Below are 144179 nucleotides of genomic sequence, written 5' to 3' on the forward strand. Positions count from 1 at the left end.
AAGTATCTTGGAAAATGAACAAGATGTGGCAAATGTTCTAAATGAGTATTTCACAGAGGTTTTCACAAAAGAAAAAACAGATAACATGCCACAGGTTAACAATCAGTCCAGTCAAACCCTAAGAGACATCAGGATAAATGAGGTACTAAACGGACTAGCAGAATTAAAAACAAACAAATCACCTGGGCCAGATGGTATATTTCCAACAGTACTTAAAGAAATGAGGGAAATTATTTATAGGCCGCTAACTCAATTATTCCAAATGAAACTTAGAACAGGGAATGTGCCAACTGACTGGAAGACAGCAAATGTCATACCAATCCACAAGAAAGGGGACAAAACTGAGCCAGGAAATTACAGACCAATCAGTCTCACCTGCATCACCTGTAAAATGTTGGAAAAAATTATTAGACAGAAAATCGAGGAGCATCTTAATGAAAACCATACTCTTGGAGATAGTCAACATGGGTTTAGACGAGGCAGATCATGTCTTACTAATTTATTGGAATTTTTCGAACATGTAACTGCAGTTGTAGATCACATGAAAGCATATGATATGATATACTTCGATTTTTAGAAAGCTTTTGATAAGGTTTCACCCCAAAGACTGATCCTCAAATTGGAAGCTGTAGGCATTCAGGGTAATGTAAGTAGATGGATTATGAACTGGTTGATGTCTAGGAAACAGAGGGTGTCGATTTGAGGAGTCACTTCTAACTGGAGTGAGGTTGTTAGTGGAGTTCCACAGGGATCAGTACTAGGGCCTTTGCTTTTTCTAATCTATATAAATGATCTGGACTCTGTCAACTTGTCAAATTTGCAGATGATAATAAAATAGGTGGCTCAGCAGATACAATCTCGGCAGCACAGGCTATTCAGAGGGACTTAGATAACATTCAGTTGTGGGCCGACACCTGGCAGATGAAATTCAATGTGGACGTGCAAGGTAACACATGCAGGTAACAAAAATGTCCACTATAATTACACTATGGGAGGAACAGAACTAGATGAAGTAACACATGAGAAAGATCTAGGAGTCTATGTGGACTCCTCACTTTCTCCATCCAAACAATGTGGGGAAGCAATAAAAAAGGCAAACAGGATGTTAGGGTATATTGTCAAAAGTGTAGAATTGAGAACAAGGGCAGTGATGTTCAGACTGTACAATGCGCTAGTTAGAGCTCATCTGGATACTGTGTACAGTTCTGGACTCCACACTACAAGAAAGATATCGCTGCTCTAGCAAACTCCCTAGTGATGTGGTTGAAGCTGAAAATTTGGGAACATTCAAAAATAGACTGGCTAGGATCCTTGGATCACTTAGTTATTAATGGACACAAAACGAGCACGATGGGTCGAATGGCCTCCTCTCGATTGGACACTTTCTTACATTCTAACACAATGCCACAGATGTCTCAAGGTTTGAGGGAGCAGTGATTAGCAGCTGACTGCAGGAATGGCCACCAGAGCTGCTGCCAGAGAACTGAATGTTCATTTGAGAAGTTCGTTTTGAGAATTTGGTAGTAGATCCAACCGGCCTAAACACTGCAGACCACGTATACCACACCGGCCCAAGACTCCACATCTGGCTTCTTCTGCGGGATAATCTGAGACCAGCCACCTGGATGACACTGTGGGTTTGCACAACCAAAGAATTTATGCGCAAACTGTCAGACACCGTCTCAGGGAAGTTCATCCATTAATTGTTTCACTATTGTTTTGCATCTTCCCAGTAAGTGAGGTGTCAAATATCTGAGAAATATTTCTGACAATCTGATGAGCCTGTTAAAAGGAAACAAGAAGTACCACTTTCAGGTTATTAAGTCCACAGTGGAGTCACCAAACACCATGCCATTGATGTGTACAGTCTTGATTGGCATACAAAGCTGTACTTTGTGCACACTCACTGTTTCTCGCTAAATCATCTTTTAGTTACACGTCATCAAGGGTCTCTGAATAAATGTGGAACGTACTAAAATTAATTTCCCCTGCGGATTAGTTTAGATATGAATTATTATTAAACAGCAGTTTTCTAAAGCAGCTGCGAATCTGAACGGCTGATCAGCCAGTCCCTGTGCAGACCTGCCAGCTGAAAAATATAATTAATTTAACCTCATCAACCTGTGCAGTACATAATGGCATAAGTAACCATTCAATTATTTCTTTGTTTATGTTCTAGCTTATGGTTACAGAATAGGCAATTACCAATTTGGGGAAAGTATTTGATTATGACTCTGCTTATGGAGCAGCCAGACCCATTTTTTGTTGTTACTAAGCTGTTTGTTTACATGACGGTGGAAATGGAATTGCTGTAAAACAAGGTTGGGGTTGCTATAGAAACAGTATAATTGCAAAACACATTTTAACGACTTTGAAAGTTGCATTTCAACCAGTTTTATTCAATTAAACATATCAGTTCCCTTTATAGTTGTATTGCTTGGTATACATCTGACTATACCATTGCTCTTTGTGAAGTAATTCAAGCAATTTACTTAATGGCATTGTTTCCTTGAAATAACAGAGGTTGTTGTTATACCATGCCGTTTAGCCTGTGATTATTTCCCTGCCATGGCATGTATTTATTTATTGGTATTATAATATTCTCTATTGAGTTGCGTATTTGTGCTTTGGTAGTTTTCAATCTTAGAAAGTGATAGAAATTAGTCTTTAGATTAGTCACATTGTTTTGAAAGTTCGGGATACTCCAGTACAACAGATTCTCCCAGTAATAAAATATTATTTAATCCCTTTTTGGATGGGTTTTCATTGTTTTGTACGACCTGTGAATCTCCCAGAGCTCATACATATTCAGTAAGTGGGTTTGGCTTTGGCTTAATTCACTAGTATGGCACTGCCTGTTTCATCAGTGTCTCACTCAAATCCAAATGCTTGAAGAGTCCACATGACAATTACAATTAGCAAAATTAGCAAACCGTCTTGGTTTATCAGCTGCAAAAGCAAGTCACCTCCGCTTGGACTCTACTCTACTATTGGCACACACCCCAAATCTCACATTATGAAGTTTAAATATTTGTATTTAACTATCACTCCAGTATATGGATTAGTTGCTACAGGCTTGGTAGACAAAATATGTCACTGAATGTTATCAAGGTGTAAGACGGCAGTTTAAACATCAATAGTAGGGTCATTAATGCCAACTTGGGCCACTCAAGACTTTGCACTTCAAGGTGGTATAATACGGTAGGTCTCAGTCCAATGCAATTGTACTTGGCTATGTGGTTTGACCATTCTGACTGTAAGCTATTTATGCTGAACATTCAAGTAGTTTGTTTTTCCTCACAATAAGATTAAATAAGCCCCAGATTGGAAATGCAGTTTGTTAAGCTATATTGTACAATTATAGGACAACTTTACAGTAGAAATACAGTATAACTTCAGTATGTAAGCTTGGTAAGGACCGTTTATGCTTCTTTACATGTATATCTTGTATATCTTGTACGCAAGCTTTCAGTTAGCGATGATATAGTATGTAACAGGTCTGAAGGGAATGTCCTACTGAGAGACTGAGGGAACTGAACCTTTTCACCCTGGAACAGAGGAGACTACGTGGGGACTTGATTCAAGTCTTCAAAATCATGAAAGACATCGACCACATCAAACCAGAGGAGCTTTTCCAGATCAGCAGGGACACACGCACCCGGGGACACAAATGGAAATTGGGCTTCAAGGTATTCAAGACAGAAAACAGGAGACACTTCTTCACACAGAGAGGCGTCACAATCTGAACAAACTCCCCAGCGATGTGGCTGAAGAGACAATTTGGGAACAAAAATAGACTGGAGAGGATCCTTGAATCACTTAGTTATTAATGGACACAAAACAAGCACGATGGGGCGAATGGCTTCCTGTCCTTTGTAAACTTTCTCATGTTTCTTAACATTACCATTTTTTTTTGTAATCTGATATTTTCCTAGGCACAGACTACCTTACCTCTTACTTTTTGCCATTTATCAAGCATTGAAGTTTAAAACACCATCCCTAAATATAGATAATGCTAATCAGTAGAAGCATTTATTAGTAAATACAGACATTTGTCAGTTTTCAGTCCACTGCTTCTCGGGGGAAACAGATGGTGGGTTAAGCCACTGACAAAACAGAAGTTTTGCCAATTAATTTCTCAATGGAAATAACATATGGACAATACAATACAATATTGTGTTGCATCTGTGATGTTATGATCAATCATGACTGATCATTTTGACTTAATCATTCCATGTCAAGATTACCCATATTAAATGCATCCATTTGGCAACCTTCTTCTGTCATTACCTCCAAAAAATCCTCCAAAATCCTTATTAGACAGCATATTCCGTAAATCATATAACAATTTGGTAATTTGTTGAGTAATTAGATTAATACCTTCTACTGTGACAAACAAACTACTACCCAGGCATTAGCTGTCCTAAAAATTAGTAAATTATATTCCATTTATGAATGAAGACTAATAATAATTATCAATTTATTTTGGTAGTAATGTGTAATTTTTATGCCCAGTACAAAAGCCTGAAGCAAACTGCAATACAGACTGAATGAGCAAATCTGCCTCTCAGTATTATCAAAGAACATTTTGGCAGTTTAAAAACACAGCTTATATAAAAACCATAAAGGAGGTGTGCAAGAAGAAAACTACTTCAGTTAGCAAAAGACTGCAGCATCTTTGGGTGAGGAGAGATTCCTGACAGCTGCAGTGGTTAACTAAAACTTGTAAATATTTATGATAAAAATTCTGACCACATGGTTTATTTAATATTATGTTTAAATATATATTTTTTCCCCACAAACATGTTTGATTTAGTTTAGTTTACTCAATGGGAGGAGTGTGGCCATCATAACATAACAAACTAACAATTTTAACATTGTCGCTATTTGCAGAGGAGTACGTCAAGGAGACAAACCTTCTCCAAAACTCTTCACAGCAACACTTGAGGAAGTGTTCAAGACATTGGAACGGAAAAAAAATGCAATCAAGATAAACAGAGCTGATAAGAACAGCTTACGATTTGCTAATGACATCGTCGTCTTTGCAAAAACACCTGAAGAACTGCTGGATGCCAGTCAGAGTGCCTTGCAAAAACACACACACCCGTCCTATGGTGTATCATTCTGTGAAATTACAAAATGATGCTTACACAATTTTTTTAATTACTTTCCCCAGATTCTCAATTGGATTCTAGTCAGGATTTTGACTGAGCCACTCAAGGACACAAGGGTGTAGGATTGGTTTGCACTTTGGCGAGGACACATTTTATTAAGGGGCGGAGTCGTGGTCACTGGGGGGGGGGCATGATTTTTTAGCAGATAAATGATTTAAAGATATCTCTAAATTATTTAAATATATCTGTAAATCATTTAACGACATCTGCAGATGACTTCCTGTATGTTGGCTGAGATTATTACTTCCTGTTTCCTCATTCAGTTACTTAGAAATTAAAGAACAAGTTAATAGGAAGTGATAATCTTGGGCTACATACAGGAAATGATTTGGAGATATCTCTAAATAAACAGGAGGTAATTTGCAGATATCTTTAAATTATTTTAATTTAACATCTGCAAATCATTTTAAGATATCTCTAATTAATTTAAATATATATTTAAATGTACTTTTAAATAAGATATATTTAAATGATTTGCAGATACCGTTAAATGATTTAGAGATATCTTGAAATATTTTAAGATATCTGGAATTATTTGAAGATATCTTGAAATATTTGCAGATATCTATAAAACATTTAAAGATATCTCTAAATGATAATTTAACCAATGAGAACAAACTAAATATCAAGGCAAACTGCTTATATATATTCTTATTAAATAAATGTGAAAATGTGTATGCTTGCCAACTGTTATCTGATCCCCGCCTTCAGGGACGAGACACCATGTCCAACCCAACACAGTGTCACTATATATATATATATATATATATACACTCACCTAAAGGATTATTAGGAACACCATACTAATACTGTGTTTCACCCCCTTTCGCCTTCAGAACTGCCTTAATTCTACGTGGCATTGATTCAACAAGGTGCTGAAAGCATTCTTTAGAAATGTTGGCCCATATTGATAGGATAGCATCTTGCAGTTGATGGAGATTTGTGGGATGCACATCCAGGGCACGAAGCTCCCGTTCCACCACATCCCAAAGATGCTCTATTGGGTTGAGATCTGGTGACTGTGGGGGCCAGTTTAGTACAGTGAACTCATTGTCATGTTCAAGAAACCAATTTGAAATGATTCGACCTTTGTGACATGGTGCATTATCCTGCTGGAAGTAGCCATCAGAGGATGGGTACATGGTGGTCATAAAGGGATGGACATGGTCAGAAACAATGCTCAGGTAGGCCGTGGCATTTAAACAATGCCCAATTGGCACTAAGGGGCCTAAAGTGTGCCAAGAAAACATCCCCCACACCATTACACCACCACCACCAGCCTGCACAGTGGTAACAAGGCATGATGGATCCATGTTCTCATTCTGTTTACGCCAAATTCTGACTCTACCATCTGAATGTCTCAACAGAAATCGAGACTCATCAGACCAGGCAACATTTTTCCAGTCTTCAACTGTCCAATTTTGGTGAGCTTGTGCAAATTGTAGCCTCTTGTTCCTATTTGTAGTGGAGATGAGTGGTACCCGGTGGGGTCTTCTGCTGTTGTAGCCCATCCGCCTCAAGGTTGTACGTGTTGTGGCTTCACAAATGCTTTGCTGCATACCTCGGTTGTAACGAGTGGTTATTTCAGTCAAAGTTGCTCTTCTATCAGCTTGAATCAGTCAGCCCATTCTCCTCTGACCTCTAGCATCAACAAGGCATTTTCGCCCACAGGACTGCCGCATACTGGATGTTTTTCCCTTTTCACACCATTCTTTGTAAACCCTAGAAATGGTTGTGCGTGAAAATCCCAGTAATTGAGCAGATTGTGAAATACTCAGACCGGCCCGTCTGGCACCAACAACCATGCCACGCTCAAAATTGCTTAAATCACCTTTCGTTCCCATTCAGACATTCAGTTTGGAGTTCAGGAGATTGTCTTGACCAGGACCACACCCCTAAATGCATTGAAGCAACTGCCATGTGATTGGTTGGTTAGATAATTGCATTAATGAGAAATTGAACAGGTGTTCCTAATAATCCTTTAGGTGAGTGTGTATATATATATATATATATATATATATATATATATATATATATATATATATATTTACAACGATCAGCCATAACATTATGACCAGTGACAGTGAATAACACTGATAATCTCGTTATCATGGCACCTGTCAGTGGGTGGGATATATTAGGCAGCAAATGAACATTTTGTCCTCAAAGATGATGTGCTAGAAGCAGGAAAAATGGGCAAGCGTAAGGATCTGAGCGACTTTAACAAGGGCCAAATTGTGATGGCTAGATGACTGGGTCAGAGCATCTCCAAAAGTGCAGCTCTTGTGGGTTGTTCCTGGTCTGCAGTGGTCAGTAGCTATCAAAAGTGATCCAAGGAAGGAAAAGCGGTGAACCGGCGACAGGGTCATGGGCGGCCAAGGCTCACTGATGCACGTGGGGAGCGAAGGCTGGCCTGTGTGGTCCAATCCAACAGATGAGCTACTGTAGCTCAAATTACTGAAAAAGTGAATGCTGGTTCTGATAGAAAGGTGTCAGAACACACAGTGCATCGCAGTTTGTTGCGTATGGGGCTGTGTAGCCGCAGACCAGTCAGGGTGCCCATGCTGACCCCTGTCCACTGCCGAAAGCGCCTACAATGTGCACGTGAGCATCAGAACTGGACCACGGAGCAATGGAAGAAGGTGGCCTGGTCTGATGAATCACGAGTTCAAGGTGTTGACTTGGCCTCCAAATTCCCCAAATCTCAATCCAATCGAGCATCTGTGGGATGTGCTGGACAAACAGGTCTGATCCATGGAGGCCCCACCTCACAACTTACAGGACTTAAAGGATCTGCTGCTAACGTCTTGGTGCCAGATACCACAGCACACCTTCAGAGGTTTAGTGGAGTCCGTGCCTCGACGGGTCAGAGCCGTTTTGGCGGCAAAAGGGGGACCTACACAATATTAGGCAGGTGGTCATAATGTTATGGCTGATCGGTGTGTATTTATATATATATATATATATATTAAAATTACTGGATGATTCCGAAACACACACTTGCCATTTAAAACTTCAAAAAATTAAGATACTCAGAATGAGCAAGTTAGAGGCGATGATAGATTTAAATATTCAATTTGATTCTGCAATGAAAAAGTTCTAGGAAATGTCAGGAATGTGTACCCTTTTATATTAATTCTGTACTATTTGTATAAATTATACCCTATTATTCCCTAAATTAAGTTTTCTGATGCACGGTCATGACTTGCATTACCAAGATAAGTTTAAATTTATGTTCTAATGGTTGGAGTCTATCTTGCATTTTATGTGTTCAATTCAGTAAAATACAACAATAAGGTCAGGAGAAACTCATAAGGTTATCCAAGCAAGACCAGAAAGAACAAGAACAAATTCGCATTTTGACTGCATTTTTACTGTCCTGTTTAATTCTTGTTTTGGTTATATTGCTCTTTATTAACAGAGTTGTCTGATTTGCCTCAAGCTTGGCAGAGAGGAGAGGGATTAAACAGGGAAGGAATTGTTTATTACCATCATGGCTCTGGTTTCAAAGTGGACTTGAAACTCTTTGACAGATCCTTTCTGTGAAGTTACGGAGTCGTAGTCCCTGTGGAATAAGAAATCTGCTTGCAGTGGCACTGCCCTTGACTGAAGGTCAGATGGTCCCTTCAAAGATGGTTTCTTTAACTAGAATTCAGTACTTACTAAATTTGTGCTGAAAGATTAAAAGCAAGCCCTCAGAACCTCAACACTTTTTTCTTCGTCTTCTGGTTATGATTTTTTGGGTTGTTTTTTGTGTGTGCTTTAAAAAAAGAAGTTTTACAATGAAAATATGAGATTGGTAGGTAACTGTATTTGAGATTGCAAAGCTATTTTTGAACACTAACCCGCAGATTATTATTCATCTGAATATGTTTTTTTATGTTGTAATCAGAGTGTACCTTGTTATTGAACCTCAGTATAACTAAGCCAGTGAAAAACAAACCAAAACAACATCAGCTGCCAGTGAAAGCCTTGTCAACTCTGAGAAGAGATGGGGAAGCAAATAAGTATTGGACTGGCTTCACTGCTTTTACAACACTGAACATTACTAATTTGCTTGCACCCACGTACATCTCCTTTCCTGTAAAAATAAATAAATAATACAATGATCTCAACTTTCATTCTTATGGGAACTTAAAATGGCAATGATGGAAGCAAGGGGGTTTATTTTTCTATTACAATAACACAATCACACAACATGTATTTATTTCCAGTGAGTAACCTACACTGAGGCGCTGCGTGGTCTTTAGCCTCCACTAACGGACAGCTGTTGGCTATACAAGTTTTATTTGGCTTAAAAATAAAACTAGTATTACTTGATACCTGAGGGATATATCTGACATTAAATGATAGCAGGCGTATCATTTGTATTTGCTGTCCTTTTGCCAAGAAACTGGCATAAATCCATGAATGAGTGAGTTCAAAGGTTTCCAGCTTGAAGACACAACTTACCTACAAGGGTGAGCTGATCCAACTACCATCCATGTAAAGATGAATAACGATCATAATAAAACACAGGACGAAGCAAACTGCTGGGCTTTCACTTACAGTTCTGCCTATTGCTGTTGTTATTATTACCACAGCTCTATCTTACAGACCATCACAGCAGGTGTGTCCCTAGCGGATGGCTCTGTGCTTTGGTTATATAGTAACACTGCGTTTCCCCTGCCTGCCTGATTCATTGACTCTCATCCTCACGGTTTTGACCCGCCTGGGTCCCGCCTGGGTCCCGCCTGCGTCTCTGTGCATGTGTGCGGGCTGCGATGCGCAGACAGTAGCGCACTGGGCAGAGGCTGCAGGGATACAGGAGACGCGGCGCCCCGTCGCTGCGGGACAGAGTTTGCACGGGGTTTTATTTTGAGTGTTTTGTTTCTAGACCGAATTGGACTGAAGTGCTTTTTTTTTTTTTTTTGCATGGTTCTACTGCAAGACAAAGGTATATGACTTTTTCGCACATACACACAATTTCAAAGTCCGAAATATAGACAATGTGGCTGTTTTTTTGGCTGCAATTGAAATGTTTTTTTTTTCTCTTCCTTGAAATTTCAACGACCCCCGCAGACTGAACATGAACGTTTTGCACTTGTGTCTCCTGTTGACGGTCGGGAAACTGGTGAGTGCTTTTTACCTTGCAACACAAACCTAAAAGTGTTTCAAAGTTGTAGTCACAGCAAACTTTGACATACCTCGACAAATCCGATATGTGCAATATTCGTCTATAGCTGTAGTACATACGACCTTATTTCTAATGTTTATCGTACCTGCAAAACAAGAATAGTCGATCATTCGTTTCCAATCGGATTGCAAGAGTTAATGAGGTGTATATTCGGTATGTTTGAACATTTGTTGTATCGCTGTGCACGTTTTCCCCTGTGGAAGACTATATGTTGAAATTGTTTCTTCCCACAATAAGTATTTGGGATTTTCATTATCTCACCTCATGTAATTGTATCTAAAGAATGAGAGCAACCAGGCTTATACTTGAATTTACATTCAGATAATGTGGTGCATCCAGAAAATAAATAGCTTAAATACAGTAAAACAATATTCAATGGCGAATGCGAAGTTTTAGCATTTGTATTGGAAATCTTTTGAAGTTGTTTTTCAGTCAAAAGTTAAACCCCCTCTGTGTAAACTCAGTTCCATGAATAGCAGAATAAATCTGTATTCAACAAGCTCAAATATATGGATACATATACCCAAAATAAGGCTCCTGGGTGTGGATAGGAGGAATATTTGCATCTGTGTGGGTTCCCTATTATACAATATTAAAGTACACAAACGTAATCAAAATGGTGCAAACTATAACCCTCCAGACGGACATAGCTAAGGTACAAACATTTTTGTAAAGAAATATTGATCTTCATTTACATTACCTGTTTGGATTATGCAATATTTAAACAGATACATGAAACCTACATTGATTTAAGTCCAACCTGAGAATGTAGATCTCCTACATAGAAATATAAAATTCACCAAAGCACAACACAATAATGTGTCCTGTTAAAACAAATATGTTTGAGAAAAACACATTATTGTGTTAAAAAGACACAATTTGGTAATTTGGTAAATTTGAAAACAAGGTTGTGTTATGATTGAACAAACACAACAAGTATTAAATGTAACACATTAGTTCTAACAGTGCATTGTTGATTGATAAAATGGGTATTTGATATTTACTATGAATTGATTGATAAAGATAGTTTTGCTTGCTTTGTGTTTCCCTGCTGTGTTTGTGTGAATGTGGATTTGAAACCGGTTATGCAGATCAGAGGTGAGGAGTTGAATTCTACTCACACATATTGCATTACTTGACATAACTAGTAATTTATGTAAGACTGAAGGGATATGTTCTGAGGTCAAGCGATTACAATTGTTTGTTTTACATTTGCCTTAAGAAGAATATAAAGTTGTTCTTCCCATACAGAACAAATCTATATTTTAGTATATGTTAGATTTGTGTGATCTTTTCATTTCATCTGCAAGTATATTTTGTATATTTAAAATGTATGGTATAGATTTTTAATATTTTATAGTTGGTAACATATATTTAATTTATAGGTTGAAAACATAGGATGAGGTCAATTCATACAATATATTTTCAACATATTAAAAAAATAATACAATACATTTAACACATATAACCATTAAACAAAAGTTTGGCATGTGGAAACTATATGGATCTCACATTTCTACCATGGATTAAAAATCTGTTCTGTATAGGTTAATAATGATCTATAAATCCAACTCTAAACTACACAACAGCTATATATTAATTCAGATTGTAAACTCTTGTCATGCAGTATGATTTGAATCATTTTAATATATAGAATCAGCAATAACTCAACAGTTTTTGCTGTTAATCTCTGTAGATGAAGGAGACCATGTCACATAAATATATGATCCGTATACATTATATGACGCCTAAAGATATGAAACAACTTGTCTGCTATCTTTCTACCCCTTCACTTCTGCAGACAATATTCCCAACACCCCCTAAACCCTCCCAACATTTATGGTAGGTTGTATGATGTTTAACATTATTCAAATCTCTATTTTTTCCTGATGGAATTAAAGTGTAAGATGAAGGACATCCTTCGTCTTTTACTTCAATTCCAACACGCAAAAAATCTGAATGCATATATGAGGTTCTTCATCAGAATGAATCTTGTTGCATTACGTCTTCATCACAAATATGTCTTCCCATAAGTAAACAAAATAAGATTAACGGAGCAGAATGCTATTATAGATTTAAAGGCAATAATCCTCAGAGGGTGCAGTGCCACTTTTATTTTCCATTGCTTGTTCCATTTAGTGGATAAAAGTCCACACACAATTGCAACACATTAATGTTCTGAAACCTCAAGGGATATTTATGTTGCTTATAAACTCTTTTAATCTAGTGTTATTGTTATTGCTGTGTTACATACAATCCTTTGCATACACACTTAGAGTTTTTCATCATCTTCATCTGAAACAATGTTACTCTTTGCTTAATTTAGTGTAGTTAATTAAACAATACTTAATCATCAATAGGGCTGTTCATTATAAACCATTAATAAGCATTATCTTCTGTTCTTCTTCTTCTTATTTTATTTCTTGTCCAGGGCAACTTTCACTTTGCAAGCATTTTAAAGCATTGGAAAAGTGCAGTAATGTAGCCAATTCAAAATACAATAAGCACACATCCTAATTCAATAAGGTTACAAGTGCAGATACAGAGTCCTAGCTATCTGCTTAATGGAGGGGCATAGGAGAAGATGCAATAAAACAATAGAAGTTGAAAGTGTGGAGCAAGGGAAAAAACACTGAAATACTTCAAATGTTTTGATAGTTACACAACAAAAAGTGAAACAAATCCAAGGCCGGTGAATACTTCCTAGGGAGTGTATATTAAGTGATTTGTCACATAAATCAGACTTTGATGATGCCCACAACAACCCACCCAAAAAAAACACATGTATGAAGATATTGTTGAATCACAATACAATATTGGTTTGCCTGTCTTTGGATGATGATTTGTTTAGTTTTAAAAACATTATTATTAATGTATTTTAGTGATTCATTTAAAGATGGTTAATGCAGCGAGAGGGGGAGGGGGGGTGCACAAATGTAGAGATCTGAGGTGTAATAGTTTATTATTCAGTACGGACCTGCCTCTTCGAGTTTTGCCAGTGATGGTGGTTTGATTCAAGAGTACGCCATCATACAAAACAATGCTTCTCAGCCCTGAGCACCACCGTGTCTTCTTGTTTGTGTTCCAAATTAATTCTAAATGACTTAATTGAAGCTAAATTGCAATTAAGTTACATAATTAGACTGTAATAATTATTGCCAGCTGGTAAATTATTGTAAATTCAAGCAAGCATTAAGTAACGGAGAGCTCAGCTGGAACAAAAACCACAACAGACAGGGATGTGCCACTGGCTGAAACTGGTGATGCACCCATTGCACCCCAGAACCAGTCCCCTACCTCTTCACATTGTAGGTGAGTGACTTATGCACATAATAAGCCCCTACACTCTCTGCCTCTCAGCACCATAGCAACAACAGGGACCAACAGCCATCGATCTTAATTGACCCGAGTTATGGCACCGCTGTGGTGTGTGCTGTCAGACCTCGGAGTTGACTGTCATGACCGGCACACCTCCTGGTGCCCAACCCCACTGCACTGCAACCCCAACAACAAGAAACATAAGCTTCTGCCAGGAAATACCTTCACACTTAGAAACCTTTTCCAGCTAAGAATGTTGGCCACATAATAGTGTAATAATAAGAGTATCTCACATTGATACCACACTTCTCACATGCAGGCATGGAGGACAGGAAGAGATTCACTTATTCCACCCCTGAGGTGCATCTCTCTCAGGGGTGTGAAACAGCCATTTAGCACCTAACTACATAGCAGGTGAAGGTGGAGGAGTGAATCAGTTCTTAACCAATTAACTACAGAGAGAAATGTAGAGAGGCCAAAGTTTGGAATCCTTTATACATTCTTTTTCCCATGGCTATTTTTAGGTTTAATTTGGATATGATTGGATTCATTTGAAAATTGTGTAGCTAACTCAGATGTTGCTAAATCAAATCCTGCACTATTTTTACCAACAGTAATGAAGGCAATTCAGAGCAGCTTCATATTGATCAATCGTAGATGTTAATGATCTTCCTTTTGTTAGGATTAACTTACACAAAGAATTGGTCAGCTGGCGTCTGCTTTTGCTCCTTGCTCAGGTTTTGACAGTTGCACTGTTCCTTTGTTTAGTAGAGTAAATTATTCCTCAGAAAAATGCTTTTCATTGCTTCAGTCTTTCTGTCTCCATATGACTTTTGGTCTCTGATTGATTAAGAAACAATTTAATTGACCGTGGTATTGCACTATTCCAGCTTGTCTGTCTATATTCTGTGTACAGCTCGTACAGTGCTTTACGCAATGTATTATTAATACATGAGAATATAAGCATGTTTATTGAATCCATTTATTAAACTGCAACTGTAATTTGTGATGATTTCTAAGCACTTAATAGTTCAATAATATATTTCTTGGGATGATACTAATATTGAAAACAATAGACAGACAACAAGATTTAAGTTCTGGAACCAGTAATTATACTCATAAGCTGTGTAAAATCTGGATAAAACATGTTACACAATTCATATTGAGTAAGATCTCACCTTGTATGAGCAAGACTTATCAAACAGGGAAGGCCTGGACTTTATCCCATTGGGACAGAACCCTCACTACAGTTAGAAACCAAGATGAGAACCTCCATCCATTAGAGAAACCTTGTTTTGATTTAATTTAATTTAGATAAACTGTAGAAAGTATTCACTGTGCTCTTACATTTATTTTAACTCAGTGTAGCTATATTCAAGTAGCTACTGGAAAGTATAATTGTGTAATAATAAATAACCTGCACAAACAACAAACAAAAAAGCATTGTCTGCAAAAGCATTTATCATTACAGCAGCCCTGACACACATCCATCCCACATTCAAAACAAAATCAAATTCACCTGTTTTGCAGTTGATGTGGAAAATTGAGCGTCTCACTGGTTAGTAATTATTACACTCAGCAGTGATTTACAACCTAGGGTACACAATCTAATAAAAGAAAAAAGCTAATTATCAGTGGAGGTACAACTGCCAAGCATGTGTTAAAGGTCACCTGTAGACATGACCATCTGTCTCTGGGAAGAATCGTGAAGCTGTAGGTGTTTATGCGCTTCTCCGGTTGAATCACCTGTCTCTTAAGATGCATTTCCATATTGCCCTTCAGGCTGCTTAATAAGCTAAACTACATCGATATAAACAATCAGAATACAGTAAACTGGGATTCACTGAACACAGAGAGCATTATTTCTGAGAGAGTGAGATAAGAAGTTGGTCACAAAGTTAATTTAAAAGTATGGTTTATGTAACCAAATCACTCCATTTATATGATATGTGTAGAAAGTCCACACATCACATATTTTACCTTAAGTGTTTGAAATAAGTTTTAGAAATTACCTTTTTGAAAATCATGCATAAAATGCTATCCTGTATAAAGAAAGAACCCTACTTTGAATTAGTACCACATTAATCTTTGGTACCAAAATAACATTTATTTATTTCAGGCAGTACAGGTAATGTGTGTTTTTAATGTCGAAGAGAACTATTAAGCATACACAACAAGTGTGTGGCCACATCAAATGACATTTTGTGATGCATTTATTTGTTCCTACGGGTGAATGGGTGAGATTATCTAAGGACGGCTTTGTTTCTGAAGCCCAACAATATCTTTCTTCCTGGGATTAAGCTGGACAGTGATACGAAGATGATGGAGAGAGAGTGAGAAGGGAGAGAACCTAATGCCACAATGGCCAAAGAAAGATCACACCTGTTTCAACGCAGGCAGGCTGAGGTCAATTTGTGACGCAGGTTGGAACTAGTGTTGAAGTTACATGCAAGAAGAACAGAGAAATGGGGTTGAAACTGCAGGCAGGTTGCATATGGAGACTGTGCTGTTGGTTTTTGGCAGAAAGGGAGCTGCAATCTTATGTGTTACTATTATATTGTGAAATACAGATCGTAAATCGGAGCAGGTGATCGGGGAGTAAAGTTGATAACATGAGCCATCCTGCTTCACTGCTCCTACATCAGGCACAGTGTCTGGGTCAGTTCTGAGGGAGCTGGCTTTTGTAGTTTTATTGAAATTAATTATTGTTACATCATGCTGGAGGCATAGCAGCCGCACAAAATGGATGATGCTGGTTTACTAATCCTTGAGTTGTAAATCTAAAGCTTTAATTATGTTTGGTTATGGGAAAAATAATAGATAATGAATCCTGGGACTCACAGTCTGGTTACTATATGGGTCTGACTTGCACAACAGGATGGAGATAAGAAAGGCTGAGGGTTTTCACAAGTGGGAAAAAGGAATAAAGCCGATTGTTGACCCCACAGTGTGCTTACTGAGTGTGAGGACATTTCTAGGCTAGAATACTGATGAGATTTGCATTTAAACCTCCCTCATGTAATTATACATATTTATTGCCATAAAAGCCATAAAACTTTTATATTATATTTTTACACGGCCTATTAATGTTGCCCTTTCATTGCTGTCTGAGGTCTATTTTTATGCTTTATATATTATTTATTATCGTTTGTTCCAAATATGAATACGTTAGTGGCCAAACATTTTGTGTGAGGATCAGAATTGGACTCCTGTAGCTTTTTATTTTATTTTACCAATGTTCAGATATGGCTGAATTTACCAATTTACAAATGTACTCTTGAGAAGCTGATTGGGTTTATGGTACCAGAACTAAAACTGGAAAATTTCAGGCAATATTGATTAAAAGTTATTTTGAATTGACAATGTGTTTAAATTATTATTTTATCATATTTGCAGGTTGATTCAATTCATCCAGAGTGTGCCATCATATCGGACCTTTTGAGAGCCAAGTCTCTTTGCTATGAAAAGCGGAAAAAGGAGTCGTTCAACGTCACAGAAAAAAATGGTAAGCTTATAGTTCTTCAGAGTAAGACACCTTATACTTCAATCACACTACGTGACAATTTATGAAACATTTTTGTACTCTTGCTAAGAGCTTAGTTGTGTTTTTCTGATATTCACAGTGGCGTTGTTTCCCAACATGAAAACCACACAATTGCGTGGGGCCCCCAGATGCCTAATAGCAGTGTTACTTTACAAGCTGAATTGTAACTTGCAACAAATTCCTTATTGTTTCAAATGAAAAATAATGTATTGTCAATATCTTCATATAATTTTTTTAATGTACCAGGTCTGACATCTCCCTGTTTAGTGTTGTGGTAAGGTGTCTGCACCCTGGTGTGGGAGACCTGGGTTTGAATCCTGCTGTGGCCATTTCATGAGCAAGTTCTGTAAGAATAAGTGTACATTTCAGCATGTTTTTTCATATTATAGTAATCTATTTTGTATCATTGTGGCCTATTTTTGTTTCAGTATTTAGTTTTGTTATGCTTGGAAGTGTGTTTGTATACACAGCTCTGAAGTCACATGAATCACGTGAATGTACCCCATGTCAACAAGCCCACAGAGTGATGCCTGTAGTTCTATAGTTTCTATAGGAAGCCTGCAGTTACAACCATGTAGCCGGACTTATCGATAAAAAGGGCTGAGATTAAAGAGATGAAAACACTACAATGGCCGTGGATAACTGTAGGATTTAATTAAAGGCTGTTTTGGAATCGTTGTAGGACATTAAGAAGTATTTGATCTCAATCAAACGAGACAGTAAGTGATCAGGTTTTATTTATGCAGCTACTGAATTGAATACATAATTAAACTGTTATGTATAATTTATTAAAGCGCTATTTGTTTTTAGCACAACTTAAGTAGTGATTTCCAAAAGGAAACTTGTTGATGACAATCTTTTGTCAGTGACCTTATTGTTTGTGGTTAAAAGCTTGTGATGAAAAGTGTGTGACAAATTGACAGGATACCTTAAGCTCCATTTAACAATTGTTTTTAAAATGAATAGTGTACATTGCAGCTCCGATGATATCATCGTTAAAGCCAGACAGTATATTTGGCACAGAAGCTCCACACACAACATCACTGAAAGCATATGTTGGTAACACTTAAAAACAACAACAACATTAAAACGGATTAATTTACATATAATTCTTTAAAATATTTATTTGAATCTAAAAAGTGTATTTTAAATGCTCCTTTTAAAGTCGGGAACTTTATAACAGTGAAACAATGTGCACATCCTTCTTTTAAATCTTTATTTTATTCAGTTTTTGTTGTGTATTTATTAATATTTATGAATACCTTTATTTTGTATTTGTGAACCAACTAGTTCTACTGTTTGATTGAACAATAAAACTGAAGACTCCTGCTTTTTCAGAATAGCGGAATAAAAAACCCTGAATTCCGCAATTCTGTCAGTGTTCTCCGCAGCGGGAATCTCAAAGCACACTACACACCCCATCTGCACATCTATCTTTTTACAAACAGTAATCTAATTCTGTGCCATGACACATTTGAGTCACTGTAACTCTGCCAGCTTCAGTCAGTGAAATACAGCAAAGTGAAGTACTAGAAGGTACCCATTTTAACTTTAGTTTGAGAGCACTGATGATACTCTAGCCCACCCTTATAATGACACAGGATTGTGGCAGACACTGGTGTGTGAGGTGATGCTAAAATTGTCATGACAGGTAGAGGTGAAGGGGCCCCTAAACTGAGCTTTGGATGGGCCACAAAATTGACAAATCTGCCAATCTGCAAATCTGCCAGGTCAGGGTGAATGATGTACCATGTATATCTTTTGTAAAGCTACCTGATAAGGAATTGCTCTGGTCATTGTTCAGTTTCCATGGAGGGATTTCCTGGGGCTTTTCTCACATGGGGTGGGTAAATATTAAATTAGCTTCGAACACTTCCTCTAACAAGAAGAGGACAGAGGCCCGGAAAGTGTTATTTATCTTACAGTAAATATTTACACTAGATCTAACAAGAATGCTGATGGTTGTCAGGCGAGATGCTTTTTTTTAATTAAGCACTATATATTATTTATATATATACTAAATATTTATACAGTAAATAATAATATATGTGTACGTAGGTGCCACAGGCCATTTAGAAACATTGTTTTCATCTTGTTGACCACAATGTTGGCGAAGTATGTTATTACCAGCGGAGCATTTTGACTAATGTATTTGAAAAATCATTAAAATCATAAACAATCAGTTAATATTTTTGAATGTCTTTGCTTTAGGAGGATGAACATCTAAACATCCTTTTTTCATATCTCAGTGATGCCATGGCCCTGCTGTCATTAAGGGCACATGGCAGTTTGCATCCAGTATGAAACATGGCATTAGAATGGGAATACAAGTTTAATTAAGCAAAATATTGAAAAAAGAGTATAGCATTTTGTATCCAATTCAGTTTTTTACAGGAACCAATTGATGACAAAGGTTGCATCCCTTTTGAAAATATAATAATACAATCATACCTTAAATTGGAAAGATATATAATAGGTTATGAAGGCCAACTGAATGTGAAATACACTATTAAGTGCATTATATATAATACTAGTTCATCCACATAAACAAAGTTGGTGATGGTGGCTCTAAAGAAGACAAAGGGCTAGACCACATCAAAGGAACAAGTTACTCATGAATCGTAAGTTGCAAACTTGTACCCTATTGAGTTTTGATTTAAAAGTAGTGGAAAGTGGTTTCTGGACAATAAATTAAAACACGATAGGATACAGGTTTGTATTTTGTGATTTGTGGGTAGATCAATGTTTTGACATGGTCTTGCCAATAGTATTTTTAGAAAGGAAGTTAGTTCAGTCAGTTCTTAAATTAGTTATTAAGGACTCAGGAAATTAAGAACCTCTCTAGGAAAATAGACCAGATGACCTGATACCATCCTCAATAAGGGATGGTTTAACCTCTTCATCTCGAGCAGGGATGATTGAAATCCTTGTCCATCTTATTATTTTTAATTGGAACAAACCCAACATATTGTTTTTCCAATATACTGCAAACCAGCAGTAGGCAATTATAGGGTGCAATCAACTGTGGAGTTTGGGAGATTAAAATAACTAACTCAGATGGAGCAAATGGCTTTGGTATGTGAGCAGTGAATGTGAAACAAGACAATATGAGATCCGGACTGATTTGTTGTCATTGTTTTGTATTTTACAGTGTCAGAACCTCAAACTTTTAATTTATGTGTATTTTTTTTTTTTATAAGATCTGAGTAAGATCATCTATCAACAGCTTTAGCAAACACCACACATTTCACTGACACTATATACCATTTCTATGCAAAGAAATATAACAAGTTCATTAATATTTTTCATGTGTAATTGTGTTTCTATATGATGATGGAATTTGATTTCAGTTTTCATTTCAAATGCCTGTGTAAATGATATGCATCCCATCCTTCTCTTGGGCCATTTTGGAAAAATGCTAAATACAGCCACCATAATTTTAACAAGAACTGATTGGCAAAACACATTGAACCACACCTGTCTCCTTCACACTGACTTCCCGTTAGATATCAAATCACATTAAAAAAGTCAGCAGGCTCTTCACAGCATCAGTCTTGTTTACATTCCTGGTCATTCACCTGCTAGCAGCCCATCAATATCAGTATCAATATTATATCAATAATATAATTGCCAAGCAGTTATCCATAGCGCATATATTTTCAGTCAACCAGTCTTGTTTCAGTTAAAGTTGGAAAAGTCCCTACATTTCTATAGATTGGGTGCCCAAAGCAATTACCTATTAAACCTTGTGTAGAACAAGCAACACTGCATTGTACAATTACAAATATGAACTGTTTTAGAAAAGGAGCCAAATTTTCCTATTTTTTGCACCTTTTTGTAATTGTTTTTACATTATAATGGATTCATAAGGAATACATTAAATGTCTTCTTTTTCATTGTAATGTAACAAGGAGATTTCTTCTCATAGCAGGAAGGTACAGAATAGGTACACATTGTTTCTCATAGTAGGAAGAAACATCAGAGACTATAGACAGTAAGCGCTGATGAACACATCAATCGAGCAATAACTGTCTGCGAACTGAGCACGAGGAAAAGACATTTTGCAATGAAAGAAAAAGAACCAATAGTTCTTGCTTCTCCAAATTGAATTAATTTTCGAGAAGGAAGACTTAAACCATTTAAAACACATTTCTACTAAGGTGTGAAGTAATATGAGATCGCTGTATGATTTTTTTCTGCCTGTAATTCCTTGCAATTCACAACTGTAAACAAATAAGAACTATAACAGAGAACATACAGAGAAATACATTTGTACATGGACAATTTCCCTTTGTTAACATATGTTTTCCCATGAGAGGTCTCACCACTTTGCACCAATTTAAATAAAAGTGTCTAGCAAAGGTGAGAAACTGTTATATACACTCACCTAAAGGATTATTAGGAACACCTGTTCAATTTCTCATTAATGCAATTATCTAACCAACCAATCACATAGCAGTTGCTTCAATGCATTTAGGGGTGTGGTCCTGGTCAAGACAATCTCCTGAACTCCAAACTGAATGTCTGAATGGGAAAGAAAGGTGATTTAAGCAATTTTGAGCGTGGCATGGTTGTTGGTGCCAGACGGGCCGGTCTGAGTATTTCACAATCTGCTCAGTTACTGGGATTTTCACGCACAACCATTTCTAGGGTTTACAAAGAATGGTGTGAAAAGGGAAAAACATCCAGTATGCGGCAGTCCTGTGGGCGAAAATGCCTTGTTGATGCTAGAGGTCAGAGGAGAATGGGCCGACTGATTCAAGCTGATAGAAGAGCAACTTTGACTGAAATAAGCACTCGTTACAACCGAGGTATGCAGCAAAGTATTTGTGAAGCCACAACACGTACAACCTTGAGGCGGATGGGCTACAACAGCAGAAGACCCCACCGGGTACCACTCATCTCCACTACAAATAGGAAAAAGAGGCTACAATTTGCACAAGCTCACCAAAATTGGACAGTTGAAGACTGGAAAAATGTTGCCTGGTCTGATGAGTCTCGATTTCTGTTGAGACATTCAGATGGTAGAGTCAGAATTTGGCGTAAACAGAATGAGAACATGGATCCATCATGCCTTGTTACCACTGTGCAGGCTGGTGGTGGTGGTGTAATGGTGTGGGGGATGTTTTCTTGGCACACTTTAGGCCCCTTAGTGCCAATTGGGCATTGTTTAAATGCCACGGCCTACCTGAGCATTGTTTCTGACCATGTCCATCCCTTTATGACCACCATGTACCCATCCTCTGATGGCTACTTCCAGCAGGATAATGCACCATGTCACAAAGGTCGAATCATTTCAAATTGGTTTCTTGAACATGACAGTGAGTTCACTGTACTAAACTGGCCCCCACAGTCACCAGATCTCAACCCAATAGAGCATCTTTGGGATGTGGTGGAACGGGAGCTTCGTGCCCTGGATGTGCATCCCACAAATCTCCATCAACTGCAAGATGCTATCCTATCAATATGGGCCAACATTTCTAAAGAATGCTTTCAGCACCTTGTTGAATCAATGCCACGTAGAATTAAGGCAGTTCTGAAGGCGAAAGGGGGTCAAACACAGTATTAGTATGGTGTTCCTAATAATCCTTTAGGTGAGTTTATATGTTCTTCACTGCAAACGGCTATGTGTGGTATTAAAGTATTGCGGACCGCCACAATATGAAGTATGCAGCCAACATATATTAACATATGTTAATACTGTTTACATTGCCTTTAGTTCCATTCTAGACCCAAGATACTGCATAATGTGTTCTCTGGATTTAAAACCTTTTGGATAAATATAAATGAGATACAGCAACAGTATTTGCAGCTTCATCTATGTTTGTGTCTTCTGTAAAATGGACAGGTTTTCTTAATTTATATGAGGAAATTCTAATTCCTAAGTTGTACCTTACAGTAGTGCTACCACTTGTTTTCTACAGGTTTGCTCTTGATCCGAGCGCAGGCCTTCTCTTCAATTCCTGCAGCTTTCACAGTAGGACATAGTCTTTTGTGAGGACCTTTATCAAAAGCTTTTTGAAAATCTAAATTTATCCTGGCATGTGTCTTATAATTATCCACTGCAATAGTCGCCTGCCCAAAGAAAATCGAATAAGTTACACAGACAAGATCTCCCCTTTGCAGTTTCCATTTAGATACTCTTATATTTTCTCATTTTTACTTAATTTTAAATCTAATAGAGGTAAGACTGATTGGTCTGTAATTGCCTGGCCCAGTTTGGGTGCTTTTTTATGAATGGGCATTATGTTAGAAATTCGTCAACCTGTCTGCACAATGCCCTGCCAAAGAGTCAATTAAAATACCGTCGTTAAGGGTCAATGAATAACTTTACTGATTTCATTGAGTACAGCTGGGACAATACTGTCTAGCCCAGGCGATTTATTCATTTTAAGTTCTCATAGTCCCTTTAAAACTTTATACTCTATTCACTATTTACAAAATCATTTAAAACTGAGTGAAAAAATGTTCAACCTCTGCACACTAGTTTAAATTGTCCATATATATATATGTATAGCCTGATATTACACACAGAAATACATTAATTATTTTAAATACATACCAGTATTTCAGTGAATTCTTATTAGATATCATTTAAGCTTTGACTTCTAATGTTAACTGCAGTGGACATGTCCAGCTATGTTGAGGAAGTGGTGGAGGAAAGCAATCACTGTTCAGTGCTTTTCTGAATGAATCACTGTTATTTCTCTCTCTTCAGGATGTCCAACAGAATGGGATGATATACGCTGCTGGCCCAGGGCTGATGTGGGCCACAGCATCAGCGTGACTTGCTCTGAAGTCTTTCAGCACTTCCCAACTAAAAAAGGTAACAAACACGGTAACATGAAGGGAAAAACCCCAACGACATTTGTAAGTGTATGTTTGAATAACTGTCAATATTATTGTTTCTGAAAACCTGTGTGTTAATGCAAGAGTGTTATTTCATAAAATGACTGAATGCTTGCAATTAAATGGAGCACTGAAAGCAACTATGTGTGAAAAAGATCAATTTCAGATCTGACGTCAGCTGATTGCAGTTGCATAACAACTGACCAGCTGCAAACGAGGATGGTATGGAGGCAGAGCTATTGAGGAGGTTTTGTTACGTTACTGTCAGTGCTCCCGAAAGGCACAAGTTACACCTATCTGGTTTCTGCGGTATTTACTCTTGACAAATCTCTATTGTAATAAGCACAGCTCAGTTATCTGACCCAAACGCTACACTGCAAATCAAAGAGTTCAGAAACTGCCTAAAGCATGTACAGTAGCTGCTGTTTGTTATGCACTGTGAATCACTGGTAACAAGCGATAGCCTCATAAGTCCTAACCTTCCAGCAGGCGCAGGCATTGCCGTCAACTTTCTTTCGATTGATGTTCTTTGGGGATTTTTTATAACAAACTAAATAATGTTAATCTGGAAGTCCCAGGATAACACTCTTGGCAACATATCACACACGCCACCCACAATGCAGTTGTGTACATTGTTCTTGCGTGAGCAGGATGGAGGGCTAAACAACTCGATAACTGTGGCTCAAACAAAAATAGCTTTTGAAAAGTCTCATTTTTTGTATTCATTTCTTGACTGCATTTCAGACCTTAATACATACCTATATGAAGAATTATAAAATGTGTTTAGTTTAGTTTTCCTGCAACACCTTAATATAGATGAAGCAAGAGCAGTGAATGGACACAATATCATATTTTAACTAGGCAGGCCAGTTACAGAAAACTAGTCTATTCTAGTCTTTTTCTCCAAAAAAGGAAAGGTATGGGATTAAGATGGGTGGTAATAATCTATTCCCTCAGTTATGTTCTGATATTGTAAAATTTGTTCTTAGGGAGGATAATGGACCAAAATATAAGACATTGCTAAGATAATAGTTATTAATAGAAACAGAAATAAATGGTAATGTACCCAAGGAAACAAGGCTGAATATTAGACACAGCGTATTTGCGTTATGTCTTCCTCCCTTCCCTTTCTTTCGTCCTTATCTTCTCTCCTCCAGATGTAATCTACTTTCATTTTTCTTCGAACTTCGTATGGGTGGACAGGATCTCAAAAATATTGTTTTAATATTGTCCTGCGGTAGATGATATTGAACGCTTCCTGCTTCTCGGATGGCGGACTCAGATAGGACGAGTGAAAGACAAACACTCTACTTAACAAGAACAGCTTGTTTTTGTCCATGTCTGTATCTTGTCCTACAATAAATTATCTGTCTTTTAGTTGACTGGGAACAGACAGTACAGAACCTGTGTAGAATGCTTAAAATGGATAAGACACTGATTTAGGTTTAAAGTCATGGCAGACTATACCTAGAGAAGATAGGGAAAACCCTGAGAAGCTAACTGCCCAGTCAGACATCGATGGTAACGGCACTGATGAATTGTGAGGAGGTATTTTTCTGTAGGGTAATGGAGTATTCAGTTACTGTGAGGCAATTATCTTCAGGCAATTTGTTTTTATGTGGCTTCCTTCCTGGAGAAATCAGGTAGAAAATTATCTTTGTATTTGATCAATCTTGTCTCCCTGTTTTCCTTGGTGCATTGAGGAGTATACACCCCATCTTGAGTTGCCGTTGTTCCCTTTGGTATTTTTTCCCTTCACTGTTGTATTCGCTTGTCTCTTTTCATTTGTTTACAGTGAAATCTATGTTGGAACCATCTGAATAATGGAAATTGTAATTGGAAAGAATTTGTCCGTTACTTGAATAAGTGTATGTCTCCGTGTGTATGTTAGTATGTTGTGTGTCAATGGATTTGTTACTAATGTACAAATATATTTGTTCAGGGTTCATCTTTAGAAATTGTTCGAGTGAGGGCTGGACAGAACCTTACCCTCCATATCCAGAGGCCTGTGGATTTGCCGAAGACCCAGAACCTGAAATTGAGGTTTGTAAAGTGGGGAGGCAAATATAATACATTCTCACAGTACATGCAGTCTATCCTTACATCGAAACAACTCCACATATTAATCATTTTAATGGTTTATTGATTAGCAGCCCATTAGTTCATGTTGAAATCTAAGCATTTTGTCAGGAGTGTAAATTCATCAGAATTATTTTCATTTGCCTTACTGCTGAGTTAGGGGTTTGCGAAGTTTGTTGATAGCCAGATAATACATTTTGGGAATATTTAACTTAACAAATATTTGGAAAGCAAAGTGAAAAAGAGAATGATATTCTAGATTTTCCCATTAAGGTTATTGTAAGACTTTGAGAAAATCAATCAATGCAAAGCTTTTTGTATTTCATTTAATTTAATCTTTGTTAAAATTACATTTTATCGGTCTTGCTTTCTCTTACTCCCCGTGCAATGATTATTAATATCACTTCCTCCTTTATTATGTTTTTTTTCTCAGTTTTGTCCACAAGATTTGAGGCGACAACTACACCCTCATAATTAACTTTCTTATTTAATTTACATTTAGCAATCTGGAATTAGATTCCTAGACAGTGCCTGTAAACTATGACAGTTTGAGTAAATGCATTTTTCTCCTGTGAACCTTGCCAGCACTAAATTAAATCAATTGTTGCAATTGCACATGAAACTTTTGCAAAAAATTGCCCCACACAGATACTTACAGATAAAAACAATGTTTTCCCTGGGTGACATAAAGAAAAGTCATCCCAGTTTAAGAGCCAGTGCTATGTTCATTAACATAGTGCTGATAAAATATTGCTGTGATGCTGCTCAGAAAAGCTGAAAATGTTAAGACCATTGACTCTAAATTTGGCCCTGAATGTCTTATAACACATCTTTCGATAAGCAGAGAAGTGTTGGAATTTCAATAGTGTACACTGGTAACCTGCCTTGTCCTCTATATCTCTTACATATTCATAATCACACAAACGCACACAGACACATGTACATGCATATGTATCTGATTGTGTATGTATATACCAAAGTATATTTGCATCTCTGTCTGTATAATCATGCATATGTGTATTTACACACACACACACACACACACACATACACACGCATACACACAAAGAAATTTGCCTAGAAAAAATAGAGGTTTTGCCATTACCAGACAATTTTTAATTCACTGCTTTTCTTGCTTTATAGTTCTCTAAGTATTCATGGCAAAATGCCTGGATTTTTTTTATTGAGGATTGAAAAACACAAATTTGCATTATGAGAGAAATAACGTGGCATCAAACTTCTTAATTAACCAGAATGAACACAGGCATGCTTATAATAAGAATATAGCAATTTTCCTCTTTCTTAGCTACATTTCCACGAAATCTGCAGGACTTTACAAACACATATTGGTTCTGAGGTAATGGAGAATAATTGAATCACAGCTCCAGCTATGGATGGGAAATGAACTATAAACCTCCTGGCATTATGGATGAAGCAATGTTCTCACAGGGAAGTTGTATGTATAGCTAATCTAGTATTACATAGTACTGCAGTACTATTTGTCAGATTTTTGTGACATCGGGAAATCTGTGTTGCATAATTTTAAATAAACCCTTTTCTTTTCCTTCTAGAAAACATACTATTCCACATTTAAACATGTCTACACTGCAGGCTATTCCACATCATTGATTTCATTAATAACCGCAATTATTATCTTCACTGCATTCAGGTAATGTAGAAAATATATTTGATTTCAGTCCATTACATAAGAACATAAGAAAGTTCACAAATGAGAGGAGGCCATTCACCCCATCGTGCTCATTTGGTGTCCATTAATAACTGAGTGATCCAAGGATCCTATCCAGTCTATTTTTAAATGTTCCCAAATTTTCAGCTTCTATCACATCGCTGGGGCCTCTCTGTTTGAAGAAGTGTCTCCTGTTTTCTGTCTTGAATGCCTTGAAGCCCAGTTTCCATTTGTGTCCCCGGGTGCGTGTGTCCCTGCTGATCTGGAAAAGCTCCTCTGGTTGGATGTGGTTGATGCCCTTTATGATTTTGAAGACTTGGATCAAGTTCCCACGTAGTCTCCTCTGTTCCAGGGTGAAAAGGTTCAGTTCCCTCAGTCTCTCAGTAGGACATTCCCTTCAGACCTGGAATAAGTCCTCCTCTGAACTGCCTCTAGAGCAGCGATATCTTTCTTGAAGTGTGGAGCCCAGAACTGTCCACAGTATCCAGATGAGCTCTAACTAGTGCATTGTACAGTCTGAACATCACTGCCCTTGTTCTCAATTCTACACTTTTGACAACATACCCTAACATCCTGTTTGCCTTTTTTATTGCTTCCCCACATTGTTTGGATGGAGAAAGTGAGGAGTCCACATAGACTCCTAGGTCTTACTCATGCGATACTTCATCTAGTTCTATTCCTCCCATAGTGTAATTATAGTGGACATTTTTGTTACCTGCATGTATTACCTTGCACTTGTCCACATTGAATTTCATCTGCCAGGTGTTGGCCCACAACTGAATGTTATCTAAGTCCCTTTGAATAGCCTGTGCTGCCAAGATTGTATCTGCTGAGCCACCTATTTTAGTATCATCTGCAAATTTGACAAGTTTGCTAACTATCCCAGATTCCAGATCATTAATATAGATTCGAAAAATCAAAGGCCCTAGTACTGATCCCTGTGGAACTCCACTAACAACCTCACTCCAGTTAGAAGCGACTCCTCTAATCAACACCCTCTGTTTCTTATACATCGACCAGTTCATAATCCATCTACTTACATTACCCTGAATGCCTACAGCTTCCAATTTAAGGATCAGTCTTTGGTGTGGAACCTTATCAAAAGCTTTTTGGAAATCTAAGTATATCATATCATATGCTTTCACGTGATCTACAGCTGTAGTTGCATGTTCAAAGAACTCCAATAAATGATCTAAACCCATGTTGACTATCTCCATGATTATGGTTTTCATTTAAGATGCTCCTCTATTTTCTGTCTAATCATTTTACACATGGGGTCTATCAATAACTATATTTTTTCACACAGTTATGTGTAAAACTGTTGGATTTTCCTTTCGTCGGATGTCTAGATATATGAAGTCCAGTACTAAAAACTATTAAACATGGATGAACATGCCAGATTGAACATATGCTTCATTGTGATGTTCTTTACAAGCCTATCGAGTACAACACTCAAAGTATTTCATAATGAAGGCCACAAAGTGGCATATATTTATTATATATTTATTATAGCAGGTGACAAATACTGGGAATTTTGTTAACCCTCTGACACTTCTGAGAAGAAGCCTATTTGTCTGCGTCTATTTGTCTATGATGCATTCATCATTGTGGTTATTGCGATATTTTGTCCTGAACATGCTTTATATTCCATCAGTTACAAAACCCACAGTTTTAATGGAAAGCCTATTTCAACATGGTCTTTATTACTCTTGCCAGAGATGTGTTTACTACTGCATGATGTCTGTGCAATTTCACACCTAGTGCTTACTGGAATGCATATCATATAAAGCTGTCATCTGTCCAAATTATTTTCAAGCCTCAAGCAATACTGTTGTAGTCAAAGTATCCACCATACAGTTCGAACAATGTTATTCAATGATTTATTGAGTTTAATCAATATTGTTATTTTAACTATACTTATTTATTGATTATATATGTTGAGTTTATAGAAAACTGTAAATATTTATGCATGTGACTTAACAGTATTAAACTATGAGCCGCTACCACATTATGTGGTAGACTGAGCCTGAAACAAGCTTGTGCAGAAGGGTCATATGTAAACCTTTATTTTATTTCCTGCAGAAAGTTCCACTGTACCAGGAATTATATTCACATAAATCTGTTTGCATCGTTCATCCTGCGGGCGAGCGCTGTGTTCATTAAAGATGGCGTACTCTTTGCAGATGAAAACATGGATCATTGCTCCATGTCGACGGTATGTCTTTATATTTATAAGTTAGTTGAACATCAATATTGTTTGCTTCTCCTGAACGTTTTCCAATGTCTTCAGATATATATCTTCACTACATTCTCCACCTCCAAGTGGAAATTAGTAAGGTTTTGCTTAACGTGGGAGTCTATATATAGAATGCATCAAGAGATAAGCATTAATTAAGAGGGATGTGTTTGAGAAATACCAGAACCGAAACCGAGTTCAAAGATCATCAGTGGCTCATTAACTGGGAGGAATAATAACTGCAGTAGGTCTTGCCTAATGAGAATTCAGAGTATTTTTACAATATAGATCCATACAAATAGGCAAGAGTGAGGAATTAAATGAACCAAAACAATAAAATAGGTCAAGTACTAATGTCATAGAATAATGTATTTCACTCTTCTGAAAAGGCACAATTTAAAATATGGTAAATATGTATCAAGTGATACTAGCAGTTCTAGTAAGGCATTCGCAAGAAAGCTGTACCTGCACCATTGACACATGTAAAACTGCATATATGCATATCCGTTTCATACAAATGTGTCTGTTAACTAGCTTCATTGGCATTTTACTTTATTTTCTCTGATGAGTGTGCTATTCCATGTAGACTTTTTGGGTGAGTATGTAAAATATAATGATTGTCCATATTTTCTATAGGCACTGTATGTGTATATTAATGCAGTTAATATAATGTATCTCAGGACTTCTTCCTCCACGATAGAAACAAACTTGCGTTTATTCACGTTGTGCTCGGTTCTAAAATATTTTCTGTCAATTCTGTGGAAACATTTCAAAAGCTGCTGTCTGGTACTCCTCTTTTTCTGATTACTACACATTTTTTTAAAGACTTGTTTTTGCCACAGTACAGTTGTCAAGATGTGTATCTGTGTGTTTGACATGTACTCTTACCTTGATTTATAACATGTATCTGTTTATCTTTTCACAGGTTGCTTGCAAATCTGTCGTTGGGTTCTTTCAGTTTAGCATCTTAGCAAATTTCTTCTGGTTGCTGGTGGAAGCTTTGTACTTGCAGACGCTCCTGGCGTTTACATTTGTTTCACAGAAAAAATATTTCTGGTGGTACATCTTAATTGGATGGGGTCAGTGCACTTGATTTTATTATTTCTTCCTTAGCTGTTTAAAGGGTTCATATAAACCTTTAAAAATCAAAGAAATTATCTTTGCTCACCTGATACAATTGCCAAATGATTCGATATGAATCAGTGTTAAAGAAAACCACTTTATAGGTTGCACAAGAGGGTCCCATGCTTTCTTAAGCCCCATTCATACTGAACGTTTGCCTTGCACCCCCATGTACACTGGCTTTGAATGCTGCAAAATTGCATGATGTACCCATTCACACAGAAAACACAGATTGCCGGCAAGAGCGCTGTAGATACTACAGAAGCCTGTGGATTTTGGAGAGTCGACACGGACTGATAAAAGTTCGATCATTTACCCATTTTGCCAGTTTCCTTCCATTGTGTTTACTGGTTGATGGTTCTGACCAGGGCGCTGGTTCGGTTCAGACTCACTACCAAGAACAAATAGTCAAGAGTGAAAAGCAAATGAAACGTCAATCTAGGGTGTGTATTCTCACTATGACCAGGTCACCAGGCTGTATGGTTGTGTGTTTTTGGGGTGTGGTCACTGGACCCAGCACTCGAATTCATGAAGCAGTGAACCCAGTATGAGACTCGGCTCTCTGTTCATGGTCACGTAACCATTGTGTGGAGTCTTGACACACTGCAGCAAAGTTAAATCAACTAAAAAAGCATGGCATTACATTGTGTGTATATCTATATCTACCAAAAGTCTGGGTTTACAGATCTGCAATTGATTGATTGCTCAAAAGAACTTATTTTATTTTTCAGTTTTTAAAGTTTGACATTACTGCCGTAAAATCAAATTGAATAACTCAAAACAAACTAGCATCAGTGTACACTGTAATGTAGTGTAATAAAACATTTGCCTGTATAGAGATATTATATTATATTTTGCATGATTTATTGGTATATAAGTTATGACATATGTGTGACAATAGTATTACATAAATCAGCAACCTGTTGGTTCATCAATAACACAAAGAATTGCTGCAAATACATTATTTTCAACCTCCACCATTTCTAACAACCCAATCCATTTTCGGTTATGGTCACAAGTTCTTGTTCAAAGGTGGCTTAACCTTGTTGTGCCCCAATTCTGATTGGTTACGGCAGTGAACTGCTCGACAATGCAAGGACGAGACGTGTCATTTGCCGGCAATCATTTTCCTAACCCATTCACACAGACCTTGGCAGCAACAAAATGCCACCAAAAAGTCGGCAATTGTTTCAGTTTGAATGGGGTGTTATCTTTGGGAGCACAATAGCTACAAAACAACTGTGATTTTAATCAGAAACATCCGTGTTCTGCAGGTTTCCCCACAGCGGTGATGATTGTGTGGGTCATCACTCGGATTTATTACGATAACCGAGGGTAGGTATATTAATTTTCTGGTTCTATCGAAATATGGAGTATCAGTTGATTTAAATGTTGGTAAGTTATTATCATACATCACAGAAATGGTTTGCAGTAATTTAAAGATTGCATGATGTCACCTTTGCTAAGGCGCCTACAGTACAACACTATTAACACTATCATTAACCCCGTGTTACTGGGAATGTTTTCAAATTAAAACTTCTGATTGCAGATGCTGGGATGACAATGAAAGAATGTTTTGGTGGATTATCAAAGGACCGATACTGGTGTCAGTGTTAGTGAGTATACATAAGCTTGACACTTGCTATTTCTGATATTTAACGGAGTGGTGGAGTAGCGTGTGCAAATCATGAGAGCCAGAGAGACACCAGACGATGAGCTGGAGCGGGCGGGTGTCAGTTTGAAGGCAGGCCGGCCAGGAGGGATTTGCAGTAGTCCAGGCGGGAGAGGACCAGGGACTGGATGAATAGATGAGTGGAGTTGTGCTGGGAGTAGGATAGAATGGGGTCAAGGGTCACTCCAAGGGGATGAGGGGACCAAGAAAGCAGGCGTACAGAGAGAACAGGCTGGGGCCCAGGATGGAGCCCTGGGGCGCGACAGTAAGGAGAGGTGGTGATGTGGACAAAGATTCATTCCATGTCACTTGATATGTGCTGCCATTGAGGTAGGAGGGGAAGCAGAGTTTCCAGGGTTGACAAGGAGAGGAGGATGGAGGGACTGACGGTGTCAAAGCATGCAGAGAGATCAAGGAGCATCAGGACAGGGGAGAGGTGACCGCTAGGAGAGCAGTTTCAGTGGAGTGAGCAGAGAGAAAGCCTGTTCGCAGAGGGTCAAGAAGTGAGTGGTGAGATAGAAATCTAGAGAGCTGATAGTGAACAGCCAGCTCAAGGGTTTTCGAGAGGAAGGGGAGAAGGGAGACAGGCCTGTAATTCTGATGAGAGGGGTTTTTAGGTGTGGAGTCACCAAATCTTGTTTGAAAGCAGAGGGGGAACAGCCAGAGAGGAGGTAGGAGATGAAGAGGAGTAGAGCAGGAGCCGTCGCCTGGGGGAGGCGAGTGGGGTGGGCACATATTGGGGTTTGTAGCCTTGAAGCAGAGAGGAAAGTCAGAGAGGGGTGAGAAAGAAGAGAAAGGAGGTGGGTCAGCAGGAGACCCATGTGGGAGGAGAAGGTGGGGTGATTAAGTGTTTGCAGATATCGGCGATATAGAAGAAGGAGGCAAAATCACCCACAGAGATAGAAGAGAGAGGAGGAAGTGGATCTGGGGAGCAAAGAGGGAGGAGAAGGTGGAGAAAAGCTTGCAGGAGGTTATGGGCAGAGGATTGATATGAAGACTTTATTTTGCCTTTCGCAGTAAAAGTATGATTAAAAAAGGTTAATATAAGACACTTATTTGCCTTTTGTTATTATTATGTATTATTATTATTATTGGTGTTCATGTTGTTGGTATTGTTATTAATACTTGTGTTATTATGTCGTTTATCTATTCATTCTTTTGGGAAGGTCAACTTTATTATATTCATCAATGTGATCCGAATTCTAGTGCAAAAACTAAACACACCAGCTGTGGGAGGAAACGATACAAGACATTTTATGTAAGTTTATGAATATTAATATATTTGCCATACCTCAGCGCATTTGCTTCCTGCATTAGCTGTTAAACATAGATTCACTAAAATAAAATAAAAGTATTATAATGCACACAGAATCAAGTTAAGGAATGATCTGTACTTCTCTAGAATTGGAAGATATTGGATTAATATTAATATTGGATTTGAAGTATGTCTTGATTTAGTTTTAATACACATTTTAAAGTGGTTCCCGTTATTGGAACACTCTAATTACATTGTGTCATAGAATATTATTTTAAAGACTGAAACAGTGTTCAAATACAGACATTTTGTTTTTCAAATGTAATTATGTCGTAGATTTTATGAAGGGGCATGAGAGACATAGACGGATGCCATAAGTTTGTGAGATATAAATCACATTGAAATATTAAAATACCCACTTAGAATTGCCACCACAGTCTAATGTGTAAACATATTATTTTTTAATTTTCTGTGCCTCATGATGTATGTTTAAAAGTTGCAATTAAAACTACACATAAATGCACCTAAATCTTCTCTGCTTTCATGTCAGTTTCAGTTTTTAATACATGGGGCTGAGATGTGTTCTGTGTGATGTGTCTCTTATACAATTTAGGAGTTTAATTATTTAAGTTGAGATTGGTTTTCACAATGTTTCCATATTGGTTGCTACAGTACGCCATTAGCATAATGAGAACTTGATTGTACACCTCGGGGAGTACATTAAAACCAAGTATGGTTTCTAGTAAATGAAATGTGACTCATTTCTATAGCTATGGCACCTCAGCAAAACAGGGCCAATTAAGTTTAATAATCACTTATGTAAAAATATAGTTGCACAAATGTGTTTTGCCTAACGTTCTCCATACAGTTGAGCACTTTCCATTTGATACTTATCTCCAACTGCTGTGTTGAGCTCACATGGGTCTTTGAGCAGGTTAGTGTGTCCAGGAGCAAATGCTTTTGTGTGCGGGACACCAACCCAGCATTTGTTGTGCGTGAGTCCTAAGCACTAGGATGCCATATTGCAGGAAAATGTAATGTCACGGTGATATGTGGGTATATGCTAGACTAGCACAATATGTTTGAATGATAGACAGTGTAGCTTTTAATTAAATGCTTGAAATGTGTTCCATTTTTGTAATCCTATTTTTATTTTTTTAAACACTAATCTAAAGACAATATAAGTCTGGCAATTGCTTTTACCCCAATAATTGTTTTTCCAGCTGTGAGTTGGTGGAATTAGTTCCAGCTGTCTGCATATTTAATATACATGGACTGTATATAAGAATAAAATCTCTAAGCCGATCACAGATTACAAATTATTTCCTTTTTTTAAATACATTGTTTGATCAGAATCATAAACACTGATTTCTGTTCACTGAGGCTGTCCGTAATGTCTGTATATATATGTGCCTGGTACAGCGTTTCCCCTTGAAAATGACCTAGGCATGGCGGTCTGTTTCTGACCTGTCAATGTGGGGGGGGGTGGGCTGAGCGAGAGCGTAGCCTCCGAGCCCCTAATGTCCACATGGCCTGGAGAACAGTAGAGGAGTAGTGATATTTTCAGCCTCAAAACAACCACTTGACACCGCCAAGGAGAAAAGTGTTTTCATGTATGTTTTTCTGTACATTGTTCTCGACGTTCACGTATTTGTTTTGCCAAGCGGCACCGATTTTTGGCGGGCCGCCGGGCCTGAATATAGCTGCGGGAAACCCTGGCGGTGCATTAAATTCTCTGGGGGTTTCGGCCAGAGGCATAGCCTAGAGCTATACAATGATCCAACGTATTGGTATCTGGGGTGTATATGGACACCCTATAATTCCTTATAAGATTCATAAATGCTATCCTTGGGCATGTGCCATATGAATATTAAATATGAATTGACCATTTGACTGTCCTCTTCAGGTATAAGGGTGTTTTATAATAAGTTTTTGTTTCTTTGTTTTTAGGAGGCTTGCGAAATCAACCTTATTTCTCATTCCACTGTTTGGCGTGCACTATGTGGTCTTTGCATTCTTCCCTGACAACACTGGAGTCGATGCCAGGCTTTATATCGAGCTTGGATTGGGCTCTTTCCAGGTATGTCATTAGTATGTGGAGTGATATAAATTAGCACACAGCAACACACGGATATGAACGCGACATTGCTCTCTGTCTAATAACTGCAATGGTTGGCTGGTGTTTTATATTTTATATTCACTTTCAAGTGTGAAGTGTTCTCCATTAACCAAATAGATTTAGATCAGTGTTGTGAATATGTGTATTGATGTTTTAAATTACACTGAACAAAAATATAAACGCAACACGCAACAATTTCAAAGATCTTACTGAGTTACAGTTCATATGAGGAAATCCGTCAATTTAAATAAATTCATTAGGCCCTAATTCATAATCAAGGGCCAGATTAAATCAAAACTTTGACCCACCTGCTAATAGCAAAACTACAAACCTGTAGATCATAGCGGTTACATTTATGATTAGAAGAAAGTGTCATCTTACTAAAAATGAAGCCGCAACTGAGTACAGTTCTGTAGTTTTGTATTAGCCGGTGGGTCAAAGTTTTGATTTAATCCGGTCCCAAATTTGAAGGGATGTGCGATTGGCTGCTGACTGCAGGAACATCCAGCAGAGCTGCAGTCGGGTCAAGACCCTAGTGAGGATGACAAGCCGCAGATGAGTTTCCCCAAGATGCTTTCTGACAGTTTGTGCAGAAACTCTTCAATTGTGCAAACCCACAGTGTCATCAGCTGTCCGGGCGGCTGGTCTCCGATGATCCCGCAGGTGAAGAAGCCAGATGTGGAGTCCTGGGCTGGCCTGGTACAGATGGTCTGTGGTTGTGAGGCCAGTTGGATGTACTGCCAAATTCCCATTCCCACAACATTTTAGAGTGGCTTTTTATTGTCCCCAGCACAAGGTGCACCTGTGTCATTATTATTATTATTATTATTATTATTATTATTATTATTATTATTATTATTATTATTATTATTTATTTCATAGCAGACGCCCTTGTCCAGGGCGACTTACAAAATATAAGAGCATTACAAAGTGCAATAATGCAGTGCAGTTCAAGGCATTATACATTTTACAAATTCAGAAATTACACAAGTGTATAGGAGATATACAGTAAACAATATATAAGGTCTTACATCCTGGATTGTAAAAGCTCATAAGTGCAGACAGGATGTTGAGTCAAAGTTAAGAGCATAGCGGAAATAAAAATAAACAATACAAGTGCTAGTAATGCAAAGGCAAGAGTATGACAAAGCATTGTATAAGTGCAATCTTACAGGAGAATTAATTACTAAATTACAAGTACAGTCTGAAAAGATCATGGTCCTGCTGTTTAATCAGCCTCTTGATACGCCACCCCTGTCCTGTGGATGGATTATCTGGGCAAAGGAGAAATGCTCACTAACTGGGAAGGTAAACAAATGTTGCGTGAAATATGAGAGAGAAGCTTTTTTTTAATGTGGAAAATGTCTGGGATCTTTCATCTAAGCTCATGAAACGTGGGACCAACACTTTACATGTTGCGTTTATCTTTTTGTTCAGTATATTTACAAAATTCATGGACTTAATGAATGTGTGTTCAGAGATTGTGGTATTTGTTGAGTTTCCATTCTATTCCAGATGAGACTCTTTCCATACCGCATTGAGGTGATCAGTGAATGTGCTGTTCTGTGCGTTTGTCTTCCCTCATAGACAGAGTTATTCTTGAAATGTAAATCTCTGTTGACATTCATGATTAAACATGATATTTATATTGACTAGACCACACACTGAGTAAGTCAAGACATTTTATATATACTATATTATCAATGTACTAACTAAAATGTGTACTGAAGATATCGAGAGGCTATGCTGTTAAATTTCCTTGGGAAGTGGAGTAAACGTCTCTTTTAGGAAGCTAGTATTGTACAAAAAAACTCAAGGTATCTAAATATTTAATTATAATTGCTCGTGGAAGAAGCAATTTTGTTACTCTAAACAACATCAGAGATTTATATTCTGTTATATATAATGATGATTGCTCTGGATGTCTTTTTTTACAGTTTTTTACTCATCTCTTTAAAATAATTAAAATTAAAAAGGATCTTGTTACATTTTAATCAGTGAATAAATGAAGCATCTACAAAACATAAACAAATTCACAGATTTTCTTTTTGTTTTCAGGGTTTTGTTGTGGCTTTGCTCTACTGTTTCTTGAATGGAGAGGTACGTGTGTAATTATTTCCCACCATGAGGTCATTCATTATTTATGTATAATTGTATTTTTCTTATGTTGAAAAACAATCCCTTCACTAACCACTGGCTATCCTGCAGGATGAGAGTACTTCTTTATACTGAGGAACAGAATATTTTTTGCATTAACTTTATTTGCAGGAAAGATTTTAAATGGTATTGTGTGTTCATAATCTTCTTATTCAGTGTATTTCAGTGAGTGTTATTAATTATAAAGTGCCCTTTTTGAAGGTGGTCTCATCTCCAGAAAGGTCTTCAACATTCAAATCTCCCCATTGTAATATTCCTGCTTGTCTTTACAGAGTTACCAATTTTCTGTATTTGTAAGTTGCGGTTGGTTTTCATTGAAGTGTGTTGTTTCAGGTCCAGGCTGAAATGAAGAAGAGGCTGGGAAAGTGTCACAGCCAGGGTTACTTGACTTTCACACAAAAACGCAAACCCCTGTTCACAGAGAGCAGCACTGTGACTCAGCTCTCTGTGCTAGAGAAACATTCATCTGTTTGATATGTATCTTTTTTGTTGGTTGACAGTGATGCTCTGTTGCTGGGTGGCATTGTTTTTGTCCATTTTGGTTATAGATTTAGTGTATATATAGTATGGTGTATGGTCTACATATGTGTGAGAGAGAGAGAGAAAGAGGGAGTATGTGTACATATTTACAGTGAGCATCGATTAGATGACTCATTACAATATTATTGTATTATAAGTAACTTAGAGCCATTGGCCATTGGATGTTTACTTTTTCAAACAATTACATTAATACTATTTTTCACATGCCATTCATATGTGGACAGTTATTCACATCATAGCAGCTTGTGCAGTTTTTATCTGTCTACAATATTAAGAAAACAAAACTCTACAATGTGGATAATCTATTAATTCTATATTGTTTATAAGCAACATGCATATTGATATTAATCTGTAAATATATGATGCACTTGATTTCTCCAATGGCGAGAATCGAGTAAATATCTGGAGCACTACACTGTAAACTTTCTAACAATTATTGTTTCATTATTTTAATACAAAAATATATTTACAAAATGATATTCGTTTAGTGTGTAGAGATCAGATATTTAGCTGTGGTATCAGGCACTGTGCACTTAGTTTAATAAACCCTAAAACATCAATCGCATCTGCAATTGCCATTTTAAATATTACAATATGTCAGAGCTTTGAAAAAATTTAAAGAACTACAACAGACATAACCATACTTTGAAGTATCTGTCTTGTACATCTGTTTCTCCTCATCAGACTACTGCATCTCTGACACTGACATCATTTTGTATTTATTTCTCTACACTATTTTGAATTACATGGATTAAAACTGAAAGTAGACTGTTGGGCTATCCTAACTTCAGTGAGTTTGTTACATTTGAGTCCATGCTATCTTACTGTTGGAGCCTGTATGTAATTATGGCTTACATTTTATACATTTTTGAAAGCTTTGCAAAATGTCGGGGTGTCCCTCCTGATGTTATTGACAGCAGGCATTTGAAGCAGCAGTTGCTAACTATGGAAAACCTTCCACTGATATATGTGTTTTTACAAAATAGGAGATTTTTTTAGTTCTTGAGTACTTTGAGTAAGTTTCCATCTTATAAACGTGTCCAGAAGTTAAAGCGATGACCATGAGTTTTGAACAAATTCTGCTTCAAGATTACTGCAAGAAATAAGTGTTCTTAATCATTTTGGATTCTGCCAAAGCCCTCATTTAAGTCGCCCTCCTCATCAGTTAATAATGAAATGTAATTTTGCCCCTGTCTGAGTCAAAGCACATTTCCTATTTTCTGGTCAATGTCAAATGTCCACCCCCCTGGTGTTAGCTCTGTACAATCTGATAATTGGCAGCAGTTTTAATAATCTGTACTGTGCTGGCACTGTTGCTAGCAATTTGATAGCAATTCAGTATCTTTAACTGGGAAAGGCAGTAGGATTTAGTGTTTTTTCCCCATACTTTCGTGATTCAACTGAAACTACCAAATGAGGACTTAAAAAACAGAGAGTGGGTGAGAGAGAGCGAGAGATAGATTGTGTTTCAAAATAATGTTTTCCTTCAACTTTAGATTCACAACTTTTTGGATGAAGTTCTGTAATCTGTAAAGGTGCTTTTGAAATATAAATGTTTGGTTTTATCTTTATAACACATATCTACACAAGTATTGACCTACACATTGATTACTCTTAAAGGTGTGCAATACATAAATCATCTGAGTAAGAAACAATATGTTACCATTGAGTGCTGTTTTCTGTTCAGGTATGAGGAACTTCTCACAATCAATCATTACTCCACTGTCAAAAACATTTAATGCATTTAAAATCAATATTTCAGTCATATACAAAACCTCTACTATATACATCAAACAGATACACATTTACATCACGGTGAAAAACAGCAGGCAGTCTTTCTCAACAACAGGAATATATAGTGTTACATTATCTGTACATGAATTACATTCAAATTGAAAATATTAGATCAACTACTGGCCACATATCTATTAAACATTTTTGTTACCCTGGGTTAGTGGTTGTTAAAAATGTTTGCTTAGCAAATTACTGCGTATATTTGAACTCCAATTAGTTTATGCCATTATTGTAAAGATACAGAAGGATTTGCATCGCATTTTGAATTGGGCGATAACAAGTCAAATTCCAGTGGCAGCTGGTTTTGTTTATGTTAAATATGATTTTTTTGCTCTTCATTTATCTTTTGTTTTGTAAAAAAGCTTACAAGGTTCAAATAATTCTCACCTAATTCTGTGTGATATTTTATTGTTTATGCATTTTGTTCTCTAATAAAAGTATTAAAATATAGAACAAACTTAGGGTAAGTTTTGTTTGATATTTAATTTAAAGTGTCAATAATTTTGTTTTCTTGCATCACCATTTGAGAGACTACAATGTATGTTTTAACTGATTTGAAAAAGTACAAATAAAAATGTAAATAGTTTGCCGAGACATTGAGCAGTCGGTTTGGTTCGTGAATGTATGGAATATGAAATAGATTTGGAAATGCACTGTGTGTGACAAGAGGGCTCTTAACTTGGTAATAAATCATGCATGACACAAGTTACTTCATGGCAGGGTTGCACAACAAGAGTCTTTGGGGGCCACAGACGTCTTTGATGTTTACTTTATTGTATGCTCCATGACTCCATCAACTGATTTTTTGCACAACTGTCACAATGCATAATTCTGTCAAGGTCCCGAGCAGCTGCTGAACCAAAAATGTACACACGACTCGCAGGACTGTGGCTCCCAACGATCAGTTATGCATCACTGTTTAAAAACTGAGGAAAAAATAACACACTCGGTCGGTGCATTTTCGGACAATTCCCATTCATTCTTTTTTTTCTTTTTCTTTAACAGTTTTGAGACATGGTCGTTCTGTCTGTGATTTAAGATTCAGAATGATTGCTGGTGTTACTACAGTCACAAAACATGACAATCTGTACAGCAGAAATATTTAAACGCATGCACAACATCAACAATCACTGGTGGCTTTTTTTTTTGTCTTCAGTTTGTGCACCTCAGCTGCTTTTGTAAGGCCATACTGGCTCAATCAGTAAAGTGTCCCTGAACTGAACAACTTCCCAAAGAAACAAATGAATTTAAACATATTTTCCCCTTATCTCACTAATTTTTCACATCAAAACCAACAGCTTGTTTGCCATTGGAAAGAAAATAAACCACCACCGATGCATGCTTCTCTCTATACACGATGACATTTACTGTAAGCTGTACATTTACAACATTATAACAAAGGAAATATATTTTAAGCACAGAGCAGATAGATACTTCTATTCACTTGCATCTATTACCAATCCATTTAGAAAATACGGCAATATTAAGATTAAAGTTGTTTTTCATCAGTAAGTAATCTCTAAACTCATTGTGCACAGCCACAATAGCTTTTTAAACATAAAAATAAAAACATATACTACTAAAACCACTACTTCAGTGTTGATACCACTGCATTTCAGCAAACTGAATAAGGAAAAACAGTCACTGTTTTTTATATCAATATTGAAAGCCTCTGAAGACATGTTATCTAATAAAAAAAATACATATATATATATATATATATATATATATATATAGTATGTATTTTTTTTTTCTTAGTTTTGAGAATGGATTAGTGCAATGCAATGGGTGTGAAGTGAAACTAACACTAAACCAGTTAAATGTGATTAATTCTCACTAAAAATGTGTAGCTATGAGAAGCAGACAAAAATAATAACTAAACTATACATCAGATAGTCCACATGCGTTGTGGCTTATTAAACACAGATTGTGAATTTGACCTGACCCAGTTCTGTATTGAACTCTTTTATACTGAAATATCATTACAATTCTCTATCAAAATTAGGTTCAACAGATATTTGTGTAAGATGTTAATTACTGTGCTTAGATTCTCTTTGTACTTTTTGATGAACATTGTGATTACTCCTCCAAACACCCTAAATGTCAGATTTATAGGCTTTTACAGAAGGTATGATAACGATTGGCTACCTGGCTGTTTATTCATTCTACAGTTACAGCATTTCTTACAACACTTGTTCAGGCAGAGTTACTAGTGTAACGTTAATTTCCTTGTAATCGTTGATTATTGTATTGCACAGAAAACGTTACTTATACTTAGGCCCAAGCCACTGCAAGACATTTACCCACCGGCAAATTGTCAATTAAAAATACAGGACCTCATGGTGCATTTGCAATAGGCACAAAGAGGCTGCCATCAAATACAGGAATTATAATCTGCAAACGGTAGATAGTATGTATTCAAGCAAAGGTTCTCACATATATATATTTTTTAACTTCTTCTCAACCTTTCAATCATCATCAGAAAAATGTTTAACACATGTTTGCTTGCAGAAATGTAAGTGGGATCTTTGAACGCAACAGGAAAATGTAACTGTAAGGAAGATTCCTAACAGAAACAATACTGAGATCTTTGTTTACAGAATACTGGTTTTATAGGTTGTGAGAATATATACTAAATACAATACAAATAAGTAGCGTTTTCCTTGCAAAATGCACATTCCAGATAAAGAGGGCTGCAGACTTTCAGCCTTTATTGCTTCCGAAAACCCTATCTGACAAAACAAAACAAAGGGCTTTAAATAACTCCATACATATGAGGTTTGTTGACGGAGACCTATATAGCTGTTGTACAAGGTCAGATGTGGTACGTTTTATCCAATAACTGTCAAACTCTTGGGAAAGAAGTTAACTGTGACCAGTTGGGTGGTTAATAATTAAAGAAAGATTTAAGATATCAGAAGAAGTGTCCATTGTAAAGCTAGTATAATGAATTCACTTTGTTGTGAATTGTTTCTTGCTTGTTCTGCTTTGCATTTGCTAAACATAACAGCAGGCACGTCTCCAGACTGAAGGATGCATTTTATTCTCATAAGCTGTGTTGAGTGAATACAGCTGCCACACAGGACAGATCAAGCAGTCTTTTACAATGCTAGCTTTAAAGTATAAGTGCCAATTTCATCACGATCAGAAAAGCGAGATATAATAAAGACACAGAGTTAAGCTGCTCTAATTACAGCAGGTAGAGACATCAGAAATAAAGGCTGAAAGCATCCAGACCCCAAAATAAAACACAACAAGCAACTGAACAGTGCCTGGAGGGTAGTGCTAGACACTGCATATTTCTGTGCTTGGCATTTGTACACTGATAGCCTGAAAAAACTGTTCTTTATGATATATTAGGATCATCGTGGTCTGCGTTAATAAAGTTATAATACATGTTTAAAGCTTTTTTAAGTGTTACATAATGTATCATTAGCATATGAGGCACATCTGAATGCTTCACAAGTTGGCTTAGGTATTTGTTTAAGATTTACAATTGCAGATGTGTTTTGACCATGCAAGACGGCTGCTTTCATTTTTTTTCTTTAGTCTTCAATGTGATGTATAGACATAGACGGGCAAATATCAGGATTGACAAAGATCATATTCATGTTTTTAGTCTATCACTATAAAACCTTCAAACACTGGCAATGTGTACCAATATAAAGCAAAAGGATTATCACCTTCCATTTGAAACAATGTGATTCAGTCTTCAATTGAAAAATAAAATCCCCAATTCATTTAGCTTAAAAAAAATAAGTTATGTTTATTAAATTATACTTACTTATCAGTTATATCTTACTGAAGATTACTGACTAACCTTAGTCAGTACTAGTAAAGTTTACAGCTAAATTACAGTTCAGAAAGGGCAAGCAAGCCTGTGAATGTGAATCTTGCATGTTAATCCATTGATATAGTTTAAATGTTTAGAGATTATTTTTAGTTTACAGATATTGACAGCTCTGGTCTTAACTCTGTACAATTATCTAGAGTCTTTACTACTACTTGCTAGAAGATGTACTAGTTCAATAATTCATATTTATTATTTACATATAGTTGATAAATAAGTACAGTTTATTAGTAGTATTATAGTGTGTTAGACCTATATGGAATGGCATGAAATGCTGAAGATATAGAAATGTCCTATAAAGTATGACCTGGGTCAAAAAAGTTCCATCAGTTTTAGTTTCAAAAAGATATATAGGGTCAAAGGTAAAGTTCTTGAGCTACAACCAAAATGAGCTAAAATACTGTAAAGGCCTCTTGGTTTATTGTATTGAAGAAACATAAGAAAAGCACTTTTGTTATACATAAGGATGTTTTATATAACAGCTTAATACTTCTTTATTCCAGAAACACAAATATTGTTTTAATCCTCTCTGATTTAGACAAATGAATACTGTTTTGTATTATTTTCACCAAAAGGCACTTTGGGAACTGAAATTTTTGAAAATCTAAAAATAAAATGCAGATCTTCAAAGAATAATCTTTAAAAAGGAAAATCTGCAGTGACATCAGTTGTGAGTTTTCTACCGCCTTTGCAAATTAATAGATACCAGAGATTTGGAGAAATTATGGAGCAACTTGAAACTTTATCTTTGGAGTGCTTTAAACTAAAGCATTGATCTAATGGCTTTTGTATAAATCTGGTTTGTTCTTATAAATTCTTCCAGTTTAAAGATTTCAAATAAGTAGTAATATGTCAGGATTTAATTTATAGCTAAATAAATACTCATGAAAAGTCTTGCAATTATCCATGTAAAATATATGGCAAACCAGCAAAGCAAATTAATAAAATCCTTTGCCTGAAGTACTAAAGTACAACTTTTTTCTTGGAAAAAAGTAATGCCCTGTAAAGCAATTCAAGAGACTATTTCATCAGCTATTAAACACACATCTACACAGAAACTTCACTTGCATAATTTAAATGGACACACACACACACATTTAGTTTAGAAACACTAAAATGAAGACTCTACAGATTGGACTCCAGTAGCATTTTTCAAGGTAAGATCAGAGTTTTACATGAATTTCACTGAATAAATCTACCAAAAAAATACTAATATAAGACCTAGAAGAAGCCCATATAAAAGAAAGGAAGATTAAATAATAAACTTTACAGGCGTGACATGGAAAAGAGAAGCTATAGAGCGAAACAAGAGGAAACATTTTGGGAAGCCTTCATCCAGCAGTGGATCGATATAGGCTGATGATGATGATGATGATGATGATGAAATATAGACATGATACTCATTCATAAGTCTTTTGTTTTTTGTTGTTGTTTACATTGCCTGTGATTATATCTATTTGTAACTAGAAGCATAAATACTTTTCAAAATAAAAAAATAAAAAACTCAAGCTACGTTTTCATATAAGTCTTTTATATAATTCTGTCCAATTACATTCTGGAGGTGCTAAGGTATTGGCTGCTTCAGCACTGAGCAATATGACAGTTTTCATGTGTTTGGCTTATAATGCCGGTTGCAACTTGTTTTTGGAATTTTTGTATTGGCAGATCCATCTGCTTTGACATAGCCTACTCTCATGTGTACTTAGTTTACATGATCTAAACCCCTCTTCTTCTCTATGATTTTTTGGTCTCTACATAAAATGTAACGCCTGTTGTTGATGTACTGTAAAAAATATCGACCTTCTTAATCACAGTGAGATCCTTCTCGCTTTTAACATCTTTCTGACACACTTTTCACCTCTTGTGAATTCTCCCTCCTGCCTCTTTGCCAAACAGACCCTTTGTTATCGTTTAGCTCATACTAAAGTCTTTAACCGTTCATACGATTGCTGAAGTGTCCAGATTGCGCATTTACCTGCAGTGGTAATGGGATTGTACTGGTGTGGTAAAGCTCTCCTTTTACCTGATCAATCTCGCAAAGTGCCCCAGTTAACTTTTCATAAATTGATTCATGAATTTAATGGACGCCTTTAATTAGCCAATTACAGAAGAGGAATGATTATTTACAAGTGTTCCACTCCAGCCACGTTCCTGTCTCTGCAGGCAACATCAAAGCAACTTGATGATATCATTTTTTGAAATATTTTAGCAGAAACGTGATTATTTTTTCGTCGGTGCACTTCACTTCATTTAAATATGTGTCAGGATGTTTTGATTCCTCACCGGAGGAGAGTTTGAGCTCGAGTTTCATGACAACAGCATACACACCAACACAATGTGAGTTGCCTACAATTCAATGAATGATCAGATATACACACTTCCATAAAATGAGATGCATCTTTCAGTAGTATGGTATATACAAGAAATATCCATGCTTTCCTTTTATTCTTTTGTCATTTTCACTCTGAGGCACCAGGAATGTGGTGCCGCCTGCTTGTACTTCTCACGGGACTCAGACAGAGGTCACCTAGCACTTCATGTCACCAGGTTCTCCGCATTTATGCTCGACATCCGAATCTGAGAGCTGCTCTTGCTCAGAATGGACAGCTGCGTCCCCCCGTTCACTCCGCTGCTTGCTAGCGACGGATGACGATGTTTCAAATCCACAACAAAGTACCGGTTGACTGTCCAGCTCCTCCATTTCCTCTTTATTTCCGACTGCACCTTTAGGGAGAAACTTGAAAAGGTCATTTTTTAATGTACTTAGCTGTAAAGGTGCACGCTGGGTTACAGTTACACAACCTGAACTCTACATATATCCTAGAAAGAAAAAAAAAACGATTACATGTTTTAACAGGAATGCACGTAGACACCACTGCTGGGAATTAAAAGAAAGACTGTGTGTAGACCTTAACCCCCCTGTGGGTTTAATTCATGTATGTATTTATCATGGGCAATGCAGTATACATTGTTGCAGGTTAAAAACACAGAAGAGATGCACTGCATACAGGGTTTCTAGCCAAGGCTAATTTGCAACCCCTGTCCAAAGTTGCATTAAATGTATTTTTTAAGACTGTGTAATATATATACAAAAATTGCAATCCATCTGAATAAAATAATGGAACTATATAGCCTCTGTAAAATGAAAATCAAATCAATTACAAATATATTTCACGTTAGGCAAATATATAGGCTGTTACTTCCAAAAAAAAGGTTATTTCAAATGACCTAATAGTGAAAAATTATAGATATTACCAATATTACATAGCTTGACACCAAGTTGAATGCCAGCAGTTTAATATCCATAAAACACATTTTACAATACACCAAGGGATTGGTTGAACTTACCTCTCCATTTAGAAAGCAGTACAGGACTGCAACAACAAAACCCTAAAGGGACAGAGAAAGCAAAGTGTGCTATATTAAATAAAACAACACCTATGTTTGCATGCCTTGACTTCTGCTGTACAGTTATACGTGAAAATGGGGACTACACCCAGTGGCAGAGAGGAGACATTCAAGACAGAGCCTTATTGTGGATCAGAAAATCTAACCGTGTTGTATAGATATGTGGGTCAGTCAGTAACAGCCGCTGCTTGTGATTCCTAATTTCCGGAGTGGGTTGTTTAACCTGTTGCTGTAATTAAATTACACCAAAAGATTGAGGATCTTTGCTGACATTGATCTCATGACCCATACTGATGCATTTGAATTTTTAATAAACAAGGAAAGTGAGGAATAATGCATAATTTTATACTCAAAATAATAATCACGTGAAGCCGTCAAATTCACAAAATCCGTGAATTTTTCCGGGTCCCTACTTAGAGTCCATCTCCTCAGAATTGCGCAGCACACATTTATTTGTGTGATTGCAGAATACAGAGCACAATGTATTTGTGTGGGAGACAGTACAAGGATAAGACAATATTACCAATTTGCAGTGGATGACCCTGAACATCCCACAGGGGCTCTGACACACAACAGACCTGACCCGGGTCTGCTGATTTTCAGTCTCTATGATTATAGTTATAGATCAAATTGAGAATTACAAAATCATTCATTATGACCTCTACACCATACTGGCATGCAATTCAGTATGTACAGATATTAAAGCACAGTTTTAATGTGTGTCTCATTCTGCCAAAATAATTGTTTTCCACATGCCAATTTAGATCCACAGTACCATACACCTCCACACAAACAATAAAACAATAAAACACAATAAATCTATATTTTTTTATTACCTGGAAAGATCCAAGGCCTAGTTCAAAGACAAGCCTCTCTCTCTGACTGACGTCTTCAGGAGAGAAGGCAAACACTGTGTAGTGAATTCCAAACAAGGGGATCAACAGCAGTGTGGAGCGCGCCAGCCTCCTGTCAAACAGATAACTCGTCATTAGTGGCTTTTAAACCTAATTATTCTTATTATTATTCTAATTATTCTTAAACACTGGCCGACGCGCCGGGAGACTGAACCTATTTTTTTCCGTGCCTCTTGTATTAAAGCCTTTGTTAATTGCTGTGTAATCTGATTGTCCTCTCCTCTAATGTAAACTGTTTCATCACGTAGACAGCTGTAATTATAAAACAATTTTTCTTTCCCACTCTTTTTCTTTCTTCATTCATTTATGTTTATCTGCACTATGTGTATTAAAACACTGGATTTGTTTCTAATTACAATCCAAAATGGGGTGCCTTCTTTTTTCTTTTTCCATTTTTTCTTTTATAATGTATTCCTAAATGCATTATATTTATGTAATACATGCTGTGACACCACCATCTTGGTTATACCTGGGAGAGACCAGGCCAGTGCCAAATCAGGCCACTTTCTCCGTACACACTTTTCAGTCTAGGGGAGTAACACAGGCACATAAACACAGTGGCCACTGAAACATTTACACATTTAGCATGTAAAAATAATGTACATTTAAAGGGTTCAATTGAATCATTGTCAGGTAATCGGTAACCATTTGAATGAGTTATACTACACAGGTTTAATTATATCTGTCCAGGTTTAGAACAATATAATGCCATTAAAAATCCAGAGGAGATATATCACTGACACGTACATATTCAGAGAATACACTATGATTACTTGTAATGCTAGAGCTTATAGTAAACAAAGGATTCGTGAAATACAGTTGTTCAACAACTCCAGAAGATGATTACAAATAACAATATGGAAGAGGGACAGAGATGTATATATAAAGACATGATAGAGAACAATGGGATAACATATATGAACATTCACGGAGCACATTTTATGATATTACACTTTTAAGGTCACACGTTTATAAATAGTTTCTCTGGATTGTATTTCAGTCAGAAAATGTATTAGAATTTGTATTAACTTCATCTACAAAATAGAAACATATTTGTTTCTTTCTTTCTTTAATAAGATGCCCCACCATGTAGATTACACTTATTTACATGTTATAGTTTACATTAAGTAATAAAGTAATTTTAACAGCTGGTAATGAATTAATAATATGGATAACAAAAATAACAAAAATAATAAGGCGACATCCAATTCATGTCCCGTGTGAATAAATAACACATCAAATAATAAATACGAAATATATTAAGAAATATATTAATACAGAAAATTCTTGAACACATGATTCTGACATCTGTGCTATCAGTGGAATTGCAAGTTTTGAGTAGAAAATCAGTTACTCCTCTGTCTTTATAATAGCAAAGATTTTACAAATCCTCAGGGGGATTTTCAGCATCTCTGTGCTGAGCAATTGTATGCAATTCAGTCTACAATCCTTTTTTTTCCAATTCACATCACTTGCTGTGGTAAATTGTAATGTACTGTACACTTGACTATGTTCACTGCTTCCCTCTAGCTTTGCATGTTAAACACACCATTTTTGATTTTTAATAAAGTGTTTGATTTTTAAGGTGAGGTGATGAACAGATAGTGTTGGAAAACAAAACAAACAAAAAATGAAACAATAATATATAAAAAACCTACTCACAAAACTAGAGTTTGGACAAAACGACTAGATTTAGTTTCAGAATTAGGGGGGCAAATATACACATATATACAATTTTAATTGTTGCAGCTGTGTGTGTATATATACATATTAAGGTAATTTTCAAGATTTTTCTCTTCAGTCCTAACCTCCCCCAGAGCTCTCCAGCACATCATACAGTTTGTAAATGTCAGGCCCACCGGGTGGTTATTGCATCAGTGTAAAATCAGAGTATTTACTTATAGTAATTCAGGTTTCATTTTACTGTGTGGTTAGGGGTTTTATCATGCTTTAAAACAAACACTTCTCCACAAGTCAACTTCCTGAGGATACAGTATGGCATTGGTGATTGATGTGGCTCTTATTGGGGGCTTCTGTTTTTATATAATCTGTTTTTAATACCAGAATAAAACAAGCCCAAAACTTCATGTCAACACCTCCATGTTTGACTGTGGGCTCTAGAGATCTGACCATATTGCCTGTATTACAAGTACAGTGTCCTTTTAGAGCTGCTAAACTAGTTAACATAACTAACAGTTCTTGTTTTTTGCATTTGTGCACAAATGTGATGGGTTATTACCAATTCTTTACTTGTAATTCACCTTTAACTTCCCTTGTTAATTAAAAACTAAAAACATAATTCTCCTTCTGCAGAGACACTCACCTAAATCAGATTCTCATTGTCCAGATCAGCTGGTCTGATCCTGATAATCTGTAGTGTCTCTGTTATCTTAGGCTGTGAAAGGTGTCTGCAGAAGTAGCAGTTTCAAAGGAGCAAGATAATATATCTCTTTGTATGTGTTCTGGAAATGTCTGATCACGCTTTGAATTACTGAATGATTTATGTATGTTTTTAAATGATTTATCCGACGAGAAAGTTTTACATATATATATACTACCTACAGCTTGTTCACACTGACTCATGTCAGACAGAAATCACAGAGCTCCATAAGCCCAGTCAACAGCTTCTTCTCACACAATGTTCCTAGACGACAACTCACATTACAACAACTCTAGTACCAACAGCAGGAGCAGCGCAGCACCCATGGGCAACATCTGCTCCCTGAGGATCGCAGCCAAGGATACAGTCAGCCCAAGTGCTCAGACACTTACTAACACCAACTGGGACCTCCCAGCAACAGTTTCCAGTTGCAAGATATTTTACCAAGCTGGTGATAGTAAAACCCTGAACTTCCAGATTCAGGCTATTGAGGGCCTTCCTTTGTATTTCCTTTCAATCAGCTGTCATTTTCAAAGGCAAAAGAACGATGCTAAGTTCAATACTATGTGTCATAATGCACTCTTTGGTTGACCAAACCTGTTAGAGCAGTGGTTCCCAACACTGGTCTGGAGGAGCCCCATCTCTGCTTGTTTATGTTCCAACCAAGCTCTCAATTACTTAATTGAGCACTTAATGTAACTAATAATTTCCTAAAGCAGAGCCTTTTAATTATTTTAAACAGTAGGATTTTTAAGTTAAAATTGTATAAGGAACTTATTATTTTATTAAGGAACCAACTTTATATCAAAATTTTAAAAATCAAGTGTAAGCAAATTATTACTTCAATTAAGGGTTCAATTAAGTAATTGAGAGCTTGGTTGGAGCAAAAGCCAGTAGGGTAGGGGCTCCTCCAGGACTGAAATGCCAATGATATGCATCAAGACAGCAGACAGCACCTATGAATAACACTGTTCCTCTAATTGTTAAATCCTGTAGTTGTTGCCTACAGTGCCCAAAGTATCTCCTTTGTCTTTTTTGAATGGGTAGCATTATAAAGCAGAGAACACAATGCTTATAAAATGTGATTATGGGAAATGGTCAATTGGAAAAGCTACATGTTCATGCTTCACAAAAACACTAATGCAAGTATGTCCACTTACAGAGTAATGGTAGATAGTTCTGACATCTTGCAAGAATGATGGTTAGCCCTCTTAGGCTTACAGTAGCATTTCTGAACGCAGCTGCTAAATATGACAAGGTTAACATATTTCAGGGTAATACATAGTCTTGAAAGGTATCTCAGATTACAGTTAAAACACTTGCAAAATGATACATCGAATGAACGGAAAGAAAACAACGCTAAGCAAAGCAAAATTAGGAGAGCAATAATGGACAAATAATCACTGGTCTGTTGCATATCAAAATCAGGTTGTTTTAAATTAAAAAATATTAGCGATTTACTTAAGACATGACAAACAACCAAAAACACACAAGACGACACAATAAGCGGGTATGCTGAAATAAAACACAAAAACGTTTGGGGCAAATTATATTTAAGGGAAGCATGGTGTTGGAGAAGCTCAGACAAGTTTTCAAAAATGAAACGCTACAACAATTGTTTGGCATTACTGAAAAAAATTAATAAACAGCACGCTGCAAATGGAGGAAAATACACGGCACTGTTAACATGCTTGTTGCATGGTATCAGATGTTTTGTTATGCTGCAAGCTGCAAATGACATTGCAAAGGTTGGATAAGAATTTGGGAGAAATTGCCAAGATGTCAGAATTATTACCCTTTTCTATTAATATATTCTAAAACACTCCAGCCCCATTTACAAACAATATTATTATTATTACTATGAATAATAATAATAATAATAATAATAATAATAATAATAATAATAATAATAATAGGTGGCATTTATTGAACTTATCTTTTGCTTTCTAAATATCTAATTTTTTTCTGGATCTGCAGAATGCTAATGCAGGATTAACACCGTAATTAGTTAGTTGGCTAGTATAAATACATCTGTATGAAAATCTACTGAATTGAATATGGTCATTATTATCATTAGTGTCCATCCTTGAATACCTTGGTTAACAATAGTATGGATCAATCAATATTCTTATATGTACAGGAAAAACAAAAAAGCAAAAAAAGCAAAAATAACAATATCGGGAAAACTAATTTCCAGGGATTCCCTGGTGATTCATTTTGCATCAATTAAGCACTTACTGTAGAATGCACCACATCCCATAGTTTTATAAACAATAAAGTTAAACTAAACAAAATAAGATAAAGGCCTTAACTAAATCAAAACTTTGGTCTACCCATAAATCGCATATTACAAATGCATGCTCGATCATGTCTGTTGCAATTCATTAGAAAGTAGGAAGTGATTTCTGACAAAACGTTAGGTGTGTAATTTGCTATTCATGGGTAGATCGGAGTTTTGATTAGATCAAAATAAAATAAAATAATATAATCAGTAATATGCATAGGCGGACTGGCCATCTGGCAATTCTGGCAAATGCCAGAAGGGCCGGTCCATTTTTTACTTCGGTGGGCCAGTTGATTCCCCCGTGGATTCGCGGACTGCACTTCCCCAGGACCCCGCCCTACCCCCGGACCGCAGTTCACCGGCATACCCCCACTTCGCCAGCAGCCGCCCCCACTCTCCTCAGTGTGGGTAAAAGTCCGGGGCCGTTTTTTGGTCCCAGTCTGCCCCTGGTAATATGTATGTGATAATTGTAAAGAGCAGCATCCATTGAGTTTTAGTGTTTAAACTCCTACTCTGCTTGCTTCAGCTCTTCCTGCTTCTCCATTTTTCTTCAACACTTCCTGGATTTTGAGGCAACTACTTGCGCAGGTTTCTACGTTCCTCACAGACATTTTCAGAGTTACCCGCCTCACTGTCCAATCTGCTCCCGCTGTGTTTTTGGCAGTGGCATTAATCCTCTGACCATCTCCTTGGAAGCAGCAGGCCTTCACACTCACAACCTGCCTCGAAAAGACCTTCTGTTGCAAAGACCACATCGTATTCATTTTGGAAGTCATGGCTGACATTGATGGGGGTTCACCAAGATCAATAAACAAACCAAAATCTCAATAATGAAAACCAAAAACACAAATGTTTACTTCATCTGTTCAAGAAAGAGTATTTCTCAAACCTGTTTTCCTGTACAATAAGCCAGAATGTTCAAAATCTTGATGTGAACATCACAGATGTGCTATAATAATAATAATGTGCTTCTGAGGAAAAATAATTAAGATGTTGTATTACATTAGCCATTTTAATATAAACTTCACAATATGGTATGTTAGGGCCGTAGCTATATATACTGACATTAGGAGTCCATGTTGTGTCCAGAGTTTTCCTTGTAAATGGGGCTATTGTATTCTTTCTACATATCTGGGTGCTTGCAGCAAGACAAGGACTACGCACAATGGCACTCTTTATCATTTTGCAAATCCACTCGTGCTTTATGCTGTATAGGAGTGTTGCTTATCAAAACACAAGTTAATATGCATTACAATATCTTGTGAATATGGAAAGTGATTCCTACGATCCAACCCATGTTTCTCCCTTCTTTCCCACAAGATGCCAATGAGTTACTGGCTGGAGCTGATTTAAGATTAACCAATGATTGTATTACTGATGTTGAGTAGTTTGTCGTTGTTTGTTTAATAATTGTGCACAGCATAATTTGTCTGATAAAAAGACACAAGCATTTGAATAAAGATGGCAAATATTTGAAGTGCTAGCAAGGGGTATAATAATAATAGTATTTTATATTTTACTGTTAGAAAAAGTGGAGAAACGTTTGCTTTGGAGAATAGCCTTTGACAAGAACAGCTCAGTTTTATGTGTTTTATTTAATTACATGGTTTTCTACTTTTGCATATATTCCAATGCAATATAAAGAAAACATGCAACAATGGTTGAATGATGGAAGATATTTTCCATCCTGTAATGGATTTTTGAAATGGTGGAAAATGTAGATCAGTCAAAACAAATACAAATATCCTTAACTGTTCCTCAGTTCGTTAACCATAATAATCTATATAGGATGTGATATATCCTTGTATGAATTGAAATGTTAAATGGTCAAGGTATGCATGTCTTGACATTTCCTAATGGAAGATTTATCATAAGCTTTAAAAACCGGCATTATAATGAGAAATAATAATATTAAAAAAGAATAAAGGAATAAAATGAGAGCGTATCTAAATATTACACTACAGAGACTTCAATATGGTCACAAATACTAAACACCATGTATATCATTGAAGATCATCAGTGTATTGATAAACAACACTTCATTATCAAATGAGTACATTGAATTTTCACATCGAAATAAACACATTTATTGTGGAAAACACATAAAACAATAGTTTAAATTGCACACCTTTGAAACTATACACATAGGAAAACTGAAATCCAACAAGTTTCATTACAGTGTAGACCAACATGCTTTGCTGTGTCCCAGAATGTTTTCAGAGAGATTAGTAATGTATAGAATTGGCATTTTTAAAATCTGTATTTTGTGTTACACGTGTCATCAGTTCATAACTTCAAACCTTTGTATACCCTTTTTAGATTAGAAATTATTTTTTAATTACAAGGTATAATCAAAGTGCCAGGTCATAAGGGTCTATGCAGTGTGGAGTTATTGAGCTCACACATTTATGTGATATATTTTAACAATTTTAAGCCTCCATGGATAAGGGCATCTGCTAAGAAATATAATATTATTAATAATAATAATAATAATAATAATAATAATAATAATAATAATAATAATAATAATAATCATAGGCCTTTTAAATCCCATAGTGTGGTTAAAGAATATGATCAATGTAAATCATACTGAATTATACTTTTCATTTTCCCTGAATGTTTATGAAAATACAGAAATTAATTTAGACAAAATAAATAAATAAATAAATCTCCACAAACCATTTGACATATGTCATTCATAAATTAAGCTATTGTGACAGGATCCACAGAAACAAGAATATAGGAATTTACTTAACACTCCAATGAACACCATAATCTAATAAAAATGTATAATCCGTAATATAAGAGATGCTAAAAGCAACTGGGTAATTTCTTTCCAAGAGAAATAGATGGCACGGTGTCTCCCCCTATTGGTCAATGTAATGTGTTCATCTTAGGGAGTATTTATTGTACATTCATTTCATATGACTTGCCCAGGAGGTGTATCTCAAAGGGGAATTTGAACAGTGTGCATTATGAAGCAAAGACATAAAACAGGCCACGAGAACATAAAATGCTTAAGACAAAGCTGTTTTATTACAAGCAGGATCATGTGCTGTCAAAACACATGTATATGGGCTCAGCATGGCACCGCACTGGTGAAGAAGAATCCCATAGACATTTTGCCTTTCTAACATTGCGTCAATTTGTGCTGCTGAGGCACTGTGGGTATGTACTTTGTGCTGCTTTCTGGATATTTTGTTTTCCTTCAAAGATTGAATTTGGAGGACTGTCAAGATCCACCGTAGCCCTGCCAGTTAAACGCAGGGCGCCATTGATTTTCTCTGAACATGGCAACAAAATAACTACGAACTAAATCCCAATAACATCCTCTCTTACTTTCTATAACAAGGCCTGCTCAGTATTGAACCACAACTTCTGAGTAATGAACCCGGAAAAACCTGCCATTCTTTGCTCCGTAACCACAAATACACCAGTCAAGAAAGATTTAGGAAACTATGGGACTCGTCAGAACTGTTCCTGCTGCACAGTAAATGCCTTCCATTGATGGAATTAATAAAATAACGCTCTGATTCATTCACTGTAAATGTGAATAATTGATTAAAATAAGGCCCATGCGGGACTATAGTGAACAGGCTATATAATCTGGGTGATGCTTTTATTTTCTCATGTATTGCCTGGTGTAACTCTTCACTTGGGGGTTGGCCTTAATCTGTCATTTAAAAACTACAGTTAGTTCTGAACTCACTGTTGCTTGATTTCTTACTAAAACTAAAGCAACAGAAGACATTTTTTCAGTCAATTACACTGTCTCCCAGGGTCGAATTAAATCTAAACTCAGAGTAGAAGAGAGATGCATCTTACTAAAATGAAGCCGCAGCGGAGTACAGTTTTGTAGTTTGAAATTAGGGTGCATCGAAGTTTTGATTTAATCCCAGCCCCAGATGTTTTAATTGACTTGTTAAATCTTGCAATGGCTTAGCCGCTTTTGTCAACTTATACTCCTAGATGTGTTCTTCATTCATATAATTTAGTTAACCTGTCATTTATCCATCAGGCTGCTTTTATATGGCATTTCCTTCCTAAATCCATCAGCGAATCTGCATCTATTTCTATATTTAAATCCCAGTTTAAGACTCACTTGTTCAGGCTGACATTTAACATTTGACAGTAAGATAAAGGTGTTATACAATTATCTATTGTATTGTAAATAATAATAATAATAATAATAATAATAATAATAATAATAACAATAAAATAATAATAATAATAATAATTATTATTATTATTATTATTATTATTATTATTATTATTAGTCAGACTTTAAAGAGTAAAATGTAAAGAAGGAAACTGTTTTAACATATACAATATTTGCATGCAAGATCTACACTCAAAGAGATATTAACCTCTGTTTAGTGAGAACATTTATGGAAAAGAAAATGGAAAGAGAACAAACATTTTTGATTTACATTGATGTGTCTGAATAGTTATCTGTTTAACTATAGTTAGCAAAGTATGCAACACAGATTTGATTTTTCAAATTGCTCACTAATGGGTGTTTTATTATTAGTCTGATCATTTATAACCAATGATAATCCCTGAGAGTTATTAATTATTATAACGAAAGGATATATGTAGAGAGGTGTAACATTAGATTCAATCAATACATTTAACCATCTTTAACTTCGGTTTTCCTATGTGTATGTTTTATAGTATTTCCACACAGTAATCGGATGCTTTTAAGGTCATACTTACAAATAAATACTTGATTCATTGCCTCCGATGTCCGGCGATTGCAGCTTTTGCACGAGGATAATTATAATTCCAATAAACAGGACAAAGTTGATCTAGAAAACAATAAACATTACCAGCTATTGTGTTACTGTTGTTGTTACACATATATTGAAAGGAAAGCAACAGACGAGATTTTAATATTTTACACAAACCTACAGAATAATAAAACAAAGAACAGCTAATGACATCAAGTCAAAGAAATCCTCAAGAAACAGACCAAAAAAATATATAAAAAAGAGATCTATTATTATTATTATTATTATTATTATTATTATTATTAATTAGCAGATACCCAGAGCCACTTAATTATTTATTAATTATAATTATAATAATAATAATTAATTATAAAGTGTAATTATCTTGTGAATTTCTCACCATAATTGAAGCCACAACCGGTCCTTTAATGACCCACCAGAGGGCAGTGTTGTCATTCATATCCCAGCATCTATAAATATTCAAAACATAAAATAAGCTCCTCCTATTGATTCCAAATCCATATTATAGAAGATGAAATAAAATGGATGGAAAGATTAAACAAATCCATGGTATTCTTTTACAGTAGCTTCCAAAAAACGAATTGGCAAAGGATAACATGTTTCGATCACTTAAATCAAAATGAGTGTAGTAACTGCAGATGAAGCTAGGCCTTCTGAAATACTAGCGAAATCCAATCAAAATGAATCATCTCTGAGTAGGCAACGGGTTTTGAGTAAAATTAATATCTATAGTAAATATTTAAATATGTCTGCATAAACCCTTTTGCAATGGAGAGGGTGATGCCGTATGTAAAAATGTGTTGAGGAGCTGAACCAGGCATTTGGAACCCCTCCATCATGGGATGTCATTGTTTTTCACTGGGAATGATCAAATACATGTTTCAATTGCTTTAATCTTTTCCATAGAATGACATTTTGAAACGGACATCATTTTAAATGTATTTTGACTGAACCAACCAACAACCTCATTCAGTGTAACCTTGCAGAGGATTTTCAATCACAGGACAGACGTTGCATGCTAGTTTGACATCCATTCAATCCTTTGTAACTCCAAATAATATTTGCCACCAATACATTTGTTCAGAGGGCGCGGACAAACCTTCACTGTCCATCTTGACATTATTAAATGTTGGCCTAACACAAAGAGAGTAGTACAAATAAACAGATGTCTAAAGACAAGTACGGCATAAAACAGAATCCTTCATGGCAACAGGAGACATGCGTTAAACATACCAACACATGTACATAAGAGCGGAAACGTGTTTCTTGTTGGTAAACTCTTCTTACCCAGAGTCATCGAAGTGAAGTCGGAGCACGGCCCATATTGTAACACAGACTGTAGGCGTCCCTGCAAAGAGAAATAGGACAGATATAGATTTTATGGAAATGTTTTGTGCTTAAAACAAACCAAAAGCAAAACAACGAACTATATATAAAACATAGTTACATAAACATGAGCTTTGCAGTTTGCCCACTAATTAATTATAATGAGGCAGATCATCGGCTTGTCATTGTCAGAGAGGCAACCAGATGGAGGACACGAAGGACGAGGCAAAGTTCATTGTGAAGGTCATTGTGTGATATCTTTGTTGTCTATTCTGCCGACATTAGGTAAACCTGGTAAAAGGATTTAGACCTGACGGTTTTAAAAGCACATCCATGTTATCTATCTGTAATTTCCAGATGTTAAAAATAAATAATAATCATAACTAAACAAACTTTGGGACCTCAAATAACTCAACAATGTTGTATAAACACATACATAAATCACAGCTAGCTATTTAAGTATTTATTTTCTAGCAATGTAAAGGATAAAGGCAGGCTCACCCCATCCAATAATGGTGTACCAATAGAAATATCTCCTCTCTGGAAAGAAGGTCTCCACTAGCAAGGTGAACAGGTACAGTCCTTCAATGAAGAGCCAGAAGTAGTTGGACATGACGCAGTAATGGAAGAAGACCATCACTGCCTTACACTCCACCTGCGCAGAAACAAATCCTCAAGTCAGGACACGCTATGTTCTGGGTTTGAAACACATTTCACAGACGATAGCGACAGCTGCGTTGCATTTCTGGGCTCATGTTGTGAATGTGTTTTGTTTTGTTTTTCCAAAATCTCTACATCCAGATTACCGGCATCCAGAATACTCAAATATTTCAGTTCTGCTCCGGAAAATGATTTTGCATCATCAAAATAAGCATTTCCCATTGATATGCTGGCTAAAAAACACAATTTTAAACTGAGAATTATAAGACATCATTCTACATGGAATATGTATCAATGGCATGGTTGATAATTACCATTTATGCTGTCCTACATGAGAAAGCAACGTAGACCTTCTGCGTCAAAGATCTGTGTGTTTTGCTGTACTTTAAAAATGACAATTGTACTTGAATCTCATGTTGTTTGTCTTTGTACTTACTGAAGGAATAACGCAGTGCTGGGTGTCCTCTTCAGAATACAGCACCCCATCTTTAATGAACACTGATATCGCTCGCAGAATGAAAGACACAAACAGGTTCATGTGAATGAAATTCCTGGTGCAGTGGAGTTTTCTAAAAGAAGAAAGAAATTGTTGAAATTGAGTCTTTGGGGTTGTGACATGGCGCTGGATAATTGTGTTATCAGTGTGTTCACTCAAAATGTACCCTGAATTATTAAATTTCCTTCTTGACTTGTATTGCTTAGCAAAAGCATACACGTCAGTACATTTACATACTGACTTTAACATGTAGGATGGAGCTTCTCAGATGATATATCATATATTTATATTTCTAATATGGATTATAATGCTTTACCGGCACACGGGTTAGATCACAGGCTAAAGAAGCTTCTTTCTTGTACATACATGATGTCACCATGTTAGCATCTTTTAATACATTCTGTATGGATGAACAATCATTATTGGACCTGCTAAGGGATAAAACAGGTTTTCTCACCTGAAGCGACAGAGTATCACCATCGCTGTTGTAAGCGAGACCAAAGAGGTGCTGTATCCCACTGTGTACAGAGCCTTGACTGATGCGTAATACATATCCTGCGAGATCCCATTAAAACATTATTACAGCTTATTACATGTCATTTAAAAGCTGTAATTTTCACATCTTGTAAATACTAAATACACATCAGAATCAAACTACCGTCTCTCAGACACAACTCGGAGCCGTTGCACACTGCATCTGACGATGTATCTGATTTGTGCGTCCGTCTCACCTGGCCTCCGAAACTGTCGTGCGACGGTGATGTTTCCATTTTTGGAATCAAATCGAGTTTGATTCAATTCGATTTAACGTGTGTTCAAAATGACACTGACCAATGAAAAACGTGGAGTGATGCACTTTGTTTGTGTCCTCTGGAAAAGCTGATCCCCACAGACCCCCCTGCCAGCGAGCCTCGACGCTGTGTCCACCCCCACATGGCATCACAATTGTATAATCTTTTATCAGTTTAATAATGTCAAAGGTCAAATGTTTCATACTATTGGAAATACATAATATTGGTTGTCTATCATACTTGTAGTTTCCTATAATTCCAAAGAAGAAAAAAACATATTGAAGACTGATACATTGTCTTTGTATATAGTGCTAACCATGTGACTCTATCTATTATAGCACAGTAATGCAAGTTTAACAGTAAATGATAGGACACATTAAGCAATGTCGTATGCTAAAAGAAAGCTGATAATACTTACAGGTTTAGTTGCATTGTCATTAAAATCAAAACAGATGTCGTAGTAATGTGGGAAAGGCTCTGACCAGCCGTATTCAGTGCAGTTCCTGCTAATCTTCCCTATATCTGAAAAACAAGAAACATTGTCCTTAATGAAGATATCTAACCCCCTAACAATATTGAATCCTTAACTTTCATCAGACGTACAGTGTGCTGATTCACAACAGTACAGGAAACCACAATGGAGAAAATAGACATTAATAATTGGAGTAAGAATTAGATACAATGTGAGATTGTGTCCTTTTCAATACATTCTCAGATCAATTTGTAAAACTGCAAAAAACTCAATTATTGTTTTGTCTGCCAAGATGTTGCCTTCCTCATTATAACATATTGCAAGACGTTCAGCTGAACAATGAGTTGAACTGTGACTCTTTTAGTGTAAATAACTTAAATTTAAAACAAAACAATGCACAATTGTAGTCTATTTTGTTTTTGAAAATGTCTGCAACTCTAATCTCAAATCTGCAGATATAAATAAACACACACAAACATCAATACACAACCAGGCACATGAAACACAACTCTTAGCCAAATTCACGTAGAGACCTGAAAGTAACTGTTTCTTTGATTTGTTTTGATTGGAAAAACAAAAACAAACACGCAGTTACTTCTCAATTTAATTATTTTATTTCCCTGTTTATGTTAGTGTAATTGACCTAATTACTTAATAAAGTTTCCATTAGCAAGCACAAGTAATCTGTGGGTAATTAATTGTGCCTGCAGGAAAAAAGAGAATTCCCATGTGCAGCGCTGTAAGAGTTATGATGTGAATAATGAAATCATCCCAGAATAAAAGCAAAAGGCATCCAACGCAGGGGAGGCAGACATTTAAATTGATGGCTTACCATCCTCAGAGTTGATGATTTGAAATAATGGTGGGCAGTGGACAACAACCACTTCTCCAATCATAGCAGGCTGCCAGCAGGTGATATTATCCCACGATCTCGGACACCCTGTGAAGATAATGAAAAGTCACTGACGCAATTAATATGTCGTGCAGTCTTTCTAAAGCACAAATTAACATTTCTCAGCTTTGAGGAAAGGATAGCAGTGTTTCTTATCTAACCAGTAGGGGGCAGTCAGAGCTCAGAGACTGAAGACTGAAGGATACAAACTCAACCAAATGACATCTTCCAGATACAGAGAATTAAAGATGATTTTATTACAGCGCTCTCATTCATATATAATGCTCCATCCTGGCTTTAATAGTCAAAGTTAAAGTTAAAATAGAAATATGCTTGAGAATGATCTGCTGGAAGTTTTGACAAATTTCTTCTAGTAAAATAACAAAACAACAAATTAATGTAATAATGAATCAGTGCAAACACAGTTCTCCAGACACATGACAATTGAGAGAAAACACACACACACATATATATATATATATATATATATATATATATATATATATATATATATATATATATATATATATATATATAATATATAAAGATATATCCTTGCATAGATCTCTTGAGTGAAGAAATGATTGGTTGTGCTTTTCCATATACGTCAGTAATAAACATGATTTTGAATTGTAGTTGGCACATACAGTAGGTATGAACAGCCCCAGTATACTACTTCTTTTGGGCTTTAGCCTATTCTTAAAATGCATCAGGACCTGTCCTTTTTAGAGACCACATCTGAAGCTGAATTAATTTGCCCTTGACACACACATTGGTTTTTAACTATTACATGAAGTCCTTCGGGAAACAAACAAACAAAAGAAATGTAACCTTCGGTATAACTCTCAAGAGACTGAACAATTTTCTGACCATTTGGCAGACAAACATACAGTGCAAGTTGTGATTTTGATTCAGTTATGCAGTCTTATCAATAGAAAACAAAGCCTTGCTTTCAACTTGACACATTCATATTTCTGTCCTGACAGTAAATTGATTTGTTACTGTTAAATCATGCCATATTGTGAGACTTCTGACATATCATCAGGAGCTATTGTAGTTGACGTTGCTGAAAGAAGGGGCCTTGGACAGCATTTTACCAGTTTGCCCTTTACAGTGAAGAATATTTATGTACGTATTTATTTTGGGGCAGCCATTAATCAGTGATTGAAGGAATTGCAACTTGCTGACACTGAAAAGATTATAATTACTTTCTCCATTTCAAAGCAAGTCCAGAAATGCCTGTAACGGTACGACAACAACAGTGAGATGTGCAGGAGTTTCTCCACTAAAAAACAAGACATTAAATTAACAGCATGTTTTGCAGGATTTTGGCAGAGGAAACAAATCCAAAGAACCTCAAATGTGCAAAATACAAACTGCCCTCTCCATTTTATGTAATCTGTGATTGAGCAGCATATTTTTTATATATTTTATATATACAAGATATACAAACCAATCCGATACATGAACCAATTAACCAGGGAGCTTTAAACAAGATAAAGCAATTCCTAGACAAGACATCATGTTTTTCTCCCAAAGTCCACAATACGTTAAGCAGCTTGTACATCCTGTTTTGGACTTTTAATAGCATTCAGTATAATTGGGAACACTTAACTCCTATAATTTCATACATTATAGTAGCAGAACCTGCAAATTAAAACAATATAATAAAATAGGCTAATTATTTTCCCATCCATGTTTAGACATGTGGAACTGTACGTTTAAATTGATGTTTTAAAGTCCAGTTTAGTAATCCTGCTTTTCAAACTGATTTTACAAATCTTTACACACACTGTCATCCAAAAGCTTTTCTAGGCTGTTTTTTGACTGCCTCTACTATTGAAAAACAACATTCTGCCAACGAAAGCATTGCAGGTGTCATTTTGTCACAAAGACCGTGTGCTTTTCTCAACCCTAAGGTCTGCTTTAGCCAGAACACCAGTGCTGAGAAATGAGCAGTTCCAGTCAGTGTCTCTTTCTGGCGTGTCCTATTGTGCAGAGAGGAGGTCATGGCACCAGTGAGGGAATCTTTGTCATTGCTATTCAGATCAAGTAGCGTTTGCTCTCCTTTCAAGTGCTAGTTCAGTCATTTCAGAAAGGATGTCAGCTTTTCTCCTACCATGAACTGAATAGCAAACACAAGGTACATCGTTCCACAGCAGACTCGATTCTAGACTTAACCTTGTAGCGAAGCATGAATCATTCATCTGAGCACACAGTGGTGTACTGCATTAACGGTTTCATTTCACTACATGTAAATGTTCACACTAACTTTCTCCTGGATGCCAAAACTCATCACTGCAAAGAATACATCACAAGAACATTAAGATCAAGAACATGTATCCATGTATCTATCTATCCATTTATCCATGTATCCATGTATCCATTTATCCATGTGTCTATGTATCTATGTATCCATGTATCCATGTATCCATGTGTCCATGTATCTATGGATCCATGTATCCATGTATCTATGTATCTATGGATCCATGGATCCACGTATCCATGTAACCTGTTCTGAGCGCTCACATACTCGGATGGCCGCACTGCGAAAGACAATACCCAGCGCTACATCCTTGACCGCAACACAGCAAGTGCTCCTGTGAAGAACACGCTACAAGGAGCCAAATCAAAGGATGGGAGGGAGTATCCGGGCCCGGGGCCAAAGCCTGCATCACAGAAAAAGGTACCGTGCACTTCCTCTGGGAACTTTCTGCACTGGCGCGGTAAAGGGGGTGCTGGCAGGCTTGTATTCACCTAGAAACTCACACAGAAGTGGTGGAAACAGCTCCACCGAAATAGATCTGTGATTGACAAGCACCAGAAACCTCGGGCGGATTCAATCACAAGTTTGACCTACCTGCTAATAGAGAACTACAGATCTATACATAGTAGCGGTTACATGTATGATTAGAAGAAAGTGGCATCATATTAAAAATGAAGTCGCACACAGTACAGTGTTGTAGTTTTCTATTAGCAGGGAGGTCAAACTTTTGATTGAATCCGGCGCCCCGTCTAGTTTGCCTCTGTAATATCAGTTGACATGTGATGTTTCGCAGCTGTATGTGGTTGTGAAGCAAATCTATGCCTGAGTCCAAATCTGCCTGATTTCATGGATTTCATGGAGATTTTGAGCTATGACTCAGAAATAACTTCGAAATGACTCAGAATCGCGCATTTCAATTTTCTGATTTTCAACAGGACCCCCAGACCCCCCGCCCTGAATTCATCAATCCTGTTTGCCTCGTTTTGCAACATTCATTTTGAACAGTGATTAAGGGAAGTGGTAAAGACTTGGATCTAATAACACACAAAATCCTTTTATTATGTTTATGTATATGCCTACAATAATCTTTAACACATGAAAACTATTAAAAGTGGTCTGAAAGCGCTTTAATACTCATATTTACATTTAAACATTACATTTTTGTACTTTGTCATATGAATGTACTAAATATAAGCAACGGGGGATATTACTAATTCACAGAATTGTGTGTGTTGGAAAGGGGCATTTGGAGGTGTGATTTTTTCCCTCCTTCTGGAGTCTGGACCTTGACTACACCTTGACCAAGAAATATGGACCCTGACAAAAGATAATTGACTACCCCTGCAGTAGGCTATGTGACCATCAGTCGTGTGTGTGGTTGCTGTGTGTATTATACAACTATAATTTTCACTTGAAATTACTTTTACTTTCGGGCAGCTCCCCCTGCTCAAAACATCTTCGGCACGAATTTGGATTTATTCCTACAGTAAATAAAATAATAAGCCATTTCTTTATGAATAGAATGTATTCAATCACCTTCACAATCAAACATTAAGCCCAGCCATACAATCATATCCCATATTGCATCACATTATAAGTTAGAACTGAACAATTATTATACTTATTTATTATTATTCTGTTTATTAATAATATTATTGTAGCAACTAAAGGCTTTTATTCACATTTTTGACATTTAAAGTGTAATTAAATTCACAAACTCACAATTATTCAGCAAAACAATGGGGCAAATCAGTTAGCACTAAAGAAAAACATAGCAGAGCATATTTGCTGTACCTTAAGCTGCAGAGATACGAGCTGGACCTCCTTGCCTGACATTCGGGATTGGTGTGCAATTCTAAGCTGTCAAATTGTGAACACTACATTTTACATTTTGAGTTCCTGAACATTTACAATAGACCTTCAGTTTCTGAAAGCATATCCAGCTGTTAAACCATAAACCCGATGACTTCTCTCTCGTGTAGCTCCTGCAGTGAAGCTGAATGAGGTGTATTCTTAGTCCTGTCAATGTTGTTTTCCAGGTTAATGGCTTCAGAACAGAGACTCGGTCCCGCCTGCCCTGTCTCAATGACTTGGGTGAGGAAGTCAAAGCCTTCTTGATTGATGAAGGTGGACTACACATGATTGATGATCTCACCAAAGTGAACCCTGTCACCCCGGCTACAGGTAATATCTCCTCTGGAAATGGTCGCTAATGTTCACAGTGCCACTTAGAAGGAATGTTTCCAACAGCTTAGACAGAATGTGAAGACTGCTGATTTTCTTACATTAACAACAACACAATCTTCACACAGACATTGTGTGTTGGTTTTGTTTAAACACCAGTAACTTGTTATGTACAGCCTAATTTCAGAAAAAATTAAAGACTTCTTGTCTGTAAAATGCTTTTGCTCATTTTGTAACATCAGACTCCTAATATTAGTTATTTTTGTTCTCCTTGCCTTGTAGTTCTGATATGCCTGGGTGCTAGGTACTCTGTGGGGAAGTTTTACACTCATGCTGGGTGCAGTCTGGTCGCTCTGAATCCCTTCCAGCCTCTTCCTCAGCTCTACAGTCTGGATGCGATGAAGGAATACCACTGCGCCTCCCAGCCACAGGTAAAGCCTAGCTGGCAAACCCGTCCAATCCGCATGGAACCAGTGTGTCAGTTTTCTTTTAATCATCAGACCGCAAGGAACACGTCCAGCGTGTTGCTTTATATGTGTTACACATTTTAAAGCGTTGGTTTCTAATGATGCTTCCTCTCGTCTCTCCCAGGAATGCAAGCCCCACATCTTCCTTGTGGCTGAACAGGCGTACAGGAATCTACAGATGGAGCTGGGGAACCAGTCAATCATCATCAGCGGCGAGAGTGGGGCTGGAAAGGTAAGAACTGTACAGTAGTGGCCGGGCTGTAGTCAGCAGAGGTGACCTCTGCGCTGAAACCGCTGTCTTGCTGGCTGGCTAAAGGCAAATACTTCCTTCTCTTACAGACCTGGAACACCCACAGTCTCATGAAGTACTACTCCACTGTGGCAGCTCCCTCCACTTCCCAGAAGGACAAGGACATGGTGGACAGAGTGAAGCAGCGTGTCCTGGACTCCAACCCTGTCATGGAGGCCTTTGGTGAGAAGTAGTACCCATAATTACCCACTCAATCCCCTGTACTGTGTTACACTGGGATGTGGATGTTGGAAAATGCACACGTTTTTGGGTCGATCTTTAAGCAGAACGTTGAATCAGTCCTGACTGGTGCGTGACATGATTCTGCCTTTCATAATTGAGAGGTCTATATCCTCTTATCCAGTACTGTACTCCATGTTTCCAGCGGGTTTCTCCCTTGAGTGAAAGATAAAAATAACCGAGATTGGGCTGTGCTTTTTCCGTAGGGAACGCCTGTACATCACGCAACAACAACAGCAGTCGCTTTGGGAAGTACATCCAGGTGCAATTCAACAGGTCAGTCTGATTGTCCCCCGTCGTGAAACTACTACTACTTATAATGGCTGTCTGGCTTAAGGCTAATGTTTTCTTCACTCTGTGACTAGTTCGCAGGAGCTTTGTCGGGGCGAAGATCCAGACGTTTCTACTGGAGAAGACCAAAGTGGCTTGCCCAGCTCCCGACGAGCACAATTTCCACATCTTTTACCAGGTTCGTTTTTATATCCAAGCTAGGAATCCCTGTTATTCGTTGGTAGCGATCACAGGGAGTGCCTGTTTTTTCAGGGGATGCTCGTACGATGCAATAGGACTCGCTGTCTTGATCACATGGTGTGTTTTCAGACTAGTTTCTCTCTTTCTCTAGATGATGGACAGAGCCTCAGAGCAGGAGAGACAGGAGTGGCATATGCCACATGACGCTCAGTTATCCTGGTTGCCAAATGCTGACAGAAATCTTGAAGGTAATTAGTGGGTTTCCCAGTACCGTGTCTTTACATGGAAGACAGTGGATTTTGCTCAATTTGTGAAGGTTTGAAATGAAAAGGCAGGCTCCTGATTATTTAATTCAATGTTAATTCTCAGTGGTTATGTAGATGCAATTAAGTGCTAACCTGGTTTTCATAGAACTTAATACATCTGCAAATTCAGAAATGAAAGCATTAGCTTCTCCTCACATTCTGTGGATTTGCTGCACTCTGGGGAACAGGCAGATTTGAGAAGAAATACAGATGTTCTTTAATGCCAAGTAACTTGATCTTTTAGACAGCTTTGCTGAAACCAGAGATGCCATGACGAACCTGGGCATTGACTGCCAACTGCAGGAACAGATCTTTCAGGTAACGAAATGAAACTTACAAAACACATGCGACTTATGAAGGCAAATATGTGATATTACTTGAGACTTAAGACTTTGTGAAACTTTCAAATGGCTTTATTCATTTATTTCTGTTTAGCTTATATATTTGTTCAGATTTTGAAAGGTTTGTTTTTTATTGCACAATCACATGATCATCTATGTATCATGCCATTCAGCTTCTTATGTCCTTCTATTTACACAAATATTATGTTCAATCTACGTATACACAGGTGGTGTTGTATACACACCCCTTCATTATCATCTGAGGCATTATTCAAAGCTAGAGCCTCCCTCCTTTTGTTTTCCACTTTTCACGTGAGCCAGGTCCTCGCAGGGATGTTGCAGCTGGGGAACGTCGACTTCTCTGCATCCGATGAGTCGAGGCGCTGTGAACTCCAGGAGCAGTCCAAAGGTAAGGCGACTTCACCCCATCCCGTCCATGGCTTCTCCCCACAGGGGTCCGGAGGGGGAACCTCTTAGGACCGTCTGGCCAGTCAGGTCCTTCAGCCTTCTGTAACCTGTGTTATAGTGTATGTTTTTTCAGTTAGGTGCTCCCTAAACGTCTGTATGTCAAGTAGCGGTAATGGTTGTGCTTTTTCCCCAGACTTCCTCCAGAAGGCGGCCACCTTGCTGGAGTTGCCCGCAGAGGAGCTGCTCCGCTTCCTCACTGTGACGCCCATTCGGGCCGGGGGGGAGCAGCGGGTGCTGACGAAGCCGTGCTCACAGGCCAAGTGCATCACATGAAGGAACTACTTGGCCAAGCTGGTCTACGCCCGGTGAGTGTCCCCTGCCGCCCCCCTGAGTGTGACCACTGAGTGTGGCGGGGGGATGGTTCTCCGAGGTCTGCCGTGTAAACTTCCTGGCACGTAGATCAGTGAGACAGGAGCTTGAGATTTGACACCCTCACACAGCACTAGCTTCCTCATGTGCTGTGCAGCTTCAAACACACCGCTTCTGTGGTTAGCCAATCATCTCTCAGTCACTTACATAAAGCAGCTTTTCTTGGAAGACCTGTTTCCTGAAAATTCCAGATCACAGCAGACAATACTAGTGTGTGTGTGATCAACTGGAAGATGACATAGTAGGCCAATTACATTTGGTCAGATTATAAATTGTGATGGTGTAAACCATAAATTAAATGTGTTTTTTTCTTCACAGTGTGTTCGACTGGCTTGTTGAGTTCACCAACCAGAGCATCTGTGCCATTTCATCCACCAACTTCATCGGTACGGGCTTTGCTTGCTATTAAAATGAACACTGCTTACTCCTACTTGCCTAAACGTCCCAACAAGCTCTTTTTGGACAGAAAGCTCCCATTCATAGCGATTTTGACTAAGTGATATTGAAAATACAATTGCATTAATTTTAGGCAGAATTGTGTACAGTCATGATGAATGTGTAAGTATAAATTAAATGATGGACATATTCACAAGGCCAGACACTAATAGTCATTGCAGAGCAAACTGTGACAGAAACATTTAGTTTCATAATGCATTGCCAGTAGTCTTAATGTCTTCTTGCATGGCTATGTAAAACTTCTACAAAAGTTTTAATTTGATCCAGTCTGTTCTCTGTCCCCTATCAGAGTCTTTTCTGGACATGTCACTTTACTGAACTCTGTGACCAGTGTTTTGTCCTCTCTGAGGGTAATTGAGGTCTGTGTCAACTACGCAAATGAGAAGCTGCAGCAACACTTTGTCCGACACTTTCTGAAGAAGCAGCAGGTACTCCTGAGCTCCTGATTTAGCTTTAATCAGGGTCTTTAAAATGTTTTTTACTTATATTAGGATATGTTATCCATTTGCTCTTTCTGAGTTGAATGATCTCTCCATTTGTGCGTTGCCTCTCTGGCCTTCCTGTTGCAAGGTATGCATTCATATTGTGCCCCAGGCCTTCTTACAAGTTATGTTATCGCGAGAAGGAAGGAGAAACTTGGACAGTGAGAAGGAAGTAAATAGGCACTGATGTTTGAAGCTTTCCATGGCTTGGGGTGTGACTGTTGAAACCAGAATCTCTGTGGGTGAAAATCATCTGAAAATAGTCACTCCGAAACATCTCTTTAAACCTATCCAAACTATCCCTTCTCTCTCCCTCCTGCAGGAGGAGAACATTGCCGAGGGACTGGACCAGTCCTTCATCAGCTACCAGGACAACCAAAGCTCCCTGGCCCTTTTCGAGGACAGCCCCAATGGTATCTTCTCTCTGCTCAATGAGGTCAGACTGCCCCGCCATCCTTTTAATATGCAACATGTTTTGGATGTTTGTGGATATTTTGATAGTGCGAATAGTCTTTTTTAGTGTAAGAACAGATGTTACGGCTCAAAAATAAATCATTGTACACACCACACCGCGTGACCTTTTTCATATTCCACAATTGGTGGATTTTGGTGTTCGTCTCGTGTCACCTGACCCCTTGTCTCTCATCCAGGAGTGCCATCTGAACCGCCGTGCAGACCCCAAGAACTTGGAGCTGCGGCTGGAGAAATCCCTGTCCGGCAACCCCTGCGTGAGCCAGGACAAGTTTGATGCCATGCCGTACTTCATAGTGTCACATTACGTAGACTAAGTCTGCTATCAGATTGAGGGAATGGTGGAGAAGAACAAGGTGAGGAAAGCTGTGAGGAAGCAACTCTTTAACTATTCGTTCGGAGTGTCCTGGCTGAACGCATTGTATTGTGTGTCTGTTTGCAGGACCCCGTGCCTCCGGAGCTCATCGGCCTGCTGCGGAAATCCCAGAAGGATCTGCTCAGCAACCTGTTTGCTCATGACAACAGGGAGCAGAAGAAAACCAGGGGCTACCTCAAAGTCATCACCGTGGTCTCCAAGTTTAAGGTATATAATATAACCAATAACCAATTTTTAGTTGTACATGTGTATGAGCTTTCAATCAATCAGTCAATCAGTCTTGAATGTATATATAATATACAATATCGGATGACTGATACACTTTCTCGTCCAATACCAGGTCATGGCACAGCTGGAAGCCTGTGGCATTGTGGAATCCGTCAAAATCAGTGCAGCCGGGTTTCCTATCCGGTATGTAGATGTTGGTTTTATTGCCTATTTGGCTTTTCATACATATCCACAATATAAATGAATCTATACTCATTCACAAGAGTCATCCAAAACCTTCATTTTATTTACAAAGATCTGATTTTCACTGAATCATTCTCTTTGTTTCCAGAATTCCAAACGCAGCCTTCATGAAGCGATACGGGCTGATCGCCAACGTGAAGATCTCATCCAAACAACTGAGCAGCTTAGGTGAGTCTCAGTTTAGGACACTCTTTGTCATTTGGCAGTGGGGTTATGTTATTATATTAAATCAACCAATGGCCAACCCATGTTACTGCAACCAGACAGAGCCTCGAACAGACACTAAAGCTATGAAGGGCACCGAGTCCTATCTGATGTCTTCAGAAAGGACAGCGTTTGAAAGGCCGGCTGAGAAAACACACATTGCTATCAGTACAGCTGCTATTCGAATGGAAAATAACAACACTTTATGGGATATCATAAGAAATGCTGTTCAGTTAATGCCACAGTTACTAGAACATTATCTATAATCAGGAATGACTTAGTTTTCTACTAGTTAATCCCTTTGTTTGGATTCCTGATGCTCTATTCATGTCCTTCGCTGTCCTAGGGTCAGAGGCCAGCAAACGCATCCTGGGCCCCGCAGTCAGTGACATTCTCTGCATCGTCCTGAAGCGCCCACCCGCTCCCTCGGACCCCCATGACCGCCAGCCTCACAGTTCACTGGTGCACTGTGGGAACACCAAAGTCTTCATCACTCCAGCCATGGTAATTACACTGAAGAGGGGAGCTTAAAATGCTTTTTGAAACAATTACGTCCAGAGGGCTGACAGGAAGTGATCTATGTAGCGGTCTAGGAGTCGGACGACCAAGCACTGTCCCTCATCACAGGAGGCACGGATTAAATGCCAGATTCAAACCTTCCACTTCTTCTTCCTCAGCTGGAAATACTGGAGGCCAAGAGGAACCAAGTTCTCTCCTGCCAAGCGTCCTGCATCCAGAGGTACTGGAGGCGCTACTGCAGCAGAAAACAACAACAGGCCAGCCAGAGACACGCAGCGACTGTCATCCAAGCAGGCAAGTGTCCACACGCTGTCCGGGGCTGCTCTGGGCTCAGCGTCTCCTCTCACAGCCGCTCAGATTGTTGCCAGAGAAAGGCACTGTTTTGTGTCTGTGGGTTTTCATTTTCTTCAGACTGTTAACAAATGACTAGAACACAAAATAACACGCGTGGTATCCCAAGCAGCCTCGGCAATAGGAAGGTCATGTTCTGTGGCCAATGCAATTACTCTGTGTTGTGAAGTTCGACAGCTGTGGGGAATCTCATTCACTATTATCTTCTGTGTGTCTGGCCATTTACAGATCTGTAATCCATTCCATTATTTCACTTTATTTAAGTCTGTAATTTTTGTCCAAGCCCTTCTAGTAACGAGACCTTTCTTTCCTTAGCTGTGCATTCCTGGTTGCTGAGGAGAGACATTCTCAAGAGGCACACGGCCGCCACCTGCATCCAGAGAGTCTGGAGAACATGGAGAGTAAGAAATCGATTCTAGGATGGGAATACATGTTAAATGTCTATAGTCTGGTCATACAGCTTTCATTGGCATATGATTTGTACAGCCTTAATTAGAGTGGAAGGTTAGTTTCACTTGATATAATGATCATCATCACTTGAATAATGCTTTATGGCTGTGATTTGGGAAATCGAAAATTAGCTTCAGTGTTAGAGTCTACTGGTTTGTTGCTGAGGTTTTCCTTTGAGATCAAACTGGATGGACTATGTGAACTGTATGTTCTGTTTGCTCAGAATCATAGGAGACACCCAATATCATAGTCAATACAAAGTCACGCCTTCCCCCCTGTGCTGGGCTTGATGTGCAATTTTCCTACAGGCTACGACGGAGACCCTAGGTAAAGCAGAGCTGGTGTGTTCCTGGCCGGACGATCAGGCCCGGGCCTCCTCTCCAGCCAACAGCCCTACTGAGGCCGGCGGTGGCATCCCAGTGGTGGAGTCTCAGATGTCTGTCAGCATCAGTGCGGTCGAGTTTCCTATCCGGTATGTGACAGTGCGCTGTAGATGTCTCCTCTAATGGCTCACAAGAGACTTTTTACAGAGATCTGATTTTTACTGAATCATTCTGTCTTTGTTTCCAGGATCCTGAACCAAGCTTTTGTGCAGCGTTATGGGTTGATCGCCAACTGGAAGAGTTCATCTGAAGAACTGAGCTGCTCTGGTGAGTCTCAGTTTAGGACACTCCTTTATCATTTACGATATCAGCTATCGGCCGATTGCTTTAAAATGGCTGATATTTCTGACTGCTGCTTTTATTGTGTCCAACTAAGCATCTAATTTGTTCTACTCATGTCCCTTTAACAAAATATGAATGATGTGCATGAACTGCGATGCGGTAATTAAGTGCCAAAATGCAAGCAGCAGCTACAGAGAAACTCCTTCTTCCCAGCAACCTACTGCATTGGTAGCCCAATAAATAATAATCATCATCATTATTATTATTATGATTATTATTATTTAGTCCCTTTCGCAGTTCTGTTAATAAAGCCTAACATCATTTATAGGAGAAAAATGGAACAAAGTCGGTTTAAAGAAAGAAACACAATATATGTTTATGTATGTTTTTAAATACTTTGAAATAGAGATGTGTGAGATTCTTGCATAAATGCGTGAGATGGAGCCTCAATGCGTTTTATTGCTTCTGACGTGTCAAAGTGACCTCCACTCACATGTGGAAAATTAAGCCAGACTCAACAGTAGTCCAGAGTTGTCGGCTGCTTGTCTGGGTATTTGCTGCAGTCAGTGGAATTTATCAAGTTATCATTTAGAGAGATCTTCAACTGCATTGCAATATATCTTTAAACATTTAAAGATATGATATGATTTAATATAAAATGCTTGAACATAGAAAAAAAGTACAAAAAAACCCCAATATGAACACACGCCTTAGATCTTGCCCCCCCACCCCCCGCCCGCTCTCGTTCTATAGGTAAATACATTATAAGAAAATATCGGTATCGGCATATCTTGTTATATGAATATTGGATATTGGTATCATCCCAGAAGATTCATATTAGTGCATTGCTAATTAAATCCCATCATACTCCTTATAGAGTAAACTGTAAGGAAGCCGTTTCTGTCATAGGTGACTCCTGGCTGGGCATTTTTATTATCTGCTTGTAGGGCTGGGTGATATTGCCTAAAAAAAAAATCTATATATATTTCTTTTCACATTTATGGATGATTCACGATTTGAATCTAACTTTTTTATGTTTTTCTCTAAAACATATTCAAAGATATGTACACTACCATTCAAATGTTTGGGGTCACTTAGAAATGTCCTTGTTTTCCATGAAAACATACATGAAATGAGTCTGAATAGGAAATTTAGCAAAATGAATTGAAAATATAGTCACTGACAGGGTTAGAAATAATGATTTTTAATTGAAATAATAATTGTGTCCTTCAAACTTTGCTTTCGTCAAAGAATCCTCCATGTGCAGCAATTACAGCCTTGCAGACCTTTGGCATTCTAGTTGTCAATTTGTTGAGGAAATCTGAAGAGATTTCACCCCATGCTTCCTCAAGCACCTCCCACAAGTTGGATTGGCTTGATGTCTTACGTACCATACGGTCAAGCTGCTCCCACTACAGCTCAATAGGGTTGAGTTCCGGTGACTGTGCTGGTCACTCCATTACAGACAGAATACCAGCTGACTGCTTCTTCCCTATATAGTTCTTGCATAGTTTGGAGCTGTGCTTTGGGTCATTGTCCTGTTGTAGGAGGAAATTGGCTCCAATCAAGTGCCGTCCACAGGGTATGGCATGGCATTGCAAAATGGAGTGATAGCCTTCCTTCTTCGGGATCCCTTTTACCCTGTACAACTCTCCCACTTTACCACCACCAAAGTACCCCCAGACCATCACATTGCCTCCACCATGCTTGACAGATGGTGTCAAGCACTCCTCCAGCATCTTTTCATTTGGTCTGCATCTCACGAATGTTCTTCTTTGTGATCCGAACACCTCAAACTTAGATTTGTCTGTCCATAACACTTTTTTCCAATCTTGCTCTGTCCAGTGTCTGTGTTCTTTTGCCCATCTTAATCTTTTCTTTTCATTGGCCAGTCTGAGATATGGCTTTTTCTTTGCAACTCTGCCTAGAAGGCCAGCATCCCAGAGTCGCCTCTTCACTGTTGATGTTGAGACTGGTGTTTTGCGGGTAATATTTAATGAAGCTGCCAGTTGAGGACCTGTGAGGCGTCTGTTTCTCAAACTAGACACTCTAATGTATTTGTCCTCTTGCTCAGTTGTGCACCGGGGCCTCTCACTCCTCTTTCTATTCTGGTTAGAGCCAGTTTGCGCTGTTCTGTGAAGGGAGTAGTACACAGCGTTTGTATGAGATCTTCAGTTTCTTGGCAATTTCTCGCATGGAATAGCCTTCATTTCTCAGAACAAGAACAGACTGACCAGTTTCAGAAGAAAGTTCTTTGTTTCTGGCCTTTTTGAGCCTGTAATCGAAACCACAATTGCTGATGCTCCATACTCAACTAGTCTAAAGAATGCCAGTTTTATTGCAGCTTTAATCATCACAACAGTTTTCAGCTGTGCTAACAATTACAAAAGGGTTTTCCAATGATCAGTTAGCCTTTTAAAATGATAAACTTGGATTAGCAAACACAACGTGCCATTGGAACGTAGGACTGATGGTTGCTGATAATGGGCCTCTGTACGCCTATGTAGATATTCCATTACAAATCAGCCGTTTCCAGCTACTGTAGTCATTTACAACATTAACAATGTCTACACTGTATTTCTGATCAATTTGATGTTATTTTAATGCACAAAAAATTTGCTTTTCTTTCGAAAACAAGGACATTTCTAAGTGACCCCAAACTTTTGAACGGTAGTGTATTTTATTTATTAAAAAAAGACTTGTGTTCTGTATCAACTTGGCCTACATGTGCAATAACATTCGTGCAAGAATAACAAAAGAAGAAAAGAACAGCACCACGTCCATAGCTGTCATAATTGCGCATTATTTTGTTTTAAATCAAATGGAAAAAATGCCTCTAGTATGCTATGCCTAAAAAGAAATGATCTCTTTCGTGATAAGAAATGTCACCGCGTGTAATTTCCACACAGCGGGGCACCATCTTGTCATTTGGGATGACACTGGAAAATCAAGCAGCTAATGTTAGCTACATTTTAGCAGGGGTTTTGGGAGGGGACAGGAGCTGGCATCTGTGTCTCGCAGTGCCACACATTGCTCCCAATCCACTGCATGTTTCTGTCACAGGTCCAGCACCTGGGTTTTTGTGCTGCCACTTTTACTTGCGATAGACTTTCTACAAACTTTACACAGCACAGTGGTACTCAACGTCGGACTTCGCAAAACCTAAACACTTCCATATCACTGAGGTGACTTTACTGCCTTTTTTCTTAACTATCTCATCGGCGTTGATTGCTGTCATCTTTGTAGTGTAACTGTCTGACTGGCAATGGACATTATTCACAGCCCCAGCGAGAACAAGGCTTATTCATAATAAAGCTGCTTGTTTCCGGTTTTTATTTTCCGGCTAAGTATAAATTATTGTATGCCCTGTACTAATATTATTATTGTTATATTATTATTAACAGATCTACGATGGCTCAAGAGTATGTAGAATGCGTTGTTTTTTTGGTTTGGTCTGTAATGACTTGTGTGCCACATGCATGTTCTGTATATTAAATAAGGGCATTCATTTCCTATACGAAAAGAACACTACAATATATTATAAAATATGTAATAACAATGCCTTAAACATGTATGTGCCTACTGACTGTTACACCAAGCCAGATTAAACCAGCCATGGAAGGCGTCAAAGAGAAATTCGAAAATATATAAGGAATGCTGTTACTTAAAGTTATGCCAAAGTTAATAGAACATTTTCTATCATCAGGAATTGCTTAGTTTTCTACTAGTTTATCTGTTTGTTGTCTGGATTCCTGATGCTCTATTCATGTCCTTCACTGTCCTAGGGTCAGAGGCCAGCAAACGTATCCTGGGCCACGCAGTCAGTGACCTTCTCTACATCGTCCTGAAGCGCGCACCCGCTCCCTCGGACCCCCATGACCGCCAGCCTCACAGTTCACTGGTGCACTGCGGGAACACCAAAGTCTTCATCACTCCCGCCATGGTAATCACACTGAAGAAAATGCTTTTTGAAACGATCATGTCCAGAGGGCTGACAGGAAGTGATCTATGTAGGGGTCTAGGAGTCGGGGACGACCAAGAACTCTCCCTCATCACAGGTGGCACGGTTTTAATACCAGATTCAAATCTTCCTCTTCTTCTTCCTCAGCTGGAACTACTGGAGGCCAAGCGTCCTGCATCCAGTGGTACTGGAGGCGCTACTGCAGCAGAAAACAACAGGCCAGCCAGAGACACGCAGCGACTGTCATCCAAGCAGGCAAGTGTCCACACGCTGTCCGGGGCTGCTCTGGGCTCAGCGTCTCCTCTCACAGCCGCTCAGATTGTTGCCAGAGAAAGGCACTGTTTTGTGTCTGTGGGTTTTCATTTTCTTCAGACTGTTAACAAATGACTAGAACACAAAATAACACACGTGGTATCCCAAGCAGCCTCGGCAATAGGAAGGTCATGTTCTGTGGCCAATGCAATTACTCTGTGTTGTGAAGTTCGACAGCTGTGGGGAATCTCATTAGCTATTATCTTCTGTGTGTCTGGCCATTTACAGATCTGTAATCCATTCCATTACTTCACTTTATTTATGTCTGTAATTTTTGTACAAGCCCTTCTAGTAACGAGACTTTTCTTTCCTTAGCTGTGCATTCCTGGTTGCTGAGGAGAGACATTCTCAAGAGGCACACGGCCGCCACCTGCATCCAGAGAGTCTGGAGAACGTGGAGGGTAAGAAATTGATTCCAAGATGTTTCAGTTTCACTTGACCTCTCAGAGGAATACATGCTATATGTGTAGGAGTCTGGGAGTCGGAACTGCAAATCCAATAACTGATCAGATTCTCACCCCCAAGAAACTAAACAAACATACTGTGAATCACATACAACTCCATACATCTGTTCCGTGTGTAGGTTTCCTATGAAACATTACCCTCATGCATTTACAAAGGTATAGATCTACTTCCACTCAGGCCCAACTGTATCATGATAATACACATTATCAAGCATCTGTTTTGTACAAAATTATGTTGTAAAAAATCTGTATCTGATTCAATAGTTAAGACTTAAGCCATTGTTGTTTGTTCTATTTCTAGCAATCGATCGACCATCCATTCCGACAATCTTCACTGAAGTTCGCCAACGTCCGCCCACATTCACAGGCTGATGGACTCGTTGGTTTCAACCAGATTTTACTGGAACAAGCATGATGAGTAGCTGTGCTTCAGGTCAACGTGACAGGTGAGATAAGAAACAGATAAGAAAACTGTGACCAAAATCACAATTGCGCAACTTAGGTTGGCTTGACAGGTTCGTTCAAGCTTGCTTTGATTGAATGGGTTTTCATAGGAGGTACGAGCTGCGTCTTTGTATTTTTGAGGAGTTCTTCACAATGCAATGTGTATTGTTCAGCTTAGGAAACGTGCTAAACGTTTAAAGGACATATATTATTCTCCAAAGGAGCCAAGTGGATTGGGTGTGTTGACAGTCTCCTAAGAGGTGAACGTGACAAGGGGGTCCGTGTTAAAAGAGAACTTGTGGGACACTGGCTTTCGCTTTCTTGTCTTACCTATCTTACATTACTTGCATGTTCTTCAGTTGACCAACAATAAAAGTGGCCTTGAAAATGAAACCTATTTGTCCTGTTTTTTTACATCTTATTTATGTGTGTGCAGCTCCTCAAATCCAGAACACTTTTTATAATCAGTAAATATACTGATCTCAGGTCAAAAGTCACTATTGTGGCACGTCATGCATGGGAGCTTAATAAGCTCTCTATTTGTATGATATGGTGCGATAACTTTTTATTTTATTTTACTACAATGCATATTCATGTTAGTGTTTTGTCTTTGATGGGGAAAGAACTGCATTTCAGGATGTATCTAAAATCACTGAGGAAAGAACATTTTGTCATGGGAGGGATATCATAGTGGATGTCTTGGTTTTGAATCAATTCACTACAACATTCAAATGTCATTGCAGTTGTTATTGTTCAGAGCATCGTCATGACTTTCAACAATGGGAATGAGATTAAGAACAGTGAGATTTTGAGAGACCAGGGGGACAGACCACCAAACAATTATGAGAAACGTCAAACTCATTGGTGTGCAATTTCTTTATTTGTGTTAAATCTATTTCCAAGTTGCCATGCTGTTCTGTCATGATTTAGCCTCAGCATTTGGGTGAGATGTTTTTCTGTTTGATTTGAACCCTAATGGATGGATGTGCAATGGTCTGTTAAACAGTGCACACACTAAATCAAATTGCACACCTACCAGAGTGCCTGTTATTCGGTGTGTGTAGAGATGTTTCACAGTACTCCATCCTTGACAAGGACTGAATCTTCATCAGCACGTGCTGCTAGATGTCTTGATTCCAATTTGGATAAAACTGCCATTTTGTTTCCTGTACTTTTGTCTGTTACCGATTGTTTATACCAGAACTTAATGGCAGTGGAAATGCCAAAAAACCGTAATGAATCTTGGACACTGTCAATTGGAAATAAAAAGTAACATATTTCGGGCTCAGAGGTTATTAATTTGAATTAAACATTAACAAGCCACTTTGCCTTGGTTTAATGAATGGATAACCTTTTGTGCTTTCCTATCATTAATAAATTATTCCTGGCAATGGACAACAATGACGTTTTCTTATTTCTGATGCCCGTGACGAAGAATTCAGATTTAAACCCAGAGTTGCTCAAACCTTTCCAAGGATTACAGATAATTTGGTAATGTAAATGGAATTTTTGTGTGTACATTTTATTTGTTTGTAATTAGCTTTGCAGTCTTAATCCACTGTTTATGCGCAACATGGCAAGTGAAGGTTTCGGGACTGTAGACCTTGTGTAGTGAGAATACACTCAACATTAAACTGTGAAACCGTTTTTAGCATTATGTAATTCAAGAAGAAGACTGATCAGAGAGGCTACCAAGAGGCAATGGAAACTTTGCAAGGGCTACAGTTACCAATAAAAACGTATTACTTTTACACTCAGAAAATGATTTTAAGTTCTAATTCTATGATTTTCTTGTTCGTTAATAAAACGAACATAAAAAAAACATAACAAATATAAATTGTGAATTGAAAAATTAGGACACTCATTCTCAGCAATTGCTACAATTATCAATCATTTATTACATTTTATATTCCAGTTTTATCTCTATATAAGTGATTTGCATGCTGGCACATTGAGGTCAGGACTAAATAAAAACAAAAACATGGTAATATTGAAGTAAACTACTTTATGATCACAAGATAAGGACTAGTATTAAGATCCTTGGATGAATTATGATCACAGCATAACAACGAGTGTTTCTTTAAAATCCATAAAATCCAAGTGGGGAATCCATCCTGTAGAGGTTCCCCACACAGATACTATTGTGGTTTGTAAACCAACAAACCAAAAATACTTAAGTGGAAAAAACAACCTAAACAAAACAAGAAACCCCATTTTGCTTTATTCTTCAGTCAAATCCCAGGATTACTACATCTACATCGCTGAGAAGATAAGCGCATCCTCTTAAAAACAGCACGACAGACATTGATAATGAAACTGTCTCATAACTGTGATGGCAGCAAGTCTATCTACACTTAACTAGTAAAGCTGGGAGAGATCAGTATGTGTGTATTAAGCACCCTGGTTCCTTCCAAAAAACAACTAAAACATATTTTAATTGTGGCAACACATTTTCTACAATCTCATCGTAACGAGCTTTGTAAAGGTTTTCAGAAATCATGGGTAGGGAGCTAGTATAACTTCCTTAGGAGGAACTGTGATTTAGTTTCATCTGAAATTTAACCTCCTTAATTTGATGTTAGCATTGTCTTATTCTTGGAATATCATTAGCAGAGACTGTTGAGTCATTATTCACATTCAACCTGGTTACAGAGGCAGCTGTACCAGAGGTAGTCTCCTGTAGCTTCCTGTAAACCTCTCATTACTATGAAATTTCAACAACTGCTTATCAAGTAAATTAATAAATAAAAACACCACCTGCCATGTATGGATAGAAAACATTTTCCCAGAGTCCCTTATGAAAGCCTGTACTAACCAGCCATTTCCACTTGATGGCAGCGTGCTTATACAGAGAACCACCACGTCTACCAAGCTACCCAAGTTCAGACGCTTTGGTAGTTAATACATCTTTCATTGCTTCGACACCAACAATTTCATGACCTTTCCCATTACATTTATTGCAATGAATGTAGGGACCTAATAAGGGAAAGCCTAGGTTATGTCTTAAATTACTGACAGAAGGTAATGACATGCCTGGTCTTAAAAATGTGTTCGTGAAGCTTCAATTAGCTTTTGCAACCTGAAAGACCACATTTTCACTCTGCTTTGCTTGGTTATACAGCATGGTAGGGGTTGCTTTCAAAGTACGTATGACTAAGTAGCACGTTACTTTATTGTGCACCTTATTAAAATACAACATCCAACCAAATATGAAACATACTTGTACTTTTGATCTAACTATCACACTAAATACGATACAGGTGTGAGTGCATGCACTACAGGATATTACATGAACTTCTGTCCATTGAACATGAACAAAAGAATCATCACTTTTTAGATACATGCAGTCATAACATGTATGAGTCAGTCTACAGTGTGAGATAATATGTGAAGACTGACATTGATTGATTCTGTACAGCAGAAGATCGATATAATAATGACACTCCTTGGCAGCCAGGATCTGCTTTCAAATGCCAGTATTTATATTGTCATAGACAATATCGGTGTTGTTTATCTTTCTTATAATGCATCGCTAGCACACAAAAATAAACCATGACAAATGTAATACAGTTCTCAAGGGAAATCAATAGGCAATAGTGTTCCAAATACTAAGCTTTCTTGGTCAGTTACAGCATGTTAGTTTTCTTTTTCAAATTAGATTGAGCTAAACTGCATATCGCAATCCCAACTATTATTATATTATATTTGATTAATGGACATTTTTACAAATAATAACTAAATGAAAATCAGCATCGATGATTGTGTCAAGAACACCAAAGATTCTGCAATTCTCCCGGGAGTATGTTCCTGACCTTACCCTCTGAGGAAAAACAATTTAATGGCAATAGGCTAGTCAAGACGGGAAGCTATAGTTTTATGTCCACTGACAGAATGAAACAATGACTTCTTTAGTGCTCAGGACTAGACCAGCATGTGGAGATTGTTGAATGAAGGTGGAGTAAACTCTCTAGGTGGTTCAATTGTGCAGTTTCTGAGTTAACTGAGCAGAGCACCACCTGTGCTGTGGAAGACGGCCCGGCACGGATCACATCAGCAAACCAAAGGCGTGCGACCTTCTCTCTTTGTCAAAGTCACAATGACTGCCATCAGCAAGAGCCAAGGGATTCCGTAAACATGTCTACCCATTGCCTGGCCGGAAGAAGTCTGTGTCCATATAATGTTACAAGGATTTAGAAAGGTTAATAGTATAGAAAAGCTTTCAGCTTAAAACAATTTCAGGTCAACACAACAAGGGCTGGTTCTCAGCCAAATATATCCATGCATGGTGGAGAAAAATAAAAAATAAGTCTTGTATGTGAGAATTAGATAGCAATCCCTATACGGGTTTTCAAAAATGTCGGCAATGACTGTGCAATAATTAAAAGTGCCACTTCCTCTAGACAATTGTATTGTTTCTGTTAAGGTATTTATGACTTGCTTTCAACAAGTAATAATAATACTAATAATCAGCACTGTGTGCTATTGGGGAAGCGTTTCGAGTGAAGGAATGAATCGTTATCTCTAATTCCATGTTTCTAGAAAATAATGAGTCTGTTGCCCAGGAAACCGCAGATGCGTAAGCAGTGCACACACACATTCACACTCAGTGAAGGTCGAGCCGACGAAGAAGCACTATACCATGGTACAAACATCCCAAAACCTACAAGTCAATATCTTTTTGACCTAGAATGTATGGATGATCCCAGGCTCTCTCTAGAAACCCACACAGTTCTGTATCTTCTAAGGTCCATAATTTCCTGTTGTTCTCAGTCAGATTTTAAACCTATTACATGTAACGGTTCGCTGAGGAAGAAACCAACAACTCTGCTGTTTAGAGACATTAAACCACTTTAAAGAAGCACTGAACAACCTCACTGTGGGGGCGGACAAGTGATATGACTCAGGTGAGATGATTTTCCTCAATCTCCTTTGTAAAATAAACCATCTACCCACACACCATGTAAATCATTGGCAACAGTTTGTCACATAAATATATATATTTAAAAAAACAACAAGTGACTCATATGTATTTATATATGTAATACCCTCTTACCTATTAAAGGATCATTAATGGATTCTTCTCGTTTGATCTTCTCCATGCATTCTTCCTGCTCTCTTTGAATGACGCAATTTGAATATGAGGACGAGACCTGTAAAATCAAAATCAAAAACAGGTTGATAAACTTTTTCAATTACTTCGTAAATGATTGGTACAATTTGTCTAGTATTTTACAATTTGACCTTCATAGAGCATTAAAGTCAACCTGTCAGCTGGCCTGACATTTCCAGAATGTATATTAACCACAAAACGTCTGAAATGTATTTATTTCAGACAGACCTTTTACAGAGGATATGTTTTATTAATGAGACTGTAAACATATCGGTATTATATATCTGATTGACAGAAGTTAGTTTAACATAAAAGCATCTTCCTCTTAAAAAAATTTGGAAACACTCCCAGTTACAGTGTAATTACATAGTAGGTACTCAGCAACTACATCTGTATTTATTCATAAGTACAGTGTAATTATACATGAGAAATGTGTACAAATGATTAACGTTGTATGTAAATCTGAATTGAACAGAGTACTGCATGACAGATATTTACCAATTTTACTGTATTAATAGCAGTCGTTTAGAAGCAATCACATCAGTGACAGTATGAACAGAAGTCCGTCACATTTGCCTATTTTTATTAATGTCATTCATTTTACAATCACGGTGGGCACTAGATAAAGTGAATTTATAAAACATTTGTGGATGATTCGGGCAATCATTTCCCGCAGTAAATAGTTTTTATTCCCACACAATGTATTCATTAAGGGTTATTTATTTTATTTTAGAACAAAATGATGTCTAAAGTATAAGATGTTGCCTGTGGACAGTAGATTCATGATAATTCGAGCGAACAAGTACACAATGAAGACACAATATCTGTTGCATAATATTCTGCCTGCAAAAAACATACTTTCTTGACTAATTATACTGCCTTATATTATACTAATTATACTTTCTTGCCTCTGTGCCCAGGGACCATATTATAGTAATTTAAAGAGGGTACAGAAGTGAAATTCAGACAACCATGAAAAAGCTTTTAAAAATTAGATATACAGTGAGGGAAAAAATTATTTGATCCCCTGATGATTTTGTATGTTTGCCCACTGACAAAGAAATGATCAGTCTATAATTTTAATGGTAGGTGTATTTTAACAGTGAGAGACAGAATAACAACAAAAAAATCCAGAAAAACACATTTCAAAAAAGGTATACATTGATTTGCATGTTAATGAGGGAAATAAGTATTTGATCCCCTATCAATCAGCAAGATTTCTGTCTCCCAGGTGTGTTTTATACAGGTAACGATCTGAGATTAGGAGCACTCTCTTAAAGGGAGTGCTCCTAATCTCAGCTCGTTACCTGTATAAAAGACACCTGTCCACAGAAGCAATCAATCAAATCAGATTCCAAACTCTCCACCATGGCCAAGACCAAAGAACTGTCCAAGGATGTCAGGGACAAGATTGTAGACCTACACAAGGCTGGAATGGGCTACAAGACCATCACCAAGCAGCTTGGTGAGAAGGTGACAACAGTTGGTGCGATTATTCACAAATGGAAGAAACACAAAATAACTGTCAGTCTCCCTCGGTCTGGGGCTCCATGCAAGATCTCACCTCATGGAATTTCAATGATCATGAGAACGGTGAGGAATCAGCCCAGAACTACATGGGAGGATCTTGTTAATGATCTCAAGGCAGCTGGGACCATAGTCACCAAGAAAACAATTGGTAACACACTACGCCGTGAAGGACTGAAATCCTGCAGTGCCCGCTAGGTCCCCCTGCTCAAGAAAGCACACGTACAGGCCCGTCTGAAGTTTGCCAATGAACATCTGAATGATTCAGAGGAGAACTGGGCGAAAGTGTTGTGGTCAGACTAAAATCGAGCTCTTTGGCATCAACTCAACTCGCCGTGTTTGGAGGAGGAGGAATGACCCCAAGAACACCATCCCCACCATCAAACATGGAGGTGGAAACATTATGCTTTGGGGGTGTTTTTCTGCTAAGGGGAAAGGACAACTGCACTGCATCAAAGGGACGATGGACGGGGCCATGTACCGTCAAATCTTGGGTGAGAACCTCCTTCCCTCAGCCAGGGCATTGAAAATGGGTCGTGGATGGGTATTCCAGCATGACAATCACCCAAAACACACAGCCAAGGCAACAAAGGAGTGGCTCAAGAAGAAGCACATTAAGGTCCTGGAGTGGCCTAGCCAGTCTCCAGACCTTAATCCCATAGAAAATCTGTGGAGGGAGCTGAAGGTTCGAGTTGCCAAACGTCAGCCTCGAAACCTTAATGACTTGGAGAGGATCTGCAAAAAGGAGTGGGACAAAATCCCTCCTGAGATGTGTGCAAACCTGGTGGCCAACTACAAGAAACGTCTGACCTCTGTGATTGCCAACAAGGGTTTTGCCACCAAGTACTAAGTCGAAGGGGTCAAATACTTATTTCCCTCATTCACATGCAAATCAATTTATAACTTTTTTGAAATGCGTTTTTCTGGATTATGTTGTTGTTATTCTGTCTCTCACTGTTAAAATACACCTACCATTAAAATTATAGACTGATCATTTCTTTGTCAGTGGGCAAATGTACAAAATCAGCAGGGGATCAAATACTTTTTTCCCTCACTGTATACCATTTGTACACAGTAATGTACATGTATAACTAATGAAGCGCTCTCTTCATCCGGCTCCTTTATCTGTGTGCTATATACCATCAGGAATGGCCACTTTTTTATATTTTACAGGTGGAGAATTGAGTCATATTTTTAGAAATTATAAAGGTCCCAAGGGTTTTTATTCTTTTGGGGGGGGGGGGGGTGGTTAATAGTCATTTTTAGTCTGGATTTCGACCCTGTTGCCTACATGAGGCTGTGACACTACAGTAATTTTAAATATACTGTTGACACAAGTTACATTGTTGCAATGTATTATCTATGGTAATTAGAATCCCTGTTGCTAAGCAGCAGGCAGTCAGGCAAAGACAGATGCTGACAGGAGGGTCTGGCAGCTTCACAATTAAGCACGTAAAAAAGGACTTGCTGTAGATGGAAATGTGGAGGGGAAGATTTAAGTTAAAAACACATTACTACCTTTTTTAATCAGGAGATTCTAGTCAGAATATTTTGACATGAATACAACATTTCATTCCTGTTCTTGTTTGGATAAAGTTATGTGAGAGAAGGTGCTATAGGGAAGCATGTGCACTTGTCTTGCAAAGCAGAGTTCATTACTATTCAGTCGCACACTGCGCACTCTTCCAGCCCGTTCAAATAAGAAACATCATTCCAACTCCTTGGGCAATGTGACACATCTGAAAGACATATGCAGGGCTACTAACAGAAGCAGCTGACATGTTTAGTAAGAGCACAGACCCAATGCATCAGTCCTGCTTCAGTGAAGATGAGGCCTGTCTGGTTTGTACACTTCCCACCTGCTCCAAACAGAAGCCTAATGATTCATGACTCTGACAACTCTTCACTGCAACAGGAACTTAGCCAGGTGTTAAATCTTCTAATCTTATTCCACTTGCCTCCCCTCACATGTTCAAAGAAAACTGGAAGGATCCCAGTCCATTGTGTTCAGGGACATTTTCAATCTGCACCCAGCAGACACTTCACTTGTTTGTCAACCACTTGATCAGCACTTAATCAAGTTCAGCCAACCTCTGGTGTCTGTTGGTCAATTCTGTGGTCTCTTGCCACATGCCACACAATCCAACATTGGATTGTTTGATGTGTGTATCCAATGAACACACGTGGCCATCCAAGCTCAAATGCTGGGATGTATAGCACACAATTCCTTGGCCCCTAAACTGGCCAGCAAGTTTCCTGATGAGGAACACCAATCCTAATGACACGTTTTCTTTTGACAAGTGGGGTGGGGTCGTCAAGTGTACGGTCAAGTCTGTGTATACCAATAATGAGTGAATCTCAAATTATTGCAAACTCCCTTTACTGGGAGTATTGAGTACCACAGTTAACCAATATCCAGGTGTCTGTCTTTGCCATGCATTGAGGGACAAATGAAGAACTGGACCTGTGGGGTCACTTCACTGCTGTTCCTCTTATTATATCGTTCTGTGCCAGACTCTTTCATCTACACTCTCCTCCTGCTCTGCTGCTGACAGGCACACCGTTCCTCTGAAGGGCTGGCTAATTAACTAATTACAGTGCCGACCGCGAAGTCGTTGCTCAAGCTCAAGGACTTTGATCTCGAGGTGCTCGATCATCTGCCATCATTTGCAAATTAAATCCCTTTGGAAGTCACGATACGAAAAAAAACAATGGTCTCCAACAAAAATGCCCTGCTCTAGGCTCATGGTCAGGAATGTTATTTTTCAGAACACAGATCCATAGGGATTACGGGTCACTATGGCCATGGGCTTTTGTTTTGAAATCACACCTCAAATTGTTTTGCAAATCTGTCATCTTACAGCCCATTTTGTTGAACGCAGAGTTGAAAAAAATTGTAGGAAACATAAGTGAAGAGGCATACTCAGTAATACAACCAGAGATAACATCTGATTTACAAAGACAGACTATAAGGCTCTTAGAGTTTCATTTACTAAAGGGCACTAAACTCAGAGTTGTACACATGTAGTGAACACTACCTTCAACATTGACCACCTTACTAACAAACATGTAACTCAATTATTATGCATACGTTTTGACTCATTAACATATAGCATATACACTAAATGTGTTAGTGAGAGATAATTTAATTCGCACAATTGTGTGCAAGAGCTACCAGCTTGCTATAAAGTGTCCCAGAAATTGCCCCAGGTTATTTCAGGAATCCGTTCCCTGCCACAATGCCAAAACAAGCACCAAAGCCAGAACAAGCAAGACAGCCCAAAAAAAAGAGATTCCACTTCCACGCTTCACAGTGGCTATGACGTTCCTCTCAATGTAAGCTTCACTTTCGTCGTGCCAAAAATGCCACTGTTCCGCATTCATAAAAAGAGGAGGCTTGAATTTGCATGTGTATTACCTTCATTTGGACTGAGTGTAAGCGTGGGCTGGTGCCAAGGACTTGATACATGCTTGACAGGAAACAGATTTCTGTGATCAGATGGAGCTTTTTCATGTCATGTTTCGTTATGTGCATTATTTTCCATTCTAATAAAAGGAGGACATTCTTTAGATCACTCTGGGGGACAGACACGACAACGTCTCCTTCGAATATGACCCTCCACGTCTCTGACTGAGTTGCATAGTTTATTAGTCACATTGTGTGATGTTGTTTTTATCAAGTCATCCAATATAGAAACCATTGTCTTTTGGGAATATTTCCTTCTTGTAATAGATTACATTGAAAAGACATTTGCACATTTTGCATGTTCAGTAACCTCCTTATTTACAGGCATGGCTGTGAGGTAGCTATCATACAATTGTCATAACAAAAACTCTGATTAGATTACTGCCAACACATTATTAGATGTGTGGAAAGGAAAACCCTGCAACAACCAGCATCATGCACATCTGTTCAGTTTCATCTTGCAGGTGGAGCAATGCAGTTTCTACAGAACATTACTTTTTTTAACTGACTATCCTTCACCCCGATGGAATACAAATCATTGTATAAAAAAGAGCGATGACTGTACGGCAATTCAGACAATGTTACAATAAGCAGCTAAATCTGAACAGCCTGTTTGCCAGCTGCAATGCAGTCCTATTTAAATTCAGTTCAAATACTGCATTATCATTTCATGGGAAAAGCAGCGTATGGTTCTTGCAGGGCTTTGATGATTCATTGAGATGTTTCATTTGGATCTATTCCTGCAATAATTGCTGTTCTTCTTAAAATTAAACTGAATGTACTTTTAAGCAAATTTCTACAGCCCATATTTCCCTCTGACTGCAAGGAGCTTTGAACTGCTCCTTAGAAAATGCATTCAATGTAATCAATGTAATTGATGTAATGAATTCATATGTTAGATGATGGTGTCCCCAAAATGATGACTATATGTTTGTGTCACATAACATACAATAGGCATCACAATTATGGGAGCACACAGGAAATCTTTCAAAAATGTAAAGAGAGGGAGAAAAAGCACAAGCTTATGTGAATATATGTATGTGTAATCCCGTTCAAGAATAAATGCAGCACAATATTTTCTTTCTGTAATCTTGTACCTGAATTAATGTGAAGAATGTTATTATACTGTTTCCTGACAAATGGACCTTGAGGTTTTACTACACTTCTTGATTTCTGCAGATACAAAATCCTGCACATTTACAATCTCACACCCACAATCTATTATAAACACTACACAACAAGTTGACATCAATCTGCCTCTCATACAGCTCTGGGAGCTGAAATGTTTTTATCTATTTCATTTGATGTAGTGTAATTCACTCCCTTAGACACTCATTTGACACTCATTTAGAGCTGTGCAGATCAGGTGCTCAGAGGTGTGACTGAAAAGGTGCTTCAGATCTTAGTGGGGTCAGACCACAACGTTTACAATGGTGTCAGTGCCATCTATGAGGTTGTGGAGCAGTTGAGAAGAGGAGTGTATAGGGGAGAATTTGACAGGGCTCATTGTGTACACAAGCCCATTACCATAGTGTCACTCCCCTAAACCCGGCAGAGAATTCAAACCCTCCTTCATCAAGGCCTGGCCATTTGGCATAGCAGGTTTGTCGGCTGTTGGGGGAGTGAAGACTGGGTGTTTCTAGATATGATTCGTATATAAGCATGGTTGGACTGGGCTCAAATCCCTGTACACGTCCTAAAAGATACAAATATTTAGCAAGTTTTGTGTTAGTGCAGAGTCTTCGTTTTTTTTGCACTGCTGCCGTATTTATTCGTGTGTGTGTATGCATTTTTTTTTTTTTTTCAGATGTAGTAATCCTGTTATTTGCAGGCCATCAGCTCTACTTAGTACGTTATGAGTAGCTGCAATGAAATCCAACACAAAGGATTTAGCACCCATTCTAAATATATTCTTGCTCTTCAAAGGTTTAAAAGTTGTACTAAAACATTTATTTAGCAACTTATTAATCATTCACAAATCACTTAATCTGCAGGGAGACATATTAAAAGAGCAGCCACACTGCAATCTCTCAAATTGCTTTGTTGATGGAAGTGAACGAATGAAGCGCGTGCTTTGTTTTAGTGTGCTGAATCGGTGTGGATTTGGACGTGCCAAGCTGAACACAGGACCTTATGTTCTTGCACATGATTAAGCATTGAAAGAGCAGGCCAGGCATCCTATCCCTTCATCGTAACTGCAAAGAGGATGTTAAGGCATCCCCCCGCCATGAGATATGTGCAATAGTTTATACATCACAGAACAACAATATCACAAAATATAATAATCTTAATCAAGTAAGAAACATCTGAGAAATGGTTCATGACTTGCTTCTTATTTAAATATAATCTGGGGCACTGGTGTATTTCTTTAGAGTATATGAAATACCTACTTTTGGTATGTACCAACCTATATTAGACATGCTCTTTAATTAAAACGAAGGGTAATTCACATAAAACACAATCCTTGAATAAAGTGACTTAGTATGTGTGGATGTGTGGTAACATTTTGACTCCCTGTGAAAAATACGATCTACAGAAACAGGTACTACGTTGAAACTATCTACCAATGAACTGTATTCGGTCTGTAACACCAAACCTTTGCCGTGCTTCAGAGACTGTAATAATGCCTCCCTTTCTGCTGCATTGCCTCAGACGAAATCCCATTGAATTGCTGCAAGGAGCCAATACCACCAGTCAGTCTGATGCACAAAACCAATAATGTCAGGAGACCATCAGAAAACTGCTGTCCGTTTCCCTCCCTTAAACATCATCAATAACCTGCATTGATTCTGAAGGATAAATGAGTGTGTTTTTTTTGCTTACCAGGGGAAGAAGCAAGACACAAAGGTGCAGGAGGGTTTTCATGGCTTCTCTTCTGGTGACTGAAGTCTTCGGACAATAGATTCTCTGATGAGTGGTTATTGTAGTTGTGTCGGTCTTCAGAATTTATTCGCAAGCTGGTCAGATCTGCGAGATCATCAACGAACCTGAAACGATGTTGAAAACATAGCACACTTTAGGTATCATGACAAATATAAACACAAATAGACACATGAAATGAACATTGTAACCTCTGTAGGTTTTATGTGTAATGCTTGACAAAAAGAAATATAGAACTATTAGGGCAGGACACACACACATATGATTTAACACATTTCTTCAATGGTATTAAATAGGACAGAATATTTTTGTTTACAGCTTTGTTTTGCATTTAGGAATAAGAAATAAGATATATGAACCATACCTTGCACATCAATTATCTGAAGTTCACACAAACATTGAAAGTAAAGTTTCCATTCTCTGAGGTCCTCAAGAACAAAGTAGAGGCTTCATTAATCACATTCTCTCTCTGTATTAGTCATCAGATCAGCAAATGGAAGGTGGTGAATCATAAATATTCCATATATGCTCTGTCTCCTAAGATACTGAATCCAATTATTTCTTAATCAATACTCTGATACTATATAAAATAATAGAAAAGTCGATAATTGTAGTAACTACAAAATACACTTTGAATGAGAAGCAAACATACTGTAGATGATTTGTGTTCCCTTGTGTTGCCATACATTTTAAACCCTATCTATATATATATATATATATATATATATATATATATATAATTGTGTTTCTAGGCTTGTATACACACTTATTATGTTGTTATATTTCTTGAGGCGATATCATTTTCATAAATCCCACTCTCACCTCCGCGTCAGTAAAGCTGGTTCTTACGTAGGTAATAATATAGATCGCATTTTAAACTGCTTAGACCTAAGCAATCATAGCAAGATAAAGTATACACGTGGCATGTGTTTTGCATCATTCAGAAGAGACAATCATGCTGTGCAGCAGAAATAAATTACAGATTTTTTTCCAAACAAGACACAAATCTTTCAATACATTTGTTGTGTAAATTTGTTCATCACAACGAGCCAAATTTACCATATTTAATCACACATATACTGGAAATCAATTTGCATATATAAAAGCTTCAAGTTAAATCATTATGGTCTGGTTTCACAGACCCAGCTTCACACTAATCTTGGAAATATAGGGCTACCTCCTACACAACCGATTACGTCAGCTGTGCATCATCTGTACATTCAGTTCAAAAGCAGATACGAGACATAAAGGCATACACTAACATGAACACAACCAACTCATAAACACTGCAAACACCACTGTCAGGTGTCACAGAAAGTAATCAACTGTCGTTTTGATCGTCCAGATACAAACCTCCATTATAATAAAACTAAATTCTTACATGCAATACCAATCCTTTAAGACCATCACTGGAAACATTAATAAACCAGTACTCTTGCCTGCAACTTGAAGAGCACAGACTTTAGTTTACTTGAGCAAAGCGTTTGGAATCAGAGAAAAACTGTACATTTGCATGAATTCGGCTTTCTTTCCTTCGATTCAGCTTGGTTTGAAAACCTTTTAATAAACTATGTATGCTGAAATAGTCCTTTATCCTGGCTAGTGACGCATTACGTTAAATGACCACAAACACACAAAAAGTAAGAATCGGAATGACAGTAAACTGACATATATATATAAACTATGTCTTTAAGTAACAGATATGTCCCCTTGAGAGGTGCCATTATGCCACAAAATACAAAATGCTTGTTAGCACACCAGAAAGTCTCTTTGCAAATGAATCACACTACCTCCCCAGAGTGGCAGGGAAAAAAAAAAAGTAGGAGTGTATCTTGCCACACAACGGATTCTCTTAATTGTGCTAGATGGAGGAAATTCACAGCAGAGTGAACACTGCTCTACTATAGGTAGATTCATATTCATACAGCAATCGTGTTGGTGTCATTCAAAAGGCAGCATCTGTATTCTTGCTTTTGTAGTTTGTGTTGGGGAGGTTTTGCATTTCTCATTGCAATGACCCTTACGAACCATGTGTGAGGGGAGAAACCCACCTACTGTCAGAGCTTTTGATTAACTGGATTCCAGTGTTACACACTGTAGGGAAGATTTAAAAAGCCACCAACAGAACCACAAAATAAAGATTTATATTATCAAGGCCCCAGGAGAGAAGAGTCAGATAGTGAGAGCGGTTCTCACAATATCTTCTCTGAGGTTTACATTATGTGTGTTAAAAACTGCCATTCCTGATCCGGATCAAATGCATCGCTAGCATCTGATCCTGGCAGCGTGGATGCTCGACTGCCTCCAATCCCAGCATGCACTGCGGCAACGTTTGTTTTAATGGCAGGTGGCAGACAAACACCTTTTGCATCAGTGGAGCAGATAATAATTCCAGTATTATATATAAAATATTGTTTAAGTTAACAGTAAATGGCTTGTTATTTTATGTTAGCAAAAAAAAAGTATTTTTATATAACATGCTTTGGTTGCGAAGAACTACGCCAGTGCGTTGGTTTAACTTGTGAAAATGATTCGTTACGAGATTAAACAACAACTTTTGATAGAGCTCTGTCTCTGTGACTAATTCAATATATACATATAATTAAGTTTGGATTTACGTGCTAGTGCGCACGAGAGGACCCCTGTGGCTGCTGACAGTTGACCCTTATCAAATGCATTTGATGCAGATCAGAAATAGCCATGTAAAAGTGCCTATTGACTCAGGAAACTGCAAAATACAACCATCTGGTTTTACAAGGAAGTAACAAACAAAGTTAAAAGATAAACAGGCTTCAAATTATGTTTTTATCGTGCCCCAGGTAATACGGGTCATCCTCCAGTTACTATCTACATCAGCTCTTCGTTGTCACTGTCCTGTTCAATTATTCCTGTTGTTTCTTATAGAATACAAGAGTCAGCCTTTAGCTTGAATCCTTCTGCTCACATAATACACTGAGTTTACATATATTTCTGTTGAATCTTAACTTCATATTGGAGTATCCTCCAATTCCTAACTCTCATATAAACCTAGAGACTGTTCTGCAGGATCACAGTTGCATCTCGTCATAAAACCGACTTCAGTTCTTTTTTCATTGGCCTATAAGGCGCATTTAATTAAATACACTCTTGACAAATACCTGTATAAAACACACTTATACTTATCGCATAAATTGCATTATTCAGACTTGTATTTGTATCTTTTAAATGCAATGTATATTGAGAATGTTAGGTGTTAGTAAGAAAGATACATTGATCCATGTGAATATGTGTCAATATGCATTTGAATGGATATATAGTTGATATGTTTCTTTGTCAGACTCTGCAAGGTCATGTTGTTGAATACTTTGAATAAACATGACAGGGAATAAAACATGGGTTTGCGAACATAGTCCTCTTGTAATCCTTTAGCACTATTTATCACTTGTAAGTAAGAGGATTCCACTGGAGATAACATCTCTCTGTAACTGATATGCCAGTTAGTGTAATTAGGAAATGTAATTATTTCATAGATTCGGATTCCAACTGAGTTGCCCCTTACAGACAAGAGAAGAGACACTGCGCTGAAACAGACATGGTTCGTATATCCATTCAAAAAAGTTTGTATTTTCCATCATCTCTAAAACAAAATTCCTCTTTAAGACTGTTATATAATGACACCATTTGTTGGCAGAAGAACCGAATGACACACAAAACCAGACAACAGATCTCGCAAGCAATCAATAGTATTTTCCGTAAGATCTTTAAGCCTTCAGGCCAAATGAGCTCTAACTGATTCCATAAGGATGTTTGTCTTTTCAGTTTGGTGGCAACCTGCCATGTGTTGTGCTTCCAGAAAAACCTTATACTGATGATTCATTGCCTCACATGTTGAGGCTGAAATCTACATCAAGGGTGAGAATACAAAATCCTAAAATTAAAAGATCATTTTAAAGTTGGTCCCCACGTTTAGGAGACTGTGTTGATGGCTTTTATTTAAAATACACTGATTTGTTGTTTAATTGATAAAGACACAAGAGCAGGTTTGCTTTATGCTGTTTCAGTGATAATTCACAAGTCTAGTTTGACTATTCAGACAAATAACAAGCTGTTATTGCAATATAATTCAGTAAATACAATTTGTAGGCTCAGAGACATTTTTAAATATACTATTATAATAATAATAATAATATTAAGCTCCATGACATTTTTGGTTTATCTGATCAACAAGAAATACAGTTTCTTTAAATGTAACCTTCAATTGTTAATTACATTTTCAGTAGTAAAATATTCCCAGCTGAAAAAACAAAATGGAGCCCTGTCATTTAAAAAACACATAAATATAGTTATATTTTGGTATCTAATGATATTCATGAAACACAGCCCTAACAATGAAGTCCCTTTTAGAAGCCTTGAGTTCTAAAATAAATATATGAATTTATTAATGAATAAGTAAAAGCATAAATAAATCACATTTCAACAAAATGTTAATTAACGATTCTTATTTTGTTTTATTATACACTGTTATTTATAAAATATATATGCTTGCCTTTAATGGAATCTCAAATTCATCTGTGCTGTATTAGCAGTTAGACTACTGGCTGTATGTAAAATGTTTAGTAAAAAATATGCTTTCATTTAAACACCTACAGTTATAAAAATATAATAAACATAGAAAGATAAATGTCCATATTTCAGCTGCAGTACATTAAAATACCACACACCATATCTGAATGAAGCTCCATTGCTTCTTTGATTACAGAACAGGTGCAAACTCAAATAACCTCACTTCGTTTGATTTTGTTTTTTAAATGGCCTATTGAAGGAGGGGATTTTATTCAAATAAGACATGCAGTGCAAATCCTTGCCAGGAAATATTTAAAACTTTATGGATGTATGTGCTGTAACAAAATACACATGTGTTGTGATTAAACGGGCGGCCAATTAATTATTTAGATTTAATATCTCTGAGGTTGTTAGAAAACAGAAAAAAATAAACCTTCCTCTGTGGTTCTTCTATAGTTAACCCTACAGTTGCACTAACAGTATTGGGACAAGCCTCCTTCTGCTAGAGAAGTATTGCACTGTAGGTCATGCACTCTGGATTGGGCGGCTGGCCTAAAGGAATCTTTTGTCATTCTGTTATCTGATTGAATTTGATGTTGAAGGCCCCAGCACCTGTAGACACAATGCAACAGTCTGTCACAAAGGAGGCAGTGAAATACAGTGGAAAATAGCTTTGAAAACATTGAATAGCCAACTTAGAGTCCTGACCTCCAAAAACCCCTGGGATGAAGTGAAAAGGCAAAATCAGGAAGGGACACAGGGGACATCAACTCTCACTGCACCAGCGGCCAGACCATAATTCCCATCAGAAAATTAGATACAGTGTCCATTTTAATATTGCAGCCGTAATTAAGGCCACGGCATTAAACACATTGTGTGAGGTTTGTCTTTAATGATTGTGTCTATGGTCTTAATACTTTACTTAATACTTTAATGCAGGGTACATATAAAGCATGCTCGTGTTCACTGTTTCATTGACTCAGATCCTGAAAACTGCAAATTGTATTTTAAGCATGCATTGAACCTGTGTGGTAACTTTCATTGAAGTATTCTTTTCATCACCAATTTAAAAAAAGGAAGAAAAAATTAAGAAAAAGTAGAACAGCCTTCAATTACTTTATTCTTTCATGTTGAGAATGGGATGCCTTTCTGATCAACTCTGTTGCATCAGAACCAGTGTGAAATGATTACTGGCTTTTGCACTTTAGTATTTAACATTCTGTTAACATAATACTTCCCCAAACATAATTTTGGGAACATTTTTACTGTGCTTGGATGTAGAGGTTGTGAATGCAGAAATGAAAGAGCTGTTTCCAGATAGCATGTTGACAGGTGTACTACAACTATAACAGTAATGCAAACTAATTAACCATAAATACATGTAATATGTGACAGAGAAACAATAAAAGAAGACTATGGAACAACAGAAGCAACAACTCTAGTACTTTTAAAATGGAAAAAGAAAACTAAAACAAATTAAAAGACACACATTCTCTCCCTTTTGAAATTAAACAATATAAATAACTGTAAAATGGCAGAACAGAGGATTGTAGTGGGATGTCATTATATTAGTTCAGCTTTTCCGTGTTATATACTTTTAAAAGTAAACTTTTTATTGGTAGGAAAGAAAACTAGATGAAATCCTACCTGCCAAGTGCAAATCACAATCCAAGGCACCAGATGGCAGCTCTTTATTTGCCTGGCCAATGGAAACACTTGGCAGGTGGTTCAATGTTTTGATTGGGGGACATCAAGTACTTTGAAAATAAAATCAGACAATTGGTTTGCTGACAATTCACTGTTTGGGTGCTGTTTATAGAAATTTGAAAACTTAACCCCACTGCAATTGTGACAGATGAAAAAAATATATTTCAGTGGCTTTGGATCATTAATAACAGCACTCTCCTCTCCTCTCTGTGACCTTGGATCCTCAGTTACTGTCCTTGCCCGATCCTCCTGCTCCCACTACCAATTATAAGCCGATTATGCTCAGATCTTCATTTTCGTTCCTTCAAGGATATCGAACTGCCTCTCGGCCGTTTCCTCCCAGATGCCCTTGCACCGCCTCAAACTCAATCTTTCCGATCCTGATCTATGGTTCACCCTTTTCCTCTGTCTCCCCCTCTTCTGATCTCTCTGTCTCTCTCGGTTCTCAGTCTAGCCTACTATACAAATGTCTTCTCTGCATTGTTCTCCCATGCTTGAGATTTCTATGGGCTTCCTATCTGTACACAGCCAATTTCATACTATTATCCTTGCTCCCTCTATCCCTCTGCCCCCTCGTCTTTTCAATCCAGTGTATCTCCAGATACCCGCTCTCCTGTCCTCTGCTCATTTACTGCAGGATGGAGTAGTGGTTAGGGCTCTAGACTTTACCTAGATCTATCCAGTAAAACAAAAACAAAAAACAGCTGATTAAAAGGCAAATTGTATGTACAAATAATGTGATATGTTATACCAATTGTAAGTAACCCTAGATAAGTGCGTCTGCAAAGAAATATAAATAATTATAATACTGCTGACTGTTTGACTGTAACTTCCCAACACAATCCTAAAATCCCATGTTCACTCAGTCCTCACTCTTGCCCCCAGTGGTGGATCCATCTCTTATGTCAGACTGCCAATAATAATAATATTAATAAATTAATATTTGTGAGAAATCTAAACATGAATGCAAGCAAACCAGCTCAGTTCGATCTAAAGTCTGTTTGCACGCTTTTACCTCCTGCTCTCGATTGATTGTACACCTCTCTCTCTCTCTCTCTCTCTCTGTGGCTCTTGCAATCCCTCCATTTTGTTGCAGCTCTACATTGTGTTTTTATTAAAACTCAGCAATGTTGCCTTTCACATTGTTCTGTAAATCCTCCGGTGCAATAAAATGGGCAGGATTGAATTAACTGCTATAATGCTATTGTATATTTCTCTACACACCTGTATAATTAGATATCTCTAAATGGTTTGCAGATATGTTTAAATGATTTAGAGATATCTTTAACTGATTTTGAGATATCTGCAAATCATTTAGAGACATCTGCAAATCATTTAGAGACATCTGCAAATGACATCCTGTTCATTTAGAGAGATCTCTAAATGATTTTGAGATATCTTCAAATCACTTCCTGTTAACTTGTTCATTAATTTCTATGTAACTGAATGAGGAAATACGAAGTGATAATCTCAGCCAAAATACAGGAAGTCATTTGAAGATATCTTGAAATGATTTGCAGATATCTCTAAATGAACAGGAAGTCATTTGCAGAGATCTCTAAATCATTTAACTATATCTGCAAATCATTTAGAGATCTGCAAATCATTTAGAGATATGTGAATGTCATGTATATATTGTAGGTGTCTTATTTTGTAGTGGATTGAGGGTCATTGGACTGAATCGTTGCTGATTATTTTATGGACAATGCTGCCATAACTGGAAAAGTGAACTTTAGGGGTAGCAGTCAAAAAAACAATTAGACTATTGGGATGCTGTGTGCAAAAATGCATATATGAATGAACTATGCTTCACATAGACAAATCAGAAAGTGTATAATAATTATCTCACAAAATATATTAATGCTGTATGTAAACTGTGATATGATACTCTATTTCGAATACAGTAACTCCATAACTTCCTTGCCAGTCGCAATATAAATTATTCTTAACATGCAAGGATGTTTGAGAAGACTGCAATTAACAGATCGATGGCACATGAATTTGGGGTTACCACTCCTTTTTCATTTTCCAGCATTTTGTTAGAACAAAATCCTGGAAAGTGAAAAAGGAGTGGTAACACTTTACAATAAGTAGGGGAAGTGACCACAAGTGGGTGGGATATATTAGGCAGCAAGTGAACATTTTGTCCTCAAAGTTGATGTGTTAGAAGCAGGAAAAATGGGCAAGCGTAAGGATCTGAGCGACTTTGACAAGGGCCACATTGTGATGGCTAGACGACTGGGTCAGTCTCCAAAACTGCAGCTCTTGTGGGGTGTTCCCAGTCCGCAGTGGTCAGTACCTATCAAAAGTGGTCCAAGGAAGGAAAAGTGGTGAACCTAGAAGAATTGATGCTGTTTTGAAGGCAAAGGGTGGTCACACCAAATACTGATTTGATGTAGATTTTTCTTCTGTTCACTCACTTTGCATTTTGTTAATTGATAAATATAATTCCAAAGAACATTAACAGAAGATAATAACACAACAAACAAACAAAACTTGAACAAAAACATTAAAACTTACATTTGTTTGGCTGTTTGTACGCAGCTAATGAAAATGATAAGCTCATAATAACATATTTTAGTTATTTACAGCAAAACATAAATCAATCGTTATCACCATTATCCTTATTGCTTCTGACCACCCTGAGCTGGGACAAGCATGGATTCATACACTTACTGTCTCCTGGGCTTTGTGGAGGTTAATCAATTAGAGTCACTAACATACGTTAAACAACCAATGGGCAATTATGTCTGTTTCATATGAAGAACTTACCAAAACCCAATTGTTCATGAATGATAATATTTAAAATCCTGCTTAATTGTGGTTTGAATTAAAGTTGTTTCACACTAATTATTATTATTATTATTATTATTATTATTATTATTATTATTATTATTATTATTATTATTTGTTATTCTGCATGGCCAGGACTGAATTCACACACTGTTAGAAAGCTAACTAACATCATTCTGATGATGAAAAAATACTGTATTGAATGTATGGATGACAAAGTAATATGATCCCCACCAGATGTGCCTAAGCAGGTTGTACAAGACAAATCATCTCACTTTCTCTTTGTCTACAGTACAGTAGTATGCCTCAACCAAAAGTGTGTTAAAAAGGTTAAATCCCTCCAGAGTTCATTAGGAGTTTGTATTATTTTGTTATTTGTCTTCTGTTTCTCAAAGCCTCTTAACTTAAAATAGAAGAGCGAGGGTTCTGTAGGCATCTCCCAAACTGTTTCATGAGATCAGCCTTAGGCAGAGATAGAATAACATAATAAGCTGTGAGTACAATTAATTATTTATAGATTGAATAATGCCGTTCCATATGCTTTGTGAGAAGAGTTTTTGACAATTTCCACTGAGTTTGTTGAGTTGAGTGAAAGAAATGTGTGTTATATAACTTCTCTTCCGTGTCGTTGGATTTCTCAACCATTGCCCATGATAACATAAGCATATCACTTTTACAAAGATTAACGTAGTCATTGAAAACTCACTTGCATCCAAAATAACCTCTTCTTCAACGCTATGTATGCATCGTGGAATGACAACTAACAATCAGCTTCATAATCAAGCAGTTTCATGTCGATTCTGCTTTGATTTCCCCCGTCTGTATATTTCCTACTGTGTTTTATATGCTGTATTTCATCATACTATGAAAGAGGAAATAGTAACAGTACAATATCATTACATATGCAATATGTGTTATATAAATACATGTAGAACCGTCATGATTTTCACAGGAACCACACAAAACATTTATCCAATAGTTGCTTTGCTCCCAAAGGGTACTACGGGACATTGTGCAAGCAATGGGAAGTGGTGAAAAACTCATAACAAAGTTGCCGATAGTGTGGCCTCTTTGTCTGTTTATCTATACAGTGCACATACACACACACACACTTCCTTTTTTGACAATCACCCTTGAGAAGGTGTGTACTACTCCGCTTCTTGCATTGCTAGCAGAAGAAAAACTCATTATCTGTTTACTAGCCACGGTCTTTTGGCTGGAAAGTAGGCTACTTCCCCTTTCCCTGCTCTTGGGATTGATTAATATGGCAGCAGACTTCCTGTCCAGAGGAGGTTGTGTAGCCTGCAAGTGGTGCCTTAATCCAAAGGTGATGTAACACATCTGGGACAGCTGGGCAAGCATAGATTAATTCTCATTGCAAGCGTCTGATCCCTGCCCACTGTGGTGCTCCTGGTTGTTTCCATGGTTTTCAGTAGTGCTGTCTATAGGCTACCGGGCCCTGAATTTGTGATCTCCAGTCCAGATTCACTTCTGCTGAGTCCCAGGGTCCCTTCCGTCCTCTCTGCTCCTGGTTGTGTTTGGTCTTCAGTTGAGTTTGGCCTTGCTCCTGGTATATCTGGTATTCAGTGGAGTCCCAGGGCTCCTTGGAGGCTACAAACTCATCAATGCTTTCTGTTCCAGTGATGGTCTTGTATCCATGTAGGCTACGGGCCTCAGACGTGGCCTCACTGGGCTCTGTCGGTAGTCCTCCCTCGCGATGGCCTGGGTACTCAGCATCCCATAGTCCCCTCGGGGAGCTATTTTCAACTTGAAAGATAACATTAATTAGCTGTTCCAGCCCTGGTTGTCTGGTGGCTTGTGCGCCTTCAGGCTCCGGCAAAACAGGAAATGTGTGTCTGTGTGTTGTATAGATAAGCAGACGAAGGGGTAGGTCTTGTCTGAGTGACGGCACACTTTTGGCAGCTCTGTTATGAGTTTTTTCCACTTCCCATTGCATGCACAATTTCCCATAGACCCCCTTGGGAGCTATTTTCTTCTCCAAGTAACCAGTATTTGCATTAAACAAATAAATAAATAAATACACTACTCATACAATCTGACAAAAGAAGTTAAACTTAAAGATTTCAATGTCATCTGCAATGTAAAAACCCTTAGAGGACAGTGCACTTTTTTATCTTTTGTCATAGATCGCCAGAATATGTGCCCATATTAGCGTGTATATTCTTGCTGCTGCCAGTCTAATAAAAGATAGCTTTTTCATATTGATAGATTTATATACTGAACTGGCCAATGACTAATGATTGGAATCCTTTGGGTTTTTCTTTTTCCAATAGTGATTTATCTGAATACTTAAACAATTACAGAGTTTATAAATCATTGAAACCAATATGATATTTTTTATTTTTTGCATATTATTATAAATATGTGTATTGCTGACATTACCATACAAATATGTATAAGCTGGGAATGAAATGAATACATATTAAAACTATTCCTCTCAGTCAAATTAGCAGTGAATGGCTAGTATTTATGGTGCCAATCCATTTGCAGGCATTCTTGTTAATTAAAATGTGTTCCCTATTACTGAATATGGGGAAATACAGCTCCATCTCTCTATGAACAGCATGCATTGTGTGCCATATAAGAATAATGTATAGAATACTGGTCTTTGTTTATTATCTTTATGTAAGAATCATAGATTGATGATGCACACTCCAATCGCACACTGGATAATAAACTATATACACCTTTTGAAGGATGCTAAAATCTTGAGAGAAACCAAAGATATACATTTTGCACTGGGAGACAAATTAAGCAAATTTCATTCATCCATTTACAGTCAACAGGGGTTATTTTTCTGTCCCTATTCAAGCCTAACTACGCATTTACTTGAAACACCACCGATTTATGAACACACCTCAATACTGATATTGCCATTTTCACCTTCATTCGACTGTTATTATCTTATAAACATATTCTTCCTGGATGGTTCAGATAGTTTTGACTATATTCCTCATCTTGTTTCCGACATTTAAAATTGAAACCCGATTCTGTTACAAGAGGTAATCCTACGTGTTCACCTGCACATACTTTTCCATGACAGCTATAGGAAGCCTTTCAAAAGCAGTTACAATTGGAATGTTTGTATTTAATTGAAATCCATCCTGACGCAGACAAGTTGACTAAATTCCTTATTTTCTGTCATTTTTGGTTGATAAAGGAATTGTATTTCCTCAGCTGCCTATGACAACCACTACTACCCTCAAGGCAGATTTAAGCCCTGAGGGATCAGCAAAATGATGGATGATTTGAAGAATTAGCTTGCAATTTTTCACTGTGGAAGTGAAGACGATGATGTATATTGTCCAGTATGTGAAGCGATAGGCATCTCCATATATAAAAGCTAAAATAAATGGTTCACCAGCCATACTGTTCCTAGAAGAGACAGAAATGTCCATATTTGACTTGGTTTTCTTTCTTTCATAGGAAAATTAACCAATAATTAATCCCAAGGTCAGAAATGTAGCACAAACCAACCTATTAAATACAAATGCCTACAAAACATGTTAGTCTTTTTCTCTTCTTCTTCTTTTCTAATCCAAGACACAATATAGATATACACTGCATTTAGTTTACTGTTTAAAAATATATAATTTAGACCTCTGTATTAGAGATAGGGTAAATTGTATTGTATACATAGAAAAAGTGTATATGGAGGTTTGTAACAATATATTCTATTTTTATGTTTCTTCTATTGGAGACTGACTGCAGTACTTTGAGATTATTATTATTTTTTATTTTAAATATTGCTATGCTTATGTTAATGTATTCATATTATTTGTGTGTGTGTGTGTGTGTGTGTGTGTGTGTGTGTGTGTGTGTGTGTGTGTGTGTGAAAACAGCTGCCTTGACTACAGAATTGCTTTTGGGTGTGGTAATACTGCAAACCGATTTCAATATGGTTTGGTTTGGGTCAGTTATTGGTTCTCTAACATCATTATGCCTGAATGGTACCTGTAATAATGCACTTTTAATTGGACCACATTTTATAATTTATATATATATAACTGTTTGCATTCGGGGCACGAATACCTGAAATCAGTCCATCAACTTTACCTATCTATCTATCTATCTATCTATCTATCTATCTATCTATCTATCTATCTATCTACCTATATAATTAGCAAACCGCAAATCCATACATTTAATCCATCGCTAGAAGAGAATATATCCTTCATCTTTCCCTCATTCAAAATACCTAATCTTACAATGAATAACTGCAATACTTAAAAGGGAGGGAAAGTATGTTGGCTGATCTGTCGTTTTAGCAGCATCTCTATTCATTCTGCCGGATGAATTCATGAAACGCATTCTGATGCATAGTGTCCCCGACCATCTGCCAGTCTTTTATAACAACATTGCATTTCAAACAGCTACGGTTTGCACAATAAACGTCTATTTTATTGGCATCAATGCAACGGACTTGGACTCGGCATATCCTACTCTGAAGAATTGCAAGTCTGCGATTGTCTTTAAGGTTTAACGTTGTTCCGATACAGCAATGTGTTCCTCATTTGCTGCAAAGCCTAATGCGAGGTTACGGGTCCGTGTCATTGAGCATGCATCCTCTTTCAGACGTTTTCATACCATTTGTGACATGTCAATGTTGCTATTATTCCTTGTGAAAATGACACAACGAGTTCGCATTAATAATACTCACATTTACATTGATTGTACTTTAGCAGCCCAACGCACAGCTCCACCGACACGCTTCCCTACTGCTGTATGGAGGCACAAACAGCGAGCAGCTGTAACCAGCGCTTACACAATCACCCAAGACTGCTAAAGAAACGCTTGCGTTACAAAAATCAATTGTTGATTTAATACATACAGATTAAACATCGATTCAATGCACAGCTATATAACACCAGAGATGTACAATCTTACCATTGCAGCAGTAATCTCTCCCAGAATGACGTTTCTAAACACCTCCCAGCCTTGACTTCAATTCATTCACACACAGCCAGGTCGTTTCCAATGAAAAGCGCCTGCAAAGGTACTGTACAGGACGTGGTTTTCTATGCACAATCCGCGGGGTGTTGCACCTCAATGTTGAATTCCAAACCTTAAAAACTTGTTTCTTGTTTTCTTTAGTTTTTTCTCTTCTATTTCTTAAGTCCTATTCTTAACAGCGAGGACTTTTTAGGTCTTGATTCTCGCTCGGGGCATTGCATGTCGCAGAGAAAAGTATGCTGGTGAGAAGACGACACCGGTTCACCAGCAGGATGATAACAATGTGCCTTTAAAATACTCCTTCTGGTGCGTGATCACATCCTATTGCTTTGAAACGTTACAGTCACTTATAAAGTAAGGTATTTTTGTCTTGTCAGACCACACTCGACACATCAGGCTTGCAGGCGCCCGCCCCCGACCATGTTCAGAGCCAAGGGGCCAACCAATGACACTTCAGTGCTTTATAATGCAGGGTGTCAAGATTTGGTGAAAAGAACTGTGCGTGCATTGTTTTATTCAAGACCCCACACAGCCACTCTGGTACTATAGTGTCTTTTTCTCTCTCATCCCTTGCTTCACTGCAATTCCTTTACACGCCTCCTCTTGCACCCTTGGCTTGGGATGGCTTAACTATGTAGGACAGGATGAGGTATATGAGGAAGAAAGCAGTGAATAATAAGTGTGAAATCAATCAATCTAAATAAAATACCAATATTTAGAATTGCATATATACACCCGAAACTGAACTGAAAACACTACAATTACTTACCAAGGCCAACTAAGTTAAACATGTCCTTACAAAAAATGCTAAATAAATAACTAAGACGTGACACGTCAAAATAACGGGGAATAATTACACAATGCAAGGTTCTAGATATTTAAAATGTATATAAAAATAAATCATTGTATTCATGACTTTCGAGAACACCAAGTTTCAGCACCCTGGACAGAGACGGGTTTCTTGCCATTATAGAACCTATAGATTGAACATCTTGAAAAGAAATTAGACATAACGCGATCATTAATTGTCCCGCTTTATCTTTCACAACTACAGTGGCCATTCTAACACTACTACTACTTCCACTACATATAATAATAATAATAATAATAATAATAATAATAATAATAATAATAATAATACACGTTCCTATCCTTTGCAAGAAACGTAGGATCTTTTACAACAAATTGCTTTTCAAGTGTATATTTAGTTAGTTCTGCATTACTGTCCCAATAGGTAGGCAAGCTAGGTCTGGATTTAAAATTTTAACTGTGTTCCTTACCCATTTCAATTTTGTGTACTCATACATAACGGTAACTGGGAAAACAGTCACGAGTACATGAGAAACTGTAATTATTGGTCAAATACTTGAACTATTGAGCTCTTTGGTCTCCTTACTGCAGACTGGTTGTGCACGAAAACCAGTCAACCGTTAGGCAATGCTCCAAAAAGGCAGAATTGGCATGGTCACTTGAGACCTAAAGGCAAGCTTTCCAAAAATGCCTTATTTTTCAATGGCAAAACTGTAGCAACTTTGGCCACCATAGGCAGATGCAGTTTTACTTTTAATATTGGAACGTCAATTCAGGGCATTAGGACACCATAAGAAAAAACTAATTGTACACCCACACACACATACAAAATATAAAGTGCACGTAAAAAGTCTACGGCTCCTTCCAAAATGTTCACCTTTTGTTGCTTTATAGCCTGGAGTGTATTTCAATGTATTTACTTTAGCTGGCTTCGAATGTTCCAACGTTCGAATGTTCGTTCCGTCTACAGACATTCGGAGGATCACCACGTGACAATCACGTTTTTCTCGTTAGAATAGAATTGACACTCTCTGAATACTGTAGCGTTAAAGGGTTAATGCGTTTGGGAGGCGCATAGGGAGAGGCTACAAAGGGAGGCGGAATAACGAGTCAGTGTGTGAGTTCAGTCCCTGAGACCTATGTGTGCTGCAGTAATAATACATAAAACGATTTGTTGTTGCTCCCGCAATGACTGCTTGGAACCCCCCCCAGCGTTACAATACTAAACCACACTTCAGATGTCCCTCATAGCCTATCTAAATTAAAACATTAGATTTGTACTCCCATTACTTCTATACACGTTTCTGTAAATTACAAAGTTCAAAAACGGCATAAAAAGCCCCCATTTTAAATGAATGTAAAATGCATTTAAAAAACATAATAATATCAATAATATACCGAAAAATATATAATATTGACACAAACTCTAAACTGAGTATTTTTATTACAGGTAAGCCAAATGTTAAGATTAATGTGTTCTGGTGTCTTTAGTATTTACTACTTTCAGAATAGCTGTGTCTTTTTAATGTTAGTGAACACCGGGGTATAATATCAAGGGGTTTACACCGATTCGCTATTTCCAACAGTTTTTCTGTATTTAATGCAATACAATGTAAAGTAAATGCATACGTCACCACGTATATAGTTTATTATGCGTAAGAGCCTGTTCACACTTATTAGGCCGCCCTGGGCGCCTCAGATTTAGTCCCTCTTTCCTCAGACACCGCGTTCACACTGGCGGGTTTAGGAGCCTCAGCGCGTCACATCAAAAGCGGCCTAAACGAAATGCATGCCGGGAATAAAAGCATCTGCTCAAACACAGCAGTGACGCAGGACATTAGCTCTGCTTACAGTGTGTGCGCTGTGTGCATAATCACAACTTATTCATATTGATGTATAAAAGCTATTGTTCGGTTCTATATTTCCTTTGAGAGTAATCTTAACGCTTCACAGCCCAAGCTTTCTAAAATAATGAAAAATGTGCTGGTTCAAAGGTGAATCGAATTAATATATTTCCCTTTTCAGATGTTTATTTTGGGTTCAAGTCTAAAAGTGCTGTTACAATTCCCTCGAAAGTGAAGCACCTTTATTAGGACATCATCGTATATATTACTAGTGTGCAATCGTGTGCATGGAAAGCAGCCTCTGTGACGCGTCTATAGTTATAATATCCTATAGACACAGCGCTGCTCTTCTGCGGTTTCTGTTTTATCTTCATCTTCATCCACATTGTAAACTGCGCTTTCATTTCTGCATCGGCCCAGTTTTTACCTCCAACGCCGGCATTTGTGATTGTTCTGCTCAGCTCAATATAATTGCATTTCGGATTGGATAGTAAACAGCTGGTCTCGTTTTAAAATGTACTGATTTGAATGGAAACCTGCTTCGGTTAAAGCAGGACTAGTTTTGACCCGGCCCAGGGCCGTTCACATTTGAGTTATGGCGGCCCTGCGCCCCATGTGAATGGGGTCTAAGGTGCTTTTACTAGAAGGTTGACATGTTTCATGGAAGTAAAATCAATACCTCTACATAAACTGTGTGCTTGTAAAAATAAATAAAAACATGATTACTGTTAAAGATTTATTTTAAACTACATGGGGATGTTTTTTTTCTTTTGTTATATGGATAACCTGTAAACAAACAAACAAATAAATAATAAGATTTGTATTCAAATATATACACTAGTAGCTAATTTGGCGTCATGGATACATTGTGCAAATTAACACCAAGGAAGCTTCAAACCTTCGTTCGGGACAGCCCTTGTATCTGCACATCTGAGGAACTGCATGTATTGCCGTGTGTCTGTGTGACCAAGGTCCCTGCCTCACGGTTTTAGTCCAACGATACTCTGCTATACCTAGAAGAACAGGTTTTCCCCAGGACTATGGTGCTTGATACATTTCACAAGCTCACCTTATATTAAACATTACCTTAAATTTGCCTTAAATTTGCCCAGGTTTAACCATACTTAGGTCTTCCTGCCCTGTTGTCAGGCAGAAACCGAATTCCACTCATCAAGGGACAGACATGTGGGCACTGTTCTCTCTCCTGTCTGGTCTGCATAAAGCTGCCTATACTTTGTAACTTTTCTAAGACTGTTCTTGAGATTGCCTTTTGAACACCTCTTCCCTGCAGCTGTTCGTAATAAATTCCTTTTGATTGAAAATACATCTCTCTGGATTATTTCAACTCTTCAGCATCCTACCCCACAACTTATATTCTCTTCATATTCTAGAAATGTGAAGAGAATTCATTAAAATACATTGTGAAAAAGCTTGATTGGATAAGTATTCACTTCACTCGTAACAGCAATCCTAAATTTGCTCAATCACCTTCAAAATCACACATCAAGTTAAGCAGCCTCCACCTGTGTTAAATTGTAGTGATTCACTTGATTTCAGGATGAATCCAGCAGTTAACAATATAAGAAAGTTTACAAACGAGAGGAGGCCATTCGACCCATTGTGCTTGTTTGATGTCCATTAATAACTAAGTGATCCAAGGATTTGATGTGGTCAATGCCCTTCATGATTTTGAAGTCTTAGATCAAGTCCCCACAGTCTTCTCTGTTCCAGGGTGAAAAGGTTCAGTTCCTCAGTCTCTCAGTAGGACTTTCCCTTCAGACCTGGAATAAGTTTGGTTGCTCTCCTCTGAACTGCCTCTAGAGCAGTGATATCTTTCTATCTTTCTGGAAACAAAACCCTGGGAACAAGTTCTACACAGATCAGGAAATAAATGTACAAAATATCAAAAGCCTTGAATATCGCTTGGATTATGAAGTCTGAGTGGATTGCGTATGGCAGTGAAAACGCCTTTGCAGTTATGTACTTTACGGAGATCCAGGTACGTTTTCGACTTAAAGATACAGGTGTACATTTTAAGTTTGAAGTTCTGCAAACTTAAAATGACATCAATCATAACATCAACGTAAATAGTAATTTTCAAGATCTGTATCATTCAAACATCACAGCAAGTCCAAGTACATATTACCTTGCCATTAGCTAAATGCTCAGAGCTGCTTAATTTCTTACTGAAAACACAAACTGTCAGTTCGGTGTCATCTTAATGTGTCATTAGGCTGGACAGTTTAGACATAACGCCACAAACAGACAGCTGAGCCAGTGCCCTGAAGAAGCCATTGAGACTTGAGTCTTCAGAGCTGTCAGAGATCTGGAAGCCAGCAGAGGCATTGGCTCTGCCTTCTGCAATGGTGAGCGATGCTCTTTTGAATGTGAAAATGTGTTCAGCCACAACTATGGAAACATTGTAGTATTTCACAATAAGGATTGCGAGAATAAAATACTAAACTGTGTTATTTCACATTAACCCTTCTGTATACTACCCTTGTCCTTCACTAAACCCCTAAAATAAAGCAGCTTAATTGAATTTTAATCCCCAAATCTATTTTGCATGAAGAAACAATCTGTCATTCATCACAATCTTTCTGAATATCTGGGTTTTCCCTCTTCACAGTGCAGAAAGACTGCATTTAATCAGTGGACACCACTCATTTTTATTACAACACACCTGTCATAATTGTTTTCTTTACTACAGTAGAGGTTTATTATTATTATTATTGATAAAGGTACTGTATGTAAGAGATGCCCCCTCTGTCTTAGCATTTAAATCACGTCTGAAGACTCATCTGTTTAGTCTCTGTTTTTCTAGCCCACAGTGCCGCCGGTGTGCCATGGACATGCAATTGCACAACTGTCTTTGGAAATGTCCTGCACTGCATGACCAGTATCTGAGCACGACTGCCCTCTTGTCTTCCAGCAACAGCCTCCTCTGAGGGTCCAACGAGGCACCTCGTCCCCCACCATGGAAGTCTGATGAGGCACAACCCATCCCAGAAGCACCTCACCACAGAGGGTCAACGGGGCATCCACACCCAAGGTTTGACGAGCCATTGCAACCCAAAGCCTGTTGATGGTCCAAACCCTCCACCCCCGATGGCCAGCAAGAGGCCTCCTCCAGAGGGAAGAGCACAGCCAGCAGCACCGATCAAGAACTTTCTGATCTCCTTGCTGCTGTAACAACTATACTGCCTGGAGGGGAGGCAACCATTAGGCATAGGCCCTGAGCTGTGGACCCCCAGAGATTCATTTTCTCCTACATGCCATCCATAGGAGTTTTTTGTTTTTCTCTCCTCCGTGCCTAAATGGTTCATTTACTTAAATGTTCACTCACTTTATTCTAGATCATATAAAATGTTTACAGGTCTATATTTGATTTTATTGTATTTATGTTTTTTATTTTGCTATACGTTTGTTGTATGTTTATCAGTCTGTAAAGCGCTCTGTGGCTAGCCTGCGAAGGGTGCTATACAAATAAAAATTGATTGATTGATTGATCAATGATGTTATAGAAGATGACCAGGGGCCAGCAGGCAGTCATCCTCCTGCAGCTGTATGTTCCAATCACCTTGTCCAGGTTGTCCACAACTGCTTTGTTGTGGTTGTAGTCCAGGATGATGGCTGGCTTCCTGTCCTCACGATCGCTGATCTCAGCCGTTTTGTGCAGTGTGCTCAGGAGGACCACATTCTTGTTCCTCTTTGGGAGGTAAGAAACTAGAGTGGTGGTGGGGGTGAAGGCACACTTTGATGAGAAGGCCTCTCTCCCCCTTGTTGTGAGGAGTGCAGGGGGGGAGCTCAGGCTTGTTCTTTCTAACTGTGCCAACCATGGTGATCTTCCTCTTCAGGAGCTGCTGGCTGAGTTCATAAGAGGTGAAGAAATTGTCACACGTGACGTTGTGCCCCCTCAGTCCATCTGTCACATAAAGCACAACCGCACCCCCTGGTTCTTCTCCGGGCCTCCACTGGTCCACTTCCCTGTGCAGACTTGCATCTTCCAAGCGTAGCTGGATTGTACGTCACAGGCCACCCATATCTTGATGCCATACTTTGCTAGCTTGCTGGGCTTATAGTGTCAGAAAGGACAGCGACCTTTTGACAAAAGAGATTACTATCATTAATTAGTATCAGTGTCACAGAAAACAATCACGTAAATCACTGGAAAACTATGAAAATCACTTACATTACAGATATGATTTTTTTTTTTACCTCTGAATGGAACCAGTGGAATCCACTGTTACTTCAGGCCCAGGATTGTAGAGGTATAGCAGACGCTCCACCCACTTCTCCCAGACCTCTCTTATGGCCACCAGTTTGTCTCTCACACGTCTTGTAGGTCTTGACTCACGGTTATCAAATCGTAGCATTCTTGAGAAAGTGTGAAAGACTTTCAGTGTGTGTGTATGTCTTTGTGGTGTGTAAATGATTTTATAACTGCTGGGTCAAAAATGACCCTAAAACAATCTTTGTACCCTGGTGGTGTACAGCTTTCATGGAAATATGAAGGCAACGTTTCACTTTTCTAATGTTGGGGTCACTCTAGGAAATGTAATCAAATTTAAAGTTGAAAAAATATCATTTAGAGGGTTTTCTCTGCTGTTAAACATAGTGGCAGGTCACCAATTCACATTCTCTCAGAAGGAGAAGAAAACGCAGTAAACAGATGTGCTCAAATTTGTTGGTGCCCTTACAGCTCATTGAAATAATGCTTAATTCCTCCTGAAAAGTGATTAAATTAAAAGCTATTGCATCATGTATACTTGCATGCCTTGGTATGTCATAGAATAAAGCAAAGAAGCTGTGAAAAGAGATGAATTATTGCGCATTCTATAAAGATATTCTAAAATGGCCTGGACACATTTGTTGGTACCCCTTATTATAATATTATTAAGAAGTTCAAGGTCTATGGAACTGTAGCCAACCTCCCTGGACGTGGCCACAAGAGGAAAATCGACCCCAGATTGAACAGAAGGATAGTGCGAATGGCAGAAAAAGAACCAAGGATAACTGCCAAAGAGATACAAGCTGAACTCCAAGGTGAAGGTACGTCAGTCTCTGAAGTACATCCATCGCTTTTTGAGCGAAAGTGGCCTGCATGGAAGAAGACCCAGGAGGACTCCAAACATAAAGACACACTGGAATTTGATAACATGCATATTAACAAGCCATAATCCTTCTGGGAGGATGTCCTTTGGACAGATGAGTCAAAACTGGAGCTTTTTGGCAAGTCACATCAGCTCTATGTTCTCAGATGAAAAAAATAAGCTTTAAAAGAAAAGAACACCATACCTACAGTGAAGCATGGAGGAGGCTCGGTTATGTTTTGGGGCTGCTTTGCTGCGCCTGGCACAGGGTGCCTTGAATGTCGCAGGTCATGGGTCCTCCAACAGGATAATGACCCAAAACACACAGCTAAAAGCACCAAAGAATGGATAAGAACAAAACATTGGGCTGTTCTGAAGTGGCCTTCTATGAGTCATGATCTGAATCCTATCGAACATCTATGGAAAGAGCTGAAACTTGCAGTCTGGAGAAGCACCCATGAAACCTGAGACAGCTGAAGCAGTTTGCTCAGGAAGAGTGGGCCAAACTACCTGTTAATAGGTGCAGAAGTCTCATTGAGAGTTACAGAAAATGTTTGATTGCAGTGTTTGCCTCTAAAGGTTGTGCAACAAAATACTAGGTTGAGGGTCCCATCATTTTTGTCCATGCCATTTTCATTTGTTTTATTATTTACAATTTATGTTGAAAAACAAAAGCAAAGTCTGATTTCTATTAAATATTGAATAAACAATGGTGGATACCAATTACTTTTGTCAGTTTCAAGTTATTTCAGAGGAAATTGTGCATTCTTCGTTTTTTGTAGAAGGGTACCAACAAATTTGAGCAAGTCTTTAAGTAGATGTGGAACAGATACAAGATAACGAATTCATACAATGACCAGTTAAACCTGTCAAGTCATGTTCTTGAATGTAATCCACTAGTGTGTTTTAAAACCGATAGATGCTGTGCTAAGATCGTTTATAGTATTAGATTTGAGAAAGCTAGGTCAAAGGTCCTGCTCTTACCTCCAATTGTTGCCATGACCGTTACACATGGAAATATATATTCTGGTCCTTTTTCTATGTATAAACTAATACACAAAATGGCTTGATAAAATAAATAAATAGGCAGAAATGGCTTACAATGCAACATGGCTAAGTCAGAACCTAGTGCTACATTTCTATAATGGAAGCTGCCACACTCTAGACTAAGGTAGTTTAGTTACCGTGACAGAAGCAATTTATTTCTTATAGAGCTTGGCGACTTCCCCTATCATTCTGAAGTTGATCATCTGTGAATGCAATTTTCCCAAATGTTATGGTCCATTTTCCACAGACATGAAATATCAGAAAATAGAAAATAGAATTGTGCCCATGTTTCCCACTGGAATATGTAAAGGAAGAGAAAAAGTGCTGACCTTGAGTCTGTGCTGTCATGGTGTGCAGACAATTCAGTTCCATGTGTGAAGCTGGTTGTTAGTCTAATTCTGAGAGATAGGAGGTTCCTCAGTGAAATGGATTTCTTTATCAATGAACGCTCATCAGAGAAAATGGTTCAACGGATACAAGAGTTGGATTTTGATTGTCTTAGCTTGATTTTACATGGAAGTAGTATTATTAAGCAGCTAGATTGAACTGAATGTTTTAGAAGGATGATGTTCTTTCTATATGGTATATTTGATCAAATCTGACAATTGAATTTATACAAATACAGACGTGGTATATTACTGGATGAGAGTCACACATCTGTATGGATTTGCAATAGAGCAAATTTCATTGTATAGAACAAAACAAATGTGAAATATACTGAGGATCAAACCTTCAGACAACATAGTTTTTATTGATCTTGTCAGGAAAACAATACAAACAAAATGTGAAATACTAATACATTTGTAGTAAAATGTCCTTTATATATTTTATGAGCTTGTGTGCAGGGAACAGAGACACATTACAGCAGTGTATGAACTAACACAATTTAATTGGGAAACTAGAATGAGCCTGTGGCAAAGAGAAAGCAGACAATGAGCAACTGATTCAAAATGTACAATCTGGGCCTTTTTTAAATTATTGTACGTATAAAGTGAAAACTGATTGATTGCATATCCTGAGCTCTGGGCTCTCTGTCAGTTATTTTGTTCTGTTGTACCCTTGAATGAACATAGCAACAAACCACCACCAACATGAAGCTATTCAGTACAGTCCCCTCAATTCCCCTGGTCAAACACAGTCCACATTAAAAAAAGTAAAAACAAACTGTAAAGCAAAACAAAATAAAGAACTCGCTTCCATACCAGTGCAAATGCGTTCACTAGAGTTCAGGGTTTATCTTATTCCGCTGCCTAATGTCTTACCTCCCTTGCACAGTTCACTGAATTGCACTGGCCAACTCTGTCTATCTGAGTATTAGCTCTACAAAATGGCAGCTTCCTCATAACTCATCTCTTTACCTCAATAACAACAACTCACAGCTCAGCTGTAACTGACATGAATAACAAGGGTGAATTACTTAACTGAAACTGAACTGAACTCTCCCTGTGCAGACCGATACAACCACTACAATATATTGTAGGGGAGAGACCCCTATTCAAGAAGAACTCAGAGTCTCACAGTTAAAGTGCAATACACCAAACAGACGCCTCTCTTCACCTCTCTCTCTCTCTCTCTCTCTCTCTCTCTCTTTCTATATATGCTCAGTTCAAATACACAGTATTGTTCTTTAAGGTCTATTGATCACATGACCTGCAGTATGTTAAGGCATGTCACACGTGCCTTTAAAACATAACGTCATTATGAGAGGTGACAAAAATATAGCTGAATGACGTCACCTCTGCAATGTGGAATAATCCTTGCAGCACCACAACACAATGTAGACGTCCTATATTTGTGGAAGTGTAATATAAAATATACAGCGATGTAACCGCCTTGGCCGTGCCTCCAGGTTGGTTTCTTGGCAGTGTGATAACCCAGTAGGGATTAAACTGTCACATATTTCAGAGAGAACAAAAAGCAAATAAACAACGGTCTGATACTGACCAGTGGCATTTCCTGATGAAATACAATAAGCCGTCAGTGCGGAAATTAGGTTTGGCAACTTCAGCTTTTCACATTCAATTTAATATCGAGCAAGTTCTGTTGTAGTCCAAATCTCACATCTGATGCCACTGTTACAGCTGAGAGCGTCCAGCACTCCAGTGACAAACAGGCACAGAGACCGCAGACTAATGAGAAGAAACAGCACTATTAGGATCACATGTTTTTCTTATTATTAATTTGACATGGATTTTAAATTCTTTCAAATATTAGCTATATATTGTACATATTTATTGGATTATGCAAAACAAACTGAAGGCCTTCTGTCCCTGGTCACGATGTAAGTGCGAGCAAAGAGAAAGATGTAGGTACTTTGGCAAATAGCTTTTATTATTTGTTTTGATTTTATTAATGTACCCTTGAAAGCTTATTTCAGTTTCTCTGTGTATTGTATATCTGAGTGTTTAACATAGTGCTATTGTATGTATGTATGTATGTATGTATGTATGTATGTATGTATGTATGTATGTATGTATGTATGTATGTATGTATTGATATGTGTAGTCAAAAGAAAACTAACTAGGGAATGTCCTACTGAGAGACTGAGGGAACTGAACCTTTTCACCCTGGAACAGAGGACACTACGTGGGGACTTGATCCAAGTCTTCAAAATCATGAAAGGCATCGACCACATCAAACCAGAGGAGCTTTTCCCGATCAGCAGGGACACACACACCCGGGGACATAAATGGAAATTGGGCATCAAGACATTCAAGACAGAAAACAGGAGACACTTCTTCACACAGAGAGGCGTCACAATCTGGAACAAACTCCCCAGCAATGTGGTAGAAGCGACAGTTTGGGAACATTTAAAAATAGACTGGATAGGATCCTTGGATCACTTAGTTATTAATGGACACCAAACAAGCACGATGAGTCACTTATGTTTCTTATCTTGGCTAGATGCAGAAGACACAATACCTGGACTTTCTGTAGTTTTCCATCTTCTGGGTTCAACCTTATAAAAAATGAATGGAAATCAACATATTATACCATATATTGGCAGTCAATACTGCTGGTGCTTTCTATACTCAAGTTATAAAAAATAAAAATCGAACAAAATCAGTTAAACAAGACCTACCATTTCTAAATATTGGTTCACCATCCCGATTTCCTTACAATTAGTGCCACTGCTGAGGCTAAACTAAAATTAGTGTTTCTCATTCTCTTGTCTACGATTACCCATGCAGCAAAATTATAAAAACAATAATACACAGATATTTAATTTAAGCATACCAAACCCCAAGCTCCCCTTGCATGCAGCACACCTATTGACTCGACCACAACTCCAATGCAAAGCATATACTCTTGAAATAAGATCCATCTGCATAATCAAATGAGAGACTTTCTATAATATCCTCTGCATTGATAATACCCCAACAGACAGCAACACCACCACCACCACCACCACCACCACCACAGAGCATCACAGAAGACTTCAGAAATTCAAGCATTATTTTAATTACAAGGCTGGTATTTGTGACAAGGCAACATGGAGGCGACTCCACCTGAATGGGGTTACTGGTGAACTGAACACTGAATTAAGGTATTAAATCAGTCATTAAAGGTTAAGCCTTTTAAATCCAGGACAGATTCTGAAAAACTGGTCTTTAGAATCGGGGAAGCAGATGAATACAAAATTGTGTTTTCAGATCAAGTGGGATTTTATTTTATATTTGCCAATCAGATTCCTAGTCTACACATCGTTATCCTTCTATAGCAAATTGTTTATCGGGAGACTTTACATTGATTCTATCTTTGTTAGTTGGTATTCAGTAATATTGTCTTAGCAGCCCTATTACCGCGGCCACCAATGTGTTCATCCGTCTACACTATTGTGTTTAATTTGAGCTTAGCACAGTCCACGTGAGCCTGCGGTTTTAGTTGTGTGCAGGTGAACGGAGACAGTAACGCAGTAGTGTACTGTGTAACCATGGTTACTAGGGATTTCAATGCTGCAAAATACCAGGGCTGCATCATAGAGAACAAAAACACAGCTGCCAGCCACAGCGAGAGCATCTCACACACAAAGCTGCATGATTACCTTATGCACGGATTACAGCACTTGGCAAAACAGTCATTTAACAGTTGATGCATTTTTTGGATGATTTAGAAGCCTTATCCACGACGTTTCTAGCCATCCAAGCAGCACAAAGTTTCATTTTTGTTTGTTTCGTTAGACTAATTTTACAGAAGCCAATCAAACAAAATAGCTAAAACAAACTCCCATTATCCAGCGATAACAAGATCACAAAGCAAGTCCTACTATTCGAATGGTTCAGTCAGAGTCTGTTCATGATTTGAATTAAAATACTTTACATTTCTTGGTATAGTTTAAATTGAACATAATCTATACATTTTGATGGCATTTTGGTTGCTACAGTCACCATCATTACCTGTGTGTGTTTGGGTGTATTTGCATTTGTCTTGTCTATATATTTATTTTGAATAAAGTAAAAACTTTCAGTGTATATATGTATAATTTAGACATTTTAGATATACATACATGATACATAGACAATTCTAAAGACACCTAACAAGAATTCCTTTCATGTTTCCCAGTTTTTGATGGGCGATTTAATGGCCAAGCTGAACTCTGGGTAAGGGGCCTCTCTCTTGATTCCCAGTCAGGGGCAGCGCTGTAACACTATTGAATTACCCACCTTGGAAAAGAGATGTGCCAGACCCTGCTGGTTATTTTAACTGCTAAGATGAAATGCTGTTCTTAAATTGTTATAAATCGCAGGTGGCTGTCTTAGTCTGTGTTTTAAAAGATACATAAATCCTTATGGTCAAACGCTGCATTGGTATTAAAAAAGCAGCTCTATGTAAAATCCCATCATTCCATGAATCAAAATTAATTTGGGTTTAGTGATGGAATTACGGTATAATAATCTACTGTAATAATCTACGGCATGTTATTAAATGTTTGGAGAAAGATTTAATCCTGCAGTTCCTTTAAACAACAAAAAAGATAGAAACAAATAATGATGACTAAAGAAAATGACCCCTGCAACACATGGTTTCAGTGGTTTTATCCTTAAACCACAGTGAGGTTGCAATTAACATGTTAACACAGGATTAGTCATAAAAATGTAAATAATAATAATAAAACATTACAAATAAAGCTTATTTGGAGTCTCTAAGGCTCAGTCCACACTAGTCATTTCAAAAAGTAATTGCTTTCGAACTACACTAAAGTGTTTAATAAAGTTAGCATCCACACTACAGAGCTGATCATACTGTACTTGAGGCCTCCTCCAGTCCCCTTCAGGAGATTGTCTCGAGTAGTTCTCTTTAGTGTGTCTTCAACCTGAATTGAATCAAATCACAATTTAAATGGTGTGTTTCCAAGCAATACACATGATGTAGCAGTAGCCTCCATACTGGTCAAAGTACTACAAATGCAGCGAGTGAGTAGCTTGTTTCTTTTCACTGCAGGGACCTGTAACTCAACTAATTTGGTTTAGGCTCCATAAACACAACTGCCTTAGAAAGATACCTGTAACTTTGATACTCTGAGCTGAACTAAGTAAAATGGTTTTGAAGATCGTAAAATAAAACAAAATATAAATACAGTTTAATTGCCTTTTGTAATTCCCGCCTCTTAAAGGCTGATGTCAAAGGCCTGGCCTTTTGGCAGAGCAAATGCAATTCCTATTAGATTTTAATGATTTTACCTTATGGCATGTATGTTTTAAGTAAACATGTACACAAAATGCCACTGAAATTTAGAATTAGTTGAACAACTTCATACTATAAACCCACCTGTTTTTCATGGTCAGCAGAATATAGCAGCTTGGTTTACATGTAGAAATTCAAGAGATGCACCGACTAAACCACTTTTGCATAGCATTTCAAGGCAGCAGTATGTATTTTATTATAATACGGATGATAATATGTTGCTCCTAACCTATTGCTCTCAAAATATCAATTTTATTTTACCCAGTACACTAACAAGTCATATTGATAAAGATGAGGCATCAACACACCACAGTTAATGCGGCCGCCCGTATGACTCGTGGCATTTAATTGCTTATTTATGGTGGGACAGCAGCTTTAATGAGTAGATTTGGTGACGTAAAATGTTTAAGACTTTCATTAGTTGTCCTAATTACCTTTGTGGGGTGAGAAACTGATTGATGAAACAGTGTTACGTTTGTGGTTTAAATGAGTTCACTGCAGTAGATGGTATAGTAGCTCAATTTACCACCAACACAAGCAACACAACCCAGAGTGGAAGCCAGGGAATTGATGCTGCTTGCCTGTGTGAGGAAAGCCAGGTAAAGGCAGGCGAAACATTATAATGATTTATCATCATGTGCAGAGGCTGTGATGACAAGGCTGTAAATCAACACACACTGAGTTTTAAATCCCAGAGTGAATACACTTAACAAATTTAGTGACAGAAAAATAATGGCTTAGTCTTCCAAAGCTTTGCAGATCACAGGATTGTCACTGCATCAGGTGCAAAACTTAAATGACCAAACATACACACATACTATTCCAAGATATGTCTTTAAATTCGATTCAGAGCAAGTGCAATAAGAAAAAAGTTGTTAAATTACCACTAATAACAGGAAGTAACTGGTACTACCGTTGTTTAATTTTCACTTTGTGTTCTAGTGGAGTGCATTCAAGGGAACTAAGGACAGCTGAAAGTGTACGAGATTACAAAAACTCCACTCATGTCACACCGATGTAATGCTAAATTCAAAATGTCAGTGATCAGCAATCCCCTTTCTATGTATAATTTAAAATGAGAAATCCATGCCCCTTAGAGGATTATTCCATACAATAATGTATAACAAATCCTACAATGAATAAACCACTTGCAATTTTTTTTTTTAATTTATAGAAGCTTCAGGAAGCATTTTAAGTCAATCCCCAGAGTCCGCTGATCTCTTTTAATAGGGTAAATACCGCAGCTAGGAAGCGCTGTATTTGGGTTCAAAGAAATAGCATGTTTACGCACAGTAAATGCATACTTGCTGTCTGTAATAGGGGCTTCAAGCAATTTCTCCACCTGCATCTGCACGACATTTGACTCCAAAGCCCTTTTCTCTCAGTCCCAGTATAGTCATTGAAAATTAATAAACCAAATAGTGCACTTTCATGTTTTTCTCAAAGCCCCACTGCCTGACAATAGACTGGTGTAGGATTTGTGTGTTTCAGGTCATGAGGTGGTCAGCTACAATCTAAAACAAATCAAGAACAACAACTTTGCACTGCTAGATCATGGCATCTCTCATTTAATTGTTTTTAATTAACTAGAAACAGACTGGAGTTAATTAAGCTGGTCAATTTATTTCCTTATCGCAATGAATCAGACTCCTATTCATTCAGAATAATGGTGTTAATTCACACGATACTGTAGATCACCTTTCGCTTGAATTGGATAGGAGTAACCTTAACAGGGGGTTCGATTTTCTTAGATGTCCTCATGTTCACTTTTGCCAGATTTTGTTCACCCAACAAAAATCTACAACATAAAATTAAATGAAACCTAGCATAACCCAAAATAAATTAAGACTTATTTTCATTAACTACTATGCATTCGTTACAATACGGTGTCTATTCTTTTATGAAGGTTTCTTGTGATTTGAATTTTGCTAAACACATTTATAAATATTCTGATTAGCTTGGGCTAGTTAGAACAAAATGCTTTCACTTTTAAGAATGACTTGTTAACTGGATTTATCCCATTTCACACACCCCAAATCCACACCCCCGAAGCTAAAAAAAATTAAATAATAATAATTACAAAATTATATATACGAGTGGTGCACATTGCATACCATATGTAACTGGTCAAATATACATGTAATACACCTTTTTATGAACCTTTGCATGTCATTTAATTTATAGTGTTCAATTAATGTGTTTTCTGTTGTTTTTTACATACATTCATAAAATACTATTTGCAAATTCTTCCTGGGTTTCAGTTTGAGAATTTGTCCCTTGCTCTTATCAAAGGCTTTTTTCTGAGGTTTTGAAAATGTATTTTTCAATCATGGCTTTAGTACTCATCCCTGCTTTGATGTCTTTTCAGGACTAAAATTGATTTGAAAAGCACTTCACTCTTCAGCAAAACCCCTAAAGCTAGACACTAGTCTCCAAGTTTTGCGGTCAAGTAGTAAAAAAAGTATGCATTTTTACATGACGTAACTAGAAGGAAAAAAGGCTTTTATTGCTACACAGTTACAGAAACGTAGTTGTCATCATACATAATATATGCAAATAAAACATACGCAATGGTATTAATCTCAAGATCACATCTGTAAACTGCAAGGTATAATACATCACACAAACAACAATGTATGTGATGTTTTAAATAATATATTCTTACACAAACTATATGGTTAAGATGACATCATATATATATATATATATATATATATATATATATATATATATATATATATATATATATATATATTATATATACAGTGAGGGAAAAAAGTATTTGATCCCCTGCTGATTTTGTACGTTTGCCCACTGACAAAGAAATGATCAGTCTATCATTTTAATGGTAGGTGTATTTTAACAGTGAGAGACAGAATAACAACAAACAAATCCAGAAAAACACATTTCAAAAAAGTTATAAATTGATTTGCATGTTAATGAGGGAAATAAGTATTTGATCCCCTATCAATCAGCAAGATTTCTGTCTCCCAGGTGTCTTTTATACAGGTAACGAGCTGAGATTAGGAGCACTCTCTTAAAGGGAGTGCTCCTAATCTCAGCTCGTTACCTGTATAAAAGACACCTGTCCACAGAAGCAATCAATCAATCAGATTCCAAACTCTCCACCATGGCCAAGACCAAAGAGTTGTCCAAGGATGTCAGGGATTGTAGATCTACACAAGGCTGGAATGGGCTACAAGACCATCGCCAAGCAGCTTGGTGAGAAGGTGACAACAGTTGGTGCGATTATTCGCAAATGGAAGAAACACAAAATAACTGTCAGTCTCCCTCAGTCTGGGGCTCCATGCAAGATCTCACCTCGTGGAGTTTCAATGATCATGAGAACGGTGAGGAATCAGCCCAGAACTACATGGGAGGATCTTGTTAATGATCTCAAGGCAGCTGGGACCATAGTCACCAAGAAAACAATTGGTAACACACTACGCAATGTAGGACTGAAATCCTGCAGCGCCCGCAAGGTCCCCCTGCTCAAGAAAGCACATGTACAGGCCTGTCTGAAGTTTGCCAATGAACATCTGAATGATTCAGAGGAGAACTGGGTGTAAGTGTTGTGGTCAGATGAGACCAAAATCGAGCTCTTTGGCATCAACTCAACTCGCCGTGTTTGGAGGAGGAGGAATGACCCCAAGAACACCATCCCCACCGTCAAACATGGAGGTGGAAACATTATGCTTTGGGGGTGTTTTTCTGCTAAGGGGACGGGACAACTGCACCGCATCAAAGGGACGATGGACGGGGCCATGTACCGTCAAATCTTGGGTGAGAACCTCCTTCCCTCAGCCAGGGCATTGAAAATGGGTCGTGGATGGGTATTCCAGCATGACAATGACCCAAAACACACACCCAAGGCAACAAAGGAGTGGCTCAAGAAGAAGCACATTAAGGTCCTGGAGTGGCCTAGCCAGTCTCCAGACCTCAATCCCATAGAAAATCTGTGGAGGGAGCTGAAGGTTCGAGTTGCTAAACGTCAGCCTCGAAACCTTAATGACTTGGAGAGGATCTGCAAAGAGGAGTGGGACAAAATCCCTCCTGAGATGTGTGCAAACCTGGTGGCCAACTACAAGAAACGTCTGACCTCTGTGATTGCCAACAAGGGTTTTGCCACCAAGTACTAAGTCGAAGGGGTCAAATACTTATTTCCCTCATTAACATGCAAATCAATTTATAACTTTTTTGAAATGCGTTTTTCTGGATTTTTTTGTTGTTATTCTGTCTCTCACTGTTAAAATACACCTACCATTAAAATTATAGACTGATCATTTCTTTGTCAGTGGGCAAACGTACAAAATCAGCAGGGGATCAAATACTTTTTTCCCTCACTGTATATGTATATAAATACTTCTGTTGTTCACCATAAAACAAAATGAATGGACTGAACAGTTTCATATAATATACTGGACAAAACTCAGCCAAATGGTTTAGCAAAAATATCCAAAGGCTCAGTAGAAAATGTTGCACATGATTTGAAAACATGTTTTCCGATCATGTCTGGAATCTACGCAATCAGTCCCCTACACAACTAAGAATGCTTATTATAGTGATTGACACAGTGCCATTTCCAACTGTGTCTCTGCATCGTTCATTCTAAACGGATGAAGAATCGTTTAGACAGCTATAGAGGAGCAAAAGAAACAAATCTTGAGTATAGGAAGAAGACAGTCAAATACATGTCTTAGCAACAATATCTAAAGCAGGGTATTTATCAGAGAACATTTAGTTCTAAGGATAGATTGGACAGATTTAATTGATATAACAGCCGCCTGGAAAACCCTAAATGCGTGTTATCATTTAAAATGAGAAAATGTCAGTGGTTTCAACTGTCAAACTGAGTTTTCATGCACTTGAAATTTTCCTTTTCCTCTATAGACATAGCATGCTCAAGTTAACTCTTTGACTCTCAAGTTGAAGTGAAATCATGTCCACTTGCTGCTTGCCAAACATCTTCGTAGTTGTACCACACCTATACAGTTGATGGCCAATCAAGAGTGTTGATTTTAATGTTCACTTAATTATTTGGTTGTAGACCTGGAAGGATAGATCACAATACTGCTGCAATTTAAACTGGGTCAGCCGTTGTTTAGTAGTATTTGATTTGTTTCCAGTCACCATGAGAAAAATAGTTAATTAAATCTCTGTGCTCAAGTAACAAATGTAGGACTGTGTTTAATCAATTATTTATTGACAGACATTGATTATTTCTCTAGTGTCTTTCTGTTCATGACTGCTTCAGTTTTTTTTTTTGTATCTGTACTCTTAGAAATGTGCTTTTCTATTGCAAACATTTTGTCTTTTCTGATTTGTATAGCTTGATTTTCTCCCCATTTGCTGCACTCCAGATAGTATTATCTACCCGGGCTCCCTGGCACTAGACAGGATGTTGAAATCTCCTGCAGTTAGCCTGTTTCCATGGCAAAAACAAAGATTTTCTTCTGAGGCTTACATTATGTTAGTAGTCATAACTACTACAGTATTTTACAGTTTATCAGGCACAAGCCCTGTATATATGTGCTAAATGCCCTATTCAATTAACATCATCATATTAATCTTCTTATAAATATTATTACAGTTTGATTAATCGTATTGCTGGTACCTTTAATCTATCCAATTGCTATACATGTGCAAGCCTTAGAAGATAATGATAAGCAGATATTGACTTTTGCAGAGGTCAAAATCAAGATTTATTGATCTAGTAGCTTAATATTGATGAAGACAGGGCCATGGTCAATATTTATCTTGAGGTTCAATTAATCTTCATATTGATTTAATACAGAAGCCATTTGAATCAAACATTTAAGCGTGTATAAAATGTAAGTTTAAATATCTCAACAACAGTAATTTGAATCTTTAAATTGCTTAATAACATATCTAATTTTAAAATTTAATTTTATAAACAAGACACTTTGTTGTCAAATTATAGACAGATTCTATAAATGTAGTGCATGTTGCCAGTTGGCAATGGTAGGAAAGGAGAGAGTTAACCATCTATGTTTCCAAAGTCTTTACTATTTCAAGAGAAATGGATAACCATTCAAGACTGTGCAACTGGCCACACCTGGGCTAGAGTTCTCCACCGCTGTGTGAACCTACCATCTCGGTTGTTGAGATCAAGTAGTGAAGTTGATTTGCATATAAAGCACATATTCGGATACAAATCTGACTGCATTTTTCATTTTAATCCTTGGTATCATAAGCCATACTTTGTGAACCCAGTTAATCAGATGTATTCTCTTCTTCTGAATGAGCCAAGAGCATTATTCTGATGTGAAGAACACAGGTAATAATAATCAGGCTCCTGCCACTGATTCCTTTGCTCAATGTCTCAATGACATTTAAAGCTGGGCATACTAGTTTATCTGAACAATCTAAACTGTTATATAAAAATGTTAATGCATGAATCTATTTTAATGTAAATTCTACTGTATCTGTTTTAATGTAATTTTTTATTAATTTGCTTTCAGTTTTTAACTTTTATTATTTTATCATCATTTTTACACCACCACCGAGATTGTGCTAGATAGTATTTAGGCGAGACTCACAGCTATCCATTAATAACACTAGCAATAACAATAATAATGATGATAATATTACTGATCATACAGTGGAAATAGACTCAATACCAATTAAGCCACGTTTATATTACCCATTTAATATGCAAATAATAACCCAATAAGGAAAAGACAGACAATGTTTGTAACAGTCACGAACAGTCACAGGTGACCAAAAAGTAATGTTTCCGACCAATATGTATAATACACGACAAAGAAAAGGTCATGGGGAAAACAATCGTTGTAGGGGACAGACAAAATGCATTCGTATTATTACATGGATAATTGCAAAATGGTAATTTTCATTTACATACAGAAGTGATTATTGACTGCCGAGTCTGTGTACCTAGAAAAGTCTATACGTTTTTTTATATATTATATTTATATTATATATAAAGTGAATTCAGCCAAACATTTTCTTTGGGTAAAAAGCAATGAACAATTCACCCCCAGTTTCAAAAGCTCTACACTTGATCCAGAGATGCTCCGAATGAATCTTTAGCCACAGCTCGCCATTTCTCTGACAATTACAACTTGCACCACAGTTTCTCTCATGACTCACCTTGCAGGATGTATTGGAGTCAGTTTAATTAATTTGACCTCCAAGCTATGTAAATGTGGTCTTGGGGGAGTCTGCTGGGGCCGGCATTACCGAGCAAATTGTTTCTGAGCATGAACAGATGCACTTCATTTCAACTTCAGGATGATATCATGCCAGAAGCAGTTGTCTACTTGTTTGTTGTGTATAACAGTGAAGTATTTTATCCATAGAAAACATTTAGGGCATACTACATTCCTGACAAAAATCTAAAACCCCGTCTACAGTGTATTTATTCATTTGACAATTGGTGTTTTATTTTTTATTTTCCATTACATCTGAGTAGTCTGTAGCCACTAGCTAAGTGATTTGGAGATTTGTACCAGAAGGTGATCTTTTCATCCAGTGCACAGATTTAATCTCAGTACAGCTTTCCCTTGCTTTTGGATCTCAGATAATAACTTAATGTATTCAATGCATTACATTTTCAAACCAAACTATTTAAAGTATACACATTGTTACTAAGAAAGTACTAGAGAAGGCAGGCCTAGCATCTAACCCATAGAGATATGAGCCTAGTGACCAGATAGAAAAACTAAACTAATAGGAAACACAAACCTGTACCTTTAGTACATTTTTTTATGTAGCTGCTTCTTTCTTCTACAAAACAAATAAGCTCTATCAAGCACATGCTTACAGTTTTCTATTAGGAGTCTCAGTAAGTTATGAAAATGGAGAACTGAAGTCAGGCCATTCTACTCTCAGAAGACTAAACACAAACAGTATGCCAAATACATTGACCAGGTTTTGGACACCCCCACCTGAACTGAAGTAAATCATGTGATTGCAATTGGAATTTAATTGATGTTCATTCAGAGATGCAAAGGAGAAGACTGTCAAGGATGACTGTCATGTGTGTAATATTTGCTGGCAGTTCCATACTACATATTATTTATGTATTTATTATTAAGAAACTACATGCTTTATGTCAGTCGTGATAATGACACTGAGATGGAGATCATACATACGCTGGGCATAATAATGGAATCGCTGTAAACACTGTACTTCTAAATACTATCTGAATCAATTTACCAAATGGCATGCATTTAACAACCAAGATTTGTGAGAACTGTAAGCTTCTTTCTCAGCTGGGAAACATGTAACTTTACCCTGAGATGAAATGCATGTTTAGGCATCCTGCCACAAGGGATCCATGTTACTGATGTAACGCTGTGCCAATCATTACAACATGGTACAAAGTCATGCTTTGTGTTTCAAGGAGTTAAAACTGAGTTTCTCCATTCAATTGGGAATGTCTGGTTAAACACTCGAGCTCATCTCAGTGTAAAAACAACATGGCAAGCCGTGTCAGCTGCTGTTTCTCACACTTTTTGAATAATGCAATCTTAGTGGTTCGTGTGTCAGATGTCTACAAGGTGAACAACCGTCACAAAATTAGAACACCGGTAGCTGACTTTATACAGGCTGTTGTCTCGTCTGCCTGCAGCGGCGCATGCGCTTTGACGTCCTGCTGCACTGGACCGCCGTCAGTCAGGGCGCGTTGTAGTGGATGAGCCTTAAATACGTCCATGTGTCCCCGTCTCTCTGACAAGTGTTTAAAGTGCTTGTAAGCAGAGTGTGTCCACACCGTCTCTCCCCCGAAAAGACAAGGAAAACAAAAAAAGATTTTCCAATAACGTTTTTTTTACCACTCCGTATTAAAAGCCCTGTTTTTTATTTTCCCTTTGGGTGATCAAAAGATCTGTCGCTTGATGGGAACTAATCGTTGGAGTTCAATATTTTCTAGAAATGACAACAAAGAAAAACTGTTTCTAACAAGAAATCAACTCTGCTCATCTTGATCACGTTGGTACAGGACTCAAAATAGCAGTGACTCCAATGGGATCGGTGGAATTCTGCAGATCTGCGCAAAACTGCTGACATCTGCGCAACAAGAACACGACTTCACCGACGAGCGGGAAATGACAAGAGCATGCGCAGTAAGGCGAGGGGCCCAAGAGCCCCGTTCTGAACTCAATCAGCCATATTTGCTGTATTTCTGTACAGTGCAAACATTATTGCTTCAGTGCGGACGAGGGGCCCCTCCAGCCAAACTCGGGATTGCTCGCCGCGTTCACTGCCGTATGACCTTGATGGCTTGCCATAGATGTGACGTTACTGGTTTGTTTACTTCCTGTTATTAGCATCCGCCATAGTGTACAGTGCACTGTTATGCACAAATGATCTGGTTGCATCGCACCACCGTCAATAAGCACAATTTCCCATCAACCAAAATATGGCATTAACAGCACCTGACATCGTCCCACAGTCCATTGATTTCCCGCTACAGCGCGCAAATATCTGCAAAATAAGCGCATTCACAGTCAGAGATTATTGTAGCGCCTACCCACGCCTAAACACTATTGCTATTTAAAGCTTAAGCCATACAATCAATATTCAATTAGTTAAACCAACTACCCCAATTTAGAATAATTATATTACAAATATTCACTGCACTGGTTCTTATAATCAGGAGGCAAGCTATTATGTGGGAGCCAAACAAACAATGGGAATGAAATAAGTAAATACAATGTATTAGTTCTAATAACTTTAAAAATCTGTATCTGCAACATGAAAGTACCATTAAATATTGATATTACATTTTTATTTTGTTTACCAACATTTTATTGTGTACTTATTTTTTTCTCATGGCTAAATACAAACTGATCTTTAAGTGCTATTTTGTTCAAATTCTATGTTTATTAAGCAGACAGCTTTCTGCTATGCTGAATGTTGTATGAAGGATAAGAAAACCATTTCAATAACCTGCACAACTGTGTTGGTTCACAAGACTTTCAAAGGCAAATATAGTAATCTGCAGCAGGGGGAAAAATAAATCTAGGTTTTGTAATTTAATCTCTGTGTCTTGGGAGCTAAATAATGCCATTTAGCCATTTCGCTTAGAAGCTCTTGAGATTGAAAGAGCAACCAGTGAAGTGACAATTTCTTAATTCTGGATACTACAGACAATTTTCTTGGATGTCAAAGATTGCTCTCTTTGTTCCACGCATGCCCCATGAGACATCTGCAAGGAGGGTGAAGTGAATCAGCTCACCTCACCAGAGGAGCGTCTGTGCGGCAGCTCTGACCCACACTGGCTGGATATATGAAATGGAGAAATGTAAATGGTATAACTAATAGTAAGGTCACAGTTACTTCTCCTAATGGAATTGGGAGAAATGAAGTCTGAGAAATGCCTGTGGCCAAATCATAATAAAAGTAAATGGTGGTGGAGCAGTCAATTTACGAGACAGTAGTAGATTACCACTGGATACTAGGTTTAAAATCCCTTTCTGAGAAAAAGAGTAGCGGTTCACTAATTTGAAGTTACTGCACCACAATGATGATTATATTTATAATCGTTAAATTGAATGATGTGTTTATTCACAGGAATGTACATCAAATGTTAAGGAAATAATTGTGCGAGAAAACCTAATTCACATGTATTACATGTATTACATGTATCACGGGGATTGAAAAAGTGCAGTGGTTCACCTAGGACAGTATAGGAATTTATATAATGTAATATTATGCAGAACAAATTGGAGAAGCAGACAGGATGTAAACACAGGGAGAAATTAGTCTGTAAAGAAGGATATAGCAGACAGTGTACAACCAAGACAATTATCTAAAATTGAATATGAACAGAAAAGGAGAGCCAGTAATGTCTGAATTGCCTGAAAGTAAAATACAACCCAAAACGATTTGAAGATCTTCACCAAGTAGGGATGAAGGTTTATCATATATTTCAGGAGTTAGCAACATCCTAATAGATGTAGTAAAATGTAAATCGACTTTATTTTGACCTCACTCGATGACCTGGCCACAAGGGCTATAGGAAACCCAACACTATGTGGAATGATTAAGGAGCTGCTGAAAATGTGGTGTTTAGTGTGATCCAAGCAATGAATGCCAGGAAAGTACATTTGTTGCCAGATCCTTCTGCTTGGAAAGGCAAACTTCAGGTGTGAGATTTGGGTTGTCCTCTCAAACTTCAGTTTAAAACTCCATTATGTATTTTAATGTGACATAATTTTAAATGTTACATTTGTTACCAACTTATTTATGATTTCAAGTGTAGGAATGTTAAAAACTGGTAAATACAATCTGCCCTTTTGAGCATCATTTGCCAGCCCAGTGCACATACAATATACTGCATAATCAGTAATTACTTTTGACAACATTTACACTTGAGAAAGTACATTCCACAGAAGTCTGCAGTGGGTAATTAGCCATCTGAAGTGAATAACTTGCTATGCTTGCTCAGAAATCTATATTCTTAAAATAGTGCATTCGTAATCTGATTCAACAAGAACACATTCACCTTAATTGTGACTGTCGTTTCAGACAAATATCTGAATTAAATGGATGACAAGTAACCTTCAGAAAACAACTAAGAAAAACTGGGCTTTTATAATGGATAAAACAACAAAACATGAACTTATGTCTGTATGGTTTCTTATTGTCTTCATAATAATGACCCTAAACACACAGCCAGACTCAACACAAAATACTCAAATCAAAGCATTGTCTATCCTAACATTAATTGCATTGGAATGTCATGGCATATGGTTGAAAGGAATAAAGGAGAGAGACAGCACAGTTATTACATGGAAGATGGCTCTCATCAGGATATAGCAAATGGTATAACTGTGTCCCAGCTTTGTTTCGTGTCTCTGCAATGTAATGAAATTGTTTCTGCTAAATTGTGATGCATGCAAATTCATTTAGAGTACTTTGAACTCTGGTGGTTACTGCAGAGATGTGCCTTTTGCCACAAACTTATAGTTCAACCACAGACAATCAATCAGGTGATTATGAACATCTTTACAGTTTGACAGTAGTTCTCCTTTGCCTTCGAATACATCACCTCTACAATTTGGGTCGCAGTATGTTTAGTCTGAAACTGGACCAGAATTCATTTGCTTTTACATTGCAAAAATATTAGTGGCGCAAACATACATCTCTTCAAACAAACCAAGATCAAGTATTTTTATTGGTCTTGGCCCGTTTTGTTAGATCTGCATCCTGATGTGATTCATCACTCTCAGATGTTTCACATGCAGCTCCAAACAAACTGAACTGAACCGAGCAATAAAAAAGGCAAACAGGATGTTAGGGTATATTGTCAAAAGTGTAGAATTGAGAACAAGGGCAGTAATGTTCAGACTGTACAACGCACTAGTTAGAGCTCATCTGGATACTGTGGACAGTTCTGGGCTCCACACTTCAAGAAAGATATCGCTGCTCTAGAGGCAGTTCAGAGGAGAGCAACCAGACTTATTCCAGGTCTGAAGGGAATGTCCTACTGAGAGACTGAGGAACTGAACCTTTTCACCCTGGAACAGAGGAGACTACATGGGGACTTGATTCAAGTCTTCAAAATCATGAAAGACATCATCCAAATGAAACCAGAGGAGCTTTTCCAGATCAGCAAGGACACACGCACCCAGGGACACAAATGGAAATTGGGCTTCAAGGCATTCAAGACAGAAAACAGGAGACACTTCTTCACACAGAGAGGCGTCACAATCTGAACAAACTCCCCAGCGATGTGGCTGAAGAGACAATTTGGGAACATTCAGAAATAGACTGGATAGGATCCTTGATCACTTAGTTATTAATGGACACCAAACGAGTACGATGGGGTGAATGGCCTCCTCTTGTTTGTAAACTTTCTTATGTTCTTATGAAATTCACATCAAACGGTAGGTGTGAAAGGCCTTTCAAAAGGTTTTTTAAATATCTGATGAAGATGTGCAAATTATACATCATGCATAGTATTTGATACATTTTTCTCATCTGTATATGGAGTTTAGGTAGTAGCCCATATTTTGAAAGCATGGGTGAATATACATTTCTGTACTTTCAAGGCAAGATGAAAATAACAGGAAAACAACTGGGAAATCACTTCCAATCTGTAGTGGGTATATCATGTACTGTGTACTATTGTTATTGTGTATGTTTTTTATTATTATTTTTGTACTGATTGACATGATAAATCTAGTAAGTAGATGTTATTATAGAACTTAGTTGATAGATATTACCTGTATATAGTGCAACCAAAACAGTTAAGAATATGATCTTTTTGGTTTGATATTAATATATAGGTGAGATTATCAGACACAGGCTTTCATATTACTTATTTGTAATCAAGAAATCAATATTAAAATTGTTGTCTGCTACACTTTACCCCAGTGATTGCTATAGGAAGTTCACATTGAGCAATTTTGCGTTATCACAATTCAGAAATATACTATTCATATACGTGGCAGCACTCTCAGGTGACCCATATTTTTAACTTCTGTTTCCATGGTTTCAAAGCAGCGCACTGTACAATAAATTAATTATAATAAGGGAGCTGTGTGATGTGCCTCAAAATGAATTTAATCAACAGGAGAATGAATTAGAATGCTAAAAGATTAATGTTTTAGCTTTTTTATCTTCTTAAAAAAAAAAAAAAGTATTGTTTGGAAATGTCACACAGAGTGACTCACTGTAATTACCACTAAGTTATTTTGTATCCTATTTATAACTTTATTCCTCTTGCTTGCTTTAATGTTACTTGCAAATATTAATGATCATTATTCTTTTGTTTTGAAAGAGCTGTGATTTTGTGTTTACTGTGATTCTTTAAATAATGTTTATTCTTCCATCCACAAACACATGTAAATAGACACACCTCTTGCTTAGAAGGAACTCAGTCCATCTCCCTTGTTTTTTCTCTTTAGACCATTTAAAAGTTACATAGTTTCAATTAACACTGCAATGAGCTTGTCTGGGTATATGCCAGCTTCTCAGTGATAGTATAGCTTGGTGGAATCTGTAGCCTACACAATATACATACATAGTACAGCAAACATATGCATGGGGGACCAAACTGTAACACATGCCTTTTCTGATGAGAAGAATTTCCAGTTTAATCATTTCCAAGTAGTTATAGTATTATAATGGATACTGCATTGGTTCTGGGTGCTGGAGATGTGAGATTCTGAAAACCCTAAAGAGGTCATCATTACATTTTTCAACAAGTGGTCAAATTCCACGGGTTGTTTATTCCTTTCTGGGAGTCAAGAGATGTGTAGGAGATATCAGAACTGAATCAGCCTTCAGCTATCAGACGACCTGACTAGACTATTAAGTATGCTCTCAAGGGGAATGGCAGTAAGCTAAATGTCTGTGGAGAAGCTACGGAAATACATAGAATCAGGAAGACAAGTGTCACAGTCTGTGGTAAATTACAGCCTATTTTGCAAACTAATCATTGTCCTTGTCTTTATACACGTTAGCAGCATTGTAACTAAACTGCTTAGTGTCTATTTCTGGTTCTTGTGATCTGCATGCATTTGTATTGACAACAGTGTGTTCCTCAGGCAAACATTAACATGAACATTAGTTAAGGTGTATTTCAATAAGTTGTTTCAACTTCTTCTGTGATATTTAAAAGCTTTGCAGATCATAAGCCTAATTGTGTGATGTACATTAGGTCCCTTTTTGCAAGTTCAGAGCCACCTTTATTTATTTACAAACTTATATATTATATTTTTGGGGATAAATCCCTTGAAATGCAATATGTTGTTAAAATGTTTGTCCTGGAGGCTGCACAAACACGTTACTTTGTTTAATTCTAAAGGACTTTTTAAATTTGCAAAAAGTAGTCAATGATTGCCATTGATCTGGCAGTTTAGTCCTATCATGTGATTTTGCAACGAAAGGCTTTGTTTCCACATTGTTTGAAGGTCCCTCCAAACTTATGAAATGTTATTTAGAGGTGTAATGCTTATCATTAGAGTGTCTCCTGAAGAATTAACCATTGCATTTTTATGTTCTTTATTGTCAATAATGTTCCCATAGCCGAGAGCAGGCATTAACAACTAAGGTGCTACAATTGTTATCCTGGTTTATAATTAATTATATAATATCTCAACCTTATTATTAACATTCCTTAGAAACTACATTTTGATTTTGTTTCCCATCAACTAACCACATATCGGTCCAGATCCCCAGATAGTTAAAACTGTTATGTTCAAGAAATGATGTGTCTACTGAAAATCTATCAAGTTTATCAACTGAGGGATGGATCTTCTTTTTTATAGTGGTTGTCCTTATTTTCTAAAACACTAGCTTCCTGATAAGAAACAGTTCCTGTCATGAAAATAAGACTGGAGAGACTGTAACCTAAACTCGAACCCCAAGGAACACCTGGTGTCAGGTAAAACAAGTCTGGCCGATGAAGGCTGGTAACGATACTCCATTGATTATCCAATGCTATTAACATCCTATCATGCTCTGTGGCATGTATAAAAATGCTGAGCAGGCCCAATTGACCTCGATTTTGGATCAAGATGGCAAGAGGAAAGGATCTAAGTGACTTTGAAAGAGGGGTCATTACTGGGGCACGAATGGCAGGAGCTTCAATCACACAGAAGCTCAACTGGATAGTGTTTCAATAGGAACAGTGAATAAAGTTATTGCATAAATCTGCATAAATCTGCATTTAGATCTATGGGAAAGATGTCAGGGTTGGAAATTGTGGTTGAAAATGCATATTCGATGACTGTGATGCTCGTGCATTACTGCCATATGTAAGGAAAAGCAGAAGAGCAACTCTTTCCCAGGTGACTGAGAATGTCAATGCAGGATGTGATCAGACTGTGTCAGCAAGAACAGTCCATCAAGAACGACACAGAGAGGGATATTATAGTAGGACTGCAGTGCAGAAACCCATCATTACAAAGACAAATGCACATCTGAGAGTTCAGTGGTACAAAAACCAGACACTGGTTTACAGAGATGTGGAAAAAACTTGATATGGTCCGATGAGTCATCCTTCACCATATTCTCGATAAGTGGGTGAGTGCATGTGTGGCAACACCAAGAGAACGGTACAGGCCTGACTGCTGGACCCCTACAGTGAGGGGGTCTGGAGGTTCTGTTGTGCTGTGGGGGGAATTTTCCTGGCATGGTTTGGGTCCATTTGTCCTCTTAGAGGGAAGGGTCACTGCAGATCACTGTGATCACCTGTATCCTATGGTGAAACATTTCTCTCCTGATGGGAGTGGTCTCTTCCAGGATTACAATGACCCATCCACAGGGCATGAGGGCTCACTGAATGGTGTGATGAGTATGAAAATGATGTGAATCATATGCTATGACCTTCACAGTCACCAGATCTCAACCCACCCATCTGTATATCAGTGATATGCTTTTTTGGTTTTTGTAAATACTGATTCCACTTAAAGAAAACTATAAATATTCCAGCTGATTGAAAGTGTTTTAAAGCAATGGTTTGTGTTTGATGTCTTCAACATCAGTTCAGTTTGTCCCCTTTAGACAACAAGGATGATGACATCGATACGCTGTGTATCGCAAAGATAGTAACAATGACGAGTATGATTTAATGTACTGCAATGTACTTCATATCCATTATTTAATTTTCCTCTGTGACTTCATTAAATTAGTCTGATACTATTCATGGGATGTGAAATATAATTATTTTAATAAGTGAACTGAACCATAATCCACTGGTCCAGTACTTAGCTGGGGAAATGAAAATAGTGTTGTGGTAAACTTTTATGGAAGCATCTTCAGATTCTATCTTTGATATTTACATCGATATAATTTGTGTTTTATTTACTTTACTACTAATACAACTAACTAGTTTTATGAGTTTATAGAAACTTCATCTGCATTGTAAAATTGATGTTTTAAAACCATTTAAAAGAGTATCTGATGAATATTAGCAGTTCTGCATATTAAACAACTATTAAAGAAATGCAGCTCTAAAGCAACTTTTTGTATGGTGCTAAAAGCAACTTTAAGTATGGTGCTAAAAGTAACCAATCAGTAGTTATTAGCTGTCAAAAGTTGTGGGGTCCTTGGCTGCCCCAAGAGAATCTGGAGCAACAAGTAAGTCGCCCTGGATAAGGGCATCTGCTAATAAATAAATAAATAAATAAATAAATAAATAAATAAATAAATAATAATTAGCACTGAAAGTAATAGCAGCCATTTTCAGATTTTCAAAAAGTGTGCAAAGTGTCAATTTAATTGCTGAAAAACTGTAGGAGTAGATGTGTTAAAAAAAAGTGGTCGGAAATGAGAAGAAGAAGAAGAAGCTGGAAAAATAATAAAGAAACTCAAAAAGAAAAATGTCTGTGTTTTACAACACAGATAATAATAAACCTGATTTTACAGAATACATTGATAGCACTGGGTGTGCCTGAGGTGACAGTTTTAAGTGACTGCACACACTGCAACTGTGACATTTCAGGAGGAGAAAAACGGACCATCTTCAAAGGTGAACATTTTCATTGGAAGAAAAGCAATAATGCCATTTTATGATTTATGCCAAAAATAATAATAATTGGACAGAGACAGTCTTCGACCTTCCAATTTTGTACTGTGAAGTGCCAGCAAGTGTCGAGTTTATTCCACTCGGAAGCATTGCTTAAAGCTTCAATTCATTTGTTAATTAAACTAAAGACTGAGTCTGCGGCTTTAATAAGTCTGATTATTACAGGTGGTGATTCAGGTGACCTTTAATTCACACTCGGTAAATGATCTTGGGCTAAGAGCACAAATGAAATCAGAGCTTTCATTATCTGCGGTTTTATGCTCGAGAAAATTCGATCGCATTAAGACCCATTAGAATCACACCTCTGGATCATTAGGGAAGGATTTTAATATCCATATTCTTAACAAACTGTCTGATTTACATACTTATTTTCCAGAAATGCTGTATGATTTGGACGACATGCCTGGAGGGAAAGTTTTGGCAGTGAAGATGGGAATTATGCAATGCGCAGCGTGCTATTCCAGATCAGACCACTTGTAGCCTTTAATGAGACCTGACAACGATTCCCAAACACTATTGTCCTGCACTGCAGTGCCTCTGTTCATGATGTCCTTTACCACCAAATTAAAAAGGAGCAGTTAGTTCATTAAGACAGTCTCTGAAAGCAGAAACACCCAGTGAATATAAACTGCTGAAATTTGTTTCCCCCTCTTTAATCACAGTGCCTTTTCATGGCAATTGCAGACAAATATTTCTTAAAGTGGTCAGTTATATACATGTCTAACTACAATCATCACACAAGTACGGTACTTCTCTTGTAACATCTCTCGTAAGTAGCTATCCAGCTAACAATTCAACTTCTAAGGCCATGCTATTCATGTTATACAATATTCCTAAAATTCACTGTAATGCTTCAGCATCCTCTTTACAGTATGTTTTGTTGTTGTTGATGATGTTGTTGTTGTTGTTGTTGTTGTTTATACTTGATTTCAATTAAAATAATTGATTACAGTTTAATTCTTGTGAAGTTGGTGAATAATAACTCTCAGTACATTTCTCCAAACACAGTGATAAGCAACAGACATGATCAATAATTCTCCCTGTCCTCTGTAATCTTTACACAACAAATCACACAACACAAACTCCCACGCAAAGACACTGGAATTACAAATCTACCAGTGAAACTAATTATTTTGTTGTAAAGACAAGGACTGTCCTGGATGTTGTTTCCAAGCAAACAAATGCTTCTTCCCTTGTGAATGAGTCATCTGATTTGACTAGTGTCCACACAGAGACATAGCATCATCAGGTCAATTATACTTACAATACAAGGAGTCCTATCAGCATATTTAAAGATCTATTTCTACACACCTTACTTTACATTGTGATGCCCATGTTAGTGAAATAAAATAAAAATTATTCAATTAAGTGGCTAAATTCTACTGGCTACAGTAGTTAAAGCCACAATTCAGTTATAACATTAATCTGACCTGTAAGATATAGAGGAGTCAACACAGTTATGACACAGCTGTATTGTTTTTGTAAATTAGGTTTGTTGGGTGTAACTTTCGTAGTGTTAACAAAAATAAAAGCAATTATTTAATTTGATGAATGGTGTGCATACACAATTCATGTAAAATCTGCAAATGGCAAAGAAGACAGTCAAAGGTGAAAAGAGTTGGCCAAACGTTTGAAATGGGTCATCTTCACTAAACAGACTAAATATTGGATCATAATAAGTGTAACTCCAACATGTTCCCCACCTGGGAGTAATTGGATTGGGAAGCGCTTCCTGTTGCAACAAAATAATGATCTAAGACAAAGTTGCAAGAAAAATGTTTCAGGGTGCCTGACAAGAGGTATTTGAAGAGAGCATAATGTGTGACATGGCTGTAAATATGTATATGAAAAAGATGCCAGTGCCATGCACAGTGAGTGACAGAAAATCAATATTTTCTTAACCCTTCCTAAGTGTTCCTTTCCTTCATTCTAGACCAGCTTTTGTAGCTCTTACGAAAGTGCTCTGAGATGGCCCTGGGCCAACATAAATCAATGTGAATGGGGTTTCAGAATAATTGTGGGTCAGCACAGAAATGCTTCGGAGGCAGCTCTGGGCCAGATTAATAATTGTGAACCTGCCTTTATTACTAGTTCAAAATTAAAGAAGAAAACATCCTAGTGGAAACCAAGGCTTATTGTGATTTACAATGTTAATTTCTATAAAGGAATCAAATGTTTGATTGTTTATCATCAAGTTTAAAATGGCCCTTAAGACGAAGTTACCTTGCCAGTGGAAGCTTTTTGTGCCACTACAAAATATGCAAGCAGAGATGACGAGGGAGGCAAGCAGTAGAAATGTGATTATCATACGTTATATTTCTTTAATATGAAATGTCAAGAGAAAATAATTCTGGTATAACCCTGCAAAATAAATACATTTGACAGCAGTCCAGACAGATGTGAGGGGTTCACCTTACAACACTCATTGCAATTTGCACATCATCCCAATGCCTTCCCTGATGATGCCACCCAGATTGCCTTTATCATAACCCTTCTGATGGGCAAAGTGCTTCAATGGGTATTGTCTATCTGGGCGCAACAGGATGAAGTCACCCATTCCTCTGAGACATTTCAAGGTTGTGTTTAACCACCTGGCAGAGGGAAGGGGTGCAGGAGAACAACTTCTTGCCCTTCGGCAAAGCACCTCCTTGGCAGCAGACTATGCCCGGACACTGGCAACTGGCAGTGTATGGAACAAACCTGCCCTGCTCACCATCTTTTGACGTGGACTTCAGACTGTTTTACAATCAGAGTTGGTTTGTTAAGATGGAGGAGTTAATCCAACTAGCTGTCCATCTTGATCACCTCTTATGGGCTAAGAAGGGACGTTTTCACACTGACTGCCCACGTCAACCTACCAGGTAACCCCAAACTTCCCGACTGACCTATGAGCCTGAACCGATGCAGCTTGGATGCACCCATCTGACAGCTATGGAGAGACAAAGGTGACTTAAATTACGCCTGTGCCTTTACTGTGGTAACGAGGGGCATTTCCGTGAAGTCTGTCCTGAACCAGACACTGCCAAAATCACTTGGACTCCTAACAGTTTGTTTGTATCCGCATTGATAGACTCAGGGTCTGCAGGGAATTTCATCCACCGAGAGACTGTAAAACAACTCAGCATTCCTCTGCTCCCCTGTATTCCGCCACACCAGGTCAAGACTGTCAACAATCAACCCATCGGTTCCGGACTCATCTCTCAAAGGACTATACCCTTCACCATGCAAATCAGTCTGCTTCACATTGAAGACCTGTCTTTTCTCGTCCTTGATTCCCCTAGTGTTGATGTCATTCTAGGTTTCCCCTGGCTGTCCCATCGCAACTCGACCATCTCCTGGAAGGATGGAGAAATACTCACCTGGAGTGCTTCCTGCTTTTCACAATGCCTAGCCCTTACGAGTGACTCATGTTGAACGTTCCCTTCTTTCTGCGCTGCTGATAAGGTTCCACACCAAAGACTGATCAGAGGAGTTGCGTCTAACTGTAGTGAGGTTGTTAGTGGAGTTCTACAGGGATCAGTACTAGGGCCTTCGCTTTGTCAGATTTGCAGATTATACTAAAATAGGTGGCTCAGCAGATTTTCTCGGCAGCACAGGCTATTCAAAGAGACTTAGATAATATTCAGTTGTGGGCCGACACCTGGCGGATGAAATTCAATGTGGACAAGTGCAAGGTATTACATGCAGGTAATAAACATGTCCACTTTAATTACACTATGGGAGGAATAGAACTGGAAGAAGTAACACATGAGAAAGACCTAGGAGTCTATGTGGACTCCTCACTTTCCCCATCCAAACAGTGTGGGGAAGTAATAAAAAAGGCAAACACAATGCTAGGGTATATTGTCAAAAGTGTAGAATTTAAAACAAGGGCAGTGATGTTCAGACTGTACAATGCACTAGTTAGAGCTCATCTGGATACTGTGGACAGTTCTGGGCTCCACACTTCAAGAAAGATATTGTTGGTCTAGAGGCAGTTCAGAGGAGAGCAATCAGACTTATTCCAGGTCTGAAGGGAATGTCCTACTGATAGACTGAGGAACTGAACCTTTTCACCCTGGAACAGAGGAGACAACGTGGGGACTTGATTCAAAACTTCAAAATCATGAAAGGCATCGACCACATCAAACTAGAGGAGCTTTTCCAGATCAGCAGGGACACACGCAGGAGACACTTCTTCACACAGAGAGATGTCACAATCTGGAACAAATTCCCCAGCAAAGTGGTTGAAGCTGAAAAGTTGGGAACATTTAAAAACAGACTTGATAGGATCCTTGGATCATTTAGTTATTAATGGACATCAAACGAGCATGATGGGACGAATGGCCTCCTCTCGATTGTAAACTTTCTTACGTTCTTATGTTATTATGAACTGCTCCCAGGAACCTAGAGGACATATCTACCCTCTTACTCTTCCAGAGAACAAGGCTATGGCAGAAAACATCCAGGAGGCGCTACAGCTTGGCATCATTCATCCCTCCACCTCGCCTGCTGCAAGCTTCTTCTTTGTATTGAAAAATGATAGACAAAGATAGATCTGCACAGCGCCTACAGTCTGATCCAGGTTAGACAGGGCGACAAGTGGACAATGGCTTTTCTTACCAGCACTGGGCATTATGAATACTTAGTAATGCCTTTTGGATTGGCCAATGCTCCTTCAGTGTTCCAAGCATATGTTAATAATGTCCTGAGACCCAAATTAAACCTTTTTGTGATTATCTACATTGATGATATACTTGTCTTCTCCCTAACTTCTTCTGCATGTTTCCCATGTCTGTCAGGTCCTGCACAGACTGCTACAGAATGGACTTGACGTGAAGGCAGAAAAGTGTGAATTTCACCGTGAGTGTGTCAGCTTCCTGGGTTATGTCATCAATGCTGACGGAGTAAATATGGACTAGACTAAGGTGAGAGCTGTCACCGATTGGCCCTAGCCCACAATGGTCAAGGAACGCCAATGATTTCTGGGCTTTGTCAACTTCTATAGAAGGTTCATATGGAACTTCAGTTCGGTCACATCTCTCCTCAGGGGCTCTACCCCCTCCTTTACTTGGACTGTGTCGGCAACCACCGCTTTCACACGACTCAAGACTCTCTTTACCTCTGCTCCCATCCTAAATCATCCTGACCCCTCACTTCCCTTCATTGTAGAGGTGGACGCATCAGAATGTCCCAACATCATGGCCAACCACCTAAGCTTTACCT

At 37.8% G+C, this 144179-nt stretch overlaps 2 protein-coding genes and 2 pseudogenes across 4 annotated transcripts; 2 read left to right on the top strand and 2 right to left on the bottom strand.

The window, feature by feature from the left end:
• The first annotated feature begins 9901 nt into the window (after positions 1-9901).
• Positions 9902-39220, top strand: ghrhrb (growth hormone releasing hormone receptor b). 2 transcript variants are annotated; one of them, XM_066717117.1, is made up of 14 exons: positions 9902-10110; positions 10236-10287; positions 17065-17173; positions 23931-24038; positions 26004-26104; positions 27712-27809; positions 29910-30042; positions 30989-31142; positions 32460-32520; positions 32735-32801; positions 34024-34115; positions 36063-36192; positions 38290-38331; positions 38722-39220. In XM_066717117.1, exons 2-14 carry the CDS (start codon positions 10243-10245, stop codon positions 38860-38862), a joined length of 1281 nt encoding a protein of 426 aa, XP_066573214.1. In that variant the 5' UTR covers positions 9902-10110; positions 10236-10242; the 3' UTR covers positions 38863-39220. The 2 variants fall into 2 exon arrangements, with proteins under 2 accessions (XP_066573214.1, XP_066573223.1); XM_066717126.1 differs by lacking the exon at positions 9902-10110 and having other exon boundaries at positions 10123-10287.
• Positions 39221-42464: 3244 nt separating this feature from the next.
• On the bottom strand, positions 42465-107366 carry LOC136763265 (pituitary adenylate cyclase-activating polypeptide type I receptor-like). Of its 2 annotated transcripts, none has more exons than XM_066717148.1 (14): positions 106906-107366; positions 92899-93062; positions 85026-85122; positions 62887-62994; positions 62001-62104; positions 61249-61346; positions 60732-60864; positions 60137-60290; positions 59597-59657; positions 58689-58758; positions 58275-58366; positions 48817-48946; positions 47921-47962; positions 42465-47296 (listed from the first exon to the last, which is right to left on the bottom strand). In XM_066717148.1, the coding sequence occupies exons 2-14, from the start codon at positions 92938-92940 to the stop codon at positions 47108-47110; spliced, it is 1320 nt and encodes a 439-aa protein (XP_066573245.1). In that variant the 5' UTR covers positions 92941-93062; positions 106906-107366; the 3' UTR covers positions 42465-47107. The 2 variants fall into 2 exon arrangements, with proteins under 2 accessions (XP_066573245.1, XP_066573236.1); XM_066717139.1 differs by having other exon boundaries at positions 42465-47309; positions 106906-107365.
• On the top strand, positions 64898-73337 carry LOC136760542 (unconventional myosin-XIX-like; annotated as a pseudogene).
• A 5737-nt stretch (positions 107367-113103) lies between the features above and the next one.
• The window catches only part of LOC136712302 (piggyBac transposable element-derived protein 4-like), a 35377-nt pseudogene continuing 4301 nt past the window's right edge, over positions 113104-144179 (bottom strand).

The sequence above is a fragment of the Amia ocellicauda genome, chromosome 2 (assembly GCF_036373705.1).
Source record: "Amia ocellicauda isolate fAmiCal2 chromosome 2, fAmiCal2.hap1, whole genome shotgun sequence".
Taxonomy (NCBI): Eukaryota; Metazoa; Chordata; class Actinopteri; order Amiiformes; family Amiidae; genus Amia; species Amia ocellicauda.

Coding starts and splice junctions, on each gene's coding strand:
- ghrhrb (XM_066717117.1), top strand. CDS start 10,243: ATGAACGTTTTGCACTTGTGTCTCCTGTTGACGGTCGGGAAACTG. Junction 10,288..17,064: donor TGTTGACGGTCGGGAAACTG/GTGAGTGCTTTT, acceptor TCATATTTGCAG/GTTGATTCAATTCATCCAGA. Junction 31,143..32,459: donor GTACATCTTAATTGGATGGG/GTCAGTGCACTT, acceptor CGTGTTCTGCAG/GTTTCCCCACAGCGGTGATG.
- LOC136763265 (XM_066717139.1), bottom strand. CDS start 92,940: ATGAAAACCCTCCTGCACCTTTGTGTCTTGCTTCTTCCCCTG. Junction 58,367..58,688: donor CGGTTGTGGCTTCAATTATG/GTGAGAAATTCA, acceptor ATTGTTTTCTAG/ATCAACTTTGTCCTGTTTAT. Junction 47,310..47,920: donor ACTGCTTTCTAAATGGAGAG/GTAAGTTCAACC, acceptor GACCTTTTCAAG/TTTCTCCCTAAAGGTGCAGT.